This window comes from Thamnophis sirtalis, unplaced genomic scaffold (assembly GCF_051295495.1).
Source record: "Thamnophis sirtalis isolate CommonGarterSnake01/CBP01778 unplaced genomic scaffold, rThaSir2_p1.2 scaffold_13, whole genome shotgun sequence".
NCBI classification, from domain to species: Eukaryota; Metazoa; Chordata; class Lepidosauria; order Squamata; family Natricidae; genus Thamnophis; species Thamnophis sirtalis.
In genome coordinates, this window is record NW_028261393.1 from 4,320,135 (window position 1) to 4,451,919 (window position 131,785).

Sequence of the window (131,785 nt, forward strand, 5' to 3'; positions counted from 1 at the left end):
ATACTCCATCATGGCTCCGTTTGTGGACTCGGTCCTGGAGAAGGTGGGGCCCTATTCCGAGGCTCTGCGTCAGGCCATCAGCACCCCGGTTGAGAAACTCAACCCGAGGTTGAGCGAGAAGCTCAAGAAGCTTCTGGAAAGGCTGACCAAAGAGTTGGCTCCGTTGGTCCAAACCCTCCAGAGGGAATTGCAAGAATTCGTGGATTCCTTACAACCAGCTACGGACCATGTCCAGAAGAAGGTGAAGGAAGGCGTGGAGACCATCAACCAGCAGCTGCAGCCGTACATCGCTCCAATTCTTGAAACCCTTGAAAAATACACCGGGGGTTCACCAGATCAGTGATGATGGGCGTTTCCGCAAGCAGAATCTTGCCTGATCTCTACCGAGAAAATCAGCAGATAATAAAATATACGGATGTGGCCAGTTTGATTAGGGCTGTTTGTCATTCCCCACTTTTTCAAGCCATAGAGCAGGGGTGTCAAACTCGATTTCGTTGAGGGCCGCATCAGAGTTGTGTTTGGCTTTGTGTATCTCTGTGTGTGTGTGTGTGTGTGTGTGTGTAAGGCCCGCTCGATGTCACCCGTGTCCGGGGGTCCCTGTGGCGGCCCGAGCGCTCTGCCAGCGAAAACGCGCTCCCAAGCGCCGTTTTCAGCTGAATGGCCTCCTGCAACCCTCTGCCAGAGTGTGGTCCATTTTTTGGTGGCAGAGGCTCTGAATTATGGCATGCCTTTTAGTCTTTTGTATCTTTCTAACCTGAAGAATATTTTCTTGGAAAAAATCTATCTATCTATCTATCTATCTATCTATCTATCTATCTATCTATCTATCTATCTATCTCTATTATCTATCTATCCATCTCTCCATCTCTCCATCTCTCCATCTCTCCATCTCTCCATCTATCCATCTATCCATCTATCCATCTATCCATCTATCCATCTATCCATCTATCCATCTATCCATCTATCTATCATCTATCTATCTATCTATCTATCTATCTATCTATCTATCTATCTATCTATCTATCTATCTATCTATCTATCTCTATTATCTATCTATCTATCTATCTATCTATCTATCTATCCATCCATCCATCCATCCATCCATCCATCCATCCATCCATCCATCCATCCATCCATCTATCCATCTATCCATCTATCAGCAGATAATAAAATATACGGATGTGGCCAGTTTGATTAGGGCTGTTTGTCATTCCCCACTTTTTCAGGCCATAGAGTAGGGGTGTCAAACTCGATTTCATTGAGGGCCGCATCAGAGTTGTGTTTGGCTTTGTGTGTGTGTGTGTGTTTGTGTGTGTGTGTGTGTGTGTGTGTTTGGAGTGGGCAAGGCCCGCTCGATGTTACCCGTGTCCGGGGGTCCCTGTGGCGGCCCGAGCACTCTGCCAGCGAAAACGCGCTCCCTAGCGCCGTTTTCGGCTGAATGGCCTCCTGCAACCCTCTGCCAGAGTGTGGTCCATTTTTTGCTGGCAGAGGCTCTGAATTATGGCATGCCTTTTTAGTCTTTTGTATCTTTTTAACCTGAAGAATATTTTCTTGGAAAAAAATGCCATTCCTAATGCCCCAGTTCTCCTTAGTGGGTTTTCCCTCCACTGGGTCAAATTATTGCTATTCTGTTCTAACTGGAGATCTAGTCACATCAGCAATCAAATACTGTGGGATTGATATTTTGACCTGGGTAGGCAAAAAACTCACTGGATGTGAGCGCTGTAGTCCCGGGGTCTCTTAACTTGGTAACTTTAAGATCGGGGAACTTCAACTCCCAGAATCGCTCAGCCAGCTTATTAAAATCATAAAATTAAAGTTGCCAAGTTGGAAAACCCTCCCGTAGACACACAAACACATCGGAATGCCCATTGCTAGAGCATTGCGCTATTTTAATACACTGTTCCCCAATTTGAGCAATTTTAAGATGCGTGGATTGCAACGCTAACAATTCTATACTAGTTGGGGAATTGTGGGAGTTGAAGTCCACACACTTTAAAAGTTTATTAGCTTGCTGGCTGGGGATTTCTGAGAGCTGAAGTCCACACACCTTAAAGGTTTATTAGCTTGCTGGCTGGGGAATTCTGGGAGAGGAAGTCCACACACCTTAAAGGTTTATTAGCTTGCTGGCTGGGGAATTCTGCGAGAGGAAGTCCACACACTTTTAAAGTTTATTAGCTTGCTGGCTGGGGAATTCTGGGAGTTGAAGTCCACACACCTTAAACGTTTATTAGCTTGCTGGCTGGGGAATTCTGGGAGCTGAAGTCCACACACCTTAAACATTTATTAGCCTGCTGGCTGGGGATTTCTGGGAGCTGAAGCCCACACACCTTAAACATTTATTAGCCTGCTGGCTGGGGAATTCTGGGAGCTGAAGTCCACACACCTTAAAGGTTTATTAGCCTGCTGGCTGGGGAATTGTGGGAGTTGAAGTCCACACACCTTAAATGTTTATTAGCTTGGTGGCTGGGGAATTCTGGGAGCTGAAGTCCACACACCTTAAAAGTTTATTAGCTTGCTGGCTGGGGAATTCTGGGAGTTGAAGTCCACACACCTTAAACGTTTATTAGCTTGCTGGCTGGGGAATTCTGGGAGCTGAAGTCCACACACCTTAAACATTTATTAGCCTGCTGGCTGGGGATTTCTGGGAGCTGAAGCCCACACACCTTAAACATTTATTAGCCTGCTGGCTGGGGAATTCTGGGAGCTGAAGCCCACACACCTTAAACATTTATTAGCCTGCTGGCTGGGGAATTGTGGGAGTTGAAGTCCACACACCTTAAATGTTTATTAGCTTGGTGGCTGGGGAATTCTGGGAGCTGAAGCCCACACACCTTAAACATTTATTAGCCTGCTGGCTGGGGAATTCTGGGAGCTGAAGTCCACACACCTTAAAGGTTTATTAGCTTGCTGGCTGGGGAATTCTGGGAGCTGAAGTCCACACACCTTAAAAATTTATTAGCTTGCTGGCTGGGGAATTCTGGGAGCTGAAGTCCACACACCTTAAAGGTTTATTAGCTTGCTGGCTGGGGAATTCTGGGAGCTGAAGTCCACACACTTTAAAAGTTTATTAGCTTGCTGGCTGGGGAATTCTGGGAGCTGAAGCCCACACACCTTAAAGATTTATTAGCTTGCTGCCTGGGGAATTCTGGGAGCTGAAGTCCACACACCTTAAAGGTTTATTAGCTTGCTGGCTGGGGAATTCTGGGAGCTGAAGCCCACACACCTTAAAAGTTTATTAGCTTGCTGGCTGGGGAATTCTGGGAGCTGAAGCCCACACACCTTAAAGATTTATTAGCTTGCTGCCTGGGGAATTCTGGGAGCTGAAGTCCACACACCTTAAAGGTTTATTAGCTTGCTGGCTGGGGAATTCTGGGAGCTGAAGCCCACACACTTTAAAAGTTTATTAGCTTGCTGGCTGGGGAATTCTGGGAGAGGAAGTCCACACCCTTAAAGGTTTATTAGCTTGCTGGCTGGGGAATTCTGGGAGCATCTTCACACTGCCAAGGTTGGGAAACACTGATTTAAACGCTTGGGATGGGCCGATTTGTACACCAAGGTTCTTCCAGATTGAATATTTTACTGCTAATGGCTCTCTTTTCTTGTCTGGGATGAGGTCGTGTGGGGTTTTTTTTGGCTCATAGAAATTCAGGGACAATGGAATTCCCTTCAACAAAGAGGACAATGAGACAAGGCGTCTTCGCGTGACGCTGCGTTTATTGTTCAAGGAAGTGGACAGTGGTTACAACGAGGGGCAGGGCTGGCTCAGCAGACCCATGCCAGGCTTCTCCCTCAAAGCCTACCCACTTCATCTAAGCTTGCCGTGCCCTATGCCCACGCTCTCAGGGAGCTGTGGGTATCCATGGGATCCCTCAGAGGGACACCTTCTTTTGAAGCAGGTTGTAAAGGCTGGCGGGACTTTGGTCATTAAACCAAGAGATAAACCTTTGGCACGTGCTAGCGACAGGCTGGACCATCTCCTCGTTCAGCATCGCCACAGCGGGCAGCTTCTTTATCTCTTCCAGCTGCGTCACGGCTTTCTTATACTGGTCCTTCAGCATCTCCTTGCCTTGATTGACGGCAGACTGGGTATACTGTTGGAGATCCTTGTAAAAGTATTGGAATTTGCGACTCGAGAGTTTGAGCGGGCCGTATCTCTTCATCATCTCCGTGCTGTAGGCCGCCACATCAGAGGCATGCCCCCTGCGGAAGAGAGGAGTTGGAATAAGCCCAGGCTGCATCAACAGAGGGAGAGAATCAAGAGCACGTGAAGGGTTGATACCACTTTACTTGGGGAGGCCACACTTGGAATATAGGCATCCAGTTTTTGGTTGCCACGATGTAGAAAAGATGCGGAGACTCTGGAAAGAGTGCGGAGAAGAGCAACGAAGAGGATGAGGGGACCGGAGGCTAAAACGGATGAAGAACGATTGCAGGAACTGGGCGTGGCTACTCCAGGGGTCGGCAACCGTAAACACTCAAAGAGCCGCCACCAAGGTCCTAACCAGAATCCCCCAGTTCAATTCTGAAGTCAGTCGGATGTCCGGTTCCCCCACCATAGAGTCTCCTCCTAGCGCGGCGTCCTTTTTCCTCTACTGACCGGAAGTCTGGTTCCCCCCATCATAGAGTCTCCTCCTAGCACGGCGTCCTTTTTCCTCTCCTAACCGGAAGTCCAGTTCCCCCACCATAGAGTCTCCTCCTAGAACGGCATCCTTTTTCCTCTCCTAACAGGAAGTCCGGTTCCCCCACCATAGAGTCTCCTCCTAGCACAGCCTCCTTTTTCCTCTCCTGACCGGAAGTCTGGTTCCCCCCACCATAGAGTCTCCTTCTAGCACGGCATCCTTTTTCCTCTCCTGACTGGAAGTCCGGTTCCCCCACCATAGAGTCTCCTCCTAGCACAGCCTCCTTTTTCCTCTCCTGACCGGAAGTCTGGTTCCCCCCACCATAGAGTCTCCTTCTAGCACGGCATCCTTTTTCCTCTCCTGACTGGAAGTCCGGTTCCCCCACCATAGAGTCTCCTCCTAGCACAGCCTCCTTTTTCCTCTACCTGTCCTAACCGAAAGCCCTACTAATTGTGGAGCTGACCGGCGACAGGGAGCCGCAGCAGAGGGATGAAAGAGCCACATGCGGCTCCAGAGCAATGGCCTAGTCTAATGAAGAGAAGGGGCTAGGGGAGACATGATAGCACTATCCCAATATTTGAGGGCCCCACCTAGTCTCCAAAGCACCTGAGGTTAGGACGAGAAGCAATGGGTGGAAAACTAATCAAGGAGAGAAGGCAACCTAGAGCTTTCTCGATCGTGAGAACAATTAACCAGTGGAACTGCTTGCCACCAGAAATTGCGGGTGCTCCAACACTGGAAGTTTTCAAGTTTTTAAGAAGAGATTGGGCAACTTCTGGTCTGGTAAAGCAGGACGTAAAGTGAGATTTGGACATTAAGTGTGAAACCCACTGGGTCAGGCTAGACAGCCTCTTAGAGCCCCTTTACTTCTATATTAAAGCCACATAGGCAGAGTTGCAGCTTGCAAAAGAACAGGAAGCCAGTGCCTAACCACAAGATGTTCCACAAGAGCCAAGGTGGCGCAGTGGTTAAATGCAGCACTGCAGGCTACTGCTAGATCAGCAGGTCAGCGGTTCAAATCTCACCGGCTCAGGGTTGACTCAGCCTTCCATCCTTCCGAGGTGGGTAAAATGAGGACCCAGATTGTTGGGGGCAATATGCTGACTCTCTGTAAACCGCTTAGAGAGGCCTGAAAGGCCTATGAAGCGGTATATAAGTCTACTGCTATTGCTATTGCTATGTTCCAAGCCGATGTCCCTATGTCAAAAGCCTATGTCAAAACCTATGCCAAAAGTCCAAGGTTCAATTAAAGTTGGTTAATGACACATACTCCATAACAAAAGGAGAAGACAGGCCCCATCTCCTTATATAAGGCTTTCTCCTCAAGGAAACCACTAATAGCAATAGCAGTTAGACTTATATACCGCTTCATGGGGCTTTCAGCCCTCTCTAAGCGGTTTACAGAGTCAGCATATTGCCCCCAACAACAATCCGGGTCCTCATTTTACCCACCTCGGAAGGATGGAAGGCTGAGTCAACCCTGAGCCGGTGAGATTTGAACAGCCGAACTGCAGAACTGCAGTCAGCTGAAGTAGCCTGCAGTGCTGCATTTAACCACTGTGCCACCTCGGCTCTAAGAAATGTGTTAAGTGTTTCCGTGTTACGCTGCCTTTGAGAATGTATAAGAACGTGTGCTGAATGATGAAGGCTGTTCAGAATTTGCAATGCTAGCTATTTCGCTAACTTTCTGAACCTGGCTGCCAAATAAACTTTTCCTGTATCCTGAGAAGTCTAAAGCCTGTCATTTTCTGCAACACTGGAATGGTAGAAGGTCTGAGGCTTGAGCAAGGGGTTAAGGTCCCAACACAACTATCACATCACCTCTAGGCCTCCTTTTCATTAAGCTACACATATCCCAATTCCTGCCACCGCTCTTCATATGTTTTCACCAGATTAACTCGCCTTCACACAACACGTGTTTGTTGCGTTGTAGCTTCAAGGGCTGAAGCCAACCAAGTCTTGCATGCTTTGTTGAAAGTAGACACAGTTGTGTACCTAGGCATTGTGTAATCATTGGCACACCATAACTGGATTTTGATCATTTGTCTCTTGGGCCACAAGAACTTCATTTACTTAGCTTATGACCTGGCTGGTTTCCACTTCAAGTTTCACATTGCACAGCTAGTCCTTGACTTACAACCGCAATGGAGCCAAAAGGAGACCGTTGTTAAGTGAATTTAGCCCCATCTCATGAACTTTTCTTGCCTTAGTTGTTAAGTGTATCACTAGTGTTGTTAAATTAGCAAATTACAGGAGTCCTCGAGCCACAATCGCAATTGAGCCCAACAATTCTCTTGTTAAGTGAGACAGTTGTTAAGTGAATTTTGCCCCCTTTCACAACCTATCTTGCCAAAGTTGTTAAGTGAATCACCGCACAGTTGTTAAGTGAATCACTGTTAGTTAGTTAATAGCTACTAACAAGGTCATAAAGTGAATCTGGCTTCCTGACTTGTCCGAAGGTTGCAAAAGGGGATCCCATGGCTCCGGGCCACTGCAACCGTCATAACTATGAATCAGTTGCCAAAACGGCTGAATTTTGATCACGGGGATGCCACAATGGTCATAAGTGTGAAAAATGGTGCTAAGTCTCCTTTCCAACGGTCCCTAAGTGAACTGTTGTAAGTCCAGGTCTAGAATAGAATGCAAAGGCAGAGTTGGATGGGACCTTGGAGGTCTTCTAGTCCAACCCCCTGCCTAGGCAGGAAACCCTACACCACTTCAGACAAAGAGTTATCAAATCTCTTCTTAAAAACCTCCAGTGTTGGAGCATTCACAACTTCTGGAGGCAAGTTGTTCCACTCATTAATTGTTCTAACTGTCAGGAAATTCCTCCTTAGTTCTAAGTTGCTTCTCTCCTTGATTAATTTCCACCCATTGCTTCTTGTTCTACCCTCAGGTGCCTTGGAGAATAGTTTGACTCCCTCTTCTTTGGGGCAACCCCTGAGATATTGGAACAGATATTGCAGATATATTGCAGATATATTGCAGATAGCAGATATTGGAACTCTGCTATCATGTCTCCCCTAGTCCTTCTCCTCAAAAGTCCCCCTAGTCCTTCTTCTCCTTCTTCTCCCCTAGTCCTTCGCAAAACAAACAAGCAAACAAAACAAACAAACTAGAGACATACCCAGTTCCTGCAACCATTTCCTCATATGTTTTAGCCTCCAGTCCCCTAATCCTCTTTGTTTCTAGGTTTATTGAGCCGAGGTGGCGCAGTGGTTAGGGTGCAGTACTGCGGGCCACTTCAGCTGACTGTTATCTGCAGTTCGGCTGTTCAAATCTCACCGGCTCAAGGTTGACTCAGCCTTCCATCCTTCCGAGGTGGGTGAAATGAGGACCCGGATTGTTGTTGGGGGCAATATGCTGACTCTGTAAACCGCTTAGAGAGGGCTGAAAGCCCTATGAAGCGGTATATAAGTCTAACTGCTATTGCTATTGCTATTGCTCTTCGCTGCACTCATTCCAGAGTCTCCACATCTTTTCTACCTCGTGGCAACCAAAACTGCCTCTACCTGTACCTGGTTTGATTTGATGGACTCCCAAACGGACTGAAAATGAGTGCGGGAAGGGGGAGGAGAGGGAGAAGAGAGGAGAAGGGAGTGAATCGAAGCCCCTCCCCTCCCTCCCTCCCTCCCTCCTCTCTGGAAGTTAATTCTATCCTTATCGAGGTCATCTCAGCCTTTGGGAGATGCCAAATCCACTCCGGGTCAGAACAACCTGTGCCATCAGGAGGAGATAAGAGAGAATCTCTTGCTTCATGTTTGCTGGTGCGATATTTGCTCACTCACTTCACCACGCCCAGACCTTCGTTGAAGCTATCGGTAACCTGGGTGGACAATTTTCCAATCTGTTCTTGCCACTGTTCCAGAAGGGATTGGTCAGGCTCCGAGTTCGTTGGGGGAGTCTCCTCGTTGAGGACAGCAGCTTGAAAACCTAGGAAGGGAAGGGAAGCATGGATGAGGGCCGTTCCCCCCCCCCCCCAAAAAAAACGAGATCCTCTTTTTAAACAGATTAGCAGAGTGGGAAGGGACCTTGTCCTAGAGACCATTGAATCCACGGGAGTCTCCAACCTGGGCAACTTTTAAGACTTGTGGACTTCAACTCCCAGAATTCCTCAGCCAGCAAGGAATCCTGGGAGGTGAAGTCCACAAGAGAGACAGTTGTTAAGTGAGTCTTTTTCCCCCCTTGGGAGACTCTCCTCGCCTAAACCCCGTGGTTGTTGATAAGGTAGTCCCCCGATTGTTAAGTGAATCGGGCTTGTTGTTCAGAAAGTCGCAGAAGGGGATCGCGTGACTCCAGGACGCTGCAGCCGTCATCAACGTGAGCCAGTCGGCAAGCGTCCAAAGAGCCAGTGCTGTCCGAAGACGTCTCCGTGGTCATGTGGCTGGCAGGACTCAACCGCTGAAGGCGCACGGAACGCTGTTCCCTTCCCACCAAAGGTGGTTTTCTATTTTTCTACTTGCATTTTTTACGTGCTTTCGAACTGCTAGATTGGCAGAAGCTGGGACAAGTCACGGGGGATCACTCCGTTACGCAGCGCTAGGGATTCGAACCGCCGAACTGCCAACCTTTCTGATCGACAAGCTCAACGTCTTAGCCACCACGTCCCTTATGCCAGTGTTTCTCAACCTTGGCAACTTGAAGATGTCCGGACTTCAACTCCCAGAATTCCCCAGCCAGCATTCGCTGGCTGGGGAATTCTGGGAGTTGAACTCCGGACATCTTCAAGTTGCCAAGGTTGAGAAACACTGCCTTATGCCACCCTATAACCCGTCTTTTCCCCTTCCTCTCTTCTTACTTTCCCGTGTTTTTCCTTTACTTTGTATTTTATACGCCAATAAACTAATAATAAAAGTTAAAATGAACAATTGAGAGTGACCAATTTATCCACAGGGTTTCACTTAACCACTGTGGCATAGAAGGTCATAAAGTGGGACACACCTCCCTTCACAAATATCTCACTTAACAACAGACAGTCTGGGCTCAATTGTGTTCACACAAAAATAAACCCCCGATAGGAAATGGACCTATTTGGAGAAGTTGTTAGGTGTTTTATACCAGATTATCCTCAACTATTCGTTTAGTTCAAGGTTACAATAGCACTGGGAGGGGGGGGGGAAGTGTCTTGTGACCAGTCCTCACACTTATGACAATCTTGGCATCGCGGGATCAAAAGTCAGGCATTTGGCATGCATGGCCAATGGTTTACAACTTCCCGGGGTCATGGATTCACCACTTGTGACCTTCCCAGCTGGCTCCCGACAAACAACGTCATGCGGAAGGAAGCCAGATTTGCTTAACGACCAAGTGGTCCACTAAAGTGCAGTGATTTGCTTAATAACCATGGCAAAAAAAAAAAAGGTCATTCAATCAGGCGTGACTCCCAACAGCTACCTTGCTTAGCAACGGAAATTCTCATCCCAATTGTGGCCATAACTCAAGGACTAGTTGTCTTTGTGGAATAGAACTGATAGGTGTTCTATGAACACCTGGGAACACCCAATTAAGAATTAATTAATTTTTATAATTAATGAAACAATTAACAATTAGTAATTGAATGTTCCCCAAAAAGTTAAATAAAAATAGCCAGTTCCCCCCCCCCTTTCTAGATTTCTTGCGCGCAAATGTAGCTTAGTCTTCTCCCACCCACCCCAGCTGGCCGCCCTCCTCTGCTGACCAAATTAGCCAAACAAATTTTACTTTATGGAGCCTCCCAATTTACTCCTTAAATTAGGAGAGTTTATGAAGCGGCAGTTGGTGAATCCATTCTTTCTCAACTAAGGTAGCTAAGCCCAGTTTAACGGGGCAAATGAAAACCATCCCCAATTATTAGGATACCAATCATTTTGGTCTCCATGTGGCAGGCTGGAATACAACAGGCACAAAGCTCTCTTGAATCCAGTGCCTGGGAAAAGGGGTTCCACCACAAAACCGCGGAGGACAAAATCGCGCTCGATGAAAGCGCGCATTTGACGTCATCACAGCGCGACGAAAACATCGCGCTGTGATCGAAAAATGTAAAAATAAAGCGAAAACCTTACCCTAACCCCCCAAACCTAACCCTAAACCTAACCCTAAACCTAACCCTAAACCTAACCCTAAACCTAACCCTTAACCTAACCCTAAATCTAACCCTAAACGTAACCCTTAACCTAACGCTAAACCTAACCCTAACGCTCTAAACCTAACCCTAACCCTTAACCTAACCCTAACCCTAACCCTAACCCTAACCCTAACCCTAAACCTAACCCTTACCTTTATGTGAATCGGCTTGCTTTAATTTTAATTTTATTTCAATTTTAATTTTTTTTCGTCGCGCTGTGATGACGTCAAATGCGCGCTTTCGTCAAGCGCGATTTTGTCCTCCGCGGTTTTGACGGGTCACGGGAAAAGGCTCTATTGGGTTCTTAGCAGAACTGGGTGGAGGGGGGGGGTGTCTGTAAGATTTAGGGGCTGGAAAAGGAATCGGAGGGTCGATCTGCAGGATTTGGCAAGCTGGGTCACCATACCTGCATGTAAGTCCCTTCTTGAGACTATTTGGCAGCATCTCCTGCTGATCTTGCGCTACCAGAACCAGAACCTCGTTCTCCTCCTGCAACGGTGGCAGGTAGGAAGAGATGGGAAGCCACCGGAGAAGACTTACCTGCGAAGAAGGCCAGGGCAAGGACAATTGCAAGAGACTTCATGGTGGTATCAGCTCAGGTTCTTGTGAAGAATGAGTTAATGAAGGACCACTTGCCAGGGAATGAAGGACCAATTTATGGATGTTAGGACAAGGTGACCATCGGGGGCTATAATTTATTAACCTGGGTGCCGGAGTGGTGGGACAACAGAGGGTTGTTTTTTTTTAACTACTCCCCTACCTCATGGTTTCGTAACCCAAGATGCATAAACACACATACCGTCATTGATTCTCGGAAAAACCAGCCACACGAAGCCGTCTACATCGAAAGAGCTGGGTTTCAATTTTTTAACCGCCCCTCGAAGTCGGCACATCTTATGGCGCTGATGGGGAAGAGGATCTCTGTAGCTCAGGGTTGGCTTGAGGGGTGGGGGGTGGGTGGTCCCCTGGTGGCCTCTGAGCTTGGTGGGTTGCCTTGGAGACATTTCATTACTCAACTAGGGAGCATCATCGGTGGCAGAAGGGAGAGGGGTTTGCAGAAAGGAGGAAGAGGAGGGAGGATTGTGGGGTCCTGGGTGGTTTCTGAGCTTTTCGGATCTTTCATAACCCAAATAGATAACATCATCAGTGCCAGAAGGGACAGGGCTTTGCAGAAAGGAGGAGGAGGAGGAGGAGGAGGAGGAGGAGGAGGAGGAGGAGGAGGAGGAGGAGGAGGAGGAGGAGGAGGAGGAGGAGGAGGGGAGGGAGAATGATTGTGGGGTCCTTGGTGGTTTCTGAGCTTTGTTGTATTCCAATGGATCTTTCATAACCCAAATAGATAACATCATCAGTGCCAGAAGGGACAGGGCTTTGCAGAAAGAAGGAGGAAGAGGAGGAGGAGGGGGGGAAGGAGGAGGAGGAGGAGGATGGAGTCCATGGTGATCTTTGGGCTTTGTGTTCCCACAGACAATAAACACTCAAAAAGTCATTTGGACCCGTTTCCCACAAAAAAGAAACCTCCGGGAGCCACAAAACCCTTCCCGTGCCTCACTATTTCCTGAGCAGCCACAAAACTCGCATATGTGGTTGAATTAAACACTGTTTTCTTCTGAAACTTTTCTTTTCTTGGATTTATCCATGGTTGGCCTACTAGGGGTCGAAAAGCTCAATGAATCACGTGCCAGCAAATGTCGCCCATTGGCGGTTGTGGTGCATATTTTGAGCAACAGGGAGCCACAGCAGAGGGATGAAAGAGGCCACATGCGGCTCCGGAGCCTCAGGTTGATGATTCCTGCCATAGACCTTTTATAACCCAACTAGGTAACATCATCAGTGGCAGAAAGGGGAGTTGATTTGCAGAGGAGAGGACGATGACGACTGGAGTCCTTGGTGCTCTGAGTTTCGTTGTGTTCCTGCAGAACTTTCCTCACCCAACTATGTAACATCATCAGTGCTATAAGAGAGAGGGATTTGCTCTCATTTTAAATTCTAGCACACAAGCTAAACCCATTCTCTCCGAGCACTGAAGAAGTCCACATCTCTTAAAATTTGGATGCTTGGCAACTGACTCGGGGCGGTTGAAGTGTCCCAGGGAGGGACCTCGGTGGTCTTCTAGTCCAACCCCCTGTTCAGGCAGGAAACCTTCTACCGTTTCAGTCAAATGATTGTCCAATCTCTTAAATAACACTTCCAGTGTTGAAGAACTTACAACTTCTGGTGGCAAGTCATTCCACTGGTTAACTGTTCTCATTTTCTCCTTAAATTTACAGGATGGTTCTCTCTAGAGAAGCTTCACTTATCTAGAGAGAACTCTAGAGTTACTAGTTACTCCAACCCAGGATGAAGTCCATTTTCTGGATTCCTGATCCACAAGCCAACCAGATTAACTCGCCTTCATTCAACATGTGTTTGTGGAGTTGCGGCCTCGAGGGCTGAAGCCAACCAAGTCTTTGGAGGCTTTGTTGAAAGAAGACAACGGTTGTGTACTTCGACATTGTACAATCACTGACACGCAACTAACTCTGGGCAACAGGGTTTTGACCGCTCCATCTCTGGGATCACAATGACTTTATTTATTTAGCTTATCACCAGGATGGCTTCCACCTGGAGTTTCACCGGGGACCTTTGATCAAGTCTCAAAAGTATTTTGAAAGTGTGTTTGGGATGGCAATATTTTTCTATGATTTCGTTATATTATTCCTTGGAGTCCATCCAAGGATGAGAAAAGGAGAGATCGGTTATCGGTTATCAATTGATGACCTGCTCGAAAAGTGGCCCTTCGAAACCAGCTTCAATGGGATGTTTCTTTCCCAACCTTGGATACCATCTAAGCCAAGGATTAAACCAGGGTTTGTTTTCGGTGGAATCTGAAGACAAGTCAGCCCACAGTTGGCCCTTAATCCCTACAACACAAAGTCCTTTCTCACTTGCTACTGTTCTCTCAAGTCAAATCTGAACATGGACAGTATGTCTGTCAGGCCTGCAATTATATTCCTTTTAGAATTTTGGCCTGCCACACTTTCTCTTATTTCATTATGCTGTTTCATTAGTATAGTTGATGGGAGGGGGGAATAGATAGGAGTAGGATTGTGGAATGTATTGCTGACATTCTTTACTAGAAGCCAAGGTCATCTTTTGTCTCTGCACTTTTACACCTGACCGGAAGCAGCTGGGTGTGGACGCCAGCGTGGAAGAAGAAGATTGGACCATGTGATGGATTTGTGGGTGTGGGGACAAGATCATGAACTTTTCACTGGGTGGGATTCTGATGTCATTTTCCAGAATTGGGATTAACGCAGATGTGCTAAGATGTCTGCTTTATTAAATTGGAACTTTTAAGGATCGTTTTGCCTTGGACTCTGATTTAATTCTACATGATGCTTGAAACGCTGACTCGTGTGTGTGTTAAACATAGAAGTCGGGGTGTCCATCCGTCCTCATGGGGTTCCACAAATTCTTCTCCTTAGCCCAAAGGTGCGTTTTCCAAAGGCAACTGCACTTTCTTGAGGTTTTTTTCTCCCTTGAAGGGGTTTCGCTTCTCATCCCAGAAGCTTCTTCAGTTCTGAGTGAAGAAATTGCGTCAGTCAGAACTGAAGAAGCTTCTCGGATGAGAAGCAAAACCCCTTCAAGGGGGGGGGGAATACAAGGAAGTCCAATTGCCTTTCGAAAAAAGCACCTTTGAATGACTGAGAATCTCCACAGGGTTTTCTCCCTCGCCCCTCGCCTGCCACTGAGGTCCCCCCCCCCCTTTCCGGAAATCGGTAACGAGAGAAGGACCCAGACGGGGAGAGTGGTAGATGGGTTTTTATTGAAACCAGATATTCTGAACTTTGCAGAGGAGGGAGGCAGCTCCCCTTGTTGAGGTTGTTTTGTTTTCCATTTGCAAAAGATCCTTTTTTTTTCTTTTTGCCCCCCACTCCCCATAACTTATAAACATGATTTACACGCAGTCTCTGGTGGTGGAAGGGAAGGGGGCAGTGCAGACATTTCCCCCACAAACTCCGTAGGGCCTTGCTTGCTCCGATGGTCCCTTAAAGCTTTTTTTTTTCCATGCACAGGGCAGAGGCTTCAACTGAAGAGGGGGGGGGGTCTGTATCCGGTGGGTGGGGGGGGGAGAGTGGGGAAGGTCGGAGAAACACTGTTTTTGTACATCCAGCAAAGAAGGCAGCAAAGGCAGAGAGACAATGGCAGCTCCTGCATACCCTGAGGGTCCAGGAGGCAGGGAGGAGGGGAGGAAGGAAGGGGGCCCCCAAAACAGGCCACAGAAAATCACAATTGCTGTTAATCCTTTGGCAAACTCAAAAGGAAGGAAGGAAGGAAGGAAGGAAGGAAGGAAGGAAGGAAGGAAGGAAGGAAGGAAGGAAGGAAGGAAGGAAGGAAAGGAGGGAGCCCCCAAAACAGGCCTGAAAAAAAAAACACAATTACACTTTATCTTTTGGCAAAGCCAACAGGAAGGAGGGAGGGGGGAAGAAAAGGAGGGAGGGGGGAAGGGAGGATTTTGAGGGAAGGAAGGAAGGGAGGGGAAGGAAGAGAGGGAGGAAGGAAGAGAGGGAGGATTTTGAAGGAAGGGAGGGGAGGGGGGAAATAAGAGAGGGAGGGAGAGAGGAAAGGAAGGGAGGGGGGGAAGTAAGAGAGGGAGGGAGGGAAGGGAGGATTTTGAGTGAGGGAAGGAAAGAAGGGAGGGAGGGGGGAAGGAAAGAGAGGGAGGAAGGAAGAGAGGTAGGAAGGAAGAGAGGGAGGAAGGAAGAGAGGAGGAAGGAAGAGAGGGAGGATTTTGAAGAAGGGAGGGAAGATTTTGAGGGAGGGAAGGGAGGGGGGAAGTAAGAAAGGGAGGGAGAGAGGAAAGGAAGGGAGGGAGGGGAAATAAGAGAGGGAGGGAGAGAGGAAAGGAAGAGGGGGGGAAGTAGAGAGGGAGGGAGGGAAGGAGGATTTTGAGGGAGGGAAGGAAGGGAGGGAGGGGGCAAGTAAGAGAGGGAAGAAGGAAGGGAGGGAGGGGGCAAGTAAGAGAGGGAGGAAAGGAAGAGGGAGGAAGGAAGAGAGGGAGGATTTTGAAGGAAGGGAGGAGATTTTGAGGGAGGGAAGGGAGGGGGAGGAAGTAAGAGGAGGAGGGAGAGAGGGAAAGGAAGGGAGGGTGGGAAAAGAGAGGGAGAAGGAAAGAAGGAGAGGGGGAGAGAGAAAGGAAGGGAGGGGGGAAGTAAGAAAGGGAGGGAGGGAAGGGAGGATTTTGAGGGAGGGAAGGAAGAAGGAAGGGAGGGGGCAAGTAAGAGAGGAAAGGAAGGAAGGGAGGATTTTGAAGGAAGGAAGGGAGGGAGGGGGAAGGAAGCGAGGGAGGATTTTAAGGGAAGGAAGGAACGAAGGGAGGGAGGGGGAAAGAGAGGGAGGGGGAAGGAAGGAAGGAGATTGAGGAAGGGAGCCCCAAAACAGCCTGGAAAAAAACACAATTGCAGTTTACCTTCTGACCAAAGGGGAAGTGGGGAGGGAGGAGGTGCAATCGGGGGGGCCCCCAAACAGGCCCGACAATATCACGATTGCCCTTCCTCTTTTGGCAAAGCCATCAGGGAAGCGAGAACCAATATATCTATATATCTATACTTCCCGTCCCACTCTACAGAACAGTCCCTTGGTTTGGTTAATTGGGGATGTATATATATATATATGGTCTCGTCATAATCGGGTCTTTTCCCGTGTTAAGATTGTACACTCTTACACGGGAAAAAGACCCGAATACGACGAGACCAGCACATCTCCAGTAAAGAATCATCCCCGGAGAGAAATCTTCCAAATGCCCCAAACTCCATGGCTTCCCCAAGATACGCCAAGAAGGAACACCACTCAAGCCCACAGTCAGCTCCATAGACTCACCTCTACAGAGTCTTACACGAATACAAGAAGACCAGCATAAGCTACACCCGTGAAAATCTACGAAAACATCTCTATATCCCCAATAGAGCAAAGCAGGAGAAAGTTCTGTAGAGTGGGAAGTTTTTTTTACAAAAAACGCAGGTCCTATGGATTTTTCTCTTTGGAAAACCGTCATAGTTGGCTGTCTCTTTCCTGGAGGGAGGGAGGGGGGAAAATGGAGGGGAAATAGGGGGTGGGGGGGTGGGAGGGGGGGCGGTGGCTAAGCTCCCCTTAGCCTCAGACCTCTGGCATCCTCATCCCTGGGAAAGGACGATTCCCGAGGCTAGAGCTCCCCCTGGTGGCAGGAGACAGCCATGCATTGCCCCCACTCCGCGGATCTTGTGAACTGTTATTTTGGCCCAAAGCCCCTCGCTTCCCCCCTGCCCCCCCACCCCCCAATTCTCTGAAAACCGCCATCCTCCCCTTGTGGGTCGGAGGCCTCCTTCCTGCTCTCCGTCCCCAGATGAGCTCCCTTCCCCACCAAGGGCAGCCTCCAGCCAGGCAAGGATGCAGGCGGGAGGGAAAGGGGGCCACGAACTGCACTGAAGGTGGTGAAGAGGAGGAGGAGGAGGAGGAGGAAGAAGGAGGAAGGGCAGTTTAACCGATGGTCAGGCCAAAGCCGCACTGGAATTTGTTCTTGCGGTGGTTGAGGAAGGCGCCCATGGCCAGCGTTAGGGGCAACGGGATCAATTTCTTCTCCAAGGCGGCCCCCACAATCCAGTTGCTGTCGATGGAGCCTGGAGGACGGAGAGGAATTGGAGTCAAAAAAAAAAAAAAGATTGGGGGAGGGGAGGAACGTGTAAACAAAGGAGTGATAATTACAATAAATAACTGTAATAAATGCATATAATATAATAAAGGCAGGAGGTAGAGACAAACAGGCAGGCAGAGATGGACAGAGAGAGATCAATGGATAGACAGACAGACTGAGAGAGGCAGATGGATAGATGGAAAAATAGAGATAGATAGATGGATGGGCAGATAAATAGATGGATGGATAGACAGACAGGGATGGATGGATAGATAGATGCATAAATGGATAGTCGGATAGATAGGAGACAGAGATGGATAAAGATAAGAGATAAATGGATAGACAGACAGACTGAGGGAGATAGATGGAAAACAGATAGATGGGTGGATAGATAAGATGGGTGGATGGACAGGGAGACAGAGATGGGTAGATGGATGCATAAATGGATAGATAGGAGACAGACAGAGATGGAAAAGATAGAAAGAGATCAATGGACAGACACAGAAAAATAGATAGATAGATAGATAGATAGATAGATAGATAGATAGATAGATAGATAGATAGATGCAGTAGATAGATATAGAGATACAGTAGATAGATATATAGATTGATAGAGATAGATAGATACAGTAGATAGATATAGAAGATAGATAGATAGATAATAGAGATAGATAGATAGATTGATAGAGATAGATACAGTAGATAGATATAGAAGATAGATAGATAGATAGATAGATAGATAGATAGATATACAGTAGATAGATAGATAGATTGATAGAGATAGATACAGTAGATATAGAAGATAGATAGATAGATAGATAGATATAGTAGATAGATAGCTAGAGAGATACAGTAGATAGATATAGATATGATAGATATAGAAGATAGATAGATAGATGCAGTAGATAGGTAGATATGATAGATATAGAAGATAGATAGTGATAGATAGTGATAGATAGATAGATAGATAGATAGATAGATAGATAGATAGATAGATAGATAGATAGATAGATAGATAGAGATGATGGATTCATAAATGATAGTCAGATCGATAGGGGACAGAGACAGAGATGGATAAAGAGATAAATGGATAGATGAATGAACAGATAGATAGAAAGACAGAGATAGATAGATCGATAGCTAGAGAGAGATGGGTGGATGGACAGAGAGATAAATTGGGTATGGGAGGTTTTTTTAAGGGTCTCCCCTCTCTCAATTGCCCAGCCTGATCATGGTACAGCTGTCCAGATTCTGATCGTCTGAACTGCGTCAGTCCTAAGCGCGAGGACCGGGTTGTAAAAGTTCCTTTTGCCAGGGCTGTCGCAACTTGGAAAAGCCATTAAACAAACAGTCGTAAGTCAAGCCATCGTTTTGATTCATTTCACTGAAGACACACACACACACACACACACACACACACACACACACACACACACACATAATTCCAAGGGTTCCATACCTTTGAAAAGGAGGTTGGCTTTGGGGAGATCCAGCTGGTACCCGAAGGTCGCGCTGGTGTCTTGCATGCGGGTGCTGGCTTCGAATTCCACCCCCACCTGCAACTGGAGAGCCGGACCAGAGAGACGATAGGAGAGCCAGGTCAGTGGCGCCTGCCCCCCCCCCACACTGCAGCCCTTCCCCCTCTCCCCAAATCCCTTCAAACGACGAGGGATTTGACTGCAGCTCTTTTATAAAAGCAAGCTGCACCTTATCCCCCGGATGGCTCAATTCAGCGATCCCCCGGGGGAGGGGAGAAAGATGCAGCAGCTTTTTAAAGAGGGGGGTGGGTGGGCTTCCCTCTTCTTCCACGCATCGTCTCCCGAAAGCCGCTCACCTGGTCGCTGGCTTTGTGGTAATACGTGGCGTGCGCTCCGGCCTGTCCTACTGTCAGCGTCGCGATCCAGTTGGGCGCTGTGGAAGACGGGAGAAGGTCTTACTTGGAGGGCCAAGATTTGCATGAAATCCTCATGTAGGACCCTGCCCCAGACTGAGTGACGTCACCACTATAAGACGATCCTCGATTTACGAACACAAGAGGGACCTCGGCTTGTTAAGCCAGTGGTTCCCAAACTTGGCAACTTTAAGACTCGTGGACTTCAACTCCCAGAATTCTCCAGCCAGCAGAGCTGGAGAATAGTGATAGATAGATAGATAGATAGATAGATAGATAGATAGATAGATAGATAGATAGATAGATAGATAGATAGATAGATAGATAGATAGATAGATAGATAGATAGATTAGATAGATTAGATAGATAGATAGATAGATAGATAGATAGATAGATAGATGATAGATAGATAGATAGATGATAGATAGATAGATAGATAGATAGATAGATAGATAGATAGATAGATAGATAGATAGATAGATAGATAGATAGATAGATATAGAGCTGGCTGGAGAATTCTGGGAGTTGAAGTCCACGAGTCTTAAAGTTGCCAAGTTTGGGAACCACTGTGTTAAGCCAAGGGCTACCTGTAACAAGAGGTACAATAATTTCGACGGAAAACGTGGCCACCAAAAATAAAAGTTCAGAGAATGAAAAATTACTGTATTTTTCAGAGTATTTTTTTTTTAGGTATTTTATTAAAATTTATAGGCCGCCCTTTTCCCTGAGGGGACTCAGGGCGGCTTACAACCATTAGGGAGGGGGTACAATACAAAATAAACAATATATAAACAAGATAAGTAGTAAAAACACAACATGCATTCTACATTCAACACTCGGGTGGGGCAAATTAAGGACTTATCCCCAGGCCTGTTGGGAGAGCCAGGTCTTGAGGGCTGCGCGGAAGGCCTGGACGGTGGTGAGGGTGCGTATCTCGACGGGGAGATCGTTCCACAGGGTCGGAGCTGCAACAGAAAAGGCTCTCCTCCGTGTAGTCGCCAGTCGACATGGGATGGGATTCGGAGGAGGCCCAGTCTGTGCGATCTAATCGGTCGGAGGGAGGTAATCGGCAGAAGGCGGTCTCTCAAGTACCCAGATCCACTACCATGGAGTGCTTTAAAGGTGGTCATCAGTACCCTGAAGCGCACCCGGAGATCGACAGGTAGCCAGTGCAGCTCGCGGAGGATGGGTGTAACGTGGGCGAACCGCGGTGCGCCCACTATCACTCGCGCGGCTGCATTCTGGACTAACTGCAGTCGCCGGATGCACTTCAGGGGCAGCCCCATGTAGAGCACATTGCAGTATTCCAGCCTAGAGATCACAAGGGCTCGAGTGACTGTTGTGAGAGCCTCCCGATTCAGAGTATAAGAGTATATATGCACCAAGATTTTGAAGAGGCCTTTTAAAAAAAGTTTTTGCACTCTGCAGGCCTCCCAAAAACAGCCCGGTTTTTGTGAAAACGGGCCCGTTTTTTGTCGAAAAAAGGCCATGCGTAGCCTTTAGGAGGCTTATAGAATGCTCCTGGTTCTGCCCTCCCCAGCCCCCAGGAGCACTCTGGAAGCCTCCTAAAGGCTGTGCACGGCCATTTTTGCAAAGGGGAGGGGTTTTGGGAGGCCAAAAATGCTGAATTCAGTGTAAGAGGCACCCAGATTTTCACCCTCTTTTTTTTGGTGGGGGGAAAGGTGCATCTTATACTCCGAAAAATACAAAGACTTGAATTGTCCCGTGGGAAGTTGGCAGAGGCGAGTTTTTCTAGATCCAACGTTGGCAAATTTAAAGACTTGTGGAACTTCAACTCTCAGAATTCCTCAGCCAGCTCCGGGAGTGGAAGCCCACAAGTCTTAAAAGTTGCCGAGGTTGGAGACCCCCCTCTTCTAGATCGTCCCTCTTGGGAGGCATAAATCCAGCTGCCAAGTTCCACTTTCCCCACTAAACCACAGACATACCCAGGCTGACCTGCGCCCCCAAAGTCCAAAAATGGCTGGTGTCACACAACACACACACCCTCCCCCAAAAATTTGCGGTTGGTACCTGTGTACTTTCCAGCGAAAGACATGACGGTCCCTTCTTCCCCTGCTCGTCGATGGTATACCAGCTCTCCGCCCAGCGCCAGGCACGGCGTGATGCTTTGCAGGTAATGTGCCACTAGGATTCCTGTGGAAGGCAGATGGGAAGGAGGGGCTGTTCAATACCATGGTGGGGGGGGGGCTTTCTTTCCAGGAAAGACCCCCGCTGTCAGAAGAGGTCAGGGGCTGAATCAAGGGTCAGCCTAAGCAGGAAGGAGCTGGCAGCAGATTCGGACAGTGGGGAGGTTGGGGAGGAACATGGGCCAGTCCTGGAGGCTGGGGAAGGTCGGATGAGGGCTCTGTGTCGGACGCAGAGAGAGGGCCAAGGCCGTCTGACAGTTATCAGCTGCCTTCGGAGTCAGACATCAGTGAGGCAGAAGAACAGCTGGAGCCTGTTCCCAGTGTGCGCATGTGCAGAGCTGCCAGACGAAGGGAACAGCTAAAGAACAGGGGTCGACTTGGGAGTAAAATCACAGGTGGAAGGTGAATGGCCCCTCCCATAGGACATAAAAGAGAAGCGAAAGGGGAGGGGGCTTTTAGAGCCGAGGTGGCGCAGTGGTTAAATGCAGCACTGCAGGCTACTTCAGCTGACTGCAGTTCTGCAGTTCGGCTGTTCAAATCTCACCGCCTCAGGGTTGACTCAGCCTTCCATCCTTCCGAGGTGGGTAAAATGAGGACCCGGATTGTTGTTGGGGGCGATACGCTGACTCTGTAAACCGCTTAGAGAGGGCTGAAAGCCCTATGAAGCGGTATATAAGTCTAACTGCTATTGGTATTGCTATTGCTATTTTGCAGGAAACAATTTCTTCTGTCGTCAGATTCCTTTCAGGAGTGTGAAGATCTGTCCGTGAATCTCCGAGACTCTGTGCCCAGCCTTGCCTTGCAAAAGCACCTCCTTTGGAAAAATATTCCCATGGCAGCTTTCCAAGCTAGATAAGGTCTGTGGTCATAAACATTCCTTTGAAACACTGTTTGCTGAATGGGAATGGGAGGAATTCACCTTCGTTTAATAAAAAGAGGGTTTTTTTCGGGACCAGGAATCTGCCTCCTGCTTTTTGGGAAGCCCAGGTCAGAACGGATAGCAAGAAAAGGAATCGGAGGATGCAATCTGCTCACCTGAGCCTACTAAAACATCGGGATTCCCTAGCGTGACAGCAGTGGTGAAATCTGTACCTCGGTATTCGCTGTCCACCTGCCAGTTGACAAACTTGGCTTGCTGCGTCTGGAGAGGGTGAGCAAAGAAGACTGGTCTGCATTTGAAGAGTTACAGGAAAGAATACGTGGAGTTTGGGGTTGAACTGTGGGGGTCCTTGGTGCTCTCTGAACTGGCTTGTTTTCTTAAGAGACGTTTCAGGACCCAACCAGGTAACGTCATCAGTGCTAGGAGGGAGTGGGGCTTATGGAGAGGAGGAACAGGAAGCAGGAGGAGAAGGCAGAGGCACAGGAGGAGGAGGAGGAGGAGGAGGAGGAGGAGGAGGAGGAGGAGGAGGAGGAGGAGGAGGAGGAGGAGGAGGAGGAGGAGAAGGAGGAGGAGGAGGAGGAGGAGGAGGAGGAGGAGGAGGAGGAGGAGGAGGAGGAGAAGGAGGAGGAGGAGGAGGAGGAGGAGGAGGAGAAGGAGGAGGAGGAGGAGGAGGAGAAGGAGGAGGAGGAGAAGGAGGAGGAGGAGGAGAAGAAGGAGGAGGAGAAGGAGGAGGGAGAAGGAGGAGGAGGAGAAGGAGGAGGAGGAGAAGGAGGAGGATTATGGGGTCCTTGGTGCTCTCTGAGCTTATTTTCTTGCCGACGTTTCATTACCAAACTAGGTAACATCATCAGTGCTAGAAGGGAGTGGGGCTTATGGAGAGGAGGAACAGGAGGCAGGAGGGGGAGGCAGAGACACAGGAGGAGGAGGAGGAGGAGAAGGAGGAGGAGGAGAAGGAGGAGGAGGAGAAGGAGGAGGAGGAGAAGGAGGAGGAGGAGGAGGAGGAGGAGGATGATTATGGGGTCCTTGGTGCTCTCTGAGCTTATTTTCTTGCCGACGTTTCATTACCAAACTAGGTAACATCATCAGTGCTAGAAGGGAGTGGGGCTTATGGAGAGGAGGAACAGGAGGCAGGAGGGGGAGGCAGAGACACAGGAGGAGGAGGAGGAGGAGAAGGAGGAGGAGGAGAAGGAGGAGGAGGAGAAGGAGGAGGAGGAGAAGGAGGAGGAGGAGGAGGAGGAGGAGGATGATTATGGGGTCCTTGGTGCTCTCTGAGCTTATTTTCTTGCCGACGTTTCATTACCAAACTAGGTAACATCATCAGTGCTAGAAGGGAGTGGGGCTTATGGAGAGGAGGAACAGGAAGCAGGAGGGGGAGGCAGAGACACAGGAGGAGGAGAAGGAGGAGGAGGAGGAGGAGGAGGAGGAGGAGAAAGAGGAGGAGGAGGAGGAGGATTATGGGGTCCTTGGTGCTCTCTGAGCTTATTTTCTTGCAGAGACGTTTCATTACCAAACTAGGTAACATCATCAGTGCTAGAAAGGAATGGGATTTGTGGAGGGAAAAGGAGGAAGGGGAGGAGGAGGGAAGAGGGGGAGGAGGAAGAGGAGGAGGACAAGGACTGTCGTGTCCTTGGTGCTCTCTGAGCTGGCTTCTTTTCTTAAGAGACCTTTCGGGACCCAACCAGGTTACGCCATCAGTGCTAGAAGGGAGTGGGGCTTATGGAGAGGAGGAGCAGGAAGCAGGAGGAGAAGGTTCAAAATTTGAGAGATATTCAAAATTTGACCAGCAGGGGGTGCCAATTAGATGCCTTGCAAGAAACCATTGGACACACCTAGGAACGTAGAGTGTGGTTCCCGCAGGTGTTTCACAAGGTGCCACTGTCTACGGCACAACGCAATACGCAATCCTGGTAAACAGCCAGCGTGGCTTAGAAGGGAGGGATTCATGTTAAGTCAGCATGTTGGGAAGAAACGATCGCCGTGGCTGAATTTTATGGGGAAAGAGGGATCGGTGTGGGCCCAGAGGACACCTACCTGGAAAGCCACCTTCGACCGAACTTTATTTGTGAGCTGGTGGATAATCTGTGCATTAAGGCTGCCGCTGTTGTCCATGTCACCCACCAGCACCGGGAAGGCCTGAGAGAAACAAGCGGCATGTTTGAACAACCGAGTTTGGGAGAGACCTTGGCAGTCTTCTAGTCCTCAAGGACTAGAATTGGCAAGCAATTACAACCCATGTTTCTCTGGGAAAGGGTCTAAAGCGTCGCCAGCTAGTTCTCCGTTTACGACCGTCCGCTCGAGTTACAATGGGCACTGAAAATAAGTATAGGGGGTCCTGGACTTACAACGGAGCCCCAAATTTCTGTTGCTAAGCGAGGCTTTGGGTCAAGTGAGCTTTGCTCCACTCGGGAGATTTTTTTTTCCTCGCCACAACCGTTAAGCGAATCGCTGCAGGTGTTAAGGGAGTGTGCGCGGTCGCTAAGCGAATCGGGCTTCCCCCCTTGGCTTGGCTTGTCAGGAAGTCGCAAAAGGAGATCAGGTGAAACCTCCCCCCCCTCCCCGAGACGACGCAAGCGTCATAAAGACAAATCAGTTGCCACGCATCTGAATTTGATCACGTGGCCACGGGGAGGCGGCAATGGTCGTTAAGTGTGAAAAATGTCACAAGCCACTTTTTTTCAGTGCCGTTGTTAACTTCAAACGGGCACTAAATGAGCGACTGTAAGTCAAGGACTTCCTGTATATTGGAAAATGACATATTGAACCTCTTCCATATGAACCTGTATATTACCAATTATATTTTACTTTTGAATTCCAAAAAGGAAGATTACTACACAATATGACAGAGAGCCTAAAGTTTTACAGAAAGTTAGAAGGGAACTCAAGGGATCATCTAGCTCAACTGCCTGCTCAGTGCAGGATCTGCCAAGGTTCTTTAATACAACACAATACAATAGCAGAGTTGGAAGGGACCTTGGAGGTCTTCTAGTCCAACCCCCTGCCTAGGCAGGAAACCCTATACCGTTTCAGACAAATGGCTATCCAGCATCTTCTTAAAGACTTCCAGTGTTGGGGCCTTCACAACTTCTGGAGGCAATTTCTGTTCCACTGATTAATTGTTCTAACTGTAAGGAAATTTCTCCTCAGTTTTAAGCTGCTTCTCTCCTTGATTAGTTTCCACCCATTGCTTCTTGCTCTACCCTCAGGTGCCTTGGAGAATAGTTTGACTCCCTCTTCTTTGTGGCAACCCCTGAGATATTGGAAGACTGCTATCATGTCTCCCCTAGTCCTTACAATACAATACAATAGCAGAGTTGGAAGGGGCCTTGGAGGTCCTCTAGTCCAACCCCCTGCCTAGGCAGGAAACCCTATACCGTTCCAGACAAATGGCTATCCAGCATCTTCTTAAAGACTTCCAGTGTTGGGGCATTCACAACTTCTGGAGGCAACTTCTGTTCCACTGACTAATTGTTCTAACTGTCGGGAAATTCCTCCTTGTTTCCAGGTTGAATCTCTCCTTGATTAGTTTCCACCCATTGCTTCTTGTTCTGCCCTCTGGTGCCTTGGAGAATAGCTTGACTCCCTATTCTTTATGGCAACCCCTGAGATATTGGAAGACTGCTATCATGTCTCCCCTGGTCCTTCTTTTCATTAAACTAGACATTCCCAGTTCCTGCAACTGTTCTTCATATGTTTTAGTCTCCAGTCCCCTAATCATCCTTGATGCTCTTCTCTGCACTCTTTCCAGAGTCTCCACATTTTTTCTACATTCTTTCTTCTGCTCCTAACAACCTAGCCGGCTTCTTAGCAGCGTTTCTTAATCGTGGCCACTTTACGATGTGTGGACTTCAACTCCTAGAATTCCCCGGCCAGCCAGCCAGCCAGCCAGCCAGCCAGCCAGCCAGCCAGCCATGCTGGCTGGGAGTTGAAATCCACAATATCTTAACATGACCCAGGTTGAGAAATACTACTTAAAAGCTGAAATTGACATTGAGTCTTTTATCGATGAGCCCTTGGGCTAATCAAAGTGCAAAATCCCTGGAACGAATTATAATTACTAACATTTGATAAAAGCCATTTCAAATGGAATAAAATACGATTTAAAATGGAACTGGAATAAGATACGATTTAAAAATGGGATTGGAATAAAATGCAGCCTAAAATGAAGTTGAGATAGGATACGATAATTGAAGATGTAGATTAAAAATTTGATAAAATTGTATTTCGGTGTCACCCCTGCAATCTACCCATATCAGTTCCACATATGCAGATCTCTGAACGGCTCAGACTGGGTGGGGGGAAATGGGAGGGAAAATAGGCATCTAAGATACTCAATAGGCGTCAAAGTAGCACAAGTCGCATCCTGATTCGGAGTTAATGTAAACCTACCTCTGTGGGGCTCAGCTGTTTCGTCCCGACATATGTCGCCCCGAAGTGATAATTGGAATCCCCGACTGTGCTGAGGGCCACCGTGTGATTAACCTGAAGAAATAAACAATGGGATCTTCCGGTTAGAAAACTGGACGCCTAGGAGGAGGAGGAGAAATCTCGGCAGCAGACATGCACTGGATTAGCCGAGGGGAGGAAAAAGCACCACCAGGTGATCACACGCCAAGATCCTTGAAACAAGAAGCGTGCTTATGTAATAAAAGCGGATGCGCCCCAATGGAACGGCGTGGAGGACCCTGGACAAACTCGCTTGGGGTGGGGGGTGGGGGGGACATATGATTTGCTCACAGCGGAGTCAGCGCAGAGAGGCAGCCGGGTCTACATCGGAGCTCGCTGGTTTCCTTCGTGACTTTGTTTCCGGAAAAAACCGGGGAAGTGTCAAAGAAATTAAAATTGGGGGGAAACCACCGGAGACCGAAACCCGTCACCTCTGTTTTGAACTCGCTGGCCACGTGCCAATACTTACTTGTGAATAAAGGCACCCTAAACCCATTGGTTTTTCCAGTTAAGCGTGCACAGGAACCCACTGGCACATTATTTCCTCCTTGTGCAGTGTAAATGTGGTGCCCTGAAAGCAGAAATGGGCAAGGCGTGGCCCTCCGGAGTTGGACTACAAAGCCTATCATCCCTCTAGAAGACCTCCAAGCCTATCGTCCCTCCAGAAAACCTCTAAGGTCCCTTCCAGCTCTATTCCGGTTGATTGAAATGGCGTAGGGTCTCCTGCTCGAGCAGAGGGTCGGACTAGAAGGCCTCTAAGGTCCCTTCCAGCTCTATTCCGGTTGATTGAAATGGCGTAGGGTCTCCTGCTCGAGCAGAGGGTCGGACTAGAAGACCTCTAAGGTCCCTTCCAGCTCTATTCCGGTTGATTGAAATGGTGTAGGGTCTCCTGCTCGAGCAGAGGGTCGGACTAGAAGACCTCTAAGGCCCCTTCCAGCTCTATTCCGGTTGATTGAAATGGCGTAGGGTCTCCTGCTCGAGCAGAGGGTCGGACTAGAAGACCTCTAAGGTCCCTTCCAGCTCTGTTCCGATTGATTGAAATGGCGTAGGGTCTCCTGCTTGAGCAGAGGGTTGGACTAGAAGACCTCTAAGGTCCCTTCCAGCTCTATTCCGGTTGATTGAAATGGTGTAGGGTTTCCTGCTTGAGCAGAGGGATGGACTAGAAGACCTCTAAGGCCCCTTCCAGCTCTATTCCGGTTGACTGAAATAGTGTAGGGTCTCCTGCTCGAACAGAGGGTTGGACTAGAAGACCTCTAAGGCCCCAGAGTTGGACCACCAAGCTTATCATCCCTGCTTGTGCTGGCTAGAGCCGATAGGATATAAAAATAATATACCAACTTGCAATGAAGGAAGGAAGGAAAGAAAGAACCGGTTGATGGTATATCATTGCATTCGCTTCCTTCACTCTTGTTTTTGTTGAGTTGCCACCTGTGACACGCGTGTGCCATGGGTTCCCCATCATGGGGCCTAGACGGAAATGTTAAGGAGAAGGAACCTTAAGGGGCAGTTTTGCCGACGCTTAAGGATGCTGCTGTTTTTTAATGTTTATTTTCTTAGCACGTAATTAATTAATTTGGGATTGAGGAAAGAGTCCTATAAATCTTATTAATAAATCATTGTTTAAAGATGGCTATAAAGTTATAATACTGTGTGGGCCTGTGGAGAGGAGAGGCGAGATAAACAGTAAATAACTTTTAATCAACTACAATAATAACAAAGAAATTAATGGATAATATTTAATGATACATACAGGTGTGTTACGGATGGGTGGGGGAAATGCTTAGATATCTTACTTAACTGAATTTGTTTCAGAATAGCAATAGCAATAGCAGTTAGACTTATATACCGCTTCATAGGGCTTTCAGCCCTCTCTAAGCGGTTTACAGAGTCAGCATATTGCCCCCAACAACAATCCGGGTCCTCATTTTACCCACCTCGGAAGGATGGAAGGCTGAGTCAACCCTGAGCCGGTGAGATTTGAACCGCTGAACTGCTGAACTAACAGTCAGCTGAAGTGGCCTGCAGTGCTGCATTTAACCACTGCGCCACCTCGGCTCTTCAGAATATGTCATAAAGGTGTAATGTTATTGGAGATCTATCGAAACTGCAACGAATGCCAGCAGGTGGTTGTGTCTTTAAATATAAATGATTCTAGATAAAAAACATGTTTAAATAATGCTAACCAAATGAGAACTGTGGTACAGGGATAGTAAAATGCATAATTTTTTTCTTTCTTGACTTAAAATGTACAATTCGATTTGAATGAAGTATACGTAAGGATTGTGGAAGAAACGCACGGAATATATTTGTAACCAACCGATATGCTTTCTACAAGATGTAACGAAAGATGATTCTTTTTTGTGTGTGTGTTTTTATTTAACTAAAACAATTAAAAAAATTCTCAAAAAAAAAAAAAAAAAGAATGCTGCGTTTCGGTCGAGGGATGGTTGATCGCAGGCCGACCCATTTTAAGGAAAAGCAAGGCCGTCCAAAAGCGGAATGCAAACAGAGAAAGAATTTAATCCTTCCTCCGGGCAACTGGGAGCCCCTCCAGATCTTGCAACTTCTGCTGAGCTGCTGGGGTGCAGAACTGAACACCTGGAGGGCTGCAGGTCACCCACTCTCTCACCGCTTTGTCGCACAGTCACACTCTTACCTGAAAGTGATTGCTGAGGCCTTTGTTTACCGTTAACTTCACCCCCTCCATTTGGATAGGAAACAATTCTGCAAAGGAAGGAAAGAAGGAACGGAGAGAGAGAGATGGAGGTCAGTGGCGGCTTTTCTCCCGCTGAGCTCTGTCCTTCTGCAAAACCGGGTGTGGCCAGTTAAGGTTATAAGGTTTATTTCATTCATATGCCACCCTATTCCCGGAGGGACTCAGGGCGGCGAACAAACCCAGGGGAGGGGGGGTAGTACAGACAAGGCAAACACAACAAAACAGAATACAGAGAAAATTTAAAAACGATCAACAGTCACCCAATTCGAGCGGGGAAGGGAACTCGTCAACTCCAGGCCTGCCGGAACAGCCAGGTTTTAACGGCTTTACGGAAAGCCTGAAGGGAGGTGAGGGTCCGAATCTCCGCGGGGAGTTCGTTCCAGAGGGCCGGAGCAGCCACAGAGAAGGCCCTCCGCCGGGTAGTCGCCAATCGACATTGGCCGGTAGATGGAATCCGGAGGAGGCCTAATCTGTGGGATCTAATGGGTCTTTGGGAGGTAATTGGCAGCAGGCGGTCTCTCAAGTACCCAGGTCCAATACCAAAACTCGTGAAAAGAAAGGATGGGTGGAAACTAATTGTCAAAAGGTCTACACGATCCGTGTTTCCCCGAAAACAAAGACTGGGTCTTATGTTCTTTTGGGCCCCAAAATATGCACTAGGGCTGCAGCCACGAGGCAGGGGTCGGGGTGCGGATGGCCTGGCTGTGGGGGGGCCCTAAGGTAAGCCAGTGCGAGGCACGTAGGGCAGCTCCACTCCCCCCTGCCTTGCCTCATGGCCAAGGCACTGTGAGCAGTCGGATGGAAGGGGCGCACGACCAGCTGCGCAGGCTCTTAAGTAGGGCTTATTTTGTGCGGTAGGGCTTATAGTAGGCACGTGCGTTTTTACAAAATCCCATATAAGGAGGTGGTGGCTGAGTGGCTAGGACAGTGTTTCTCAACCTTGGCAACTTGAAGATGTCTGGACTTTAACTCCCAGAATTCCCCAGCCAGCATTCGCTGGCTGGGGAATTCTGGGAGTTGAAGTCCAGACATCTTCAAGTTGCCAAGGTTGAGAAACACTGGGCTAAGATGTTGAGCTTGTCGATCAGAAAGGTTGGCAGTTCGGCAGTTCGAATCCCCAGCGCCGCGTAACAGAGTGAGCTCCCGTGACTTGTCCCAGCTTCTGCCAACCTAGCAGTTCGAAAGCAGGTAAAAAGTGCAAGTAGAAAAATAGGGACCCCCTTTGGTGGGAAGGGAACGGCGTTCCGTGCGCCTTCAGCTTTGAGTCATGCCGGCCACGTGACCACGGAGACGTCTTCGGACAGCGCTGGCTCTTCGGCTTTGAAACGGAGATGAGCACCACCTCCTAGAGTCGGGAACGACTAGCACCTACTTGCAAGGGGAATCTTTACCTTTTTATACAGTGCTTTTACAGCCCTCTCTATGCGGTTTGCAGAGTCAACATCTTGCCCCTAGCAAACTTTGACGCACCTCGGAAGGAGGGAAGGCTGAATCAACCTTTGAGCCTGGAGAAATTTGCAGTGTCAAATTGCAGGCAGCCGGCAGAAATAGCCTGCAGTACTGCACTCTAACCACTGCGCCACCGCGGCTCATAGAGGTCCATGCCTCTGGATAAAGCAAGTTAAGGTTGTGGCTGATGCAGCAGTCGCACCGCCCGACACACAAATGCAATTTACCTTTGCATTTCCGATGGCATTCCTCAAAAGTGCCGGGGTTAGGGAGCTGGTCGCATTTTTCTTCTGCGCTGCGATCTTGCACGGGGGGAATAAGTCCGGTGACGGGAGGCATGGTGAAACCCGGCGGTACCGATACTAAGCCTGAGCCTGGCCCCGACACTGTAGGAGGGGGTGCCGGAGAGCTGGCAGCCAGGACGTTGCCCATGGTGTAAACTAGAGAGTAGGGAAAAAAAAAGCTGCTTATTACATGGCAGGGGAGTTTAGGCCAGGGATGTCAAACTCGATTTCATTGAGGGACGCATCAGGGTTGTGTTCGACCTGGGGGGGGGGGGGGCTGGGGTAGGCCTGATCAGCTCAATGTCACTCGTTTCGGGGGCTCCTGTGGTGGCTCGCGTGCGCTGCCAGCGAAAACAGGCTCCCGAGCTCCGTTTTTAGCTGCAACAACCTCCTGCAACCGTCTGCCAGTGAATATGGGTTCCTAAGCTCAGTTTTCAGCTGCAACAGCCTCCTGCAACCGTCTGCCAGTGAATATGGGTTCCTAAGCTCAGTTTTCAGCTGCAACAACCTCCTGCAACCGTCTGCCAGTGAATATGGGTTCCTAAGCTCAGTTTTCAGCTGCAACGGCCTCCGGCAACCGTCTGCCAGTGAATATGGGTTCCTGAGCTCAGTTTTCAGCTGCAACGGCCTCCTGCAACCGTCTGCCAGTGAATATGGGTTCCTAAGCTCAGTTTTCAGCTGCAACGGCCTCCTGCAACCGTCTGCCAGTGAATATGGGTTCCTAAGCTCAGTTTTCAGCTGCAACGGCCTCCTGCAACCGTCTGCCAGTGAATATGGGTTCCTAAGCTCAGTTTTCAGCTGCAACAACCTCCTGCAACCGTCTGCCAGTGAATATGGGTTCCTAAGCTCAGTTTTCAGCTGCAACGGCCTCCTGCAACCGTCTGCCAGTGAATATGGGTTCCTGAGCTCAGTTTTCAGCTGCAACGGCCTCCTGCAACCGTCTGCCAGTGAATATGGGTTCCTGAGCTCAGTTTTCAGCTGCAACGGCCTCCTGCAACCGTCTGCCAGTGAATATGGGTTCCTAAGCTCAGTTTTCAGCTGCAACGGCCTCCTGCAACCGTCTGCCAGTGAATATGGGTTCCTAAGCTCAGTTTTCAGCTGCAACAACCTCCTGCAACCGTCTGCCAGTGAATATGGGTTCCTAAGCTCAGTTTTCAGCTGCAACGGCCTCCTGCAACCGTCTGCCAGTGAATATGGGTTCCTGAGCTCAGTTTTCAGCTGCAATGGCCTCCTGCAACTCTCTGCCAATGAAAAGCTCCATTTTTGCTAGCAAAAGCACCACAGCTGGTCCACTGTTTCCAAGGTGCCCCCCCCCCCCAGGCCAAGCATCCCACAGGTCAGATCCGACCCCCGGGCTTTGTGTTTGACACCCCTAGTTTACACCTTCAGAAGGGCCCATTGCCTTCCCCAATGAGAGTCTCCAGCGCCGTCCTTTTCGGCGAACACACTTCACGCGAAACCATGGAGCAACGCCTGGCTGGTGAACAGGAAGCCTGTCAAGGGAGTCTCTTTCTTTACTCTCGTGTGGAGAGCAGATTGCAACCGTCCCCTCTGTCTAAAACGCCACAAGGAAAGGAGGCCACGCTATTCTCGATTTTGTGTCAGCCCATCAAGGACGCCAGGTGCCTTATATACTGTACATTCAGGAGAAACGGTGGCCCCCGGCTGTCCATCTAAATTATGAGTTTGAGGTCCTTCGTGGCACAGGTGCCACTGGTTCCTTCATGTTTGTCTCTGGGTTTAGGTTTAGGTTTAGGTTTAGGTTTATTAGCATTTGTAGGCCGCCCTTTTCCCTGAGGGGACTCAGGGCGGCTCACACAAAACCAGGAAGGGGGGGATACAACATTAAGATAACAACATATAATAAAATAATAGACAACATACATTCATCATTCGGGCGGGGTAACGATCCTTATCCCCAGGCCTGACGGGCGATGGGTAAATATAGGTGTGTGTGTGTCCGTGTGTGCAGAGTGATAACAATTAATCAAAGTGTGTGGACTGTGAAAATTCCTCACTAGAACTGGAACAAAGGGCAAAAATCAAACTGGGAGCGAAATCGTGATTTACAGAATAACAAGAGCTGGAAGGGACCTTGGAGGTCTTCTAGTCCAGCCCCTTGCTCAAGCAGGAGATCCTGTACCACAGTGTTTCTCAACCTTCGGGACTTTAAGTCCTGCGGACTTCAACTCCCAGAATTCCCCAGCCAACTGGGGTGGGTGTGGCCTGCATGTGATGCATCCGGCCCACGGGCCGCCAGTCACACCCCTGTCCTAGGTTGCTTCTCTCCTTGATTAGTTTCCATCCGTTGCTTCTTGTCCTGCCTTCAGGGGCTTTGGAGAATAGCTTGACTCCCTCTTCTTTGGGGGCAGCCCCTCAAAACATCGAAACACTACTACGTCAAAGAGATTCACTTGAGCTTTAAAACGTGTCGGTGGCAGAGGTGGTATTCAGCAGATTCTGGCCAGCTCTGGAGAAACGGTAGTGGAAATTTTGAGTAGTTTGGAGAACCAGCAAATACCACCTGTGGCTGGCCGCGCCCCCTTCTATTCTCTGCCTCCCGAGTCCTCCAGCTGATCGGGAGGAAATGGGGATTTTGCAGTATCCTTCCCCTGCCACGCCCACTGTGCCACGCCCACCGAACTGGTAGTAAAACAAATGTTGAATCCCACCACTGTTGCAGCATCCCCATGGTGCAACAATCAAAATTCAGATACTTGGCAACTGACTCATATTTATGACGGTTGCAGTGTCCCTGTGCCATGCAATCAACTTTTGCCACATTCGGACGAGCAAAGTCGGTGGGGAAGCCAGATTCACTTAACAACTGGTTACTAAAGCGATTCACTTAACAACTGTGGCAGGAAAGGTCGTAAAATGGGGTCAAATTCACTTAACAAATGTTTCACTGAGCAGCAAATGTTTTGCGCTGTATTGTGGTCACAAGTTGAGGATTATCTCGACATACAGAAGACCTCTCACATCCTAGACATAAAGTGTCTCAACAACTCCTCCTGTTGGGATGCTACCACAGGGCATTGCATGCGAAAACATCTAGACACTGTGGCACAACAAAACCACAGTCCACTAAAGCGCGCCCGATTAAAGCCCGTACCTGACGTCATCAGCAGCGCGACAAATACGACCGCGGAGAAAAAAGGGCGCTTTAAAAAGCGCTTTTAAAGCAAGCCGATTCACGTGAAGGTAAGGGTTAGGTTTAGGTTTAGGTTAAGGGTTAGGGTTAGGTTTAGGGTTACGTTAAGCGTTAGGGTTAGGGTTAGGTTTAGGGTTAGGTTAAGGGTTAGGTTTAGGGTTAGGTTTAGGGTTAGGGTTAGGTTAAGGGTTAGGTTAAGGGTTAGGTTTAGGGTTAGGTTTAGGGTTAGGTTAAGGGTTAGGTTTAGGGTTAGGTTAAGGGTTAGGTTTAGGGTTACGTTAAGCGTTAGGGTTAGGGTTACGTTAAGCGTTAGGGTTAGGTTTAGGGTTAGGTTTAGGGTTAGGTTAAGGGTTAGGTTTAGGGTTAGGTTAAGGGTTAGGTTTAGGGTTAGGTTAAGGGTTAGGTTAAGGGTTAGGTTTAGGTTTAGGGTTAGGGTTAGGTTTAGGGTTAGGTTAAGGGTTAGGTTTAGGGTTAGGTTTAGGGTTAGGTTTAGGGTTAGGGTTAGGTTTAGGGTTAGGTTAAGGGTTAGGTTTAGGGTTAGGTTAAGGGTTAGGTTTAGGGTTAGGTTAAGGGTTAGGGTTAGCGTTAGGTTTAGGGCTAGGTTAAGGGTTAGGTTTAGGTTTAGGGTTAGGGTTAGGTTTTGGGGGGTTAGGGTAAGGTTTTCGCGTTAATTTTAACTTTACCGCTCACAGCGTGATGTTTTCGTCGAGCGCGCTTTAGTCTACCGCGGTTTTGTGGTGGAACCTCTAGACACAGAGTCAGTTTCCCCCACCACCACCCATGCCATCACTCTGCTGAACAGGTAATTCCCACCCTGTTTTACGTCTTAAGCATATTTAACCATGCAGTATTATTTTTATCCTTCTCATCTTTCCTATCATATGGTATCATATTTTCCAAAGCAGCAGAAGGCCAGGACAACAATGGATAGAAACTAATCAAGGAGAGAAGCAACCCAGAATTAAGGAGACATTTCCCGACAGTTAGAATAAATCAATCAGTGGAACAACTTGCCTCCAAATATTTTAAATACTCCCAACATGGGAAGTTTTTAGAGAAGAGATTGGACGAACGTTTGTCTGCAATGGTTATAGGGTCTCCTGCTTGAGCAGGGGGCCTGGATTAGCAGACCTCCAAGGTCCCCCTCCAACTCTGTTATTCTGGAAATCGTGAATAGGCTCCCAATGTGGGTTTTGCCCTTAATTTCAGTTCTGCTGCCAGTCAGAAATCTTGCAGCCTTTTCACAGAGTCCCAAGCACTTTTGGTTTAATTGACATCGCTCTGCACTCAACCTCCCACCGATATTTACCTGGAAACAAAGATGGAAGGAACCAAAAGCAATTTCTGGCATGAAGGATCTCAAATTCATAACAATGTAAGTTTGTTGCTCCATCACTGGAGGCTTTTAAGAAGAGACTGGACAGCCACTTGTCTGGAATGGTCTAGGGGCTCCTGCTTGAACAGGGGGCTGGACTAGAAGACCTCCAAGGTCCCTTCCAGCTTTATTCTGATTGATTGATCTGGTCTAGGGTCTTCTACTTGAACAGGGGGCTGGACTAGAAGACCTCCAAGGTCCCTTCCAGCTTTATTTTGATTGATTGATATGATCTAAGGTCTCCTGCCTGAGCAGGGGGCTGGACTAGAAGACCTCCAAGGTCCCTTTCAGCTTTATTCTGATTGGTTATCTAGGGTCTCCTGTTTGAGCAGAGGTTTAGTATAGAAGACCTCCAAGGACCCTTCCAGCTCTACTCTGATTGGAATATTGTAGGGTCTCCTGCTTGTGCAGGGGGTCAGACTAGAAGACCTCCGAGGTCCCTTCCAGCCCTCTGCTATTCTGATGGACCGAGGCTTCCTCCCTTGCCCTGCAGGCATCTTGACCGCTTCCGCACCCGCAGCCCTCGTAGCTCCACTCAGAGCCTCTGGGCCAAAGGAAGCATCCCACCCTATTCATTCCAAAAGCTTTCCGCCAGGGGTTGCGCAAGGGACGGCGGGGAAGAGGAACCTCCGCCTGAGCCGGGCAGGGGATTCCCCGCTCGCTGGGCCAAAAAAGAGCCCATCTCCGGGCCGGATCCCGCTCTAAGGCCGCCAGGTGCTGACCCCCCTCCGGCCCCTGCCCGGCCTCCTCCGCTTCCCCGAGGGCAGGCCTTTCTTCCCCGGCCAGACCGGGCCCTCTCCCGCCCGCGCGGACCCTTCTCCCCGGGTTCCCCCACTCACGCGGCGGCGGGAGCAGCGGCAACGAGGGCTGGAGCCGGGAGACACCCGAACACGCTTGCTCCGGGGCCCCGCCCCTCCGCCGCTGCCATTGGCCCGCGAGGCTCTGGGCCCCGCCCTCGCCCAGCCTAACCTGGTCGCTATTGGCCGGCTATCCGTCAAAGCCGCGCCCCTTCCCCGGGACCATGCAAGCCCTCATGGAGTTTAGGCCTCCGCCGAGGTCCCGCCGCTTCCTTCCTCAAAGAGGGATTCTCATTGGCTGGCTGCCGGGACGTCACGCGCCGCCAAGCCTCGTCTCGATTGGGCAGGTTGCGGAATAAATCTGGTTCCTCTCGGATGATTGGTGGCTCCGGGCTGCGTTTTTCATTGGTCACTTTACATACGGAGGGGAACTTGGGGCGCCATTCGGGGCTTCGGCTCGGAAAGAGGCGGGGCTGAAGAAACAAGGTCAGCGGTGAAGAGCGGGCGCAAGGTCAGGTGGCTATCCCGACTTGCAGCGCGGCCACCAGTGAGTTTCTGGGCCAGAGGCGCCCGCGAAAACCATAGAGAAGTGGGTGGATCGCCCTTTTCGGGCCCGCTCCAACGGTTTCCATGGAAACCCTTTTAGACGGTTTCTAGGCTCCTCCTTAGGAGGAGCATCCTGGCTAAATATGTGTTTTCTTTAGGGAATAATTTCTCTCCCGCCAGTTTGATTGCAGCAGCTCTCATCTTTGCAACCGCACGTGCTGAATGGGTCGTTCACGGGGTCCTTCCACCCTATTTTCACTGCACCCCAGAAAATGATGGTTTCTAACCATCACCACTCCTGGGAGCCAAATTGTAATATTCTGGTCCCTTGGGCCATGTGAAATGAAATGGGCTTGCAAGAAGAAGATGCAACAATTTGGAGCCTCTCCTTGCAAAGTATTGGGAGATCGACTGGCCAAGTTTCCTTGCAAACTGGGTTCGTCTAGTGAAAAGAAGGATCATCATAGCTCCGTTCCAATATTTGAGGGGCTGCCAGAAAGAAGAGTCGGGTCAACCTATTCTCCAAAGTACCTGAAGGCAGGACAAGAAGCAATGGAGGGAAATAAATCAAGGAGCGAAGCAACTTAGAACGAAGGAGAAATTTCCTGACTGCGAGAACAATTAATCCGTGGAACAACTTGCCACCAGAAGTTGTGGGTGCTCCAACAATGGAGGTTTTTAAGAAGAGATTGGAGAACCATTTGGAGTGGTGTGGGGTTTCCTGATTGAGCAAGGGGTTGGACTAGAACAGGAGTCACCAACCTTTCGGACCTCAGGGACCATTAAATTCATAATTTTAAATCCCGCGGACCACGAATATGAATCTTTTAAAAAGATAAATGGTATTTAGCGTGATATAAATAATGCAAATAATTTTTCAGCGGACCACCAAAGTTTTCTCACAGTGACCACTGAACTAGAAGACCTCCAAGGCCCCTTCCAATTCTGCAGAGTTGCTTTTCAAAAATGTGCACCTATTTCTGAAATTGGTTTCTTGCATTTGTTATTTGCAATACAATAATTTCCACAGGCTTAGAACACATCTGCATTTATTCTGCTCTCCTTTCCCTGCAGTTGAGGCAAAATGCACCATGAACAGCTTCTCCCCACCCCCAACCTTCAAGGTTGCCAGCTATCATTCTTCCCAAATCCTCCTGAAGCATCAGACTTACAAATACAATGAACCTGCTGGCTGAGCAATTTAGGAACTGGGGTCCCACATTTGGAAGGCATCAAGTTTGGAAAGATTTACAAAGCTCAAGAGAGGACATTGTGCTCCCTTTTCCCATCAACAGAACACATCGTGGCAGCCACATAGATTTGGAAAATTGTATTTATTTATTTATTTTTTTAACAAACATCTATCCAGAGTATAAAAATTTCCCTCTAGTGTCCTGGCTGAAATTCAAAAGTGTCAGATTGAGGCACATAAAAGATAGCAGGAGGGGGGGGATCAGGTATAGTGTGCTTGTGTGTGACAATTGTCCCCCCCCCCATTGCCCCTGAGATTCAGGTCTTGTTAGCAGGATTAGGTGAGCAACAGGTATGACAACAAAATCATAAACACAATTAAAAAATCCCACAGTGGCAATTGGTACCCGCATCTAAAAAACAACAACACAGCAGCAGCGGCAGAGCGTAAGAAAGACTGCCTCGGAATGCTAAATTAACTCATTTTTTAAAAAAAACCTCATTTATTTAAAATGTAGTTTTAAAAACATCCAACTCAAGAACGGCGATCGGGGAAAAAACACACACCACACCCTTTCACATTTTCAGGTCAGGAGCCCCAAAGGATTAAGAGTATTAACGGAAGCAGAACCGAAGATCTGGGAATGCAAAAATCACAATTCAAATAACAGCTGGAGCCTGTGTCAGAATGCTAAAAAAAAAGAAAAGCAGGAACAGTTTGGCACACCGATTTTTACTAAACGGAGCAAGCTCCCCATTTAGAAATTTGGAAGGCTGTGCCCCCTGGATTGGGAACCTCAGTGCGGGAGCATTCAGGTCAAACTGAGTGCCACACAAGTGTCAGCGTATAAATCCTGTGAGATATATATATATATTGGCCTTCTTTGTGCAATACACAGGCGACCTTACAAACTGGTTAATTCACAACGATTTGGGGAGTGTATATGCTGGTGTTTGTTTTTTCCAAAGCTGCATCTGTAGGATAAGCCTTTTCCTAGCCGAGTTTAATTGTGCTGTTAGCCTACTTCCAACAGAACTTCTCCATGCAATGCAGTGGAATTAGGGGCAGGATTTATAAGAAGTCTTACAAAACTATTTCTGCATGATTCATTTCAGAATTCCCCATCATGCATCTGTTTCCCTTTTTTGGGGGGAAATTCTCCATGCATGGTCAGCTTGACGCTGGAAAGTCCCAGTCTTTATACCTGGTCTCAGGTATAACCTCTCTGCATATGACTTTTTTTTTAAATGTTTTTTTTTGAAGGGTTCCAGAATTAGGCTTAATCGAGCAGATTTTGGGCAAAAAAAATAAACCCCATGATGCCCGTCACTGCAGTTTTTAAAAACGCTTTGCTCAACCCTGCAATTCAGAGCATCGGAGTCCAGGATTAGATTAGGCTGGCTCCTGTGAATCTTTTTAACAAGATTCCCTGCAGCCTCGCGGTACGGGATAAAATCTGGGGAAGATGGGAGGACACTCCTCCACCCCATTGAGGTGAAAATGCAAGGCACTTACAGGTTGCAGCCCCCACAGTACGACCGTGTGTCGAGAGCGCTTCCACCTCATTGTAAACAGATTCCCCAAGCATTCAACTACATTCCCCGGATGGCAACATCCTTGCCGGAGGGGGGGGGGGGGGGACAGTTCAGAAGCAGCACAGGTTGGTTTGGAAGATCTACTAGATCTGGAGCCCTTGGAGGAAAGATCCAGAACTGAAAGTCTTAAGAAGTCAAGAGCACAGATTGGTCAAAACTACTGGAAGGCTGGAAGAAATACTGGTTCTGGCTGGATTGGCGTGGAAGGCACAGTGAAAGCCTTTTGAGCAAGAGAGGGTCTTGCCCACCTAAGGCCTGTGGGAAAGCTGGAAGGTCCGGGAGATGGAGACGGGTACCTAACAGAATATGATGGAGAAAGAAACCGCTTCTCTCCAAGACCGACACGGAGTATCTTTTTAGCAGCATCCCGGGTTTGTTTTTTTGGACTGTGGCCGTTGAGATTAGTCGGTAGATTTAGACGTACATGGCTCTGGACATCACGAAGGCCTTATCAGTGGGCAGGGAGCGCAAAGCCTCGTCGTCCTCCGCAGCCGTAAAGGAGAGAGCGTCATAGATGGGGTTGACCTGGTCTAAATATTCGTCTTCCAGACTGGGGCCGGCCTCGCTTGCCGCCTCTCGTTCCTCCAGCGTTGGTAGCTCGTGGTATCGCGGCACCTCCTGCAGAAGGGGCAAAGGAAGAGGAGGAGGGGTGGCAGTCACTAACTGGGACTATAATGCAGTCCTACTAACGACGGGCAGAAGAGTGGGTTTTTTTTTGTAGCGTTCTGAAGATGAAGCACTTCCCACAACCTGACATTTGATTATTTCTTAGATATATTTTTTTTATCCTGCCTTTATCTCTCTATATAAAAATGGTTGAGGGTTTTTTTTTTGTGTGTGTGTTTCAGCATAACTCTGGAACGCCTGGGCTGCTGAAATGAAAAGGAATGAATTGTGTCTATAGTGTCAAATGACAGTACTTTCGACAGTGATAGTGTGCATTTTGGATTCAAGTTCTGTTAAGATACAGCCTGTTGTGCCTCAAAATGGCTTCTACTCTACAGCACAGTGGAGTTGCTATGGTAACGGCTTCACAGTACTCCACAAGGGGGCTCCCTCTGATAAGGGGGATTGGTTCTTAAAAAACAAACAAGCAAGAGGGCTCCCTCTGGTATGGGGGATTGATTTGACACTATAGATATAATACATTCCTTTTCCTGTCTAATATAGGATTAAATGAATATCCGGGCAATGCCAGGTTATCAGCTAGTTTGATAAGTAATTCAAGGTGGCGGAAATACCAAATATCCCTTCCTCTCTTCTCCCCCGCTCCCTCCACAACAACAGCTCTGTGAGGTGGGTTGGGCTGAGAGAGAAAGGGACTGTCCCCTAGCCAGCTTTGAGGGGTAAGAGAGAACTAGAACTCACTGTCTCCTGGTGAATTGGCACCAAGTCACCCAGCCGTCTTTCAGGCCTAAGGCTGGATTAGAACTCGCCGTCTCCTGGGTATTGGCCCAAAGTCATCCAGCGGGCTTTCAGGCCTAAGGCGGGACTAGAACTCACAGGCACCTGGTTTCTAGGCCAGCACCTTCCCCACGACTCCCAGAAGACCCTATGTGCGACCCGACTGAACTTGGCCTGGTTCGCACAACCTCCTAAGACAATGGCAGAGGTGTCAAAGCACATTATACTAAACGACAAGGTCCACAATCACATTTTACCACAGTCTATCGTGTTGTGTGAATCCGCCGAGCCCCACAGCGGCCTGGTCTCAACTTTAGAAAGCAAGATAACCCTGAGCTAAAAGATGTGGCTATTTAAGGTTGCAACATGAGAAACTGAGGCACCAACCACATTGCATCTATGGAGGGAGAAGGCAGATGCTGCCGTCTTCAGCTTCTCCATACTTGCTAGAGGTAGATCATCTTTCTCTCTGTCACGAGGACTAGAGACTTGTGTTACTTAAGGAAAAAAGACAGCCAGGAGTCTCCGAATTCTTACACGCACATCCCCGATTACCCACCCTTTTGAGGTCTGGTTTCTGATGCGCAAGATGAAATTTGGGAGGGCTTATGTACATTTATACAAGAGCCGAGGTGGCGCAGTGGTTAAATGCAGCACTGCAGGCTACTGCTAGATCAGCAGTTCAGCGGTTCAAATCTCACCGGCTCAGGGTTGACTCAGCCTTCCATCCTTCCGAGGTGGGTAAAATGAGGACCCGGATTGTTGGGGGCAATATGCTGACTCTCTGTAAACCGCTTAGAGAGGGCTGAAAGCCCTATGAAGCGGTATATAAGTCTACTGCTATTGCTATTTATGTACGTACACTGAGAGCACACGCACCAAAGACAATGTCAACTTGTAAAGCGCTGCCATGACTATTATCAGGTTGGCATTTGAAGGAGGATTCCATGTATACCTTCGGCCAGAGTCGGATCCCATATTTCTACAACCTTGTTGGTGAATGTGATTTATGACCCAGACAGAGGGGAGGGGACACAGGGGTAAAAGTTCAAACGCAGTTAAGCGGAAATCAGTTTCGGCTCTGCAGAAGAACATGCCAGGATGTTGATCCTAATAAATGAATGGATTTCTTTTGAACTTTGTCTCGAGGCTCGTAAATTAATTAGGTCATCTTCTGGGAACTTCACAGACAAATTCTCTGTGTGTCCAATCACACCTGGCCAATAAAGAATTCTCCTATTCCTATTTCCATTCCCATTCTATGTTTGATGTGAAGATTCTTGCCATAATGCCCACCCAGTTCTCCGCCTTCAACCCGTTTTACCAGATTTCCCCCTCACCTCTTTCGCGGTGGTACCGACCCCTCCAAAGAGATTGTCCGTGACGTTGGGTTCATAGTAAGGAGCTTTGAATGGGAGGCTTTCAGCTCCAGAGGCGTTGTCAACCTGGAATAAACCAGAGAAGTGGTGAAAGACAGGATCGCACCTAAGCTGACAGGATATATTGCCTTGAAGAGTTTGAAAGCACCTAGTCCAGGAGACCCTGCCATGGACCCTATTACTATTGGTAGTATCCTTGCTTGCCTTTGCAGGATAAATTTCTATTTATAGGTCTTCGTATTTTGTTATCTTCTCCAGTTCTTTCTCTTCTATTTGAGGCACTGCCAATTATTTCTATTATTATTTTTATATACTTCATTCATTAAACAAGAAACTCAGCCACCTGAACATTCAAAAATGCCTCACAAATACCATTGACTGGTGCTAATGGTTGATACGGGTTGCTGCCAGCGTCCTAGGTATTAACAAAGGACCTTCTTAAAATATGTTCCGAGTAACGCCGTTTTTTGCAGTTCCGCTGGTGTTTCTTATAGCAATAGCAGTTAGACTTATATACCGCTTCATAGGGTTTTCAGCCCTCTCTAAGCGGTTTACAGAGTCAGTATATTGCCCCCAACAACAATCCGGGTCCTCATTTTACCCACCTCGGAAGGATGGAAGGCTGAGTCAACCCTGAGCCGGTGAGATTTGAACCTCCGAACTGCAGAACTGCAGTCAGCTGAAGTAGCCTGCAGTGCTGCACTCTAACCACTGCACCACCTCGGCTCTTGATGTGTTTTCTAAAGTTCTTGGGCATGGTACCAAGTACCCCGATGACAATAGATTATCACTGTTGTTGTTGTTATTATTATTATTGGCAGTCCCCGACTTATGACCCACAGTTGAGCCCAGAATTTCTGCTCCTAAGGGAGACGTTTGTTAGGTGAGTTTTTTTTCCTCCTATTTTACAACCTTTCTTGCCACAGTTGTTAAGCGAATCACTGCAGTTGTTTTAAGTGAGTAAGATGGCTGTTAAGTGAATCGGGCTTCCCCATTGACTTCGCTTGTCACGATGTTGCAAAAGGGGGGGGTGTCACATAACCCTGGGACACGGCAACCATCATAAAGGTGAGTCAGTTGCCAAGCATCTGAATTTTGTAGGCATTGGATATGTCTAGTTTGAATGAGAAGAAGGACTAGGGGAGACATGATAGCAGTCTTCCAATATCTCAGGGGTTGCCCCAAAGAAGAGGGAGTCAAGCTATTCTCCAAAGCACCGGAGGGCAGAACAAGAAGCAATGGGTGGAAACTAATCAAGGAGAGAAGCATCCTGGAACGAAGGAGCAAATTCCTGACAGTGAGGACAATTAACCAGTGGAACGACTTGCCACCAGAAGTTGTGGATCCTTCATCAGTGGACCTTTTTTAAGAAGATATTGGATAACCCTTTGTCTGAGGTGGTGTGGAGTCTCCTGCTTGAGCAGGGGGTTGGACTAGAAGACCTCCAAGGTCCCTTCCCACTCTTGCTATTCCGAAAGCAGATGCCTGCAGACCACGCTGGGAGCAGAGTTGGCACTTACCGGCTCTGTGTCCTCCGACAGTTGGCAAGGAGGGGGCGGCTTGTACGCTGGGGGTCCTTCCAAACTGAAGAGGCAGCAAGAAATAGCAGTTAGCAATAGCACTTAGACTTATATACCGCTTCATAGGGCTTTCAGCCCTCTCTAAGCAGTTTACAGAGTCAGCATATCGCCCCCCAACAACAATCCGGGTCCTCATTTTACCCACCTCGGAAGGATGGAAGGCTGAGTCAACCCTGAGCCGGTGAGATTTGAACAGCCGAACTGCAGAACTAGCAGTCAGCTGAAGTAGCCTGCAGTGCTGCCTTTAACCACTGCACCACCTCGGCTCCGTTTAGTAATTTGTTTTACATTTATGCACGGTGCCAACCGATAGAACGGGGTTGAGATTGGAGTGTTTGCTTTCACACAACTGTGGGAGGGAGGGGGGGGGGGCGGCGGCGCTGAGGCTCCCCAGATGTTGTCAAATTCCAACACCACGCACTTCCAGGCAGGTGAAGCAAGATCTGGGGCAGCCTCCCCCTCCATCAATTCACGCTTTAGATTTCTGGGCTGCCTTCTGCTTAAGAAGTTTTTCTTCACGACAACCCTGTGGGGTAGGGTGAGACAGGCGAGCACCTGGCTCAAAGTCACCAGCATCTTCATCATACATTAAGTCAGAGGTGGATATATTTTGGATTGTGGGGGGGAAAAAGGAGGATAATTGGGGGAGTCTCAGATCTTCCCCCACTTACAGAGTTCGGGTTTTGATTGGGAGGATGCAAGACTTGCCCCGCCTCCTTTCGGCCCCACCCCTCCTTGCTTAGAGCTGAAGCCCCACCCATTCACGCTATGCAGCTCCGCTCCAGGGTTTACACCAAGGGTGGGCAGCTGGCAACTTTACGACCTGTGGACTTCAACTTCCAGAATTCCTGAGCCAACCAGGAGGGGCAATGATGGCCTCTTTACGACCTGTGGACTTCAACTCCCAGAATTCCTGAGCCAACCAGGAGGGACAACGATGGCCTCTTTATGACCTGTGGACTTCAACTCCCAGAATTCCTGAGCCAACCAGGAGGGGCAATGATGGCCTCTTTACGACCTGTGGACTTCAACTCCCAGAATTCCTGAGCCAACCAGGAGGGACAACGATGGCCTCTTTATGACCTGTGGACTTCAACTCCCAGAATTCCTGAGCCAACCAGGAGGGGCAATGATGGCCTCTTTACGACCTGTGGACTTCAACTCCCAGAATTCCTGAGCCAACCAGAAGGGGCAATGATGGCCTCTTTGCGACCTGTGGACTTCAACTCCCAGAATTCCTGAGCCAACCAGGAGGGGCAATGATGGCCTCTTTACGACCTGTGGACTTCAACTCCCAGAATTCCTGAGCCAACCAGGAGGGACAATGATGGCCTCTTTATGACCTGTGGACTTCAACTCCCAGAATTCCTGAGCCAACCAGGAGGGACAATGATGGCCTCTTTACGACCTGTGGACTTCAACTTCCAGAATTCCTGAGCCAACCAGGAGGGGCAATGATGGCCTCTTTACGACCTGTGGACTTCAACTTCCAGAATTCCTGAGCCAACCAGGAGGGGCAATGATGGCCTCTTTACGACCTGTGGACTTCAACTCCCAGAATTCCTGAGCCAACCAGGAGGGACAACGATGGCCTCTTTATGACCTGTGGACTTCAACTCCCAGAATTCCTGAGCCAACCAGGAGGGGCAATGATGGCCTCTTTACGACCTGTGGACTTCAACTCCCAGAATTCCTGAGCCAACCAGGAGGGACAACGATGGCCTCTTTATGACCTGTGGACTTCAACTCCCAGAATTCCTGAGCCAACCAGGAGGGGCAATGATGGCCTCTTTACGACCTGTGGACTTCAACTCCCAGAATTCCTGAGCCAGCCATGCTGGCTCAGGAATGCTGGGAGTTGAAGTCCACAAGTTGTAAAGATGCCATGGTGGCTTACTTCTGGTTAATACTCAAAGCAATGCAATCTTTGACGGAAGGAGGCCTGTTCCCACTGCGAGCAAATTCAGGGTGTGTGTGTGTGGGTGCCCTCTTCCCTCCACCAGTCCCCCTTCCCCTCTCGGCTTGGCTTCCCAGCTCACTTACTCGTCCTCCTCGGGATCCATCCGGTTCTTTTGCTGCTGCCGACAGATGAGGATTCCGGTGGCCACCACCGCCAGGGCCACGATGGTGGCTATCAGGCCTCCGATGATGCCCCCTGTAGTGGCTGTGCCAACCTCGCTGGGCTTTTCTGGACAAGGGAATGAAAGCAATAACCTCAGTAAAAGACAATGCAATTCTGCTCCATGGTTCATCCATCAAGGAGTCTGGGACCTATACATAGCATGTTACAGGCAGTCCTCACTTAACGACCACGTGCTAAGTGATGTGGTCGTTAAGTGAGTCACGCCCAGTTTTACAGCCATGGCCTTCGCTTAATGACTGCCAGAAGAAACATCATAAAATCCAAGCCACCAACTTGGCTAAAATGTACCCAAACATGAAGCCGACCTGCTGGAAGTGTAAAAAAGTACAAGGGATTTATTATCACATATGGTGGATCTGCCTGGAAACACAAAAATATTGGGCCAAAATTTGGAAATGGGTGCAAGAAATTACAGGAGAACAGATAGAATACAAACCCAAAATCTTTCTGCTAGGAATAATCAAAGGGAAATATGCAAAGAAAATTAAGTACATATTAACACATCTGCTAACTATAGCTAGAATAGCATTTGCCCAATGCTGGAAACAAAATAATACCCCTTCGGACGAATTAGTGATAAAAAAAACCTTTGGATTGTGCAGAAATGGACAAATTAACACGGAAATTAAAAGATAAAGAAGAGTCGGAATATTATGAAATTTGGAACAATTGGTACAAATGGCTGCAAAACAGGAATAAAATTAATTAAGCCAAAAAACAATATATATAAATACATATAGAACTGTGTAGAAAGGTGTGTAAATATAGAAGCGAAATATTATATACATGTACAGGTATGATGACAGAACAATGTAATGACTGTAAGGTGTTGTAGAAGGGAAAAAATAATTTTAAAAAATCTGCTAATAAAAAAATAAAATAAATAAAAATAAAATCCAAGTCAGTCACATGGCTGATCTTTGTTTACGACCGTAATGGGCAAGCTCCCCAACGGTTGTAATTAGAGGACTATCTTTACTCCAAGGTATTGTTTTCTTCAAACTAGGCCAGTGGTTCCCAAACTTGGCAACTTTAAGAATTCTGGGAGTTGAAGTCCACAAGTCTTAAAGTTGCCAAGTTTGGGAACCACTGAACTAGGCCATCTTCAGGTAGTCCTCGACGTATGACCACAATTGAGGCCAACCTTTAAGTCTGGTAGGCGAGGCAGTTGTTAAGTGAGCTTTGTTCCGTTTGACGGCAGCTGCTAAGTCAGTAAGGTGGTCGTTAAGTAAATCTGGCTTCCCCCGTTGATTTAGGGACCCGGGGATATTGCCACTGTCGTAAATACGAGTCAGTTGCCAGCGTGTGAATTTGGATCACATAGCCATGGGGATGCTGCAACTGTCATAAGTGTGAAAACTGGGTCATAAGTCACTTTTTCCAGTGCGGTTGTAACTTTGGTCACTAAACAAACTGTTGTAAGTCGAGGACTACCCATAATGGGTTCCGGGAAGCCGGATTCCTTGGTCCTGAGGCCTTCCCACCAAAATGGCTCCTTCCCACCTCCAACAGATTCACAACGTCCCACCTCTGCTGTCCATTAAGCGAGTCTGCCTCAGTTTCCCAGAATCCTAGACTTTTATCAGGGTTCACGCCCGCCTGAATATTGTTTATTATTTGGCATCTCCCGGAGTCAATTAAATTGGGTGGATCTCTTAATTTGATTAGTTAATTCTTCCCTTTCTGAGCATTGAGCTGTCATGCAAAATATTTCCGGCTGTTTCTTCACCGGCGCTGGCTTCAGCCCTCACGGAAGCGTGTTTGATTCACGGCTAAACATGTGGCGCAATCTCAGATGCTCTGCAGTCTCAGAATCACAGAGTAGCAAGGGACCTTGGAGGTCTTCTAGTCCAACCCCTTGCTCAAGCAGGAGACTGTATATACCGTTGGAGACAAATGGCGGTCTAATCTCTTCTTAAAAACCTCCAGGGAAAATATAATTTAGAGTGTTTTTCAACCCTGGCCACTTTAAGATGGGGATGGACTTCAACTCCCACAGTTCCCCAGCGAGCTATGCTGGTTGGGGAATTCTGGGAGTTGAAGTCCACCCATCTTAAAGGGGCCAAGGTTGAGAAAACAATGCTGGCTGGGGAATTCTGGGAGTTGAAGTCCACCCATCTTAAAGGGGCCAAGGTTGAGAAAACAATGCTGGCTGGGGAATTCTGGGAGTTGAAGTCCACCCATCTTAAAGGGGCCAAGGTTGAGAAAACAATGCTGGCTGGGGAATTCTGGGAGTTGAAGTCCACCCATCTTAAAGGGGCCAAGACTGAGAAAACAATGCTGGCTGGGGAATTCTGGGAGTTGAAGTCCACCCATCTTAAAGGGGCCAAGGTTGAGAAAATAATGCTGGCTGGGGAATTCTGGGAGTTGAAGTCCACCCATCTTAAAGGGGCCAAGGTTGAGAAAACAATGCTGGCTGGGGAATTCTGGGAGTTGAAGTCCACCCATCTTAAAGGGGCAAAGGTTGAGAAAACAATGCTGGCTGGGGAATTCTGGGAGTTGAAGTCCACCCATCTTAAAGTAGCCAAGGTTGAGAAAACAGTGCTGACTGGGGAATTCTGGGAGTTGAAGTCCACCCATCTTAAAGGGGCCAAGGTTGAGAAAATAATGCTGGCTGGGGAATTCTGGGAGTTGAAGTCCACCCATCTTAAAGGGGCCAAGGTTGAGAAAACAATGCTGGCTGGGGAATTCTGGGAGTTGAAGTCCACCCATCTTAAAGGGGCAAAGGTTGAGAAAACAATGCTGGCTGGGGAATTCTGGGAGTTGAAGTCCACCCATCTTAAAGTAGCCAAGGTTGAGAAAACAATGCTGGCTGGGGAATTCTGGGAGTTGAAGTCCACCCATCTTAAAGGGGCCAAGGTTGAGAAAACAGTGCTGACTGGAGAATTCTGGGAGTTGAAGTCCACCCATCTTAAAGGGGCCAAGGTTGAGAAAACAGTGCTGGCTGGGGAATTCTGGGAATTGAAGTCCACCCCCTCTTAAAAGTGGCCAAGGTTGAGAAACCCTGTTCTGGCTCGCCTGTTGCACTTTCAGCCACCAGATGGCGCTTCACTCCTGCACGGCAACCTTTCAGCTTATTTTCCCAGCAGAGTTCTGGTTGAACCTGCCTTGAATATATATCAAATTGTCTATTATTCACCCCTTTGCAAACAGGGAAGAAGAAGAAGAAAAAGAGAGAGTTGGCACAGCAGGGTTTTTATTGGCTGCCTCCTCTTACGTCTTCAGCTGTTGGGCCTCGGGGACATCTGGGTGAGAATGGGAATTCCCCAAGTGAATACAGATATCGTGCTGGAATACGACAAGCAAGGCATTTGGGGAATTCAGAAGGAATCAGGTTTCCTAGTTTCCAAGCAACTGTACCACGCACGAGTTAGCGTTGGAGCCGGACACAGAGGTTAACGTGCCATAAAAAAAAAACCAAAACACCAAGCTGGCATTTTCCCTTTCTTGAAATCAAGTTTCTAGTCCTTAAGATACACGTCAGCAGGGGAGGCATAGTCAGAAAGCACAGGATCAGTTTCCCAGCTATCACTGGCCGAGGGACCTCCAGCTGCTTTGCCATTGGGCTCTCCAGCTTGCCAGCCTGCCCTAGGAAAAACAGCTGGGTCTGGCGACGGAGCTATTTGGTTGGCCTCCAGATGTGCAAAGGCCCCCCACCTCCACCCCCATCCCACTGCCACACTGCATCTGGAGGGACCCAGCTTGCAGAAAGCTGCCTTAAGAAAGAAAAACAACCAGCGTAGCTTCTCTGGTTCTTAGCATTCACAATAGGGCCGCAATTCTTCTCGGCTTTAAAAGGTTTGGAAATGGTTGAAATCCGTAGATATTCCTTAGGGAGGAGGGAGCCACCTTGGGAGAAAGGGTCTCACCCAAATTGCCCACCTAGGCTCTTCATAAGAGCTCGATGCCCAGTGGGGAATGCCTACAAAACAGGATGTGGTTTATTTATTTTGTTTATGATCTGCATCCGGCCCTTATTGTTTTTACAAATAACCCAAGGCGGCAAAACGTATCTGACACAGCTTCCTCGTCCTGTTTTTTCCCCACAACAACAACCCTGTGAGGTGGGTTGGGCTGAGAGAGAGGGGGGGGAGGGGAGAGACTGGCCTAAAGTCACCCAGTTGGCTTTCACGGCTAAATGGGACTAGAACTCCCAGTCTCCTGGTAATTGGCCCAAAGTCACCCAGCCGGCTTTTCTGCCTGAGGTGGGACTAGAACTCTCCGCAACCTGGTGATTGGCCCAAAGTCGCCAAGCTATTTTCCATGTACCAAGGGCAGGACTAGAACTCACAGACTCCTGGTGATTAACCCAAAGTCACCCAGCTGGCTTTTCTGCCTGAGGGGGGGACTAGAACTCACAGTCTCCTAGTAATTGGCCCAAAGTCACCCAGCCGGCTTTTCTGCCTGAGGTGGGACTAGAACTCTCCGCAACCTGGTGATTGGCCCAAAGTCCCCAACCTATTTTCCATGTCAAGGGCAGGATTAGAACTCACAGACTCCTGATGATTAACCCAAAGTCACTTGGCTGGCTTTCATGCCTAAGGTGGGACTAGAACTCACTCTCACCTGGTGATTGGCCCAAAGTCACCCAGCTGGCTTTTCTGCCTGTGGTGGGACTAGAACTCACCATCTCCCGATGATCGGCCCAAAGTCACTTGGCTGGCTTTCATGCCTAAGGTGGGACTAGAACTCCCAGTCTCCTGGGGATTGGCCCCAAAGTCACCCAGCCAGCTTTTATATCTAAGGCAGGACTAGAATTCACCCTCTCTCATTTTCAACCTGATGCCTTAACCACCCAATCAGGGGCAGGAACAGATAAAACAACCCTAAGCCCTAAATAACGGAATAACTATTCTTTCACGTCCGTTTCCTGTCAATCATCCAGGCCCCAGAAAACCAGCGAAGGGCAAGGACAAGTGTCTTTTTTTTATTTTATTAGCAGATTTTAATTATTATTTTTTCCCTTCTACAACACCTTACAGTCTTTACATCAACACTGTTATGTCATCAACAAGATTGGCTAAAATATACCCAAACATGAAGCCGACCTGCTGGAAGTGTAAAAAAAATACAAGGGACTTATTATCACATATGTGGACCTGCCCGGAAACACAAAAATATTGGGCAAAAATTTGGAAATGGGTGCAAGAAATTACAGGAGAACAGATAAAATACAAACCCGAAATCTTTCTGCTGGGAATAATCAAAGGGAAATATACAAAGAAAATTAAGTACATATTAACACATCTGCTAACTACAGCCAGAATAGCATTTGCCCAATGCTGGAAACAAAATAATACCCCCAACAACTTTGGATTGTGCAGAGATGGACAAATTAACACTGAAATTAAAAGATAAAGAAGAGTCGGAATATTATGAAATTTGGAACAGTTGGTACAAATGGCTGCACAAACAAGAATAAAATTAATTAAGCCAAAAAACAATATATATTGTTATTGTTTCGCTGATAACGGATAAGAGCCTGTGGCCTAATGGCTAAGATGTTTGCCTAACATGTAATATGGTTAACACATCTGCCTAAGAGGCAATAGAGCACAGGTTCAAATCCCACTAAGTGTATGGCTAGCTGATGAGAGCTAAATAGCTTGAAATAGATCTATACTAGTCTCCCTTTATTTATTTATCAGCACAAATACAACACATATATACCAGGGGTTGTGACTTTAAATATATACCTTTCACCCTGGCCTGGCTGATAAGGAGTCGAGCTCTGTAGCTCAATGGTTAACACATCTGCCTAAGAGGCAATAGAGCACAGGTTCGATTCCCAGCAAGGGTATGGCTAGCTGATGAGAGCTAAATAGCTTGAAATAGATCTATACTAGTCTCCCTTTATTTATTTATCAGCATAAATATAACAAATGTAACAAAAAGGCAACAGTAAAAAATATTGGGTTTCTGTCTGGATGGTCTCTTGTGACGAGCCGAAGGACAGAGAGTGGAAGTGTGACCTTCCTCCCATATTTGGGCATACCAGGGGTTGTGACTTTAAATATATATTAGATTTTTACAACCCCTGGTAAGCCCCAATTATGGGAGGAAGCTAACTGCTTCCATCATCTGTCAATTGGCTCGTCACAAGAGTCCATCACGACAGAAACCCAATATATATATAACTGTGTATAAAGGTGTGTAAATATAGAAGTAAAATATTATATACATGTACAGGTATGATGAGATAACAATGAGGACGAGTGTCTTAAGGTCCATCCAAACTTCCCCTTTGCGTGCAAAGAGTTTCAGAAACTCCCACCTGGCACACCTGGAAACTTACAGGCGACCTTTCCTGTGTCATCCGATGGCTTGCCAGCTTGGCATGGGCATCCCAGCAACAGATTTACGCCCCCCCCCCCAACTCCACAGCCCTCCCGGGGAGGGGGAGAGCCATAATTACACACAGCCCCATACATTATGCATGGAGGCGCTGGGAGCCAGGGGCCGCTTCTCTTGCAAGCAGAGCTCCAAATTCTTATTTTTAGATCCGAGAGGAAAGTTTCCGGTGGAATTCTTTTGACGCCGGCTCGCATGCCAAGAAGCTGGGCCGGTTAGGGATGCCGAAGGAAGAAGAGAAAGGGAAAGATGAAGGGCGGGAGACGAGAGGAGGAGAAATAATTGCTTCCCTTGGTAGAGAAAGATTTGCCTAGTTCCCCCCCCACCTCCCCAAGTCAAGGAATGAAGATAAATTTGGGACGGGCTGGCACATCTGGGCACACGAGATCAGAGGAATCGCTCTACAGGTTGAGGCCCTAAGGGAAAGGTTCCCCTCGCACATCTGTGCTAGACGTTCCCGACTCTAGGGGGCGGTGCTCATCTCCGTTTCCAAGCCGAAGAGCCAGCGCTGTCTGAAGACGTCTCTGTGGTCATGTGGCTGGCATGACTCAACGGCGAAGGCGCACTGAACGCTGTTCCCTTCCCACCAAAGGTGGTCCCTATTTTTCGACTTGCATTTTTCACCTGCTTTCGAACTGCTAGGTTGGCAGAAGCTGGGACGAGTCACGGGAGCTCCCTCCATTACGTGGCGCTAGGGATTTGAACCACTGAACTGCCGACCTTTCTGATCGACAAGCTCAGTGTCTTAGCCACTGAGCCATGGCATCCCTAGTTCATCAGACTAGATATACCCAATTCCTGGCCGAGGTGGTGCAGTGGTTAGGGTGCAGTACTGCAGGCCACTTCAGCTGACTGTTATGCAGTTCAGCGGTTCTAATCTCACCGGCTCAAGGTTGACTCAGCCTTCCATCCTTCCGAGGTGAGTGAAATGAGAACCCAGACTGTGGGGGCAATATGCTGACTCTGTAAACCGCTTAGAGAGGGCTGAAAGCCCTATGAAGTGGTATATAAGTCTAACTACTATATGTTTTAGGCCTCCAGTCCCCTAATCATCTTTCTCGCTCTTCTCTACACTCTTTCTAGAGTCTCACCCTCTTTCCATCATGGCGGCCAAAACTGGATGCAATGTCCCAGTCCCTCCCAGTTTATCCTCCCTGGTAAACCGGTCCCGAAGGACAGGTGTGTGCGCACACACCTGCGGTGTTGATGATGTCATTTCCCACCTTCTCTCGTTCTATCCACATCATCCACTTTCACCTTTTCAGCCTACGCCCTGCCCAGCCTCCATCCAGCCCTGCTTCCATCCGGCTGGGCAGAGGAAAGGGACTAAGGGCCAGGCTGGTGTAGGTGACTCAACCAGCTCAAAGGCCACCTGGGAGGACATGAGATCATGCATCAGAGGCTGATATGCTCTCGGCGTGCAGGAGGAAGCAAGGTCAGCCCCAGGAATGATGGGGTTTAGCTTCCTGGACTAACCTGGGGGAAGAAAGGATGAGTTGGTTCTGGGGGCAAAGGACCAGTGGCAGGAAGAAACATCTGGCTGGAATGACTCTTCCTCTTCCCATGAGTACAGGTGGTCCTCGACTTACGGCCACGACAGAGCCCGACATTTCTGCTGCTCAGTGAGTTTTGCCCCAGTTTACGACTTTTCTCGCCACCGTGGTTAAGCGGATCACTGCGGTTGATACGTTAGTAACCTGGTTGTTAAGTAAATCTGGTTTCCCCTACGGGCTCGTTTGTCACGGAAAAGGAGATCGCACGACCTCCGGGACAAAGCGACGGTCATAAAAATGAACTCTGTGTGTGTGTGTGTGTGTTCCGGCATAACTCTGGAACGTCTCGAGCAATTTCAACCAAGCTTGGTACACAAATGACTTACTCTCTGGAAACAAATACCGTACAGGTAAGACGCCCCTAACACCCCTCAGGGTGTGTGTTCTGTTAAGATACAGCCTGTTGTGCCTTCAAATGGCTTCTACTGTACAGCACACTGGAGTTGCCATGGTAACAGCTTCAGAGTACTCCCTCCGCTAAGGGGGAAAATCCAACATTAGAAATTACGTTTGGTCTAGACATTTCCCCCCTATAAATCAATACCCAGGCAATGCCAGGTTATCAAATAGTCTTGTATATAAAGCAGAGGAATCCCACTGGCATGGATGACGATGCCTAGTTGGGTAATGAAACGTCTGCAGGAAAACAACTGGAAAAAAAGAGACTATTCTTCATTTTTCACCCGTACAACCCACAGCAGCAGCCTCCTTCGGATGCTTGGCAACTCACATTTATGACGGTCGCGTGTGTGTGTGTGGGGTGTCACGCGACCCTCTTGTGCGACGTTCTGATGGGCGAAGTCAATGGGGAAGCCCGATTCACTTAACAGCCATCTTACGGGGAAGATGGGAAGCCAGAGTTGCTTAACAAGCCAACGCGGTTTGTCAATTAACAATGGAAGCGATCTGCTTAACAACGGTGGCGGGAAAGGTCGTACAACGGGGGAAAGCTCGCTTTAACAACCGTCTTGCTCAACAATGGAAGTTTCGGAAGACTCAAACGGGGGACGTAAATCGAGTATACATCGGGGTCCCTCTCTCATCGCCTGGGAGGGCTACCCCGTCCTCCAACATGCCTCCCTGCGGTGCAGGCCGAGCCCGTGGCAAACCGGTTCCTTGCCCAGAGGAGCCGTTGGGGGGAGCTGGGATCGAAAGGAAGCCTTTGGCTGCAGAAGGAAAAAAAAACGCCGCGGTTGTCAAACCGGTCAAACCGGAGCGATTAATCCACTTTATCTGCTCGGATAATCCACGCTTGTCAGGTGCTTCCTAGGAAACAGGAGGGACTCGGGGGCCAGAGAGAGCCAGGTGGGGCACGGGGAAGCCAATGGGTGAGTCAGACAGGTGGGGCAAGGAAGGAGAGAAGGAGGGGGAAACGAAGGGGAGCGAAACCTGGCCGTTCTCATAAAAGAGAAGGGGTTTCGGAGAAGGAAAAACCGAGAGTCCGAGGTTCAGTTCCGGCAGGGAACGAGCTCAAATTCTCCAGGCGTGACAGCAAAGATACCCATCCACGCCCCGAACTGGGCACTAAGGGGAAGGGCGAGGAGGGGGCAGGGGAGGGAACCCAAGCTTGGCTCCACTTGCAATCTGCATGCTTTATTCTAGTTTTTAGGGGGGGGGGTGTTTTTGCATGCTTTGCCCGCCCCGATATCTGGCAGGGCTTCCAATGGGGCACCTGCCAAATTCTTTTGTTTTCCTTTATTTGTATATCCTGCTGTTTATTTTATTTTTTTATCAGCAACTGAAAGTAAACAACTCAAAGCTCACATTCCTCCTGCTATTTTGTCCGCAACGACAACGACCCTGTGAGGTGGGTGGGGATGAGAGAGAGAGAGAGAGAGATGGACTCGCTCAAGGAGGGACTTAGAACTCACAGTCTCCTAGTGATTGGCCCAAGGTCACCTAGCTGGCTTTCATGCCTAAGGCAGAACTAGAACTCACCGTCTCCTAGTAATTGGCCCAAGGTCACCTAGCTGGCTTTCATGTCTAAAGCAGAACTAGAACTCACCGTCTCCTAGTAATTGGCCCAAGGTCACCCAGCTAGTTTTCATGCCTAAGGCAGAACTAGAACTCACAGTCTCCTAGTAATTGGCCTAAAGTCACCCAACTGGCTTTCATGCCTAAGGCAGAATTAGAACTCACAGTCTCCTAGTAATTGGCCTAAAGTCACCCAACTGGCTTTCATGCCTAAGGCAGAACTAGAACTCACAGTCTCCTAGTAATTGGCCTAAAGTCACCTAACTGGCTTTCATGCCTAAGGAAGAACTAAAATTCACAGTCTCCTAGTGATTGGCCCAAGGTCACCCAGCTGGCTTTCATGCCTAAGGCAAAACTAGAACTCACAGTCTCCTAGTGATCGGCCCAAAGTCACCTAACTGACTTTCATGCCTAAGGAAGAACTAGAACTCACAGTCTCCTAGTGATTGGCCCAAGTTCACTCAGCTGGCTTTCATGCCTAAGGCGGGACTAGAACTCCCAGTCTCCCAGTTTCTCGCCTTGTGCCTTAACCACTGGACAAGCCGGCTCCCTTTCTCCCAGACCATCATAATCCCCCCCCCCGCCCCTGGTATTTGGAAACCTGATGGGAGAGACAGCCTAAAGCTTCGGGAAGGGAGCAGGAGAGGAGAGTGGTCGGGGGGTACACCTTGTTCCTCATCTAAACCCCACCCGCGCCCCCTGGCATTTCGTTTCATGCCAGGAGCGTGAGAGAAACCCAACGGAGAATCTCGCGGCGGTGCCAACCCTTCTACGGGAATGCCAAATAAAACTGGCTTCTCACTGTATTTCCTTCCAGAGTTTCTGCCCCTCCCTCGGGAATGTCTTTGCCCGTGTTTACATGAAACTGGACAAAAAGGGGATAAAAAAAAACAGGCTGTACTTTCGGCCTCGGGAGGGGGAAAAAGTGAGCAGATGTGGCCACCCCTGGAGTCAGGGGGGAACCACCGAGCCCGAGAACCCCGTGACTCGGAATCGAAAGCTGGAGTGTCAAACTTGAGAAGGACACACACACACACACAAACACACCGGTCTGCCTTTTACACCACTCGTTCCCCCCCCGCTCTTGCAATCTCAGAACATTTTTATTTTATTTTATATTTTATTGCCGCCGCAGAGGCCAATAATCCCCTGCACCCCTACCCAGCAGAGCCGATACCAGAAATATTTCCAACCTCAATAGGTCGTGCATTGTTTCATGTGGCTTTTGGGGGGGGGAGGGAGGTTGATGGGGGGGGGAATGAAGAGGGGAAGGGTTGTTACTGGGTGCAGAATGTTCTCGAAAACCTGCATTATCCCCTTAAATAGCTAAGCCACAGGCAGAGGAGGGGGAGAGTGGGGGGGGGGGAAGGAAAGAAAAGAGGATGTAGATAGTCTATTCCTGAATTTTATTTTTATTTTTTTGCCGCGCCGTAGAGAGAATCTCTTTTAACCTGACTTGCGGCTTGTGGAAAATAATCAGAAAGCGGCACTCAACTCATAATAGGATCGGGAGATATTTATCCGAGCTCTTTGGAAACAGCGCGGGGACAAAAATAAGTTGGCTGTCACTAGGCGGGAGCGGAAAAATATTGCTCTGCTGGTCTTGTTGTATTCGGGTCTTTTCCCGCGTTACAATCTTACACGGGAAAAGACCCGAATACAACAATACAACAAGACCAGCATGTGTGTGTGTGAGTGTGTGTGTGCATTGTGTCACAACCCCTGGTATGCCCAAATATGGGAGGGAGCATACTGCTTCCCTTTTTTGTCTATCGACTCACTCTGGGAGCCATCCAGGCAGAAAGCCTTTTTTTTTATGTTGCCTTGTTACATTTGTGTTGCTATTTATTTATTTATCAACACAATTGCAACACACATACCCATATATATGATAGATAGACAGATACACACACTCACACACACACACACACACACATATATACACATCCATGCATCCATACACACAGACACATATACACATATACACATGTACACATGTACACGTGTGTGTGTGTGTGTGTGTGTGTGTGTATATATATATATATATATATATATATATATATATATATATATATATATATATATATATATATATATATATATATGTTATATTTATGCTGATAAATAAATAAAGGGAGACTAGTATAGATCTATTTCAAGCTATTTAGCTCTCATCAGCTAGCCATACCCATGTTGGGAATCGAACCTGTGCTCTATTGCCTCTTAGGCAGATGTGTTAACCATTGAGCTACAGAGCTCGACTCCTTATCAGCCTTTAAATATATATATACTTTAAATGGTGTGCCTAGTATGCCATATAGCCCAGGTTCAAATCCCAGTAAGGGTATGGCTAGCTGATGAGAGCTAAATAGCTTGAAATAGATCTATACTAGTCTCCCTTTATTTATTTATCAGCACAAATAAAAAATAAAAAAAACAAACATATATATGTGTGTATATATATATATATATATATATATATATATGTATGTATGTATGTATGTATGTATGTATGTATGTATATATATATGTATATATATATATATATATGTATGTATGTATATGTATGTATGTATGTATGTATGTATGTATGTATGTATGTATGTATGTATGTGTGTATATATATATATATATCCATCCAGGCAGAAACCCAATATTTTTACTGTTGCCTTTTTGTTACATTTGTACAAATATAACAAATGTAACAAAAATATATATATGTGTGTATGTGTATGTGTATGTGTATGTGTATGTATGTATGTATATATACATACATACATACATACATACATACATACACACATACATAGACATATATACACATGTATTTAAATCCTACCTTTTTTTAAAAAAAAAATCCCACTAGTTTCACCTTGCAATCCACCCTTCCTAAAATCCGGCGTCAACAGTAGACTTCGTTTTGCAAAGAACACGATTAAAAATTAACTTCGTGCGATCTTGGTTGTTGTTTTTTTTTTTGCCTTTCCAAATCTCGACTGAAAACATTTTTCTGCACGTAACCACCAGGGCTGAAGCGAAAAGAGGACAGACGGTGAAGGAAAACGGCGTGCTTTGCAGAATTTCTGAACAACAGAGTTGGAGGGGACCTTGGAGGTCTTCTAGTCCAACCCGCTGCTCAAGCAGGAGACTCTATACCAGCGGTGAGCCACTCGTGGCTCTGGAGCTGCATGTGGCTCTTTCATCCCTCGGCTGCGAATGCCCGTCGCCTCCACCATTGATAGGGCTTTCAGTTAGGGCAGGTAGAGGAAAAAGGACGCCACACTAGGAGGAGACTCTATGGTGGGGAAACCGGACCTCCAGCCAGAGAGGAAAAAGGAGGCTGTGCTAGGAGGAGACTCTATGGTGGGGGAACCGGACCTCCAGCCAGAGAGGAAAAAGGAGGCTGTGCTAGGAGGAGACTCTATGGTGGGGGAACCGGACCTCCGGTCAGGAGAGGAAAAAGGAGGCTGTGCTAGGAGGAGACTCTATGGTGGGGGAACCAGACTTCCGGTCAGTAAAGGAAAAAGGACGCCATGCTAGGAGGAGACTCTATGGTGGGGGAACTGGACTTCCAGTTAGGAGAGGAAAAAGGAGGCTGTGCTAGGTGGAGACTCTATGGTGGGGGAACCGGACTTCCGGTCAGGAGAGGAAAAAGGAGGCTGTGTTAAGAGGAAACTCTATGGTGGGGGAACCGGACTTCCGGTCAGGAGAGGAAAAAGGAGGCTGTGCTAGGAGGAGACTCTATGGTGGGGGAACCGGACTTCCGGTCGGCTCCAGAATTGAACGGGGGAGCTTCCGTTTAGGACCTTGGTGGCTCTTTGAGTGTTTAAGGTTGCTGACCTCTGCTATACCATTTTAAATAAATGGTTGTCCGATCTCTTCTTCAAAACCTCCATTGGTGGAGCACCCACGATTTCTGAAGACAAGGCATTCTATTGATTAATTGTTCTAAACGTCAGGAAATGTCTCCTTAATTTTGTTGGGAGAAATTTATGACAAGATAATTCCTTAGCATAATGTTTAGGCTACTCTTCCTACGTTTTCATTCACCACGTGGCTATGATTTGCTTTAAACCAGTGTTTCTCAACACCGGGCATGTTTGGGGCAGGTGGACTTCACTTCCCAGAATTCCCCAGCCAGCCATGATGGCTGTGGAATTCTGGGAGTTGAAGTCCCCCCCCCCCTCAATCCTAAACTTTCCAAGGTTGAAAAACACTGGTTTAAGCCATTCCTAGTTGAGTTCACCAACTCATAAATGCTTAATCGACAAGAGCACAATGGCCGAAAGTGGTGCCCATTATTGTAAATACATCTTTTTTTAAACTACTGGATGGCAACAGGACGTGGGAGGTGAAAATCCAACTGATAAAATATTTCGGAGATGTTGGGAAGCTTCCAATTTCACTTCCCCCTCCAGAAAACGGAGAAGGACCTTGGCAACAACGCTTAGATTCTTTCAACGCATTTCTCTCCAAAGCCTGCCACGCGGCCGTCAACACCAACAATCGGAGAGCATGCAAAATAAATTGGCAAACAAGTCTTAGACAATCTTGATTCCTTCGACACCGGATGACTGCACACTTACAGCGGTGACTCACTCGAAGAGTAGATTTGGCCACTGCAAAATTGTCACCCCAGCTCTCGCCTGCCCGTATCAGAAACCCATGTAAACATTGGTAAAGATAAAAGTTCCCCTCGCACATCTGTGCTAGTCGTTCCCGACTCTAGGGGCGGTGCTCATCTCTGTTTCAAAGCCGAAGAGCCAGCGCTGTCCGAAGACGTCTCCGTGGTCATGTGGCCGGCATGACTCAACGTTGAAGGCGCACGGAACGCTGTCCCCTTCCCACCAAAGGGGGTTCCTATTTTTCTACTTCCATTATTTACGAACTGCTAGGTTGGCAGAAGCTGGGACAAGTCACGGGAGCTCACTCTGTTATGTGTGGCGCTCGGGATTCGAACCCCTGAACTGCCAAACTGCCAACTTTTTTCTTATTGACTAGCTCGGCATCTTAGCCGCTGAGCCACCGCAGCCCGTAAACATTGGTAGATATTTTTTCCCCACCCCAAGTCACAAGGGGCTGTGTTTGGAAAAAAATCTCCCATAGTAACCTGTTGCCAGCTTTGCGACGACACCGGGCTAATTATAAACGCCGTCCTGATTTGGCTATTAATATTCCATGAACTCTGCCCCGCTTTGAAGGAAGAGGACGGATTTCTTGTAAATGGAATATCATGCGACACCCAATGAAAAACCACTGCAAGGGTTTACGACTGGTCTTAAGTTGTTTGCATGGTGAGCTAGCCATGCATGGGGTTTATTTTTAGTTTCCTGGTGAGTAAATTCGGCTGTGGGTGAAAGGACACTTCCCTAAGATTTCAACTTTTCCTCCCGAGACATAACCAACTCCAAATTTGCTTGAGTGAGGACTGAGTTTATGCTTCACACTAAATTATTGGTGGTTCAACAACCATATTGTTGGTGATTCAGTGCTTTGGGTTTGCACATGCTAAACCATGCGCCAAGCTTTACAAATCCCAGTGGGTGACTTCACAGCCTCCTCTTCTCTGCAAAAAAGCCCACTCCCTTCTACTAGCACTGATGATGTTACCTAGTTGGGTAATGAAACGTCTGCAAGAAAACAGCCAAGATCAGAGAGCACCAAGGACCTCACATTTCTCTCCCTCCTCTCCACAAACACCATTCCCTTCCAGCACTGATGATGTTGCCTAGTTTGGTAGTGAAACGTCCACAAGAAACCCACCAAGATCAGAGAGCACCAAGGACCCTATTGTCGCCTTCTTCTTCTTCTTCTTCTTCTTCTTCTTCTTCTTCTTCTTCTTCTTCTTCTTCTTCTTCTTCTTCTTCTTCTTCTTCTTCTTCTTCTTCTTCTTCTTCTTCTTCTTCTTCTTCTCTCTTCCTCCTCTCTTCTTCTTCCTCCTCCTCTTCCTCCTCCTCTCTTCTTCTTCTTCCTCCTCCTCTTCCTCCTCTCTTCTTCTTCATCCTCCTCCTCTTCCTCCCCACAAACCCCACTCCCTTTTAGCACTGATGGTGTTACCTAGTTTGGTTGTGAAACGTCCACAAGAAACCCACCAAGATCAGAAAGCACCAAGGACCCCACATTCCTCCTCCTCCTCCTCCTCCTCCTCCTCCTCCCTCCTCCTCCTCCTCCTCCTCTCTTCTTCTTCTTCTTCCTCCTCCTCTTCCTCTCCACAAACCCCACTCCGTTTTAGCACTGATGGTGTTACCTAGTTTGGTTGTGAAACGTCCACAAGAAACCCACCAAGATCAGAGAGCACCAAGGACCCCCACATTTCTCCTCCTCCTCCTCCTCCTCCTCCTGTCCGCAAACACCATTCCCTTCTAGCACTGATCATGTTACCTAGTTGGATAATGAATCATCTGCAAGAAAACCACCAAGCTCAGAAAGTACCAAGGATCCCACAGTCCTCCCCCACCCACCCTCCTTCTCTCCACAAACCGCACTTCCTTCTAGCACTGATCATGTTACCTAGCTGGGTAATGAATCATCTGCAAGAAAACAACCAAGCTGAGAGAGTGCCAAGGTCCCTACACTCCTCCTCGTCTTTGCAAACCCCGCTCCTTTCTAGCGCTGATGTTGTTACCTAGTTGGGTCTTGAAACGTCTGCAAAAACACAGCCAAGGACCTCATATTTCCTTCTGCTTGGGCTCTTCTGCTCCTACCGCACCCAACGCAATCTACTTTCACTGAATTATCTTCTAGGGATAGAGGTATATTTTACTCCATTGATATGTCTTTCCTATTTTCCCCAGGGTTAATTAAACCAAACCTATGCAAAGCAAGCTCAGCTATATGATCCACGCGTGGCTGAATCCAGCTGGTTTTAATCCACTCAGTTTGCATTCACACAACACCGTGAGTTAGTCGTCAATCGTGTGTTGGGTTGACAGAAGACACAAATCCAAAAAACCAAGGAATCCATTTGTGGCAGTGGTGGAATTCAGCTGGTTCGGTGGCGACCTACGGGTGATTCATGCACCACCAGACCAAACAACTTATGAGAACACTAGCTGGATACCCATGCTCTGCTACAAAACTGTTGTGGCCCAGCAGGAGCCGTTGGAGCTGCCACCAGACTCCGACAGCGAGGGGCCCTATGAGTCGGCTCTGGAGGATGTGGAGGACCCTGGACAGGGTTCCGACTCTGAGCAGGGCGCAGAGAGGCTGGTTGGCCACCCGGAGGCGCCTGAGCCTTGGATCAGTGGGGAGGAGACAAGGGAGAGTGATCCAGAAGCCAGCAGTGAGTTGTTCCTGGATGCATGCCATCAAAGAGCTACTAGGCGTCAGGAACAATTACGCAATTACAGGAGGTGATTGTACTCAGCTGATGATCATTAGGCTCCTCTCCAGACTATAAAAAAGACTGCTTGTGGACACGCCCCTCTTGCAGAAGTCAACGCATTGACTAAAGAGAACTGTTGTAACTAACTTGGCAGGCTGGATTGCTGCCAAGGTTTGTCTGAGTTGCTGCCAAGGTCCTTATCTGTTTGTTTGCTTGGTTTTCAGCCACCGAGATTGTGGTCTTGCTAATTAAAGTACATTCCAGTTAAGCTTGTCTCGGCATTCGGTACTGGATGGAGGAGGGGGGTCAGAACACAAAGCTATGTGATTGGGCTCCTCTCCTGTCCCCTTCTCTCCTTCAGGCTTGTCCCCCAGAGGCCTCTCCTATCTTATCCCTTTCTCTCCCTCAGTCTAACTCAAGTTTTTTTCAGGTGGGGAGGGGGAGTAGAATGTCTAAACTGCCATCCCGCAGGCCGGATGAGCCACACGTTGGCCACACCTGCGCCCAAGTGGCAGTTGGAACAGAGTTCTTTTCAGGTGGGGAGGGAGAGTAGAATGTCTAACTCCTTAGCATCAGATTGTGTTAATAATAATAATGTAAGACATACAAATGATCTGATGGTCATTTCGAAAAATCCTTTCTTAGTGAGCACCTAGAAGCCAAAAAGAATATATGGGCCAAATTTCAAGTTTGTAGGTTTTACGGTTCTGGAGATTGTGACGATGCGTAAGTGGTATTTTGCTTTTATAGAGAGAGATTATGGATAGAACATCTGACTCTGAGTCTTACAAGGATATGGTGTCAGGCCTTGACCTTGTTACAACCTCTCTCCAAAATTTAGCGCTCTAAGCCATTTTAATGGCCTTTTAAGTAGCAACAGCTGGCAAGCGTGTCTTCCCAGACCACATCCCGGATGGGCCGAAGGATGAAAATCATCGGTTATGGGTTTCAACAACACATCCAAAAATCCGTGGAGGGATTTCACGATTTGCAACAAGGGTTTAGCGGGACCCGGTCCTGATGTGGAGAGAGATGTCAACAGCTGGGTGAGAAGGAACAACTGGACCACATGTATGGCACATTAGCCAAGCCCTCCGGCCAAACCCTTCAATAACATGGATGTGTTTCCCCGGCCAGCAATCATGATGAAATTTCACCAAGCTTTTTCCGGCGGCAACTGCTTACAATGGGGATTTAAGATAACTGGATCGGGATCAGATGCAAAATAATCCTTTGGGATTCTGCAAAGTTTCACCAAATTGCAAGCCATCCAAATCTTGCAGGAGGAGGTGGGAATTTCTTACGCTTCCATCTAACGTTTTCATCCTACCAGCCAGGTTACCACCGATCGGGGGTGGCTGATAAAAAACGTGGGAAATGAAATAATAGGGACGTAAAGATAAGATGCGGTTTCCTTCCATCGCGGTTGAGGCCATGCTGCGAAGTGGAAGCGAGAATGGTTGGCCAGGACAGAGAGGCGCGGAGAGAGCTAGGGAACGAACCGTGTTAAGTAGAGATAGCTCTCGACTTACAACGGTTCGCTTAGCGACCGTTCCAAGTTACAACGGCACTGGAAAAAAGGGACATGACTATTTTTCAGAGTTCCAATTTTTGTAGCAACCCCTAAGTCACTAAATAAATCAAGGATGATCTGTACTGTCCATTTTCTACCCTGTTGGACTGTTTGGGGGTTTCATTTGAACCAACCCACCCACCCATCCAACTATCCATCCATCCACACATCCACTCACCCACTCCCTTAATTTCTTGCATTTTAGAAACCATGAATTTGCCCCGATCCCATAACTCTCCCTTCCCTCATTGCGCAAAAAAACTGGGTCATTCCAGCTGTTCCTCAGCGGTTAACTCCCAACATCAGCCTTCACCACTGACAGTGGGAGATGCTGGGCGGAAACGATTTAACATCTGGAGCCCTACAGGTTTTCCAGTCCCACTTGTGCCCCTGCCCCCCGTTAAGATTCCCCCTTGTAAAAAAAAAAACCCCAAAAGGGGGCTTCCTAATTACGACAGTAGGCAAGCACAAAAGAGGTGCCTCCCCCCAGGGTTGGGGGGGAGGGAGGGAGGGAGGGAGGGAGGGAGGCTTGACGAGGGTTGTTAGATTTTAATGTAATATGATTGCACATGTATACTGTCTTCTCTTATTTTTTTCTTTAAAACTAGGATATGTTAAGTATACTGATATGGAAGCATAAATACCATCAACATAGATTGGAGTTTGCTCAGAAGCGGAAATACACCAAGTGAATGAGAGGAAGAGTGGGAAACAGAGGAGAGAAGAAAGATGGGAAGAGAGGGATAGGAGAGAGGGTAAGGGGGGAAGATGAGGAGGATAAGGAGGAGTGGAATGGAGAGAGAGGAGAAGGAGAAAGGAAGGGGAAGTAGAGTAGAAAAGGATGGAAGGAAGACAGGATGTAGAAGAGTCGGAAGTAGCGGAGAGAAGAAAGAAAGGGAGAGAGGGATAGGAGAGAGGGTGAAGGGGGAAGATGAGGTGTATAAGGAGGAGTGGTAAGGGGAGAGAGTAGAAGGAGAAAGGAAGGGGAAGTAGAGTAGTATGGAAGCGGAAATACACCAATGAGAGGAAGAGTGGGAAACAGAGGAGAGAAGAAAGATGGGAAGAGAGGGATAGGAGAGGGTAAGGGGGGAAGATGAGGAGGATAAGGAGGAGTGGAATGTAGAGAGAGGGGAAGGAGAAAGGAAGGGGAAGTAGAGTAGAAAATGATGGAAGGAAGACAGGATGTAGAAGAGTTGGAAGTAGAGGAGAGAAGAAGATAGGAAGAGAGGGATAGGAGAGAGGGTGAAGGGGGAAGATGAGGAGGATAAGGAGGAGTGGAATGAAGAGAGAGGAGAAGGAGAAAGGAAGGGGAAGTAGAGTAGAAAATGATGGAAGGAAGACAGGATGTAGAAGAGTCGGAAGTAGAGGAGAGAAGAAAGATAGGAAGAGAGGGATAGGAGAGAGGGTGAGGGGGGAAGATGAGGAGGATAAGGAGGAGTGGAATGAAGAGAGAGGAGAAGGAGAAAGGAAGGGGAAGTAGAGCAGAAAAGGATGATGGAGGGAAGAAAGGAGGTAGGAGAGAGGTAGAAGAAAGAGGTGTATGGACAGCAGAAGAGCTAACAATGGGTTTTTATCTTTCTGGGTGTTGATGACAAGAGGAACTGATGTAATTACTACTTAATACAATAGGATACTGGCTATGTAACAGTATACATGTGATTGTGTGTTATGAAAATGGAAAATAAAAAAGTATATTAAAAAAAGAAAGAGGTGCCCCCCCCTCCCTCTTAACGGTTCCGTCTCTCTTCAAAACAGCCTCTCGGTCGCCCACCTGCCGATACAGCGGGGCGTTCGGCTGGCTGCTTTGAAGAAACGTGCGCTCCTTCGCGAGGCGAGACAGGTGGCCGCGGAGACATGTTGGGAATCGACAGCTCCGACAGTTCGGAAGCCACAGGGCACCTGTTCTCGCCAACGGAAGACGTTCTGAAGGTTGCTTAGAAGTGGCTGTCATGCAACATTGGAAGAGGCGGGGGGCGGGTTGTTTAATGCCCAGAAATACAGAACCGGGGGGGGGGGGGGGGGAAGGCAACCATGACAAAGTTGTGATTTCTACCTTTCCGAGTTCTTCTAAATTTAGAAAAAAGACCTGCCAGCAAGTTAAAATCGGAAGAACAGACCGACCTGTTCCAGAATTAAAATACCAGGGAGGGTTACGAGAACTTGAGCGTGGCCACGCTCACTCTCCGCCCAGGGTAAAAGGGGAGGGAGGGGAGTTTAAAAGGAAGGGAGAACACCCCAATAAAGCAGCAATTAATAAATTTCCGCAGGTCTATCCCCGGCCAACTGTTTAACCATCTCTATTTAGCTTTTGTCTTTGGACGTGGCAAGTGGGCACATTTCTATGTATTTCCATCCCATTTATTTACTTACTAGCTGATAATCCGGGTTTTTATTTATAGGGGGGAAAATATCCGGAGCAAACGTAATTTCTAATGTTGGATTTTCCCTCTTACCAGAGGGCGCCCCCTTGTGGAGTAGTGTGAAGCCGTTACCATGGCGACTCCACTGCGCTGTACCGTAGAAGCCATTTTAAGGCAGTACGGTAGAAGCTCTTTGAAGACACAACAGGCTGTATCTTAACAGAGGAGTGTTAGGGGTGTCTTACCCCCACAGTATTTGTTTCCAGAGAGTAAGTCATCTGTGTACCAAGTTTGGTTGAAATTGCTCAAGGTGTTCCAGAGTTATGCTGGAACATACACACACACACCACTGTCTGTCTGTCTGTCTGTCTGTCTGTCTGTCTGTCTGTATATAGTGGTATGGGGGCCTGGGTCACTGGAACCGGCAGTGATCCAGGCCTGCCACGCCCCCAAACCGGTTCCCCGGTCTCTTCTGGTAGTCATCGACTTACAACAGTTCATTTAGTGACTATTCAAAGTTCCAACGGCGCCGAAAAAAATTGTCTTATTGCCACTTTTCACACTTAGCATCATGGTTGCATCCCACAAGGTCACACGATTTACATTCGAATCAGTGGTGGGTTCCGGATCCCTTCCAACCGGTACAATTGGAATGGACCCGTTGGCATCCACATGGATGCACACAGCGCGCGTCTTAGCGCCTCCACGAGCATCCGTGATGCTCCAGCTGCTCTGCAGAGCATTGCGTATGCGCTGTATATGCCCTGCACATGCGCGGAAGCCTTGCAAAACAGGTAAGGAGCTCGGGCGGGCAGGCCCTCCAGAGTATCATACTAGAACAGTGTCCGGTGCTCGGGCAGGCTCCGGTACGCCCGTACAGGGGCGTACTGCCTGTAACCCACCACTGATTCGGATGCTTGACAACTAACTCACATTTATGACGGTTGCAGCGTCCCAGAGTCCTGCGACTTCTGTTTTTATGACCCCCTGACAAGCAATATCAATGGGGAAGCCAAATTCCCCTAACGACCACGTGACTAATTTAAGAACCGTGGCAATTCTCTTAACAAACGCGGCGAGAAACATCGCAAAATGAGGCAAAACTCCCTCCCCAGACATCTCCCTTAACGACACAAATGTCGGGCTCAACTGTGGTCGTTAAGTCGAGGAGTACTTGTATTCTCATTTGGAAATATTTTTTGTTTCGTATTGTGGCGGGGCGGGGGGTGGGGGGTGGGAAGAGAAACTTTCCTGCAGAAAGAAATACCGTTCCGGCATCTTAATGTCAGGCTAAGGCCGCATCAACCGAACCGCCATGGCTCCCAGATGCCTGGGAGACATGATTAAATAAATGCAGAAAATGTCTATTCATATCACATTAAGAATTGCAGAATCTGCTGGCAACCTTGGAGGGGTTGAGAGGGAGCCGCATCCCAAACCATTTGGGAGCGTGATCAGGCCGGCTGGTGAAGTAATGAGACTACCTGGCAGTTCTGTACGGTTGTTGAAGGAAATGTAAATGTGTGTTAAATCAAAGTCGGGTTTTCTCCTGTTATCGATCGGCTTTTCAGATGTCCATTTGCCCCCCATTCTCTCCCCCCCCCCCCGCATTAAGGACCTGCACTTTTGAATCTCCATATCTCTTTCTCTGGCCACCATGCGATTGTATCTGCTGAACAAAACTCCGTATAGGTGACAGGAAGGGCATCCAGCCAGTAAACATTCAGCTACATTCAGTTGCCCGGACTCCACCCCACAAAGGGATTATAGGGGTGTTAAAAGAGGATGTTGATAAAGGTAGTCCTCGACTTACAGTAAGATTGTTTAGTGGCCGTTCCAAGTGACAACGGTGAGTAGCACGGTTGTTCAGTGAATCTGGCTTCCCCACTGATCGTGTTCGTCGGAAGGGAGTCACAAAAAGGGGGTGGCAATGTCCCCGGGACACTGCAACCGTCATAAACAATAGCAATAGCAGTTAGACTTATATACCGCTTCATAAGGCTTTCAGCCCTCTCTAAGCGGTTTACAGAGTCAGCATATCGCCCCCCACAGTCTGGATCCTCATTTCACCCACCTCGGAAGGATGGAAGGCTGAGTCAACCTTGAGCCAGTGAGATTTGAACAGCCAAACTGCAGATAGCAGTCAGCTGAAGTGGCCTGCAGTACTGCACCCTAACCACTGCACCACCTCGGCTCTTATGGTTAACAAGTGTCTGAATTTTGATCATGTGACCACGGGGGATGCAGCTGCAATGGTGATAAGTGTGGAAAATGGTGGCAGGCCATGTTTTTCAGTGCTGTTGCAAGTGGAGAACTACTGTATTGTAAACCACACCTAAACCCGAACAGGCATTAGATGTGTTTCTGTCACCAAAATGTCATTGGCAGATCCTATAAACTTTGGCCCAAGTTTCTTGCTAAGGAGTTTTAACTTCAAATATTTGGTGGAGAGGTAGACTTTCTCTACCAACTGGAATGGCCCTTGCAGAGTTCAGTGTTTTATGCTGGTTTCTTATAGGTTTGTGCCGCTTTGGCGAGCGCTTTCTTGATATTTTCCCAGGTTGCTTTCAGTGTTGACATCCAATCAGTCAAGCTGGCTGAGGAGGGGGGGAATTCCTTGGGTATTTGGGCATTGGGACGAAATCCATGCCACTCGCTACTTTGAACGGGGTTAGTCCCATGCTATTGTGAGCAGAATTGTACGCGGCCTCAGCAAAAGATAGAAGAAGGTTCACCCCATTGGACTGCTGATAGTTCACATAGCACCTCAGGTACTGCTCTACCATGGCATTCATTCTCTCTGCCCCCCCATTTGTGCGTGGGTGAAAAGCCGAGCTAAGGCTATTTGGAACCGTGGCTGTCATTTTCTCTTACGCCTGAATTGGGAACGATGGCCCTTTCAGGACTTGTGGACTTCGACTCCCAGAATTCCTGACCTAGCCTGGGCTCAGGAATTCTGGGAGTCGAAGTCCACAAATCTTAAAGGGGCCACGTACAATTCCCCACCCCTCGTCTTAACGTAGCCATTTCTCCGGCTGACCTCCCCGGACATCTTCGTTTGCAACCGATTCCTGCACCATCACCGCTTTCTAAACCCAAGTGCAACGGGCCAAACATAATAAGGTCGAGACAAGAGCCTCTCTTGTCACTCTATTAAGAACCATTTCAATTTCACCTCCGGCAATGCTGATATTTATTTTTACACCATTCCAGGCACCCATCCAAGTTTGAAAGAGGAGCCAGCGAGAAAGATAAGAGGTAGGTTTTGAGAAAGCATTTAATTACACACAAGCAAAGGCAGAATTGATGTTGAGATATTGGGGGGGGGGGGGGGGAGGACAAGGGAAGGCACAGCCAAACCTAGTATGAAAATATCTCTTTGTGCTTTTTGCTGTTGGGGTTTTTGTTTTGTTTTGTTTTTGTTTTAAAGCTTGGCTATTTACAGACAACGGAGAGAGGACACATAAAGAAGAGCACAAAGGTAGCGTGTGAACATGGGCGACCCAAGAAATGGCTCAGTTCCCATTACGGGAGAGCCACCCCTTTCAGCCTTCCATGTGAGACCGTTGTAGCGATGGGAGGAGGACGTGGCACACAGCCAAACCACGGAATCCACAAGACGGACAACCTCAAGCAATTCCCGGATAATTCCTTAAACCCTGGAGGTTTTTTTTTAAAAAAAGAGATCTCGCCACAGGGCTCCTTCATTTCCCCCAACCCTCCCAGGATGCTATAAAACACAACAACACAGGACATTTGAAGTCCCAGTTTTCCTGGATCAAGGGACAGCCGGGGGGAAGCCCGGCCTTTGAAAGCAGCCGAGTCTCTTGCAAATCAAAGTTGAGAGCACCAATTCTCAGGGAAGTCCCATCGGAGAGGGCATCGGAGTCTCCGCCCCTCACCAGGGAAGGTCCCGTTTCACGAGGATGCTGGATCAGTTTCATTCCTTTCCTGCACCGCTCGGAGTGCCAGGTATTACCATCTCGTTTGCCATCTCCTCCAACATTAAAAACAAAGATTTTAAAATCCTCCTAAGGCAGCGGGACCGAAAAGATTTCTTCAGAAGGGACAGTTTCGAAGGCCTTGATAGTTTTCTCCTCAGTTTTCCTTTTCCTCAGGGACAAACCCCATTGGTTTTTTCCTCCAATGCCCACCTGCCCTGGCAGCTGCCACTCATTCCTTAAGGAGGGCTGCTGTGGGCAGAGTCCGTAAGATTAAAAAAAACAAAACAACATTAAAAATCCTTCAGGGAGTTTCCGAGAGTCTTTGGGAGGGAGCTTCGTTCTCTTGCTGTTCCCCAGAACGGCTGTCCGGACCGAGCTCACTCACACGTAGACTGCCGTTTTGGAGATGATGGACCCGTCATGCTGCGATTCCATGTCGTCGTAGTCGTAGCCGTGCGGGTCAGGGCTGAACCGCAGGATCGGGCCCAGCTGGTCAAATCGTTCCCCCTCGTCTTCCCGGTGCCGCGGGGCGTAGCCATAGGGAGGGTGCCGCCGCTCCTCGCGCTCCTCCTCTCCGTAATCGTCATCGTCCTCCTCCAGTTTTCGGCCCGTAGCAGGTTTCAGCGGCCGGTCGAGCTCAGTGAAGTCGTGCGTCGGGGGCTGAGAAGTGCCGTTGCCAAAGACTCGTGTCTTGGAGTCAAAGGAGCCTTTGGAAGCTCGGGGGTGCCGGCGGTGCAGGATGAAGAAGACTATGATCCCCAGAACTGCCAGGGCCAGGATCCCCCCCACGATACCCCCGGCCAGGGCTCCAACGTTGCGGCTCTGACTCTTCACTGGCTGGTCTGAGTAAAGAAAGGAAGACGGGGAAGTCACTCCGAGAAATGCCAGTTGTTAGTAATACCAGCACTGGGGAAGGGGCAGAGCCTCAACTGGATCCAGCAAAGGGAAGGCCGGGGGGTCCTCTGGGACCCTGCCATCTACCATCATCATCATCACTCTCATCATCTCTCGCAGGGGACCAAGGGGCCCTGAACATCAAAAGAGAAACTAGGGTATCAGAGGGTCGAGAAAAGCACCGTTCGCCCCACATGTGAGGCGCCCCAGCTATCTTTCTCCCCACAAACTGCTCTGCACCCACAATGCATCTGGCTCCATGCATTGGACTAGTGAAACCTCACACCGTCCTTTTGCGCAAAGCACCACACGTTGAATTTGTGACAGAAGAGGAAGAATTCAAATATTCGCATCCCCCAGATTAGGTTAAAAAACACACACACACACACTGATTATTCCACCGTGCATTTGATGAGACTTTGGACGCGTACCAAGCGGGATCGGCCCAACATCCCTGCCCTCCCACCCCGCGCAGCAAAAGCGGCACCAAAAATCTTGCTTCATCTTCATCCCGCACACGCCATTAGCCCCACGCAAACACGGAGAAGGTTGCAAAAGCCCACAGCTCTTACCTCGGACGAGGATGATTTGGTGTGTCGAAACCCGCCCGACGCGATTGGTGGCTTGGCAGATGAAGGTGGTATTCACAGAGTAATCCACTTTTTTCACGAAGAGGCGCTGACCCTGAACCTCTACCGACTTCGGAAGTGACCCATTGGACCTGGGAAATCAAGCAAGACCGGTTAAGCTATAAAGAAAATCCAGGAATCAGATAGATAAGGTAGGTAGGTAGGTAGGTAGACACAGATAGATGATAGATAGATAGATAGATAGATAGATAGATAGATAGATAGATAGATAGATAGATAGATAGATAATAGATAGATAGACAGAGAGATAATAGATAGATAGATAGATAGATAGATAGATAGATAGATAGATAGATAGATAGATGGATGGATGGATGGATGGATGGATGGATGGATGGATGGATAGACAGTTAAGATAGACAGAGAGATAATAGATGGATAGACAGAGAGATAATAGATAGATAGACAGACAGACAGACAGATAATAGATGGATAGACAGAAAGATAATAGATAGATAGATATAGATAGATAGACACAGGGACATAATAGATAGATAGATAGATATAGATAGACAGAGAGATAATAGATAGATAGATAGATAGATAGATAGATAGATAGATAGATAGATAGATAGATAGACAGACAGACAGAGAGATAATAGATGGATACACAGAGAGATAATAGATAGATAGATAGATAGATAGATAGATAGACAGAGAGATAATAGATAGATAGAGATGGATGGATGGACGGACATAGGCAGGCAGGTAGACAAACAAATGTAATATATAGAATATACTACAATATAAGGAAATAGGAAAAACATTTCCTCTGGCCCAACGGTGGGCAACTCTGGCCCCTTTATCACCTGTGGACTTCAACTCCCAGAAGCCCTGAGCCAACTCCCAGGACCAACTTCCATGCGGGCTCAGGAATCCTGGGAGTTGAAGTCCACAGGTGGTAAAAGGGCCAGAGTGGCCTCCCTCCATGCTCCAGGCTGACAACTGTGTTGTATTGGGACGGTGCGGACGAAGGGAAAACAGGAAAAGGTTAGGTAGGACTCACGTGCTCCAGGAGAAATCTACCGGGGCGGGATTCCCCTTCGCGTTGCAAACGAGGATGACATCATTGCGGGTCAAATACCAGTTATCGTCGTAGCCCTCTATGGAAACCTCAGGAGCATCTGCGGAGAAAGCCATCAAAAAAAGCTCACACTTGGCTGAAGGCATGCCCACGCACAGATCCACCTACCCACCCACCCAACCTCCCTTTTCTGTCTGCCTCAGCTTCCTTGAACATGAGCTGCGGCAGACAGTCAAGCTTAGAGTTCCCCAACCTTCCCGGCTTTGCGGACTGACTGTGTGTGTGTGAGAGAGAACTTTTGTGGCCTGGTTCCGGACGTCTCAAGGCTCGTAGTGGGCCACGTCCCAGGGATTGGAGACCCCTGGCCTAACTGCTGCCAAAGGTCCGATTTTCTCCACCCCAAGCATCCTTAACTCCTGGTCTAACCGCAGGTGCTGGGGAACTGCCTGGAAGGAGGGAGGAAACGGGGAACTAGCCTAGAGTCCTCGCGGCATAAACTCTCTCTCTCTCTCTGTCTCTGTCTCTCTCTCTGTCTCCCTCCCTCCCTCCCTCCCTCCCTCTCTCTCTCTCTCTCAGTCCAGCCTATCACATAGGATGGTCATTGAGGGGCAGAAATACAAGTCGGGAATGGGAAGCGTGTTGCCTTGCCTTCCTGAAGATCTAACCCAGAAATGAACTCCCGGGCACAACCTCCCTCAGCCCCCAAAGCAGCGGCACCACCACCCCCCAACCAACTCACACAATATGGAAAGTTGGACTGGGTAGGACTCGATCTGTGGCAGGGCCACGTGTTCCACGAGGCAGGTGATCTGCTGCTCGTTGGCTTCCTTGGTGGGGATCAGGTTGTAGTGGCTGGTGACGGTGACGGTGCCGTCGGAGTTATTCGTCTGCTTGACGCTGGAGTTGCCAGTCAACTTCGACTGCCAGATGACGCGAGCCGGAGGCTTCCCGTTTCTGGATGTGCACACGGCCACCGGCTGCTCCAGGTTGCTGGATTTCACCTCCACGGGCTCAGCACTACTAGTAGGCTTGGCTGGAAGAGAAACAAGAGGTTGCATTGGTAGGAAGGTCGCATTGGCAGAAGATGCGTGACTCTTAAGACCAGGTTGTACGAGCAGCATTACTCAACCCGGGACAATGTTGTAGATACAAGAACTTTGATTGCACTGAATTCTGGGAGTTGAAGTCCATGCATGCTGACTGGGGAATTCTGGGAGTTGAAGTCCATGCATGCTGACTGGGGAATTCTGGGAGTTGAAATCCATGCGTGCTGACTGGGGAATTCTGGGAGTTGAAGTCCACGCATGCTGACTGGGGAATTCTGGGAGTTGAAATCCACACATGCTGACTGGGGAATTTTGGGGAGTTGAAATCCCCAAGTCTTAAAGTTGCTAAGGTTGGACACCCGTGGTTTAAATTATGGGTATTATGCACCCAACCCACCCCCGGCCAGAAGTTATGAGTTATAATTGGAGCCTAATATTTTTCTTGCACCACCTAATCTCTCTGAAGAGCCGTGCCCCACTTCAGGCATGGGTGGGTGGGTGGGGAAGTACCCCCAATGCTAGTTCCAAAGCTAGTGTCCAGGGGACCTTCGCCTGCAATTAATTTTGCACGGCGTAAACACATTGGGGGGGGGGAGGAAAGGAGACTACAACAAACAAGGGCCTCTTCTACCATTTTCTCATCTGTTGCCAGCTCTCCCCACCCAGATGGAGAGCTGGCAACGGATGAGAAAATGGTAGAAGAGGTGCCATCTATCTCGGAGAGAAAAGTTCTGTAATCATAAAGTCCTAGAGGGGTTGCTATTCTTGCAACGAAAATGAATGGGATTTCCAGTTAAAAGGGAGGTGTTTGGAAGTTTCCCACTGTAATCACAAGGGCCAGAAGAAATTCTGTGTCGAGCGCAGAGCACAAAGGGCAGAAATCCCTATAATCTTCGTAATTGCAACTTAGGCAAACTCATAACTCAGGACATACCTTAGTTTTGTAGGTCATTTAAAAAAAAGGGGGGAAGGGGGGAAATAAGATGGAGGTTGGGATTCTACCCCCAAACTGCTGAGAACTTTTGCAAATTCTCAAAAATCTCAAAATTTTCAAGCGGGCGTTGCGCCCCCCCCCCACCTCTGATTTTTTTTTTTCCCCATGGTAATTCTACATCACATGTAGTCCTCAACTCACAACCGTTCATTTGGCAATCATCCAGAGTTACATGGGCACTAAAAAAAAAAGTGACTTATGATCAATTCTGTTTCTTTATGTACATTGAAGGCCTGGGGCCGTTGACCTCACTGTTGAGGTCCGGCCCCGACTAGAATGAATGTATGAGGGTGTTTGTTGTTTTTAAATTGTTTTCTTTATTGTTATGTCTTTTTTCTTATATTTTTTGTAAACCGCCCAGAATCCTTCGGGATTGGGCAGCATATAAATATATTTAATAGATAGATAGATAGATAGATAGATAGATAGATAGATAGATAGATAGATAGATAGATAGATAGATAGATAGATAGATAGATAGATAGATAGATAGATGATAGATAGATAGATAGATAGATAGATAGATAGATAGATAGATAGATAGATAGATAGATAGAACATATGCACCAAATTCCTTGTGTACAATCACACTTGGCCAATAAAGAATTCTATTCTATTCTGTTCTATTCGATTCTATTTTCTATTCCATTCTAATTCTATTCCCTACTCTCTTCTCTTCTTTCCTATTCCTATTCCTATTCCATTCCATCCTATTCTATTTTCTGTCCTCTGTTCTCTATTCTACTCTTCTCATCTCTTCTCTATATTCTCTTCTCTTCTTTCCCATTCCATTCCATTCTATTCATTATTCTATTCTATTTTCTATTCCATTCTAATTCTATTCTAATTCTATTCTATTCATCTAATTCTACTCTAACTTGAAAGCGTACCCCTTTACCAAATCTCCTCGCAGATATTGGAGAGTGAATCTGAAGTAGTGTAAGATCTGAGCAGACTCCAGCCTTTTTTGGGGGGGGGGGCAGAGGGTGGTGGTATTTTGCTCCTCCACTATTACTAAGTGTCATTAGCCTAGTTCATCGTGCAATAAATGAATGGCCCGTAATTAATTGAAAGAATGGGGACATGGCCGCTCTCTCTCTCTCTCTCTCTCTCTCTCTCTCTCCTCTCTCTCTCTCCCACTCTTTCTCTCTCTCTCTCGCAATCCTCGAATGCATGACCTAGCATATCTGCTTCAGCGCACAACAGCCCCTGGGAAGTCATTCAAAACCGTGAGGAACACTTGAGTACCAGATGCAGGGGGCATAGAAACAGATGTGGTTGGCTCCGCGCGCTGGGGAGTCAGCGGGCTGAAGGGGCCCACAACCACCAGGGGACTCTCGGGGCGAGGCTGGAGTGCTTCAGCAAATGAAGGAATAAACTCTAAGGCTGGTTGGGGGGGTCTTTAGAAGAGAGGGTGTTCCTTTGTCTCTAGGCCTTTTAAAATTATCTTTCTCAAACAGCCATTCGTGTATTTAACCGATTGTTATTGTTGTTTTGTCCTATTGCACCAGAACAACTAGACGCAAGGACAGTTTTTTTTCTCCTAAACGCCATCCCTCTGCTAAACAAATAATTCCCACAACAGTCAAATAATTTACTAAACCTGTGTTACTGTTATTCTTCTCTTCCTTCCCTTTTTCCTTCCTTCCTAAATTAAAAGCTAGTACCTATCTCTCCCCACTGATGACTATGGCCATGTTGCTTGTATCTTCAAAATTTATATTGTTTTGTTTCCTAGTATAATTTGATTGCTTATTAGTAACCTATCACTTTCACTACCTGTATCGACCAAAGAGAATCAAAGAGAGCCAATTTTGAGTTTTTCTCATGCTTCCCTGTTTTCCTGGGCTAACCGTGGTCGGTTACGGGCGTATTGGTGCCTGCCGGGAGCACCAGTTACCGGTATGGTGGTCCGGAGGGGACCACCCGCCCGCCCGCACTCCTTACCGATACTTGAGCTCTTTTGACGCTTCCGCGCACGCAGCCTGCGCAAGGCTCTGCCGAGCAGCTGGAGCGTCGCAGGAGGTAAAGACGCATGCGGGGGCTGCACGATTGCATTCATGCGGAGGATGCCGGGCCCCAATGCACCGCACTTGTTGCAACGGAACCCACCACTGTGGGCTAAGCTCTTGTTTTACCAAGGGCGGCCACACACCTTATCTCTGTGTTCCCCTACAGCAGTGATGGCTAACCTTTTGGTTGGCACTTGCCGAAAGCAATGCGTGCACGACACCCCTTCCCCCTATGCCCCATTTTGGGCCTAGATGGCATCCCTGCAGCCTCCTGGGACCAAAAAGGGGCTGTGTGTGGGGGGGAATGCCGCACCCCCTCTGTGCTCCCCCAACCCCACATGTCTGCGTGTCTCCTGCATGATCCCCGCCTCTGTGCGTGCATGGCAGAGACTTGAAAATCAGGCTGCCAGCGGGAGGCATGCGCATATGCGTGGAGTGGAGCTGAGGTGGGGCGATGGCTTACGTGCCACCTGTGGGACCATCCCAGCCGTACAGGGTCACAAATTGCCATTAAAAATAGTTTTTTCTCGGCCTTGCCTTCCCATGCAGCGTAAACTGGGTTGGTGGTAATTCCACCATCGGCAACTTGACCCAAGGAGTGGAGCAGTGGTGGGTTGCAGGAGGTACGGCCCGGTACGGGCGTACAGGAGCCCGCACGGAACACCAGATACCGTTCCGGTACGGTCCTCTAGAGCAGTGTTTTTCAACCTTGGCGACTTGAAGTCCACAGGACTTAAAGTCGCCAAGGTTGAAAAACACTGCTCTAGAGGGCCTGCCCGCCCGCTCACCCGCGCTCCTTACCTGTCCTTTAAGCCTTTGGTGCTTCCGTGCGCACATAGCGCGTACATCCCCTGCGTGATGCTCTGCTGAGCAGCTGGAGCATTGCGGGCATGTGCGCGACGGCGGGCCCGTTCCAACCATACCGGTTGCAACGGGATCTGGGACCCACCACTGGTGTGGAGCCACGCCTTATAAGCTCCTCCACGCACCGCAACCTCAGGGGTCCGCGACTTCATTTTAGGTGTGGGTGGATGTGAACCCTGCAAAATGTTAGCTGGAGGGCTTTCCCCTGCCGAGGGAAGGCTCTTACCTAAGACGATCAGGTTGGTGGTGCCGACTTCGTTGCCGTTGGGATAGGTGGCAAACTCGCAGGAGTAGGTGCCCTCGTCCGTCATGAGGAGGTGTTCAATGATCAGCGAGGCGTCCGTCAAGGACTGTGTGGAGAAGCTGATCCGCCTGCTGTTCTTCTCCATCGGGTAGTTTTGTCCATGCACTGGATGGTGGACGGCCACATTCTGCCTCCGACCTCCGACCTCCTTCACCCAGGTCACTTGGCTGACTTTCATGTCAGGTCCAGTTACCGCAATGTTGCAGGGCAGAACCACTCTCTTCCCCAGGTACCCGGTGACCTCATGGCGGACCGTCACTTGCTGGGCAAGGGCAACTAGAGAAGGAAAACACAAAGACTGTTGAGTGATGGGTCAAGTTCCTGCCCGTTGCCGCTTTCTGGTAACCGAGAAGCACTTTTGAAGGCAACCCAGGAGAGTTTTTACCTCAGGATTTTATTTTATCTTCTAAAGCAGTGTTTCCCAAAGTGTGGTACGCCAGGGGTGGGTTTCAACCGGTTCGCGGCGGTCCCCGCGAACCGGTTGGTCGGCGAACCCGGAAGTAAGTAACTTCCGGGAACGGCGAAGGGCCCACCCGTCCGCCCGCGCTCCTTACCTGGTTTTGACGAGTTCTGCGCTTCCACGCATGCGCAAGACGCATACAGCGCCTGTGCGACCCTCCAGGAGCAGCTGGAGCATCGCACAGACGCTAGTACGCATGTGTGCACTGCGCACGTGCACAAGGACGCCGCCAGCCCCGTTCCAACCGAACCAGTTGGAATGGGGCGAGAAACCCACCCCTGTGGTACGCGTACCCCCAGGGGTACGGGAAGAGTTTGGTGGGGGTACTTCATATTTATGCGAAGTTGCCTTTTGTATTAAAAAGGCTCTTGACGCCAAAATTAAGGAAGAAAGCAACGACCATCTCGTTTTTTTACAAGCTGATTGTTATAAAGTCCATTTAAGTACATCGGCAGATGGTTTTATGCTGTACTTTTTCCCTTATAAGTCCAGAGTCGTTGATAATATTATGCCTCCTGCCTCCCAAGGACTCAACTGTTAATTGCAAATATTAATTTTAAAAAAGAAAAACACTTTCAGGCTAATGGGTACATAGGCTGGCACACCTGAGTCAATCATCTAACCTGCTTTTCAACTCTTCCCCACCCTGAGGGATAGTTTGGGCTGACCCAAAGCCATTTCCTCAGTGAGAATGGACGGGAATATGAATCTCATATAAACTAAGTCTTTAATTATTACCATGATCTTTTAGTGAACTTTGTACTCCTTCTTTGTGGCACTGCCACTTAAATTGAAATAATGGGTGTTTCTCCAGCTGCCGGGACAAATTAAGACACTGAGGCTATGCCATACTTTGAGCAAAGGTGTTTTGTGAACTTTTTGTAAGTTGCAACAGGGCAGCCTAGTATGTTATCTTATATTTATTCATTGGCTAAACCCATGGGCACTTTTAAGATGAGTGGACTTCAACTCCCAGAATTCAACTCTCTGGGAGTTGGAAGTCCACACATCTTAACTAAGCCAAGGTTGAGAAACAACACTGGCTGGGGAATTCTGGGAGTTGAAGTCCACCCATCTTGAAGGGCCAAGGTTGAGAAAACAATGCTGACTAGGGAATTCTGGGAGTTGAAGTCCATCCATCTTAAAGGGCCACGATTGAGAAAACAATGCTGGCTGGGGAATTCTGGGAGTTGAAGTCCACCCACCTTGAAGGGCCAAGGTTGAGAAACAATGCTGACTGGGGAATTCTGGGAGTTGAAGTCCACCCATCTTGAAGGGCCAAGGTTGAGAAAACAATGCTGGCTGGGGAATTATGGGAGTTGAAGCCCACCCATCTTGAAGGGCCAAGGTTGAGAAACAATACTGGCTGGGGAATTCTGGGAGTTGAAGTCCACCCATCTTGAAGGGCCAAGGTGGAGAAACAATACTGGCTGGGGAATTCTGGGAGTGTAAGTCCACCCACCTTGAAGGGCCAAGGTTGAGAAAACAATGCTGACTGGGGAATTCTGGGAGTTGAAGTCCACCCATCTTGAAGGGCCAAGGTTGAAAAACAATGCTGGGTAAGGAATTCTGGGAGTTGAAGTCCACCCATCTTAAAGGGCCAAGGTTGAGAAAACAATGCTGACTGGGGAATTCTGGGAGTTGAAGTGCACCTAGCTTAAAGTGGCCAAGGTTTAGATCCCAAGAGAAAACAGGCTTCACACCCACCTCCCCCTTGCAGCCTGGATTACAAAGGAACTTTTAATCTTGGCACTTCCTGAATTAAAACCAGCAAGATCGTCATTTAAGGGTGACATCATCGAGTGGAAGGCAAGGCGGCTCAGCCAGCCGAGTAGACCTGCCCAATGCTCAAGAAAGGCGTGGCGGCGTGGCACAGCCGCTTCAAACGAAACCCCGCATTGTCCAGGCTCTGCATGGAGCCACGGGTTCAAGGGAAGCAGGATGTCACCTCTGCAGAGTCACAACAAACCCTTGGATTGATTGCCTGGTTATGAAAGTAAACATCTGGCAGGATGTTTTTTTCCCCCCAGTTGTGGGTGGAAAAGCAGCTTGCTCCCCCAAAGCCTGGTTAGCAGTCAATATTTATTTATTTAAAATATTGATACAGATGCCCCTCTCGATATCAAAGTTGAGAATTAAGAGAAGGGAGGCTAAGGATGAAGACGGTTTTGTGCTTCTCTAGGGAGAGAACATGGCTAAACCCCATCAAGTTGACCGCCTAGGTTCTGCCATCCCAGAGTGCCGGGAGGTCATCTAGTCCAACCCCCTGGCGGAGCGCAGCGCAACTGCAGCTTCTCCGACCTGCGGCCATCCAGGATCTCTCTCAGCACTGAGAACCCACCCCCCAGGTTCCAAGATCAGTTTCTCCTCCTGGCGAACAAACTCTGGGCGCGAGGATTGTTTACTTATGGGTGCTAAAGATGCCAGCGGCTTGGTTTTATTTATTTATTTATATCCCACCTTTTAAAGAACAATTCAAGGCAGTGAATATTATCCAACACACTTTCCTTCTCCTGTTTTCTCCACAACAATCCTGTGAGGTGGATTGGCCTGAGAGGGACTGGCTCAAAGACACCCAGCTGGCTTTCATGCCTAAGACGGGACTAGAATTCACACTCTCCCGGTGATTGGCCCAAAGAAACCCAATTGACTTTCATGCCTAAAACGGGACTAGAATTCACACTCTCCCAGTGATTGGCCCAAAGACACCCAGCTGGCTTTCATTCCTAGGATGGGACTAGAATTCACCGTCTCCCAGTGATTGGCCCAAAGACACCTAACTGGCTTTCATTCCTAAAGCGGGACTAGAATTCACCGTCTCCCGGTGATTGGCCCAAAAATATCCAACTGGCTTTCATTCCTAAAGCGAGACTAGAATTCACTGTCTCCCGGTGATTGGCCCAAAGACACCTAACTGGCTTTCATTCCTAAAGCGGGACTAGAATTCACCGTCTCCCGGTGATTGGCCCAAAGAAACCCAACTGACATTCCCTAAGGCAGGACTAACATTCACTGTCTCCTGTTTATTAGCCCCAAATCTCCTGGAGCGGGATTTGAACTCACAGGCTCCTGCTTTCTAGCCTGGTATCTTAACCACTAGACCGAACTGGCTCGCCTTGATGCTAGAAACTGGCATCATTTTTCAGCAGGCAGTTTCTCAATCTATCAAAAAGGACCTTTCCAAAAATCTTGGTAAGCCAAGGGAGTTTTGGGTGCCAGAGCAAGTGGCCTGCCAAGTGAAACCTTCTCAACTTTCCAGGGAAGTGGATGGGGCACGGCTGCCCGCCTGGCATCCGAAGGAGCTTCAAAGGAGGATGTAGGCTCTTTGCAAAGGATTTAGCAGGCTGCGTCCCACAGGAGGGGGACGGCTTCTCCAGGCCGTGGCACAGAACGGAGCAAGAAGGATTCGCAGGGGGGAAAGGATCTCTTAGCACAACTATTTGAGTCCCATTATTACGGTAACGGATCAGGCTGCGCTCCATTTAACACACACACACACACACACACACACACACACAGAGTGCCCGTTTCGTTTAGCACCACTGGGTTGAACTGCATGGTGAAAATGGATGTTGGCCTCAGAAAGCTTGAAACTGCCACTCAGAAGAGAGAGACGGAGGGGGTACAAAATAAGGTTGTAATAAATTGTTAAGTCCCTTCTCCTTCCCTTCCCTTAAGGTGGAGGGTGGGGGCTGCATCTGCCCTCCATCCTTGTCAGAAGGAATCTGCACATAAGCCTAAGTCAGCACAGGGTGGGGGCGAAACCAATTTGGGCCATTCATTAAAATTAATGCCCACCTCCAGGTTTTAATCTGGAGGGACAGATTCGAAAAGGAACAAGGAGAATGCGGTACTGTAAGCCATGCACTTAGCAATAGCAATAGCAGTTAGACTTATATACCGCTTCATAGGGCTTTCAGCCCTCTCTAAGCGGTTTACAGAGTCAGCATATTGCCCCCAACAACAATCCTGGGTCCTCATTTTTACCCACCTCGGAAGGATGGAAGGCTGAGTCAACCCTGAGCCAGTGAGATTAGAACCGCCGAACTGCAGATAGCAGTCAGCTGAAGTGGCCTGCAGTACTGCACCCTAACCACTGCGCCACCTTGGCTCTTCACTTATCATGTGAAGCTTGGCTGGCTGAGGAATTTGGGGAGCTGAAGTCAACAAATCTTAAAAAGTTGGCCACGCCCCTGGCCTATTCTATGCTTTAAGGAATTCTTCCACAGCAGTGGTCACTAGATAAAATGGGCAGAGATCAGAGGTGGGTTCCTACCGGTTCGCACCGGTTCAGTAGAACCGGTTCGTCAAATCTACCGAACCGGTTAGAAGAGGTTCCACCAGTGGACCCGGAAAGCAGGCCACATACCTACAGAAGAGGCTCCAAAATTTTTTGAAACCCACCACTGGCAGAGATGCTCTGATTTGATGCCATCCAAAGTCCTTAAGTGGCAAGGATCCCCACCCCCCAAAAAAATGAAATGGGCCGAAGAAATAGGATAATGCCGGGGCGGGGAGCTGATCAGTGAGCTGGAGGCTCAAATATAGGACGGACAGTTGCAGGAACTGGATATGTCTAGTCTAATGAAGACTAGAGCCGAGGTGGCGCAGTGGTTAAATGCAGCACTGCAGGCCACTTCAGCTGACTGCTAGTTCAGTGGTTCAAATCTCACCGGCTCAGGGTTGACTCAGCCTTCCATCCTTCCGAGGTGGGTAAAATGAGGACCCGGATTGTTGTTGGGGGCAATATGCTGACTCTGTAAACCGCTTAGAGAGGGCTGAAAGCCCTATGAAGCGGTATATAAGTCTAACTGCTATTGCTATTGCTAAGAGAAGGACTAGGGGAGACAAGATAGCAGTCTTCCAATATCTCAGGGGTTGCCACAAAGAAGAGGGAGTCAAACTCTTCTCCTAAGCGATTGAAGGCAGAACAAGGAGCAACGGATGGAAACGAATCAAGGAGAGAAGGAACCTAGAACTAAGGAGGAATTTCCTGATAGTGAGAACAAATTAACCAGTGGAACAGTTTGCCTCCAGAAGTTGTGAATGCTCATGTAGGAAATTAGCACCCATCCTTCTCCTACGTAGAAAAATGAAATATTTTAGGAAATATTAAAAAGGCAGAATAGTTCCCCTAAAAGGGAGGCAGAAACTCACCCCCTCAACCTTTGTCAACGGGCCATTAATGCCTGGGCCAGTCTATTCTACATAACAAAGATCTACCTCCTTCAGGCGTGATAGGAATCCCAAAGCTCTTTCATTACAGCATCACCCAGCAGGAGTCAACCAAGCTTGGGAGTCGGGACAGCCTACAGAGTTGCCCCTGCATGGCCCCATGGGAGTTGGACAACCGATCAGAATACAAACTCAAATTCAATAGCCCAGAGAGGCCATAAAACAGCATCTCTTCTCTTTTCCCCCCCCCCCCATCATCTCAAGCCACGTGATCCTGTTTTATCAATAAACCTTCCATGAATCCGGTCTCTTTTTCCCCACTTGGAATTGAACTCCGAAGGGCATTTCTTCCAACAATTCATCCCTGGAAGTTTTCCAGAAGAGCCCAGACAGTCATTTGTCTGAAAAGGTATAGGTTTAGAAGAAAGGGGGGGTTGGACTAGAAGACCTCCAAAGTCCCTTTCAACTCGGTTATTCTGTTATTGAGTTACGGGAGAAAAAGACGGCCGATTTTAACATTTCAGCGCCGAACGCTTTAGACTGGATCTCTTTGCTATAGTCAACCCTTCTCAGATCTGCCCTTTATTCAGAGTTTCTCTCCTAGCCGAAGGATTTCGACACTGGATGCAAAACGCTTAATTCACGACTTCTTTACCCTAATTTTCAGCTCTGCCCAGAGCGATTTTGCAAAAAGAAAAAAGTCAGGGCAATCTGAGGAAAGGAGAGGGGGAAAAAATATTGCAGGAGATGTGCAAGGGAGCCCGTAGCAGAAGTCGAAACAAGCACTCGGTGCATGCAAAATCCAGTTGTGACTGTGGTTTTCCATGCATTGCAAAATGGGAAGGGAGAGAGGGAGGGAGGGAGGGGGACCAGAGATACAGGAAGGCCATCAATCTGCACCAAAGAAACAAAGTGAATTTGGGGGTCTGAGAACACCTGTGTGCTCCAGGATAGAGAGGCTCAAAGGTTACCTGGTAAGCCTTTAGGAAGGTCAGTCCTATTTGGCAGTTTAAAAAAAAAATATTATTAACATTCTATTGTTCCTCCCTTTCAAACAGATGGTTTCCTGTTTGATTCAGAAGATGCTTTTCAAAACAGAAGAGAAAAAAAGAGAGCTTAGAACAATGCAGAGAGCAGGAAAGAGGGGGAAATAAAGAGGGGTTTTTTGGGGGGTGTTTTGGAGGGAGAGAAGGAGAAAGAGACACCAAGGACAGAACATCCGGTGTGGTTTAACCACCTCGCACATTTTCAAATGGGTGGGAGAAAGACGACAATGGACCCCACAGGAGGAAGAGTACGGAGTTGCCCCTGTATTAACATCTCGGCTCTGGAGAGGGAAGTTCATTTGCAAGTTCATATGAACTCGCTGAACTGCAGGACAAGATTTTCTTTTCGTCTGGACATTTGGAGATAGAGAGAATACTTCAAATTTTGCGAGATAAGCAGCTGTTAAGCCGTCTGGAGATTCAGGGTGGGGTGTTATTTTTTTTGGGGGGGGAGAGAGCCATGCCCCTTTTAAACTCAGGGATTCGAAGTTGAGTTAACTCTCCCTTTGGGCGGCGGCTGCTGGATTTTGGGTCTCGTGTCCATCCACACCGGTCGGGCCGAGCCAAGCACGCTAAGCAGAAAGGAAGGAAACTGAAAGAGAAAGGAAAGGAAAGGAGGCCAAGAGGCCATCCACATTGCCCTGGGACAATCAGACCTGACGAAGCCGTGGAAGCAGCTGCGGGTTTCTCATTTGTTCTAAAAGTTGTGACTATTTTATATCTGGGATTTTTAATGGAGGGAGGGGAGGGGTAGGTTTATTTATTTATTTATTTATTTATTTATTATAAATTTTTATTTTAAACACATAAACACGTCAACAGAAACAGACGCATGACTTAAAAACAACATAGGAACAAGAAGTTCCATCGTATATCATACAGCAGTTCCGAATCGGTTTCTTTGCAGTTAGTGTTTTCCCTTCTATACATTTCTATCTTGCATTCATGGTCTCCTTATTTGTTATCCATTTTTATGTACAATTCTATATTTATTTATACTTAGCTATTTATAACCAAATATTGTTTACCTATATTGTGCTTTATATTCTTACTATCGCTTATTCTCTTACATACAATTCTAGGTATACATTCACATGGTTATTCTTTTTCTTTGCCATTCTTATACTTTTATTATTCCGTTTAAAAGGTTATAAAGTACAGTTTGGATTGTTTTGTTTACCATCTCTAGCGCCTGTTGTGACACCACCTTATTTTCTCTTTTCTTTTCTCTCTCCTTTCCTTCTCTACTTCCTTCCTTCCTTCCTCCTCTCCTTCTTTCTTCTCTTACCTCTCCCCTACTCTTACCCTCTCTCTTCCCCTTCCTACCCTCTCCCCTTCTCTTTCTCTCCCTTCCACCCACCTCTCCTTATCTCTTTCTTCTTCAGGGAAGGGGTAGTTTTGAAGCGCTTTTAAAGTTTAAGCTGGGGGGGGGGCTTTTAAGGTTTAACATGGGTGCAAATACAGCTGCATCCCATGCGGTCAAGATTGCCCCCCCACACACACCAGGAATTCCTCCATTAAGGAACAGCATCGTCTAAATAAGGGGTCCCCTAAATTTACTAAATTCACAAAAAACCTCACTAAATTCATAATTTTAAATCCCCACGGACCACTAATATGATCTGCCTAATGACTGGGTGGGTGGGCGTGGCAAGGTGGTCATGTGACTGGGTGGGCAGGGCCAACTTGATGTCACTCACGTCCAGGGGCGCCTCGCGGGCCTCTATTCGCTCCCAGCCACCCGCAATTGCCGGAGCTCCTTAGGGCTCCAATAGGAAGCAGTTGCAGGAGCTAAGCAGCCGCCAGGAGAAAGAGTTGGCCAAACAGCTCAGTTCCAATGGGATCTGACCCAGAAGGAGGCTCAGCAGAGGCACCTCACTGAGGACTAGGAGCATAGGCTTTCCAAGCAAAGGGAAGACCTGCGGGGGTGCAAGGCCAGGTACCGGCGCCTGGAGGCTCAGCGGGATGAGATGGTCAGCCAGTTCCAGCCCAGGATGCCGTCCCACTGGAACGAGGCCCTCCGGCTCTTCACCACCAGTGGCTCTTCCCTCCAGCCTTCGCCCAAAGCCCCCCACCAGAAGGCTGAAGCAGACCCCAAGTCAGAATTTGTGCCCCCCACAAAAAGACCCCGGAGGGGGGAGACTCTCTGCAGCAACACAAACATTCATTGCACATATCCGTCCCGGTTCCACCACAAAACCGCGGTAGACTAAAGCGCGCTCGACGAAAGCGCGTACGTGACGTCATCACAGCGCGACGAAAACAGCACGCTGTGAGCGGTAAACTTAAAATTAACTCGTAAATCTAAACCTAACCCCCCCCAAACCTAACCCTAAACCTAACCCTTAACCTAACGCTAAACCTAACGCTAACCCTTAACCTAACCCTAAACCTAACCCTAACCCTTACCTTTATGTGAATCGGCTTGCTTTAATTTAATTTTAATTTAATTTATTTTTAATTTATTTTTAATTTTATTTGTCGCGCTGCTGCTGACGTCAGGTACGCGCTTTAATCGGGCGCGCTTTAGTGGACCGCGGTTTTGTCGTGCCACGATCTGTCCCAGGGGCCGTAGCTTGAGGATTTAGTGCCATATGAAAAAAGCAAATATTTTTTTCCTGCGGACCACCAACTAAATGATTTCCGAAAGGCAAATTAAGCAGCTAATAAAGGCTGGAAGATATAGCCCCCCCCTTCCCTCCAACCCCCCCCCCCCCGGTCTCATCCTGGGCAAACGATAACTCGGAAGCCACGATTCACAAGTTGCCAGCCTCGTCTCCAGCCTCCTCGCACGATGACAGACCATAATTGGCAGCAGAAGATGGCGTGTGTCTCTCCCACCCCCCCTGCCTTTCCCTTTGCTTTGCCCCAGCAGTCCTGAGTTTCTTTTCTGGAAGGACAGTTTTAAAAATAGACCGTAATTATGTTATTCTGCATTCCAGGAGGAAGGGAAGAAAAAAAAAAAACTACAGCCAAGAAAAGCTCCAGGCAGGTTTTGCTAGACAATTCTGCTCTGAAGGGAAGATTTTGCTAAGGATGCAGACAAGAAGCACTTTGGGGGATTTTTTCCCCCCTGGAAAAATTATATATATATATATGGTATGGCTAGCTGATGAGAGCTAAATAGCTTGAAATAGATCTATACTAGTCTCCCTTAATTTATCAGCACAAATATAACAAATACATATACATATACATATACATATACATATACATATACATATACATACATACATACATACATACATACATACATACATATATATATATATATATATATATGTTTTCTGAGGTTTTCGCGGGTGTTAGTATGTAGGTCTCTAGTTGTTCGGGTTTTCTCCCGCGTAGAATTGGATATGTCTTTGCGACGTTTCGACGAAGTCACATTCGTCATCTTCAGGCTGCTGCTGACTACTTCAGGTTTGGTGTTTCCTACTCCTGGAAACACCAAACCTGAAGTAGTCAGCAGCAGCCTGAAGATGACGAATGTGACTTCGTCGAAACGTCGCAAAGACATATCCAATTCTACGCGGGAGAAAACCCGAACAACTAGAGACCTACATATATATATATATATATATATCATCTATCTATCTATCATCTATCTATCTATCTATCTATCTATCTATCATCTATCTATCTATCATCTATCATCTATCTATCTATCTAATCTATCTATCTATCTATCTATCATCTATCTATCTATCATCTATCTATCTATCTATCATCTATCTATCTATCTATCTATCTATCTATCTATCTATCTATCTATCTATCTATCTATCTATCTATCTATCTATCTATCTAAATAGTTATCAAGTCCTTCCACCCCCACCTCCCCTCCTGTTATCCAAGCCTCCTGCTTTTCAGTTTCTGCATTCCGAAGGGGATTGTTCTGGGGGGGGGGTGGGTTTCGTGTTGGCTTCCTTTTATTTTAAGCGGCCCATCCTGGCTCAGGACCATTTATCCCGGCAAGCTGAACGAACCGCCAAGTCTCTCCCTAATGGGAAGTGACATTCCCATCCTAAGTCCTGTGTTTCAGTCACGGCAATTTGGGCAGCATGAATGAAGGCTGCTTAATTTGATAAGAAAACAGATCGAGTGTGAAGTGGAAGCATTAAGAATTCAGCTTACGCATGTGTCTCTGGAAAGGGAGCCCCCCCCTCTTTTTCCCTTTTAAAGGAACAAGTTAAAAACGAGGGCAGATGTGGGAACGGCTGGCTCGTCGTCGTCCCCCCCCCGGATCTGCTGTTTCCAAGCAGGCTTGGAATCGTATCTCCACCGGGGAGTGGGGGGAAAGGGAGAAAAATCCGTATTTGAATGCACAATTATGCTAACGTGGATCAGAGCACGGCTTGGCGTGCGCGCTGGAGTTTTTTTGCAGAAGGGCAGGGAAGCGCAGCCTTAATTAAAAGGGACTTGGCAAGTTTCTAGCCCTCAAGATCTGCTACGGTAGGCAACACCTGCCTCCGTCTTGCCTAACCCAAGGCTGAGCTGAACTCACAAGGGTTTTTAATGGTTTCTCGGAGGAGCCAAACCAGAATAAGAGGAAGAAAGAGTTGAATCAAAAGGTTTTGACAAAACCGGAGAGTTGGATGATTAAATTAAATGAGGTATTCGTTTATCTCGACTCCTTTTCCACTCCTACCTCAAGAAAATTGGAGGATGTTAATTCTTCTTTAGTGTTTCTCAACCGTGGGCCACTTTAAGAGGTAGGGACTTCAACTCCCAGAATTCCCAGAGACAGCTTGGGAATTCTGGGAGTTGAAGTCCACTTGTCTAGCCACGTCGAGGGGTGCCTCGCTGGTTTCTACTTGCCCCTCCCCTGCCAGCCATTCCTTGCCTGCCCGCCCGGGATCCTTAGGGCCCCAACAGGACGCAGTTGCTGGAGCTAAGCAGCCACCATGAAAAAGAGTTGGCAAAACAGCTCAGTTCAAATTGGATCTAACCGAGAAGGAGGCTCAGCAGAAGCACCTCACTGAGGACTACGAGCATGGGCTTTCCAAGCAGAGGGAAGGCCTGTGGGAGTGCAAAGCCAGCTACTGGCATCTGGAGGCTCAGCAGGCTGAGATGGTCAGCCAGTTCCAGGCCAGGATGCAGTCCCACTGGAACGAGGCCCTCCGGCTCTTCGCCACCAGCGGCTCTTCCCTCCAGCCTTCGCCCAAAGCCCCCCCACCAGGAGGCTGAAGCGGACCCCAAGTCAGAATTTCTGCCCCCTTCCGACCCGCACAGAAAGACCCCGAAGGGGGGAGACTCTCTGCAGCAACACAAACATTCATTGCACGTATCCATCCCAGGGGCCGTAGTTTGAGGACCCCGGATTTAGTGCCATATAAAAAATGCAAATAATTTTTCTGCGGGCCACCAATTGATGACCTCCCTATGCTGCAGATTCCAGACGCACCAAATTAAGAAGATTGAGAAACAGGTTAAGGTCTACTTCTGTTAATATTTATGGGACAATATTTACTGTGGATAATTGTCTTGACCAAAGCATTTATTGGGCTGTCACCTTCGTCTGGGAATTTAGCTTCCCTGCCTAGATTACGCCCGTGGCTTTCTGGGAAAACTCTGATTCAAGGTTTAACCACGGTCCAGAGGATGAGTAAGCATGATAATCTCGTCCTTCATCTGTTCCACTCCTTTCCTTTCGAAACCTACGAAGCATGACTGGTGCAATCCCAGAATCCACTCTCAAAATCCACGTTCAAGAGCGGTGAAGAAACCACCAGCCCACGTTTCTCAACTACAGAGAGTCCTCAACTTACAACAGTTTCACTTACCGACCCTTCCAAGTGACGATGGTACTGAAAAATGTGGCAATTTTTCACAGTTATAGCAATAGCAATAGCAGTTAGACTTATATACCGCTTCATAGTGCTTTCAGCCCTCTCTAAGCGGTTTACAGAGTCAGCATATTGCCCCCAACAATCCGGGTCCTCATTTTACCCACCTCGGAAGGAGGGAAGGCTGAGTCAACCTTGAGCCGGTGAGATTTGAACCGCCGAACTGCCAACTAGCAGTCAGCTGAAGTGGCCTGCAGTACTGCACTCTAACCACTGCGCCACCTCGGCCCTTCTATGACATTTTCCAGTATCCCCATGGTCACATGATCAAAATTCAGACGCTTGGCAATGGGTTCATACTTATGACCTTTGCACTGGAAATCACGTGATCCGCTGTTGCGACTTTCTGACAAGCCAACTCAATGGGAAAGCCTGGTTCACTTAACAACGCAGTTACTAACTTAACAACTGCAGTGATTCACTTAAACCACACGTGGAAAGAAAGCTATTATAAAAAAATGAGGCAAAACTCAGTAACTTTTGGGGGGGGATCGTTGTCCCTTTCAACAGTCACTCAATAATGGTTGTAAGTTGAGGACTGCCTGTATTCATTACACTTTATTTCTTTGAATGTATTGCTTAATATGTGCCTCAATACTAAAGTAACGAAAGGTAAAGCTTCTCCTTTCACATCTGTGCTAGTCGTTCCTGACTCTAGGGGGCGCTGCTCATCTCCGTTTCAAAGCCGAAGAGCCAGAACTGTCCAAAGACACCTCCATAATCATGTGGCCGGCATGACTTCACAGCGAAGGCGCACAGAACGCTGTTCCCTTCCCACCAAAGGTGGCTCCTATTTTTCTACTTGCATTTTTCACATGCTTTCGAACTGCTAGGTTGGCAGAAGCTGGGACAAGTCACGGGAGCTCACTCCATTACGCAGCGCTAGGGATTCGAACCGCCGACCTTTCGGATCGACAAGCTCAGTGTCTTAACCACCGAGCCACCTAGGCATACCCAATTCCTGTAACCGTTCTTCATATGTTAAGCCGCCTTAATCATCTTAGTTGCTCTTCTCCGCACTTCTTCCAAAGTCTCAACATCTTTTTTTTGTAATGTGGTGACCAAAACTGGATGCAGGTGTGAACTTACTAAGGATTTATAAAACGGTACTAATATAACCAATCGTGTGGCCGGCATGACTAAAGGCCGAAGGTGCACGGAACACCATTTCCCTCCCACCAAAGTTGGTCCCTATTTTCTATTTGCAATTTTTACATGCTTTCGAAATGCTAGGTTGGCAGAAGCTGGGACAAGTCACGGGAGCTCACTCCGTTGCATGGCGCGCTAGGGATTCGAACTGCCAAACTGTCAACCTTTCTGATCGACAAGCTCAGCTTCTTAGCCACTGAGCCGCCGTATCCTTCTTAATACTAAAGCAGTGTTTCTCAACCTTGGCAACTTGAAGATGTCTGGACTTCAACTCCCAGAATTCCAGGCCATGATAACCGCATCCCTCTAAATATTAAAGCAGTGTTTCTCAACCTTGGCAACTTGAAGATGTCCGGACTTCAATTCCCAGAATTCCCCAGCCAGCATTCGCTGGCTGGGGAATTCTGGGAGTTGAAATCCGGACATCTTCAAGTTGCCAAGGTTGAGAAACACTGTACTAAAGTATTAGTAAATACAAAATGATTTGATAAAAAAATATTTTTAAAAAGCTTAATCAAACTGCAAAGGCACCAGTTCACCCTTCCAGCCATAGCAGAGTACAGTAGCTGGTACCTTGGCATCTGCTCCCATGTTAAAGGAAAATATGCCATCAAAACCTCCGTTGGGAGCCAACGAGTTTCCCACACCAAGAAAATACTTCCACCTGGCACCGGAGGCAAAAAAAATTGAAAACCAACTAGTCCAAAAGGGCAGGGAAATCAAGCATGAAACACTTGGTATGTCTGAGGCTGATCTAATATTAGGCAGCGCCAAGCAGAGGAATATTGATATCAAACTTTTTACTGACAATTGGGTAGCCTTTGGGGGAGTTAAGTTTGAAAGGCAAAAATTCCCCCGAGATGAGCTTCCCTTGACATAAATATGGACGAGGCTGGGCACTGCTCGTTGCCTGAGAGAGGGAGGGAAGGAGGGAGAGAGAGATAGAGAGAGAGAGAGAGAGGAAAGAGAGTGGGAGAGGAGAGAGAAAACCAGAGAGGTAGATGGAGAGAGACAAAACTAAGAGAGAAGGAAAGAAGAAGAAAGAGGGGGAAGAGAAAGAGAGAAAAAGAGAAGTACATAGAGGGAAAGAGACGGAGCTAGACAGAGAAGGAGAGAAAGAGGGGGAAGAGAGAGAGCGAAAAAGAGAAGTACATAGAGGGAAAGAGATAGAGCTAGAGAAGGAGAGAAAGAGGGGGAAGAGAGAGAGAGCGAAAAAGAGAAATATATAGAGGGAAAGAGATAGAACTAGACAGAGAAGGAGAGAAAGAGGGGGAAGAGAAAGAGCGAAAAAGAGAAGTACATAGAGGGAAAGAGACGGAGCTAGACAGAGAAGGAGAGAAAGAGGGGGAAGAGAGAGAGAAAAAGAGAAGTATATAGAGGGAAAGAGACGGAGCTAGACAGAGAAGGAGAGAAAGAGGGGGAAGAGAGAGAGAAAAAGAGAAGTATATAGAGGGAAAGAGATAGAGCTAGACAGAAGGAGAGAAAGAGGGGGAAGAGAGAGAGAAAAAGAGAAATACATAGAGGGAAAGAGACGGAGCTAGACAGAGAAGGAGAGAAAGAGGGGGAAGAGAGAGCGAAAAAGAGAAGTATATAGAGGGAAAGAGATAGAACTAGACAGAGAAGGAGAGAAAGAGGGGGAAGAGAAAGAGAGAAAAAGAGAAGTACATAGAGGGAAAGAGACGGAGCTAGATAGAGAGAAAGGGAGAGAGAGAACAGTAAGAAGAGAGAAAGAGAGATATAGAGAGGAGAGAAAGAGGTAGAGATGGAGCAACAGAGAGGAAAGAGAGAAAAAGAGAGGGGGAGCTACTGAAAGAAAGAGGAGAGACAGAGAAACAGAGGTAGATAGAAAGAGAGGGAGAGGAAGGAAAAGAGATAGAGAAGGGGGAGAAGGACAGGAAGAGAGAGAAAAAAATGATTTTCTAATCTAGTTTACGGGTTCTCTTAGTGGTCTCCTGTCCAAGAATTAACCAACTCAGATTCTCCTTTTCCAACATCCCTTAAAACCCGTTCCCCCCCCTTTTTTTTGGGTTGCCCAACTCAGTTCTTTACCTTCCCATTTTAAAATCACCAGATTTTTAGAAACATGTTTTGCCCTGCCTGAAAACCCAAGAATAGTAGTAGTAAAAAAAAAAGTCCTAGCATTAAAACCTGCATAGCCAACCAGCTACTAGCATTAAAAAAACACACCCCCAAACCCCAAACCCTTGGAGATTTTCACCCAAGAGCGAGGAGGCGAACGGAGGTTCTTACAGTGAGCCACAGACTCAAGGAAGGAGGATGGCAGCTACAAAGGGCTGAGAGAGACAATCAATAAAATTTAATCAGAATCCAAGTATCCCTGCAGGGGATGGATTTTATATACCCTTAATATACATGCAAATTGTCTGGGAGAATTAACTAGGTCACCTCCTTACAGGCTGTGCAAAGAAACAAGAATATGGGAAAAGAAATACAGGGGGGGGGGGAATCTACTGGCTTGGCAGCGCAAAATGGGGGGGGGGGACTTGAATATACCTAAAGTGATGTTTTGATGTTCAGAAAAAGCGAAAGAAAAAAGCCACGATGGTTCTAAACACAACAAGCATTCAGGGAAAACTGGGCATTTAAAGCCAGGGAGCTAAAAATCACCCATTTAGTTTCCAGGCTCTGCATTCAAAGTGCAGGCAAGAAAGGGGGGGGGGGTTGAAAAAGCGGTTCCACCACAAAATCGCGGAGGACAAAATCGTGCTCGACGAAAGCGCGCATTTGACGTCATCACAGCGCGACGAAAACATCGCGCTGTGATCGAAAAATGTAAAAATGAAGCTAAAACCTTACCCTAACCCCTCCAAACCTAACCCTAAATCTAACCCTAAACCTAACCGTTAACGTAACGAAAAACCTAACGCTAACCCTTAACCTAACGCTAACGCTCTAAACCTGACCCTAACCCTTAACCTAACCCTTACCTTTATGTGAATCGGCTTGCTTTAATTTTAATTTTATTTCCATTTTTAATTTTTTTCGTCGCGCTGTGATGACGTCACATGCGCGCTTTCGTCGAGCGCGATTTTGTCCTCCGCGCTTTTGACGGGTCACGGAAAAAGCAACGGATAAAACCAGGATGCCAAACCTATCACACGCGCGAACGTTTCCGCACAACCATTTTTGGCACACGGTGCCGAAAAGGTTCGCCATCACTGGGATAACACATCTTACATTGATTGGGGGGGTGGGGGGTGGAGAGAAGCACCTGGTGGGCTGCGAGAACTGCAGGAATCCTGGCAAGGCTTCCAATGTCCTTCCGGAGTCTTGCCTTAATTCTTTGGTAATGCTTTTCATGGGCCTCCCCTGGAAACGGCAAAGATGATTCACGGAGATGAGTCGGTGAGTTTTGCAATGTGGTGGGGAAGTGGTTGCTGAGACGGTTCTCCGGGAATTTGGGTTCTATTAGTTATGGGCATTTGGCTTTATCCTAATATTCCAGAGTTTCTCAGTCTTTGGCCCCTTTTAAGACGTGTGGACTTCGACTCCCAGAATCCCCCAGCCAGCCACAACTTAAAAAGGGGCCAAGGTTGAGAAACAATGCTGGCTGGAGGATTCTGGGAGTTGAAGTCTTAAAGGGGCCAAGGTTGAGAAACAATGCTGGCTGGGGGATTCTGGGAGTTGAAGTCTTAAAAGGGCCAAGGTTAAGAAACAATGCTGGCTGGGGAATTCTGGGAGTTGAAGTCTTAAAGGGGCCAAGGTTGAGAAACAATGCTGGCTGGGGAATTCTGGGAGTTGAAGTCCACACATCTTAAAGGGGCCAAGGTTGAGAGGCACAGCGATAATCAATGGCTCTGGCTTAGCCACACTTTCTTTCATGCCATGATCTGCAAAGAACCTGAGCATCTCCGGTTTACAGGTAGTCCTTAGTTTGCTTAGTGACCGTTCAAAAAGGGGCTTATGACCTTTTTTCACACTTACGACCGTTTGCAGCATCTCCACAGTCACGGGATCAAAATTCAGACCCGGCTCATATTTATGACCGTTGCTGCATCTCCGAGTCATGGGATCCCTTGTTGCGACCTTCTGACCAAGCAAAAATCCGCAGGGAAACCAGATTCACTTAACAACCGTGTGACTAACTTAATTGCAGGGACAAGAAAAGTGGCAAAATGGGACGAAAACTCACTTAACAACACAAATTTTGGGCTCAGTCGTGGTCACAAGTTGAGGGCTACCTGTATTTATTTTAAACTGATAACCTGGCATTGCCCGGCTTTTTATTTATCCCAATTTATCCATCAACGTTGCCGCAATTTCTAATGTTGGATTTTCCCCCTTACCAGAGGCAGCCCCCTTGTGGAGTACTGTGAAGCTGTTACCCTGGCAACTCCACAGCGCTGTACAGTAGAAGCCATTTTAAGGCAGTACGGTAGAAGCCGTTTTAAGGCACAACAAGCTGTACCTTAACAGAACACCACCACCCCCGCCCGAGGGTTGTTAGGGGTGTCTTACCCCCACAGTATTTGTTTCCAGAGAGTAAGTCATCTGTGTACCAGGTTTGGTTGAAATTGCTCGAGGTGTTACAGAGATATACCTATGTATATATATATAATATATAAAATATAAGAAAGAAGAAGATCGATAAAAGGGGATTGCAGGAACATTTTGCAGTTTTTATTCACCCACCCAAGCCCACCAACATGGAGGGCAAGATGCCAGACAGTACTAACTGTAATTTCAAAGGAGTTAGCACCTTATATATATGTGTATTTAGTGTCACAACTCCTAGTATGCCCAAATATGGGAGGAAGCCTACTGCTTCCTTTCTCTGTCTATCGGCTCGTCACAAGAGACCATCCAGACAGAAACCCAATATTTTTACTGTTGCCTTTGTTACATTTGTGTTGTATTTGTGCTGGTAAATAAATAAATAAAGGGGAGACTAGTATAGATCTATTTCAAGCTATTTAGCTCTCATCAGCTAGCCATACCCTTACTGGGATTCGAACACATCTGCCTAAGATGCAACACAGCACAGGTTCAAATCCCAGTAAGGGTATGGCTAGCTGATGAGAGCTAAATAGCTTGAAATAGATCTATACTAGTCTCCCTTTATTTATTTATTAGCGCATGCACACACAGACACACACGTTTTTATCCGGTGGGCACTCCAGATTTTACAGTGCGCTTCATCAACCTGTATTAGGCTTCTAACTCAACAGAAGGAAAAGGAGGAACATTCATTGGGGTCTAATTATTCCCCAAAGATCCATCGGAAGAGACTATCGGCAAACCGTTCTCTTCTGCGGAGAGATTGATGCCAATCTCTCTACCCAGACAGAGTCGTTAACAACCTGCGAGGACTCTACACGGAGCGCTGTATAGTAATCTGGTATTTGATAACTTCTCCGGTTGCCATAGGCGACCAGGGTCTCCCGCTAGATGAGTGAAGATGCTGGCAGATGGATTTTACACTCGCTTTCTTCTCTATCCCCCCTCCCCTGGTTTTCTGCATTCAGTTGGCCAGGTGTTTCTCCCCTGCATCTACTGTGGACACCCAAGAATCCAGCATGGACCACCGAGCCTAACTCCACCCTCATTCAAGCCAAGTTTGTCCCACAGATGCTTTTTAAAAACCTGGACTTTTGTTTTTTTCCTTGAAGAAGAGGTTTCGCTTCTCATCCCAGAAGCCTCTTCCCTTCTGACTCGAATGATGCCGAAAGGGGGGGGGTTATATTCAGAAGAGAAGGATTTATATTCCTTGCAGGCGTTCCATTCCCCGCCGTTCGGTCAGAATGGAAGGAAGCTTCTGGGATGAGAAGCGAAACCTCTTCAAGGAAGGGGGGAAAAAGCACCATTGGAATGGATAGGGCGGGGAAGAGAACTGCGTGCAGGTTTTACGTAGCCCGAGTAAAGTTAAGCTCTTCCACGTCCATAGGAATTACTCTTCTCCTAGTAGATGCACCGAGCCCAAGGCGCCGCAGAGTCGACGGGGAGATTTTGACGAGCAGAGACAGTGCTTCACAGCTCATCTTTTCAACTTCCGTGTTCTGCAGGGAGCTCTTTCCTCGTCTTCTCCTTGCCTGCCTTCCTCCTCCTCTTCCTCCTCCTCCTCCTCCTAGATCTAAGCCTGATGGATTCAGTGAAGCAAAGCTACAGAGCCAGCATGGTGAGCATTTCTGCCCAAGATGAGGTTTGGCTAACCACCATCCTTAAACCCCCAACCCCACCTGGGTGTGAACTCAGCTCCTCTCCAAGCTGTGTGATAGCTTTGTCTGTTGAAAAGGACCGTCGCTATGTCCCCGCGATTCCCCCTTTTACGACATTCTCACAAGCAAAAGTCAACGGGGGGGGGGGGGAGGTGCCAGATTCACTTAACGATTGGGTTAACCGGCTAAACTGCAGTGATTCACTTAATAACTGCAGCAAGAAAGGTTGTAAAACGGGGGGCTCAAACTCACAGAACAAATGTCTCGATGACATATATTTTGGCCTCAATCATGGTCATGTTGAGGACTATCCATGTTTCCTCTCTTCTTGGAAGAACTCTAGAAGAACTCTAGATAGAAGTTTTGCTTCTATTGTGGTTAGATAGATCCCGATTCTTTTAATGGGAGTTTAAGATGATCACACCATGAAAACCACTACGGTAAATTTTAACCTTGGCGTCGGGCATCTTTCGGAAACCTGACAGTTGGGGAGTTTTAAGGTAAAAGGTAAAAGGTAAAGGTTCCCCTCACACATCTGTGCTAGTCGTTCCCGACTCTAGGGGGCGGTGCTCATCTCCGTTTCAAAGCCGAAGAGCCAGCGCTGTCTGAAGACGTCTCCGTGGTCATGTGGCCGGCATGACTTAAATACCGCATAGACGCACAGAACGCTGTTCCTTTCCCACCAAAGTTGGTTCCTATTTTTCTACTTGCATATCTTACGTGTTTTCGAACTGCTAGGTTGGCAGAAGCCGGGACAAGTAACGGGAGCTCACTCCATTATGCGGCGCTAGGGATTCGAACCGACGAACTGCCAAGCTTTCTGATCGACAAGCGCAAGCGTCTTAGCCACTGAGCCACCGCCTCCCGTTGGCAGTCTTAGGGTTAACAAAATCTTTGCCACACAAAACACGGCAAGGCAAAACAACCACAATCTTCTGTTTAGAAAACAGGCTGATTCGGTGTTGGGGAGGCCATCTGCATGCAGCCCACGGTGTGATTAGTGAAGGAATTCTGCATTTGCAATGCAGATGTTTACAATCCTCGCTATCACCCCAATTTTGCTAATCCAGGGAGGAGCACAAACATCATCCCAAACAATTGGAAGAGGCGCTCTTTAATTATCCTATTAGCAACTCCGCTGAACATAAAAGGATAATTGCAACTTGGGGAATAACAAGAGTTAAGTAAAGCATTTCCAGCAGTCTAACTGAAGATATCAGCGGCAGAGTTGAGTGGGAAGCCTTGAATTTCCAAAGACTTTGGCAACATCTTGAAGCAGATCAGAGGAAACGGGTCTCTCTCTCGGAGCATTTAAACCAGGGTCTCCCAACCTTGACAACTTTTAACAGCCATGGACTTCAACTCCTTTCATGCTGGCTGGGGAATTCTGGGAGTTGAAGTCCACGGGTTTTATAGTTGCCACGCTTAGGAAACTCTGGTTTAAAGTATAAAACAGAGATGTGGAGTGAACCTTTCTCCGGAGTCAAACTTTTCCACTTCAGGCAAGTTTTCAACCGATTGTTTAAATAAAACAAAAACCCAACCAGATGTAAAATATATTGCAACGGCCTATTCATTTATTTCCAACCGCCCAACCCACCTTGCTTGCAAAATCCAGTACAATTTTCTCTCCCCCCCCCCCCCGCCATTGCACATTGTTTCATTTATCAGGCCTCTTCAACCCTCATAAAACAGGCTGAATTGATGTTTATTTATTTTTGGTGTGCGTCAAGGAACAACGCCCCGAATCCTTGTGACGACGATGAATAGGCTAGCTGAAATCATTTGCAGCGTTCCCAAGGGTGAAAAAAAAAATTAAGATTCAACATTTCCTGCAAAATCTGGGGGGGTCTCTGCCCGTAAGTAGAATTTCCGTGTCCCTCCCCTTTCCATAATCTGGATGAAAACCACTGTCTGAAACGGTGAAATATGCCAGTACAAAGAATTTCATGCTTCCTGTTTCAGAAATAGGTGGACAGCAGCAGGTGTGAAAAGAGGGAAGGAAGTTAATGAGAATGTAAGAATGGTTCTTTCGGGTCAACCATCATCTAGCCATCATTCAGTCTTATATGTTGGTCAGTGGTGGGATTCAAATAATTTAACAACCGGTTCTCTGCCCTAATGACCAGCTGGGTAGGCGGGGCTCAGTGGTCAAGTGACTGGGTGGGCGTGGCCAACTCAACATCACTCACGTTGATGGGCGCTTCGCCTTAGCCGTGACAATGTAATAAGGGTTAACCGGAGAGGCAGTTTCTGTAAGCAGAGCAATAAAGATGAGGCTAGAAACAACACCAGAATGTTTCCTTCCTGCCTTCCTTACAGGATTAGCCTTGTAAAGTGGGAAAAAACGAAAGGAGATTTCTTCCAACAACTGGTTCTCCGAATTGTTTGGAAAGTTAACAACCGGTTCGTGCAAACCGGCTGAATCCCCCACTGATGTTGGTCCACCAGTAGCAATAGCAGTTAGACTTATATACCGCTTCATAGGGCTTTCAGCCCTCTCTAAGCGGTTTACAGAGTCAGCATATTGCCCCCAATAACAATCCGGGTCCTCATTTTACCCACCTCGGAAGGATGGAAGGCTGAGTCAACCCTGAGCCGGTGAGATTTGAACAGCCGAACTGCAGAACTGCAGTCAGCAGGTTGAAATGGCTTCTCTCCCTCCATTCCTGCTGCCTGTAGATAGAAGAAGGCTGGTCCCGTGCCAAGGGGCATTACCAGCCATTAAAGTTAAATAAATTTGATATAACATTAAATATAAGAATTTGGACCATAAGAAAAGCTGAGTGCCAAAGTATTAAGGCCTTTTGAACTCTGGTGCCGGAGAAGACTCCTGTTGAGTCCCTTGGACTGCAAGGCCATCCAACTGGTCAGTCCTAGAGGAGATCAACTCTGACTGCTCTTTAGAAGGCCAGATCCTGAAGAGGAAACTCAAAGACTTTGGCCACCGAATGAGAAGGAAGAAGGACTCCCTGGAGAAGAGCCTCATGCTGGGAACAACGGAGGGCAAAAGAAGGGGACGACAGAGAAGGAGGTGGCTGGATGGAGTCACCGAAGCAGTCGGCGTGAGCTTAAATGGACTCCGGAGGATGGTACAGGACAGGAAGGCCTGGAGGAACGTGGTCCATGGGGTCTCGATGGGTTGGACTCGACTTCACAACTAACAACAACAAAAGTTGGTAACTTCTCACCACCCTGTCCTCCAGGAACCTTTCTGGACCTTTTCCCACGCCATCTAAAATAGCAGCCCCATCATTTTTCAAGCCTCAAAAGCCAGTTTGGTCTTGTGGCTAAAGGCCCCAGATGAGAAACCAGGAGATAGTGAGTTCTAGTCCCGCTTTGGGTGTGAAATCCGGCTGGATGATTTGGTGCCGATTATCATGAGATGGTGAGTTATAGTTGCACCCTAAGCATGAAAGCCAGCTGGGTGACTTTCAACCAATCACCAGGACACAGTAAGTTCTAGTCCTGTCTTGGGCATGAAAGCCAGCTGGGGACTCTGAGTTCTAGTCCCATTTTAGGCAAGAAAGCCAGCTGGGCGACCTTGGGCCAATCACTAGGAGATGGAGAGTTCTAGTCCCGCCTTAGCTATTAAAGCCAACTGGGTGACTTTGGGCCAATCACTAGACTATGAGTTCTAGTCCTGCTTTAGCCATGAAAGCCAGTTGGGTAATTTTAGGCCAATTGCTAGGTGACCGTGAGTTCTAGTCCTGCCTTAGGCATGAAAGTCATTTGGCTGACTTGGGCCAGTCCCTCTCTCTCAGCCTAACCCACCTCACAGGGCTGTTGTTGGGAGGAAAAACGAGTAGTAGTAAGGGAGTTTCCCTCCCTTAATCTTAGGCTTAATCTTAGGCTTTAACCAAATCTAATTAAAAACATCTTCTTGGAGGGTTATTCCACAGGCTCATTACAGACCACGTGAACAAGTATTATTTTTTTCCCCCTCTTGTGAGTCTTGAACCTGTGGCTTGACAGGTTCCCTGGTTAGCTTCTCGTTCTAACATGACAGGAAGTGAAGAAAGCCAGCTCACCCCTTGTTAGGATTGAAATTCTTTGTGGAGACCTGGGAGCTTGGCCGCTGCCCTGCAGATGTTTCATTACGCAGCGGATCATGCTACTGGTTTGAGTCATGAGATTTCTGCAAGGAAACCACCAAGCACCAAGGAGGCCTCGGTTCAACCCTGAGCTACAAATATTTCTCTTTTGTTGGCACTGGAATTCTCGCCTATCACAACGTCGTCTTCTTCTTCGTCTTCTTCTTCTCCTCCTCCTCCTCCTCCTCCGTCTTCTTCTTCTTCTCCTCCTCCCCCTCCCTCTTCTTCTTTCTTCTTCTTCTTCTTCTCCTTCTTCTCCCTCGTCTTCTTCTTCTTCTCCCTCTCCCTCGTCTTCTTCTTTCTTCTCCCTCTTCTTCTTCTCCTCCCTCTCCCTCGTCTTCTTCTTCTCCTCTTCCTCCTCCCTCTTCTCCTCCCTCTCCCTCTTCTTCTCCTCCCTCTCCCTCTTCTTCTTTCTTCTTCTTCTCCCTCTTCTTCTTCCCCCTCTCCCTCGTCTTCTTCTTCTCCCTCTCCGTCTTCTTCTTCTTCTTCTTTTCCCTCTCCGTCTTCTTCTTCTCCCTCTCCGTCTTCTTCTTCTCCCTCTTCTTCTTCCTCTTCTTCTCCCTCTCCTTCTCTTCTTATTATTATTTGTCTCCTCCTCCTCCTCCTCCTCCTCCTGCCATATCCCTCATCGGACGTTGGCGATCCCATTTTTATCAACAGCCACATGAAAAAGTGCTGCTGAGTTTTGTCCAAACCACTCCCTTGGATTTTGAAGCCATGATGTTTTTCTTCCGCCTTGGACCTTCAACCTTTCCCTGAAGGATTGCCGTATTTTTCAGAGTATAAGACGCACCAAGGTTTTGAAGAGGCAAATTAAAAAAGAAAAGGTTTTTGCACTCTGCAAACCTCCCCAAAACAGCCCATTTTTCGCATCAACCTGTCAAAAAATATTTTAACTGTTGGGGGGAAAGAGGCTGGCTCTGTAAACCGCTTAGAGAGGGCTGTAACAAAGCATCCGTAAAGCGGTATGTAAGTCCAAGTGTTATTGCTATTGAAGACTAACTCTGCCCACTGCAAGGAGTTCGATCCCGACCGGCTCAAGGTTGACTCAGCCTTCTACCCTTTTTGAAGTGGGTAAAAATGAGGACCCAGATTGTTGGGGGCAAGAGGCTGGCTCTGCAAACCGCTTAGAGAGGGCTGTAACAAAGCATTGTAAAGTGGTATATAAGTCTTCAGTCAGTGTTTCTCAACCTTGGCGACTTTAAATCTGGTGGACTTCAACGCCCAGAATCCCCCAGCCAGCATAGCTGGCTGGGGGATTCTGGGCGTTGAAGTCCACCAGATTTAAAGTTCGCCAAAGTTGAGAAACACTGGTCTTAAGTGCTAAAACGAGGCAAAATTCACTCCACAGTTCATTCAACAAGAGAAACGTTGGGTCTCAATTATGGCCCGGTCGTAAGTCGAGGACTACCTGTAGCTGCATAACAAGAGGATTCCCGCTGGAGCCTCTTCTGCTGTTTGCCCCAAAAAAGCAGGGCTTATTCAATCTTGGCCTGGCCTTTGCCCTTAACCCAAATTCTTGGCTGTTGGCCTGTGAAGATGAGTTACAAAACCGCCCGATGCAGGATGCAGACACTTGAGTTTTATTGTGTGCTCTGCTCTAAGGTCAAACCAGAGAAACACCCCTCACCCATCTTTCTCCTTTGTACTTTATGGGGAGGGGGGGGTCTCCCCTTTCCCGGAAAAGGGGCAGGGATGGGGAGGGGGGCTCTCAGAGGCCAAAGTCTGACCCTTCTCCCCCAGCTTTTGACTCCCTCTTCAAAGTCACTCTGTGTATAAGAATCCCCCACACTCAGCCTGCTTCTCCCCCAGCCCCACCCCATCAACCATGGGAAGGCCAGTGCCAGGCCCCTTACTCATCAGGAAGAATGAGAGAAGGGAGTGGAAGGAGTGGGTGGATTCCTCACCCCCCACATACCTTGAGGAATGTGATTATCTGCAAAAGGAGACCATGAAGTTTACCTTTTGGCTGGTGGGAAAGCAGAGGGGGGAAAGGGGGGAGAAAGGGGGCAGACCCTAGCCCATCCCCTCCGGGGGAAATTTCCTTGGAGACCAGACCGGAAGAAAAGACATATCTCTGCAGTTTGGTACCGGGGAGAACTGCCAAACAACACGCCCGAATAACAGAGTTGGAAAAGGGACCTTGGAGGTCTTCTAGACCAACCCTCCTGCTCATGTAATTCCAGACAAAGGGCTTTCCAATCTCCTCTTTTAAAAAAGCCTCCTCCGGTGTGATTCCATCACAAAGACAAACACACACACACACACACATAACTGGCTCAAGAAAACAGGAATCTGGATTGGGCTCCAGGATACCAATTTCGTGCGCAGATACGTCTTGACCGTTCCAAGTTACAACAGACCCGGAAAAAAAAAGTGAATTGCGATTGGTTTTTCACACTTACAACCACTGCAGCATCCCCGGGGGTCACGTGATTTAAAAATTCAGACCCCCCTGGCAATTGGTTCATATTTACGACGGTGGCGGTTTGCTAGGGCCGTGTGATTTTGGCGACCTTCCCGTCAAGGGGGAAGCCAGTTTCAACAACCCCGTTGCTTCCTAAACAACTGCTCTTAACTACCAGCCAGAAAGGTCGTAAAAAAAAAAAGGGGTGGTGGTGAAAACTCATTTAATTGTCTCACTTGGCAAAGCTCAAAAATGCTTCAATCGTGGTGGCAAAACCAGGAGCCCCTTTAATGGTTGGGGTCCCGATGCCCAGGGGAAAGGAACTGCGGTAGGAAAGACGCAACTTCCACTTGGGAAGGCAGGTTTAAAAGGGGCGAGACTCATCCCAAGTGTTTTAACAAACTGGCAGCCCAGCTGGGCAAGCCGGTTTTAAATGATAGTTTAACTGCATTCCTTGGGAACCGCGTTGCCAAGTTGAATTCACCGCAGCCGGTCAGTTTTTTTTAACAGCTATAAAAAGGGAAATGTTTTGTGCGTTACACTCGCTCCCAATCTGTTAATGCGGGTTTTCTTAACCTGACAATTCTTGTTTTTTTAAAAAGTTTTATGGTTTTTCCAATTGCAAAAAATAAAACACCCCATCTTTCCTTATGCACGGTGTCATCTGGGTACAAACAAATGTTTTCTGGGCATTTTCTTTTTTGCGGTGGCCGTTAAGCAAACACGGCGGCCGTTAAGTGAGTGCGACAGTCGCTAAATGAATCCGTGATACCCAATGAATACGACCTGCGTTTGTTTCAACTGCCCGGACTCCTGATTCCCGCTCCCCGCTCCCGCTTGACAGGAAGTGACAAATGGCCATATTGGCGAGTCTCAAAGTACCCGAAATATAATCACATGACGTGTGTGTGTGTGTGTGTGTTTGTAACTTTAAAATTGGATTGTAAAGTCTTAGGGTGGGAGTTTGTCATAGCGTCAAACAGTCGCAGACTGAGGAATACCTCTTAAGATTTAGTCTGGCAATATTTGTGCAAAAGCATAAAAGAAACTAATCAGGCAAGTAATTACCAATCTAGTATCTCTTTTATGCAGTTTTGCAAATATTGTTTCTTGGATATTTATAGCCCTCTTTCTTTCCACTCAACGGGGGAGTCAGGCGGAGAAGGGTATCAAGATTCAGTTCTTCCTACGGATTAAAGGAATTCCTGCTGTTGCCCTCGCTAAGCTGGGGTGCGGCGGCTTCACAGAATGCCACTTTACTTTTAATTCTTAAAACGCACCAGGTCCTAATCCTGTTAATGGACAGAAGCAATTAAGTTGAAATCAACTTTAAATGATGTCCTGTCCTCTCCACTTCCTGGAGTACGTCCCCCAAAACTTAACCCATCTCATTCTCTAATTGCGCAAAACAAATTTGTTCCCTTCTAAATGCATTAATTTTTTGGGCGGCACAGGATCTGGTTTTATGAAACTCAGGATTTTAAAAAAATTTTTAAAAAAATATGTAGATCAGGAAAGCCCAATCTTGGCCACTTTTACGACCTGTGGAGTTCAACTCCCAGAATTCCCCAACTAGCGAGAGATGGGAGAAGACATCACAAACGCTTCCATATCCATCTTAAAAAGAGTTTCTGATTTATTTTTTGCTGCCTCCATAAATTTCTTAAAATTTGGAGACAGTTTCGCACCAGGTGGGACGCAAAGGGAAGCGCCTAATTGCAAGAAAAAGAAGAGCGAGAGAGAGATGCAGAGAAGGAAGAGTCTTAGAAGAGGTTCCCGGTTACCATAGCGATGGGAAGATGAAAGCAGCGGTCCTGTTTCCCCACGACAAAAATTGATGTTCAAGTCACTTGTCAGAATACAAATCCAGAAAAGAAAAAAAATCCAGTTTCCAAAGGAATCACCCACAGCTTTTTAGCCTGCAGTGCGATCTACTTAAAACCCTACTTAAAACTGAAGCTACGACAGCCCTGGCAAAAGTGACTTATGACCTGTCCTCGCAGTTATGACCGTCGCAGTATCTCCAGTCGTGTGATCCAAACATGGACATTGTGCATATTTGCCAACAGGTGCATTATCCCAAGGTCGCCTAAATGCCACCTGTGACTTTCCCAGCCGGCTTCCGACAAGCAAAGTCAATCGGGGGGAAACCAGATTCCCTTAACGCCCATGTGCTCCACTTAACGACTGTGGGGGATTCACTTCAGCACAAGCGTAGCAAGAAAGGTTTTTAAATCAGGTGCAAATTAACTGCCTTACTTAGCAATAGAAAATAGTCATGGAATCCCAAGGCTGGAAGGGACCTTGGAGGTCTTCTAGTCCAACCCCATCGATCAATTAATAAAAACACGAGTGTTTTTTTGTAATTCTCCTATCCATCCATCCAGCAATTATTATTATTTAGCCTAAGATAGCATGACGACAAACACAAGTATACACAGACACACAATCCAAGTAGTTATACACAAAAATTTTAAGGAGGTGGGGCATCAATCCCTCCATCAGAGTCTCTTGTGTGTTTTTACATAGTCCTCGAGTTACAACAGTTCATTTAGCGACCATTCAAAGTTATGACGGCACTGCAAAAAGTGACTTACGACCTTTTTTTCATACTTGCGACCGTTGCAACATTCCCACGGTCCAAATTCAGGTGCTTGGCAAACGACTCCTATTTATGACGGTAGCAATGTCCCAGTATCCCCTTTTGCGACTTTCTGTGACAGGCAAAGTCGGCGAGAAAGCCAGGTTCACTTAACAAACTGCCTGACTAACTTTACGACGGCAGTGATTCACTTAACAACGGCGGCAAAGAAAGACCATACGAGGAGCTGCGGTTAGAATGCAGCCCTGCAGGCAAACTCTGCCCTCCGTCAGCAGTTCGATCCAGGTCGACTCGAGACTGATTCAGTTTTCCGCCCTTCTGAGGTCGGTAAAATGAGGAGCCAGGTTTTTTGGTGACTCTGCAAACCGCTTAGAGAGAGAGAGAGGGTGTTAAAGCACTGTGAAGCGGTATGTAAGTTTAAATCTTATGGCTAAAATAAATAGGGTCAAAATTTACTGAAGAACTGTCTCACTCAGCAGTAAAATGTCGGGCTCAATTGTTGTCGTAAACCGAGAACTACAGGTATTTCTCACATCCGTAAACAAATAAACACAATCTCTGAGAGTGTTTTTGAGTTTCTCACAATCCAACAGACCTCCGACTCTCTCTCGAAGCTTTGCCAGCGAGAGTTAACCAGCAAAAACCAGCCAGCCACCCACTGGGGCAGAGAGGGTTAACTCGCTAACAGTGGTTTGCAGCCCTCTTTTCTTATGCTAATGTCTGATCCTGTCTCCTAGGCAGACGGTTGGGGAGGGGGCTGGAGGGATGCATTCAGACAGATTTGGAAATAAGCATGTATACCCCACCCCATTTCCTGGGGGTGGGGGGGGAAGGGGGAAGAGAAGGACTAGGCAGGAAGAGTGGGGGGGGGGGTCAAGGAGAAGGATTTATCAGTCCTGTTCAAGTGTGTGTGTGTGTGTGTGTGTGTGTGTGCCCAGCAGCCATGCACCATTAATAGATAAAGCCCCCGGAGTCTGGAATGCAGACAGTTCGACTATATTTATCCTCCAAGGAAGATTTAAGCAGCCCTCCCTCTCAAATAGTGTACTTGAACAGGGGGGGGGAGGGTCTTCCAAATGGGTTGAGAATAGGGTAGTGGAAGTTAGGCGGGAGATGGTCTGTACAATGTTCCTTTTTTTTTTGCAGGAAAAAGGTATTTAAATTTAGAGCCCCCCAATTTATACCCTGCCAACAAAAGTGCGTATAGTCAAGACGATGGTTTTCCCAGTTGCAATGGATGGCTGTGAAGGTTGGACCATAAGGAAGGCTGAGCGCCAAAGAATGGAGGCCTTTGAACTCTGGTGCTGGAGAAGACGCCTGCATTGAGTCCCTTGGACTGCAAGGCCATCCAACCGGTCAATCCTATAGGAGATCCACCCTGGCTGCTCTTTAGAAGGCCAGATCCTGAAGAAGAAACTCAAATACTTTGATCACCTAATGGGAAGGAGGAAGGACTCCCTGGAGAAGAGCCTCATGCTGGGAATGATGGAGGGCAAAAGAAGAAGAAGGGGACGACAGAGAAGGAGGTGGCTGGATGGAGTCACCGAAGTAGTCGGCGTGAGCTTCAATGGACTCCAGAGGATGATAAGAGGACAGGAAGGCCTGGAGGAACATTGTCCGTGGGGGTCGCGATGGGTCAGACACGACTTCGCAACTAACAACAACAAAATTTACACCCCAGGAGAAAAGTTTCAAAAAGCACAAATATTTGGATAGGACGTCTTGGCACTCAGAGTCCTTTCCAAGATGTTCTCGCGAGAAAGTGCAGCCACTCTTTGAACTCACGAACGTTCGAAGTTACAACTTTGATCCTTGTAGGATTGTTTTGGATTGCGTTTCGCGCTTACGGCCGTGGTAGCATCCCCGGGGTCCCGTGATCGAAACTCAGGGGCATATTTATGATGATCACAGGGTAGCAATATAGCAATAGCAGTTAGACTTATATACCGCTTCATAGGGTCACATCGCGATCCCCATTTCCCCTTCCCAACGAAGTCAACAGGGGAGACCCAATTCGTGTAACCCCCGCATTCCTAACTTTTAACAACCGCAGGGGCCCGCTTCACAAGGTTGTAAAGTGGGACAACGCTCACTTAACTAATGTCTCACTTAACCCCATAGTAATTTTGGGCTCAACTGTGGTCCTAAACTGAGGACCAGCTGGAAAAGAAAGCGGGAACTGTCACCAATTTCATTTTTTTTCTGTAGAGTTTGAAGTTAGCGGACACTGAGAACCACCCCCCCCCCCCTGGGACAATGGACTTCCAGGGAAACTGGGGTTTTTTTTTAATTTTAAAAAAAGGCTATTAATAAACTTCTTTTTACTACTTGGGAATGGGGCAGCCCGTGAATAGCTTATAAAATTTACTAGACAGCCAGCCCCGAGTTTTATTTGCACATAATCTGGGCACCTTGGAGACTCCCTAAAAGTTATGCGCCAGGAGCAGACGCCACACAATTTCTTCTCACGTTGTCGCCATGTACAAAATAAAAGAGGCAAACTGTTAGCCGGGGTCTCACATGAATCCTGCTTTCTATTTTGAAAAGTCTGTTTTATGGCTGATGAATCGAGCTGCAGGACTAGATTAGGATTCTACTCCAGAGAGGTATCAAAACGAGTTTGAAACGTAGATATTTGGACGGGATTTCTCTTAGGATTGAGATAGTGGGGAAGAAAACAGGGAGCAAGGAACTCCAGAAATTAAGATATTTGAGGTTTCCTCACCCTTACTTCTTCTCTCCACCTCAGCCTGCCCGGCTGATGCGAATTCCCAAAAACTTTTGTGGCAAGGTTGCGGGGGTTTTTGGGGAGTTCAAATAAGAGCATTAACCAAGTGCAAATAAGGAGGTTGTTGACTCACGGAATTCCAGAGCGATCTTTGTGTTTTCGTTCACAAAAGTACTATTCATGGAAAGGGGGGAGGAATAAAGATCCTTGTCAGACCCAGCCTTGAAAAGTTCACAAACTATCCGAATTTGGTTATTTCCCCGCAGCACAAGGGCGGACAAATTGTGCCAAGCAAGAAAACTCCACACCCACACAATTAACCCTTAAAAGAAGTTTTAAAAGTACAAAAGAAAAGTTGAAAGCGTGACCTGCCTGACCAAGCTCTCTGCAGCGCCAAGATTTTTCAAAGAAAAGATAATAAAATTGCTTTTTTTTCCAACTTGATTGGTCATCCAGATTGCCTCCTTTGAAATTAGAATAACAAGAGTTGGAAGGGGCCTTGGGAGGTCTTCTAGTCCAACCCCCTGCTCAGGAAGGAGACCCTACCCCATTCCAGACAAATGACTGTCCAATCTCTTCTTCAAAGCCTCCAGTCTGGTGGGAAGCTGTTCCGCTGGTGAATTGCTCTGGCTGCCAGGAAATTTCTCCTTAATTCAAAGTTGCTGCTCTTCTTGATTAGTTTCCACCCATTGCTTCTTGTCTTCTCCTTCTCCTTGGAGAACAGGTTGACCCTCCCTCCTCTTTGTGTCAGCCCCACAAATATTGGAAGCCTGCCATCGTGTCACCCCCTAGCCCTTCCTTTTTATAGCATCTCTGAGAATGCACAGAGTACATTTCTCCACTCTTTAGCAGCCACTCGTGTCCCAATTGGATTCAACGTGACCCGTCAAAACCGCGGTCCACAAAAGCGCGATCGACGAAAGCGCGCATTTGACGTCATCACAGCGCGACGGAAAAAAATAAAAATTGAAATAAAAATAAAATTAAAGCAAGCCGATTCACATAAAGGTAAGGGTTAGGGTTAGGGTTAGGTTAAGGGTTAGGTTTAGAGCGTTAGGGTTACGTTTAGCGTTAGGTTAAGGGTTAGCGTTAGGTTTAGCGTTAGGTTTAGCGTTAGGTTAAGGGTTAGGTTTAGGGTTAGATTTAGGCTTAGGTTAAGGGTTAGATTTAGGCTTAGGTTAAGGGTTAGATTTAGGGTTAGGTTAAGGGTTAGGTTAAGGGTTAGGTTTAGGATTAGATTTAGGGTTAGGTTAAGGGTTAGGTTAAGGGTTAGGTTTAGGGTTAGATTTAGGGTTAGGTTAAGGGTTAGGTTAAGGGTTAGGTTTAGGGTTAGATTTAGGGTTAGGTTAAGGGTTAGGTTAACGGTTAGGTTTAGGGTTAGATTTAGGGTTAGGTTAAGGGTTAGGTTTAGGGTTAGGTTTGGGGGGGTTAGGGTAAGGTTTTCGCTTTATTTTTACATTTTTCGATCACAGCGCGATGTTTTCGTCGCGCTGTGATGACGTCAAATGCGAGCTTTCGTCGACCGCGATTTTGTCGTCCGCGGTTTTGTGGTGGAACCGGATTCAAAGGGTTATTAAAGAAAAAAAGAAGATTAACTTTTTCGTTTGCTTGCTGGGAGAGAAGCGAATTTTAAATTTCAACAACAGGAAGAGCATCTTACTAACACCATTCCACGTTGTTGACATCTTATCCACAGGCTTCCCTTTAAAACAGCGCGTCATCTCCCCCCGGACCCCCGAGGAGGGGAGGGAAATACATTCTGGGTGACATCACCAAACTTCACTAAGGGGAAAAGGACACCCGAATGAAGAGGAAAAACATTTTCACGCACCCAGCCCTGTAAATGACAACTTTTGAGCGTTCCCGGATGGCGAAAGCACCGTCTGTACCAGTTTTTCTCAACCTTGGCAACTTTTAAGAAGTGTGCATTTCAGCTCCCAGAATCCCCCTGAAAGAATCAAATGAGAACTATCTGTAACCCCCTAGGGCAGTGTTTCTCAACCTTGGCAACTTGAAGATGTCCGGACTTCAACTCCCAGAATTCCCCAGCCAGCATAATAACAGAGTTGGAAGGGACCTTGGAGGTCTTCTAATCCATCCCAGAGCACAGGTAGCAAACCTTCTAACTTTGCCATTTTAATTAGAAGGGAGGGAAACTTTCCGAAACTGGTCCAATTGCCATGGTTTAACCTTTTAAAGATGCTTTTGGTCATACATGTCACATTTTGCAATACAATTTGGGGAGAAACCCCTGCAGTTGGAATAGAATACAACAACAGAGTTGGAAGGGACCTTGGAGGCCTTCTAGTCCAGCCCCCTGCTCAAACAGGAAACCCTACACCATTTCAGACAAATGCTTATCCAATCTCTTCTTAAAAACTTCCAGTGTTGGAATGTTCACAACTTCTAGAGCAGTGTTTCTCAATCTTGGCAACTTGAAGATGTCCGGATTTCAACTCCCAGAATTCCCCAGCCAGCATTCGCTGGCTGGGGAATTCTGGGAGTTGAAGTCCGGACATCTTCAAGTTGCCAAGGTTGAGAAACACTGCTTTAGTATAAAGAGGGATGCGGCGGCTATCAGCTGCCTTCGGAGTCAGACATCAATGAGGCAGAAGAACAGCTGGAGCCTGTTCCCAGTGTGCGCATGCACAGAGTTGCTACACAAAGGGAACAGCTAAAGAACAGGGGTCGACTTGGGAGTTAGGCCACAGGTGGACGGTGAATGGCCCCTCCCAGAGGGAATAAAAGAGGAGTGGAGTTTGCAGGAGACAGTTAGTTCGCTTCATGGGTTCGTGACTCTCCGAGATCGAAATTCAGATGCTTAACTCGTGCTTCGGACGGTCGCGATAACCAGGGGTCACGCGATAACTGTGTGAATCCCAGCAGTTGTGAGTCACACGACTGTGAAGGGAATCACGCTTCCCCGTGGGATTTGCCCATCAGAAGGTCGCAAAGTCCACGGGGGAAGCCTGATTCGTGCGACTCACAACTGCTGGGATTCACAACTGTGGCGAGGAAGGTTGTAAAACAGGGCAAAACGCATGTAACCCTCGGCAACAACAGAAACCTTCGGCTTAACTGTGGTCATTTTAAGTCGAGGACCGCCTGTACCCCCCCAAATAAAGAGAAGGGAAGAGAATAGAGCACGCCAAAAACGGGCACGCCAACCCACGCTTCTCACATCCCAACCAGCATCGTAACTGCCACCTGACAGCGAAAGGTTTTAAACAGGTAAGATGCAAACATCCATCAGCGATGAGTTATTTGCCAAGGCGCAGTTAATCTTCCCCCAAAGGGCTGGGCCAGTGAAAGGATAATAACCATTACTTCTGAGCCACAGGAAGCAGAATAGAATAGAATAACAAGAGTTGGAAGGGACCTTGGAGGTCTTCTAGTCCAACCCTCCGCTCAGGCAGGACACCTTATGCCCTTGATGGAGAACCTGTGGCACGCATGCCAGAGGTGGCACACAGAGCCCTCTTTGTTGGCACACACACAGTTGCCAGCTACTCTTCTGGGTCGTCGTCCCCCCCCCCCCCCGCCACCTGTTCTTTGCGCGCCGGAAAACAGCCGAAAAACCCACGAAAAACAGGCCATTTTAGGCTGTTTTCGGGCCATTTTTCCAGCCGGAAAAACGGGGGGGGGGGAAACAGGCATGCGCACACCAGCAAGCTAGTGTTTGGATTTCTGACATGCACACATGCACCCACATTCCAGTTTGAGCACTGGGTGCTGAAAAGGTTCACCATCATTGCCCTGTGCCATTTCAGATAAATGGTTCTCCAATCTCTTCTTAAAAGCTGCTCCAGTGTCGGAACAAATAAAACCACAGCTCTCCGAATTTCCAAAATAACCAAGCCGGAGAAAACCATAAAAATCCCTCCCTCCAAAGGAGGCAGCCCGTCGGGGATTTGAGGCTTCCTGCAACGCTTCCTGGTGTCACCGGGAAGAGCCTCCAGGGATCCCCAAACCGGATGAGCGATCCCAAAAAACGAAGCACTTTTCTCTTGGGAGAACCAGGCTGTTGTCACCCCGCAATTATCTCTCTGCCCAAAAAGAAGAGAAGGGAAGGCGTAGAGGCGCGTCTGCACAGGATATCCCATAATGATACCCCCTGCCCAAAATGCCAAGCAGGTGTATCTCGTCTTGCACCTCCCCCCCCCATTTCTTTCTTTCCGTCGAAGAGGGCATTCGAATGCCCGCTCTTCCTTTATTAGTTTGGCAAGGGGTGGCTGGAGAATTGGAAAGCGTTCCAGGAGAAAACTCCCAACTAAACTGGCTGTTTAGATGGGAAGCCAAGGCGAATTCCTTGGCTGAACCTCGTGGGGAGCTGAGCCTAGCCCCCCCCCTCCACTTTGGCTAAAAGTCCTGCATTTCCAGAAGTTGGGAATGATCTTAGAATCACATAGTTAGAAATCCTCACAGTTAAATAGTCTAAGAAGTTTGTTTGAATTCCTGTAGGTGTCCTTCCTTCCTTCCTTTCTCTCCCTTCTCCTTCCTTTCCTTCTTATTCTTTCTTCCTTCTCTCACCCTCCATTCCTCTCTCCCTTCTCCTTCCTTCCCTTTCCCTTACTTTCCTATTCTTTCTTTTCTCTCCCACTCCTTCTCCCTTTGTTTCTCTCCCTTCCTCTTTTCCTTTCTCGTTTCCTTCTCTCCTTTTCCTTCCTTCCTTCGGTCCCTTTTTCTCTCACCCTCCCTTCATTCTCCTTTCTTTCCTTCCTACTTTCCTCCTCCCTCTCTTCATCCGTTCTCTCTCTCTTTTTCCTTCCTTCCTTCTTTCTTTTCCTTCCTTCCTTCTTTCCTAAACCAAGCACTGAAAGCATGGAAACTCAGAAAGCCGATTCCAACTCAGTGGTACTTTTAAGTTTATTTCGGAAGGCAGGTAAGCTTTTAAAAATTCTGCTTCTGATTTTGATACGGCAGCCCAGCGCCCCGTAGCACTAAATGCATATATCCGGGTTTTTTAAAACTTCAACGGTCTGGAATGTAAAACAAACCGATTAACATGTCCAATTGTTTTAATTAGCAATTCCAAGTTTCCTTAGTGAATTAAATCCACCCAGCCTCAGGCACTTCTTAACAAAACACCGTGATGCAACTGGACCTCGCAGGAAATCACAAAAGAAAGTGCAAACTTGGGCCACAACCAGCAGAGTTGGCGCATAATTTGGAATAGAATAGAATAACAGAGTTGGAAGGGACCTTGGAGGTCTTCTAGTCCAACCCCCTGCTTAGGCAGGAAACCCTACACCACTTCAGACAAATGGTTATCTAATCTCTTCTTTAAAAACTTCCAGTGTTGCAGCATTCACAACCTCTGGAGGCAAATTGTTCCACTGATTGATTGATTGTTCTAGGAAATTTCTCCTTAGTTCTAAGTTGCTTCTCTCCTTGATTAGTTTCCATTCATTGCTTCTCGCCTTGCCTTCTGGTGCTTGGAGAATAGTTTGACTCCCTCTTCTTTGTGGCAACCCCTGAGATATTGGAACACTGCTAACATAATGCCTAAGCCATAGTTTACAGATCACTCTATACCTGGGCTCTCGCTGAGGAGAGACCAGATACCAAGGGCTCAGCGTGAGCCAGGCCAAAAGGAGTTTCTTTCCAGAAAAACAAAATTCCATGCATAATCCAAACGGGTTAGCCAATGCCAGCTTTTAAGAGAAATTCTGCAGCTCAGCTATGCAGGCTTGCAACAATAGGAGAAGGGAATGTTCCAGGAATTAACTCCCTTGAAAAGGCTGCAAAAATCCTGAGACCTTAGATTAGTGTCTAGAACGGAGGTCTTCAAACTTGGCAACTTTAAGGCTTGGGGACTTCAACTCCCAGAATTCTCCAGCCAGCAGAGCTGGCTGGAGAATTCTGGGAGTTGAAGTCCCCAAGTCTTAAAAGTTGAAATCCACAAGCTATGGCTGGCTGGAGAATTCTGGGAGTTGAAGTCCCCAAGTCTTAAAAGTTGGAGTCCACAAGCTATGGCTGGCTGGAGAATTCTGGGAGTTGAAGTCCCCAAGTAATACAGTACAATACAATAGCAGAGTTAGAAGGGACCTTGGAGGTCTTCTAGTCCAGCCCCCTGCCTAGGCAGGAAACCCTATCCCGTTCCAGGCAAATGGCTATCCAACATCTTCTTAAAGACTTCCAGTGTTGGGGCATTCACAACTTCTGGAGGCAAGCTGTCTTAAAGTTGCCAAGTTTAGGGACCCCTAGTCTTAGAATATAGTATTTGTCAATACGTGGCAACTTGAAGAGAGGTTTGGGGGAATTCTGGGAGTTGAAGTCCATCAGTCTTTAAAAGTTGCCAGGGTTGAGGTACTTTTTTCTGAGAAAATTCCATTCCACAATCCCATTGTCTCTCATAACAGTCCCCTATGCGGTGTAATTTAGTGTCCATGACCCACTTTCCCCATAAAAAAGAGATGGGGGCAGCTATCCTGAAGCTAAGGATTCGAACCTGGCACCTTTCAGGCAAGAAAGCATCCCGGAATTCTCTGCTAGGGTATGGTGGGAAATGTGGGAGGGGCCTGCAGAAAACAGGACTGCACTAGAAAGAAAGCATTGGAAGGGATCTGGTTCAAAGCCATTAGTTTAGGATACCGGGAGGGAGGGAAGGAATGGGAAGGGAGGGAGGGAAGAAAGAAGGAAGGCGGGGAGAAGGGACGGGAAGGAAGAGGAAGGGAAAGAGACAGGAAGAAAGGGAAGGAAGAAGGGAGGGTGAGAGGGAGGAAGGAAGGAATGAGAAGGGAGAGACGGCGAGGAAGGAAGGAGGGGAGGAAGGAAGGGAAAGAGAGAGGGGGAAGGAAAAAGGGAGGGTGAGAGGATGGAGGGAGGAAGAGGAAGGGAAAGAGAGAAGGAAGAAAGGGAAGGAAGACGGGAGGGTGAGAGGGAGGAAAGGAGGAATAAGAAGGGAGAGAGGAAAAGCAAGAAGGGAGAGTGAGGGAGGGAAGAAGGAAGGAGGGAGGGAAAGCAAGAAGGAAGAAGGGAGGGTGAGAAGGTGGAAAGGAGGAATGAGAAGAGAGGGATGGGGAGGGAGGAAGGAAGGAGGAGGGAGGGAGGAAGAGGAAGAGAAAGAGAGAAGGAAGAAAGAAAAGGAAGAAGGGTAAGAGGATGGAAGGAAGGATTGAGAAGGAAGAGACAGGGGTGGGAGGGAGGAAAGAAGGAATGAGGGAGGGGGGGAAGCAAGAAGTAAGAAGGGAGGGTGGAAAGGAGGAATGAGAAGGGAGAGATGGGGAGGGAAGAAAGAAGGAAGGAGGAGGGAGGGAGGGAGGAAGAGAAAGGGAAAGAGAAGGAAGAAAGAGAAGGAAGAAGGGTGAGAGGATGGAAGAAAGGAATGAGAAGGGAGAGACAGGGGAGGGAGGGAGGAAAGAAGGAATGAGGGAGAAGTGAAAGAGAGGGGAGAAGGAAAAGGAAAGGGAGAGAGGAAGGGAAGAAAGGAAGAAGGGGAGCGTGAGAGGGTGGAAGGAAGGAAGGAGAAAAGAGAAAAAAGGAAGAAAGGTGAAGGAGGGAGGCCGCCTGCTCAAATTCAAACAGGTGGCTTTAGCCTATTCAGAATCAGTTCTTTTCCACCTTTAATACCAAGTGAGGCTCGGAGGATTTCTTACTACATGTGAATGATGTAAGATCATTCTTCCTGAACTGAAAGCGCTTCTGAAATGAGAAGCGAAACCTCTTCAAGGAAAAACAAAACCCAGCTGCCTTTTGAAAAAGCACCTTTGGCACCCCAAGGAACAGCCCCCTCCCCCTGCCCCCCCCCCCCAAAGCTTCTGCCTTTTCATAAAACACCTTCATCTGAAGAGGTGGTGCCGGATTCCTTCTCCGACTCCCAGCCCTGCCCAAGGAGTCCTGGTTTACACACACACACCCCCAACAGTGGCTAGCTGCTAAACCTGGATTAACGGAAGACGAGGGCTGTGCCCGCGCAACCTGTAATGGGAGGACAGATTTCTCACAATATCGAGATGCCCCATCGGCACAAGCCCACCTAAACAGGGGGGGACGGGGGGGGGAAAGGTGTTAGCAGGTGGTGTGAATACAGCACCTCCAGGGCTGTGTTGACCCAGAAGGTCTGGATTCGAAAGCCCGAGCGAGCAACAGCCGGTGGGCTTAGCAAGGGCATCTTCCCTCCTTCGACAGATGCAAGAGGGAGCAGCTTAGCAACTACTTAGTCCAGGGGCTGAGAAACACAAGCGGGGGGGGGGGGGGGACCTCGGCTGCCTTTTCGTCCCCAACCCCCCCCCCACCCCCCGAAAAAGCAGATGGGTGCAAACCTCATCACTGCTGGAGACACAATCCTAGGCCTGCCTGTAATAAACGCTGCTTGGGGAAGGAGGGAGCCTGGCCGAGATAGAAGGAACCCCAATCATTTAAGTTTGGGGGGGGTGGAGAATGCTATAGGACAAACACTTTATGGGGGGGTGTTTTAAAAGTCAAGGGATTTGGGGTGTACTGTTGAGAGATCGTGGCTTGTTAAGTGTCAGGGATCCGGTCTGAAAAGAATGGATTTTAGGCACATTATTGGAGATTGTGGCTTGTTGAATGCCAGGGATCCGGTCTGAAATGGATTGTAGGTGGCCCCCGCTGGGAGATCCTGGCTTGTTAAGTGCCAGGGATCCAATCTGAAATGTATTTTAGGTGCCCCACTGGGAGATCGTGGCTTGTTAAGTGCCAGGGATCCGGTCTGAAAGGAATGGATTTTAGGCACATTATTGGAGATTGTGGCTTGTTGAGTGCCAGGGATCCAGCCTGAAATGGATTTTAGGGGCCCCCACTGGGAGATCGTGGCTCGTTAAGTGCCAGGGATCCGGTCTGAAAAGAATGGATTTTAGGCACATTATTGGAGATTGTGGCTTGTTGAGTGCCAGGGATCCAGCCTGAAATGGATTTTAGGGGCCCCCACTGGGAGATCGTGGCTTGTTAAGTGCCAGGGATCCGGTCTGAAAAGAATGGATTTTAGGTACATTATTGGAGATTGTGGCTTGTTGAGTGCTAGGGATCCGGTCTGAAATGGATTGTAGGTGGCCCCACTGGGAGATCCTGGCTTGTTAAGTGCCAGGGATCCAATCTGAAATGTATTTTAGGTGCCCCACTGGGAGATCGTGGCTTGTTAAGTGCCACGGATCCGGTCTGAAATGAATGGATTTTAGGCACATTACTGGAAATCATGGCTTGTTGAATGCCAGGGATCCAGTCTGAAATGGATTTTAGGTGGCCCTGCTGGGAGATCCTGGGTTATTAAGCACTAGAGATCCGGTCTGAAATGGATTTTAGGGGCCCTGCTGGAAATCGTGGCTTGTTAAGTGCCAGAGATCCGGTCTGAAAGGAATGGATTTTAGGCACATTATTGGAGATTGTGGCTTGTTGAGTGCCAGGGATCCAGTCTGAAATGGATTTTAGGGGCCCCCACTGGGAGATCGTGGCTTGTTAAGTGCCAGGGATCCGGTCTGAAATGAATGGATTTTAGGCACAATATTGGAAATCATGGCTTGTGAAGCGCCAGGGATCCCACCTGAAATGAACAGTGTTTAGGTGCCTCCCTAAAACCGTGGTTTGTACGCGGCAGGGATCCTGTCTGAAACCCAGGGGGAGATGGTGGTTTTGTAGGTGCCCGGGCTCGAACCTCCGCGTCCCTTCCTTATTTCCCAAACCCCTGCTGTGAATGATCCGACTAGAAAACGAGAAGATCCCCTTCCTCTCCATCCTTCCTCCCGATCCTGGGCCTTCGGAAGGCAGATCTCCCCCTCCCCTTCCCCCTCCTGCTCCCCTTCCCCTTCTTTTCTTTTCGCTCGGCAAAGGCAGCCAGCGGAGAAGGGAGGCGAAGCTCCCTCGGCGGAGGGGAGGGAAGGGATCGCAAGGAGATCCCCAAGGAAGCCCTTGCCCTCCGCGTTTCCCCAGCGGGGAGGGGGGGAGGGAGAAGGCGATCCCTCCCCCTCCCTCCCTCCCCTCCCCCAGTTTTGCCTAAAACTCCCCCCTCCCTCTCCCTCCCCCAGTTTTGCTTGAAACTCCCCCCTCCCTCCATCCCTCTCCCTCCCTCTCCCCCAGTTTCACATGAAACCCCCCTCCCTCCATCCCTCCCTCTCCCCCTCCCTCCCCCAGTTTCACCTGAAACTCCCCCCTCCCCCTCCCCCTCCCTCCCCCTCCCCCAGTTTCTCCTGAAACTCCCCCCTCCCTCCCTCTCCCTCCCTCCCCCTCCCCCAGTCTCGCTTGAAACTCCCCCCTCCCTCTCTCCTTCCTCCCCTCCCTGCGGAGCGCCCGGCCAGGTGAGAGAGAGAGAGGAGAGAGCCGCGGAAAGGGCGTCGCCTCCTGGCCGCCGTTGCCCGCTGTCCCCTCCCGCCCTGCCTGCCCAAAGCCCAGGCTGAGTTCCCCGGGCGGCCGGCCAGGGAAACAGGTCCCTCGGCCATCTTGGCGGGCGGGGGGGACGGCCAGGGAAGGGAAACTTCGGCCGGGCATTGGGGAAGAGACGCAGCGGGAGGAAAGAGAGAGAAGGAGAGAGAGGGACCCGTCCGTAAAGCCCGTCACCCGCCGGCCACTCACCGGAGAGGCAGCCCCACAGGAGGCTCGCCCAAGCGCCCGTCCGCCGCGGCCAGCCCATGGGGCAGAGGAGGAGGCAGGGAGGGAGGGAGGGAAGCCGGCGGGCGAGCGAGCAAAGGAGCCGGCGAGGGTCCTCCGCGCTGACGGGGCTTGGAAGGTCCGACGCTGGGCTGGGATAACGCCGCGACTTCCCCGCTGCTGCTGCTTCGGCCGCTGCTTCTGCTTTCCTCGCAACTCCGGCCGCCTCTGCCCCCTCCACCTCCGCCAAAGGGGGCGGGGCGGAACCCTGGCCACGCCCACCCCAGGTGTCGCCCCGCCCCCTCTGGGTATATATAGACCCTCCCTTCTTCCGCGGAGTGGCGCCAGTCCACCTGGGCAGCCGAGGAAGGAGGTTGTGGGCTGGCTGGATGGCTGCAGGCGGGTTTTGTTTTGTTTTTTGCGCCGAGAGCGGCGTTGGAAGTCGCCTCGGCTTTATGGGGTGAAGCGAGAGGGGCTTAGACCAGTGTTTCTCAACCTTGGCCACTTGAAGATGTCCGGACTTCAACTCCCAGAATTCCCCAGCCAGCGAATGCTGGCTGGGGAATTCTGGGAGTTGAAGTCCGGGACATCTTCAAGTTGCCAAGGTTGAGAAACACTGCTCTAGAAGTTGTGAACATTCCAACACTGGAAGTTTTTAAGAAGAGATTAGCAATAGCAATAGCAGTTAGACTTATATACCGCTCCATAGGGCTTTCAGCCCTCTCTAAAGCGGTTTACAGAGTCAGCATATTGCCCCCCAACAACAATCCGGGTCCTCATTTTACCCACCTCGGAAGGATGGAAGGCTGAGTCAACCCTGAGCCGGTGAGATTTGAACAGCCGAACTGCAGTCAGCTGAAGTAGCCTGCAGTGCTGCATTTAACCACTGCGCCACCTCGGCTCTAGATTGGACAAGCATTGGTCTGAAGTGGTGTAGGGTTTCCTGTTTGAGCAGGGGGGCTGGACTAGAAGGCCTCCAAGGTCCCTTCCAACTCTTGTTATCCTATTCTAGTCTAACTGCAGGGGTTTCTCCCCAAATTGTATTGCAAAATGTGACATGGATGACCAAAAGCATCTTTAAAAGGTTAAACCATGGCAATTGGACCAGTTTCAGACATCTTCAAGTTGCCAAGGTTGAGAAACCCTGGCTTAGACATTATATACCGCTTCGTAGGGCTTTTACAGCGGTGTATAGAGGCAGCCTCTTGCCCCACCCAACTGGGAGGGGAGGCTGAGTCGACCTTGAGCTTCTCAGGATCCATCGAACTCCAGACTGTGGGCAGAGTTAACCCACAATGCTGTGGTCTAACCACGACATCATGGGAGGGAGGGAGGGGAAAAGGAAGAGCAATAGGGCTCAGACTTATATACCGCTTTACAGCCCTCTCTAAGGGGTTTACGGAGTCAGCCTCTCGCCCCCAACAATCTGGGTTTGAATTTGAATTTGAATTTACTTTATTTGTATGCCGCCCTTTTCCCTGAAAGGGACTCAGGGCGGCTCACAATTCAAGGGTTCTTATTTGACCGACCTCGGAAGAAGGGAAGGCCGAGTCCGACCTTGAGCCGGTCAGGATCGAACCGCTGGCAGTGGGCAGAGTTCGCCTGCAATGCTGCATTCTCACCACTTTGCTGGGGAATTCTGGACGTTGAAGTCCAGACATCGTCAAGAGGCTAAAGTTGAGGAAACCCCAAGGCACACGGTGCAAATCTTACCAAGGAACATTCCCCAAGATTTACAGGCGCGCCAGCATTTCCTGACAACGTTCTTACGGGATAAACCAAGTTGTCCTAGTTATACACTACGGAGAGTAGCATTTTCTAACTTTCTTACATAACTGATTCCGTTTCCCCGCAAGTAGAAAGCTAACACAGCAAGGAAGGTGGATGAAGGAGGAGTGTTTTCCCTGATAAGCTAGATTTCTACACTGGGATTTATTTTCAACCCAGGGCACTCTTCAGAAACGCTGGTAGAGGGAGGACAGGGAGGTTTGCAGGTCATTTTCTCAAGAGTATTAATTTTTATTTCCGGAATCTGAATAAAATCATTTTTTCCGTCTCTTTTTTGGTTACTCCCGAGACAACTTGCTGGTTTTACAAGCATCTGGCGCCCCCTGGTGTTCTCTGGCTTCGCATGCATACATGCACAGACTTGGACAATAATTACATCCCAGATTATTTTTAGAATATTTTTAGAATCGCTTTCCTCCACCTGTTGATCTTCAGAGGAGGGAGTTTCCACACAAACGGCAAAAGGGGGAGGATAATGTGCTTTGTGTGTGTGTGTGAGTTTGTGTGTGCTGTGAGGTCATCCTCCAGGTGTTGCAAATCATTTCTTTTTTATTTATATTCCGTATTTCTAAACCATCCGCCTCTGGGCGGCGTACAATGCAATCAATAAACAATAAAATGCACATTAAAAGCAGAATAATTTAGGGGTGGTTTTTTTGCTTGCGAGTTCCACAATGACGTCATTGTGGATTGCATATGACTAGCCCTCCTCTCCCTCTCTCTTTCTCTCTGTCTCTTTCTTTTTCTCTCTTTCCCTCCCCCCTCTCTTTCTGTCTCTTTCTTTCTCTCTTTCCCTTTCTCTGTCTCTCTTTCTTTCCTTCCCCCTCTCTTCCTCTCTTCCTCTCTGTATATCTCTGTCTCTCTCTTTCTCTTTCCCACCCACTCTCTCCCCTCCTCTCTCTCATCTATCTGTCTCTCTGTATCTCTCTTTCCCTCCCTCCCTCTCACTTGTGTATCTGTCACTCTTTCTTTATCTCTCTTTCCCTCCCCCTCTCTTTCTTTCTCTCTCTCTCTTGTTTATCTCTGTCTCTATCTCTTTCCCTCCTTCCCTCTCATTCTCTCCCTCCCCTCCCCAGCATGCTGATTGTCAATTTCTCTGTTCCTGCTGATTCCCCAGCCTCATGGGAATGGGAATCTCTCAAAATGGTGGGCATCCACATGAATAATGTAGAATGAAGCTGGCTGGTATGTTTTGCAGGTGTGAGTCTCTTATTCCAGATGCTATTCATGTGCAATTCGAAATCTCACATTCCTTTCACCTCCTCAAAATCGGCTGGTTCCCCCCCACTTTTTTTTTTAGTCCCTTGACGCTTAAGTTCCCAGTCCCTTCCATTCACCTGGCCTCCCTTCTCTAAAACCCTCCATTAAAATTACAGGGGAAACCAGTGCTATCAGCTGAAGGAAAATACCCATTCACTTTTTAACTTTTACTTATTATTTCTAATATTTTTCTTATTAATGCCAAACAATGAACATATCTAATACTACTTCCAATTTTCCCTATAACAACAGCCCTGCGAGGTGGGTTGGGCTGAGAAAGGAGGACTGGCCCAATGGACTTTCCTGCCTAAGGCGGGACTAGAACTCACTGTCTGCTAATGATTGGCCCAAAGTCACCCAATGGACTTTCCTGCCTAAGGCGGGACTAGAACTCACTGTCTGCTAATGATTGGCCCAAAGTCACCCAATGGACTTTCCTGCCTAAGGCGGGACTAGAACTCACTGTCTCCTGGTGATTGGTCCAAACTCACCCAGCTGGCTTTCATGCCTAAAGCGGGACTAGAACTCACAAACTCCAGGTTTTTTACCCTGATGCTTTCACCACTGGACCAAACTGGCTCTAATTTAACTCTTCGAATGAAGGAGTTTTTGAACTCCTATTTTACTCATTTCTGCTTTGTTCTTTTAATATTTTCCCATTTCTATTTTTGTCTGTTTATTATACTTATATAAACAGACAGAAATACATATACTTATATAAACAGACAAAAATAGAAATGGGAAAATATTAAAGGAATAAAAGCAGAAATGAGTAAACAAGAGTTCAAAAACTCCTTCATTCGAAGAGTATTAAGTGTTATTAAGAGCATGATGGTTATGCAATTAAGGTGATGGTTTTCCCAGTTGCAATGGATGGTTGTGGAAGTTGGACCACAAGGAAGGCTGAGCGCCAAAGAATGGAAGCCTTTGAACTCTGGTGCTGGAGAAGACTCCTGCATTGAGTCCCTTGGACTGCAAGGCCATCCAACCGGTCAGTCCTAGAGGAGATCAACCCTGACTGGTCTTTAGAAGGCCAAATCCTGAAGAGGAAACTCAAAGACTTTGGCCACCTAAAGAGAAGGAAGAAGGACTCCCTGGAGAAGAGCCTCATGTTGGGAACGATGGAGGGCAAAAGAAGAAAGGGACGACAGAGAATGAGGAGGCTGGATGGAGTCACCAAAGCAGTCGGTGTGAGCTTAAATGGACTCCAGAGGACAGGAAGGCCTGGAGGAACGTTGTCTGTGGGTTGCAATGAGTCAGACATGACTTCACAACTAATAACAACAAGAGCATTAAGAACATTTTTCCAGAAAAGGGATGGGTGAAAAGTTCTAAAAAAAATGGCTTATTGTTCGCAATCTGCATTTTGACCACACGATGGCGCAGTTGCTCTGAATATAAATGTTGCATTGGGTTTTGTTCTTTCCCCACTTCTTGTTGGTACTGATAAGTCAAGCATTGGGGCTATATTTATATTAGTGTACAGAAAGTCCTCGACTTATGACCCCAATTGGGTAAAGGGTATCCCAGCTGCCTCAAAACACCCTCCCTTGGAAGCCATAGAAAGAGCATTGCAATGTTTTGATGCTTGCCTCCAGTGCTGTGTGCAACTGCTGGCTCAAAAGTTTTGGGTTTTCTATTGGCTGGGGTCTCATGGACCTGTTTTGAAATCCAAACAGACCCTTGCCCCCCTAACCTTGTTTAGAGAAACCTTGAAAGTCAGGCCCACCCGGGATTAAGGGAGTGTGTTGCGTCCCTTTTGAGAACAGGTGGCCTTGGAGATTATGCTTTTATTGCCTTTTTTCTCCCTAGGTATCTCTTGTTCTTTCTATCCCTTAGATAGGGTCCAGCTGTTTTTATTACAGGATTGAGGGAGACAGAGAATGAAAGAGAGGAGGGGAGAGAGAGAATGGGGAGGGAGGGGGGAAATAAATAAATAAATAGAGACAGAGAGAAAGGAAGGAAAGAAAGAAAGAGAAAAAGGAGGAAGTGAAGGAAAGGAGAGATGTAAGAAAGAAGAAAGGAAAAGAAAGAATGAAAGAAAGAAAGAGGAAGAAGAAAAAAGGAAGAAAAAGGAGGAGGGAGAGGCAGAGATAAGAGAGAAAGAGGCAGGACGAAAAGAAAGAAAAGAAATAAAGAGAAAAAGGAGGGAGTGAAGGAAAGGGGAGACATAAGAAAGAAGAAAGGGAAAGAAAGAAAGAAAAGAAAAAAAGAGAAGAAAAAAGGAAGAAAAAGAAGGAGGGAGTGGCAGAGATAAGAGAGAAAGAGGCAGGACGAAAAGAAAGAAAGAGAAAAAGGAGGGAGTGAAGGAAAAGAGAGACATAAGAAAGAAGAAAGGAAAAGAAAGAAAGAAAGAAAGAAGAAAAAAGGAAGAAAAAGAAGGAGGGAGAGGCAGAGATAAGAGAGAAAGAGGCAGGACAAAAAGAAAGAAAAGAAAGAAAAAGGAGGGAGTGAAGGAAAAGTGAAACATGAGAAAGAAGAAAGGAAAAGAAAGAAAGAGGAAGAAGAAAAAAGGAAGAAAAAAAGGAGGGAGAGGCAGGACGAAAAGAAAGAAAGAAAAAGGAGAGAAGGAAAGGAGAGACATAAGAAAGGAAGAGGAAGAAAGAAAGAAGAAAAAAGGAAAAAGGTAGAAAAGGAAGGAGGGAGGGAAAGATAAGAAAAAGAGGAAGGAAGGAAGGAAAGAAAGAAAGAAAAAGGAGGTAGAGAAAGAAAGGAGAGACCCAAAGGAAGAAAGAAAGAGAATGAAAGAGAAAGAAAAAAGGAAGGTGAAAAGGAAGGAGGGAGAGGCAGATAAAAGAGAGAAAGAGGAAGGAGGGAAGAAAAGAAAGAAAGAAAAGGGAGGGGAGGGAGGGAGAAAAAGAAAAGAAGGAAAAGAAAAGAGAAAAGAGAGACAAGAAAACAAAGAGAAAGACAAAAGTGACATTCCTTTGATCACAGGAAGTTAAGTAACCCCATCGACTTTGCGTTTTCTCCCTCCAACCTTCCTTCGCCAACCACACTCAACGTCCGTGAGAAACTGCCGTTCTGCAAAAGCCAAGACCAGCTACTACACAGTTACACAAAACCCACCTCTCCCTTCCTCAATCCTCACCAGGCACCTGAAGAAACCCCCCACCCCTCCTTCCCCTCCCGGCTTACGCAAAGGGCTGAGAGCTGAGCAGCTAAAGAGAAGACTTTGCTCCTCAAATTTAAGAGACTTGGTGGCAAATTTGCAGCCAGTAATTTTGGAGCCCTGTGTGAAATTTGGCGTTCTCTATCTCAGTGTTTCTCAAGCGTGGCCCCTTTAAGACCGGTGGACTTCAATTCCCAGAATTCCCCAGCCAGCCAGCCGGCTGGCTGGGGAATTCTGGGAATTGAAGTCCACCGGTCTTAAAGGGGCCACGCTTGAGAAACACTGACTTGGTTTCTTCAGAATTGTACCACTAATTTTGCACCAGCCCGCCGGCCACCAATTTCCCACTACCCCGAAAACCAAATTCTTCTCAACTTTTGGGAACCGGAGAGTTTTTCCCCTCGGATCTATAACTCTGTGCTTTCGGAGCATGGATTCCCAAAGAGCAGCCGGTGCAAAAGTGATGAAAATCCATGGCTGGAATCCAGGGAGTCACTTTGGAGAACGAAGGAGTGGAGACGAATCCGGCGGGATTTGCTTCTCCCCCCTGAAGAGACATTCCGGGTATTTTGTTCCCCTCAACACATCACAGAATGTTCTGGAAAGGCTGCCCCGCAAGCAAGGATCCTCTTGAGGAAACAAGAAACCGCAACCATTTGTGGGTCAACCGTCCGAACGAATAAACCATGTTGGTGTTTGAGGTGAAAACTGGTTTATCCAATCGGTTGGGCTATCCAGCATCTCAGTGAAGGATTTTGGCCTAATCGGGAATGCTGTGTAACTGAAGAATCAATGCAAGGAATAAAAACAAATTACAGATATTATAGACAATTCCATTCCTTTTCTTTTATTCACTCATTCTTTCTTTCTGTCTTTCTTTCTCTTCCTTCCTTCCTCCTTCCTTCCTTCCTCTTTCTTTCTTTCCTCCCTCCTTTCCTTCCTTCCTTCTTCCATTTTCCTTTTTTGTCTTTCTTTCCTCCCTCGCTCCTTTCCTTCCTTCTTTCCTCCTTCCTTCCTTCCTGCATTCATCCATTTGTTCCTTCTTTCCTTCATTATTCTTTCCTTCCTTCCATCTTTCTTTCCTCCCTCCCTCCTTTCTTCCTTCCTTCTTCCATTTTTCTTTTTTGTCTTTCTTTCCTCCCTCGCTCCTTTCCTTCCTTCTTTCCTTCTTCCTTCCTTCCCGCATTCATTCATTTGTTCCTTCTTTCCTTCATTATTCCTTCCTTCCTTCCATCTTTCTTTGTTTCTTCCCTCCCTTCTTTCCTTCCTTCCTTCTTCCATTTTTTCTTTTTTGTCTTTCTTTCCTCCCTCACTCCTTTCCTTTCTTCTTTCCTCCTTCCTTCCCGCATTCATTCATTTGTTCCTTCTTTCCTTCATTATTCCTTCCTTCCATCTTTCTTTCTTTCCTCCCTCCCTCCTTTCCTTCCTCCCTTCTTCCTTCTTCCATTTTTTCTTTTGTGTCTTCCTTCCTTCCTTCTTCCATTTTCCTTTTTTGTCTTTCTTTCCTCCCTCGCTCCTTTCCTTCCTTCTTTCCTTCTTCCTTCCTTCCCGCATTCATTCATTTGTTCCTTCTTTCCTTCATTATTCCTTCCTTCCATCTTTCTTTCTTTCCTCCCTCCCTCCTTTCCTTCCTCCCTTCTTCCTTCTTCCATTTTTTATTTTTTGTCTTTCTTTCCTCCCTCGCTCCTTTCCTTCCCTCTTTCCTTCCTTCCTAACTTCCTCCTTACCTCCTTTCCTTCCTTTCTTCCTTCCTCCTCTCTCCTTTCCTTACTTCTTTCCTTTCTTCCTAACTTCCTCCCTCACTCACTCCTTTCCTTCCTTCCTTCCTTCCTTCCTTCCTTCCTTCCTTCCTTCCTTCCTTCCTTCCTTCCTTCCTTCCGCTCTCTCTCAACTTACAACGACAACTGAGCTCAACATTTCCGTTGCTAAGCAAGACAGTTGTTAAATTGAATTTTGCCCTGTTTCACAACCTTTCTTGCCACAGTGGCTGAGAAAATATCTGCCCGTTGTTCAGTGAGTAACACGGTTGTTAAGTGAATCTGGCTTCCCCATTGACTTTACTAGTCAGAAGTTCGCAAAACATAACCCCGGGGCACTGCCACTGTCATAAATGCGAGCCACTTGCCGAGCGTCTGAATTTCGATTTCGCGACCACAGGGATACTGCAACGGTCGTTAAGTTTGAAAAACGGCCATAAGTCCCCCTTTTTCAGCGCCCTTGTAACTTCGGTCCCTAAACACACTGCTGTAAGCCGAAGACTTCCTGTGAAAACAAGCCATGTGCTTTTCTTCTTTATTGATTAGTTTGGGGCCCTGCTTAATTATCCGTAGCCAAACTCTGCATCTCACGATTCGGATTCCGCAGGTAATTTTAGAAACCCCAGGTGAGAAATGGCTTGCAACCCCATCCCTGCCTAAAATCTCTTTGTGTTTTGCACGATCAGGAAAATGCAACACTAAAATCTCCTGTCCTGCCCCCCCCCCCAAACTTATGGACAGTTAATTAAATCATAAATGAGGAGAGGGGGAGGAGGATGAAGGAAAGGAAAGATTTTCTCAGAAAACAAATTATGGATCCGATTTGTAAGTCTGGACGGGGCACTTCAGCCAGTGACACAAAACCCCAACGATCTCTTTCGGGGGAATCGAGTTTCCAATCACTCTCCTTGTGCAGCTCTGCGTTTTGGAGAAAAAAACCCCGTCCATTTAAGGGTATAAAATGCAAATGGTCTCGATTGCCACTTTGGCGTCTGTCTCAAAAAAACCAGCATCGAAAGATGTTTCGTCTGCGTTTTTAAAAATCTTTTTTTACCTTTTCACAGGGATTTTGTTCTTTCTGGCCATTGTCTGATGGGGTAGGAACAGTGGTGGGTTTCAAAAATTGTTGGAACCTACTCTGTGGGTGTGGCCTCCTTTGTGGGAGTGGCTTGCCACCCATGTGACCAGATGGGGGTGGCTTGCCACCCATGTGACCGGATGGAAGTGGCTTGCCGCCCATGTGACCGGATGGGAGTGGCTTGCCACCCATGTGACTGGATGGGAGTGGCTTGCTGCCCATGTGACCGGATATGAAATTATGAATTAGTACCTAGGTCGGTCCAAGTAGCTATTCAGAAGTTAGTGGTTAGAAGCAATCGTAAAGCAAGATATGGAATTAAAACCAGAAATATTTTGTTGGCTATTTGAAAAGGAATATATAATATATATTTAATTTTACACATGTTAGCAGCTGCTGGAATTGTGTTTGCACAACAGTGGAGAAACAGAGATATGTAAATGAATAAATATTACAATGTGCAGGAATAAATACATTGACAATTAAAATCAAGAATACTTATTCACGTGGGATTGGTTTTAGCAATTGCCAACTAATGGAAACAGAAATTAGAAATCCAAAAGTATGAAAGAAAACACCAATTATGTAAGGAAAGGTCCCTAAAATGTATAAGGAAATATTACTAGATCATTATTAATGCGTAGATAACTGCGGGACATTACACACCCACCAGTGGTGGGTTTCAAAAAAATTTTGAAGCTCTTCTGTAGGTGTGGCCTGCTTTCCGGGTCCACTGGTGGAACCTCTTCTAACTGGTTCGGTAGATTTGACGAACCGGTTCTACCGAATAGGTGCGAACCAGTAGGAACTGGGCGTGGCTGTGGAAGGATACTGTAAAATCCCCATTCCCTCCCCACTTTGGGGTCAGCCAGAGATAGTATTTGACGGCTCTCCGAACTACTCAAAATTTCCGCTACCAGTTCTCCAGAACCTGTCGGAACTGGCTGAATTTCACCCCTGGGTGCGGGGCCCTCCCTCTTCTTTGTGGCAGAACCTCAAAATAATGGAAGGCTGCTCTCTCTCCCTCTCCCTCTCTCTCTCTTTCTCTCTCTTTTGCTCTCTCTTTCGCTCTCTCTTTCTCTCTCTCTCTCTCTCTCTGTCTCTCTGTCTCTCTATCTCTTTCTCTCTCTGTGTCTCTCTCTGTCTTTCTCTCTCTGTCTCTCTCTCGCTCTCTCTCTGTCTCTCGGTCTTTCTCGCTCTCTGTCTGTCTCTCTGTCTGTCCGTCTGTCTCTCTCTTTCTCTGTCTCTCTTTCTCTCTCACTCTCTTTCTCTCTCTCTCTCTCTTTCTCTCTCTCTCTCTCTGTCTCTCTCTTTCTCTTGCTCTCTGTCTGTCTCTCTCTCTGTCTCTC

The 131,785-nt window shown here is 47.8% G+C and overlaps 4 protein-coding genes across 5 annotated transcripts in view; 1 reads left to right on the plus strand and 3 right to left on the minus strand.

The window, feature by feature from the left end:
• The window catches only part of LOC148042905 (uncharacterized), a 6,816-nt gene extending 6,380 nt beyond the window's left edge, over window positions 1–436 (plus strand). The window contains exon 3 of the mRNA XM_087727693.1: window positions 1–436. This exon is cut by the window's left edge and continues 195 nt beyond it. Within this exon, the coding sequence (XP_087583819.1) occupies window positions 1–343 (343 nt within the window). The 3' untranslated portion in view covers window positions 344–436.
• A 3,436-nt stretch (window positions 437–3,872) lies between these two features.
• Window positions 3,873–11,656, minus strand: LOC148042906 (uncharacterized). The gene is made up of 3 exons (XM_087727955.1): window positions 11,525–11,656; window positions 8,411–8,555; window positions 3,873–4,203 (listed from the first exon to the last, which is right to left on the minus strand). Exons 1-3 carry the CDS (start codon window positions 11,616–11,618, stop codon window positions 3,873–3,875), a joined length of 570 nt encoding a protein of 189 aa, XP_087584081.1. The 5' UTR covers window positions 11,619–11,656.
• A 4,728-nt stretch (window positions 11,657–16,384) lies between these two features.
• TOMM40 (translocase of outer mitochondrial membrane 40) lies at window positions 16,385–36,786 on the minus strand. 2 transcript variants are annotated; one of them, XM_087727462.1, is made up of 10 exons: window positions 36,683–36,786; window positions 31,128–31,340; window positions 29,392–29,459; window positions 26,679–26,771; window positions 24,324–24,425; window positions 22,448–22,553; window positions 21,297–21,419; window positions 19,209–19,285; window positions 18,834–18,936; window positions 16,385–17,360 (listed from the first exon to the last, which is right to left on the minus strand). In XM_087727462.1, exons 2-10 carry the CDS (start codon window positions 31,330–31,332, stop codon window positions 17,221–17,223), a joined length of 1,017 nt encoding a protein of 338 aa, XP_087583588.1. In that variant the 5' UTR covers window positions 31,333–31,340; window positions 36,683–36,786; the 3' UTR covers window positions 16,385–17,220. The 2 variants fall into 2 exon arrangements, with proteins under 2 accessions (XP_087583588.1, XP_087583587.1); XM_087727461.1 differs by lacking the exon at window positions 36,683–36,786 and adding an exon at window positions 36,553–36,618.
• A 1,585-nt stretch (window positions 36,787–38,371) lies between these two features.
• On the minus strand, window positions 38,372–121,652 carry NECTIN2 (nectin cell adhesion molecule 2). Its single transcript, XM_087727858.1, has 9 exons — window positions 121,427–121,652; window positions 79,139–79,492; window positions 74,736–75,029; window positions 73,979–74,096; window positions 72,895–73,043; window positions 46,250–46,394; window positions 44,147–44,210; window positions 42,588–42,692; window positions 38,372–40,461 (listed from the first exon to the last, which is right to left on the minus strand). Exons 1-9 carry the CDS (start codon window positions 121,482–121,484, stop codon window positions 40,258–40,260), a joined length of 1,491 nt encoding a protein of 496 aa, XP_087583984.1. The 5' UTR covers window positions 121,485–121,652; the 3' UTR covers window positions 38,372–40,257.
• Window positions 121,653–131,785: the final 10,133 nt, after the last annotated feature.

Coding starts and splice junctions, on each gene's coding strand:
- LOC148042906 (XM_087727955.1), bottom strand. CDS start 11,618: ATGTGCCGACTTCGAGGGGCGGTTAAAAAATTGAAACCCAGCTCTTTC. Junction 8,556..11,524: donor TTTTCCGAGAATCAATGACG/GTATGTGTGTTT, acceptor TTCCCTTCCTAG/GTTTTCAAGCTGCTGTCCTC. Junction 4,204..8,410: donor GAAGGTCTGGGCGTGGTGAA/GTGAGTGAGCAA, acceptor TCTCTTCCGCAG/GGGGCATGCCTCTGATGTGG.
- TOMM40 (XM_087727462.1), bottom strand. CDS start 31,332: ATGGGCAACGTCCTGGCTGCCAGCTCTCCGGCACCCCCTCCTACAGTG. Junction 24,426..26,678: donor AACAGCTGAGCCCCACAGAG/GTAGGTTTACAT, acceptor TGTTTCTCTCAG/GCCTTCCCGGTGCTGGTGGG. Junction 22,554..24,323: donor GGTCGAAGGTGGCTTTCCAG/GTAGGTGTCCTC, acceptor CACCCTCTCCAG/ACGCAGCAAGCCAAGTTTGT.
- NECTIN2 (XM_087727858.1), bottom strand. CDS start 121,484: ATGGGCTGGCCGCGGCGGACGGGCGCTTGGGCGAGCCTCCTGTGGGGC. Junction 79,493..121,426: donor CCTGTGGGGCTGCCTCTCCG/GTGAGTGGCCGG, acceptor TTCCTTCTCTAG/TTGCCCTTGCCCAGCAAGTG. Junction 46,395..72,894: donor CCAAATCATCCTCGTCCGAG/GTAAGAGCTGTG, acceptor TCCCTTGTCCAG/AAAAGCCCAGCGAGGTTGGC.